This window comes from Oncorhynchus gorbuscha, linkage group LG25 (assembly GCF_021184085.1).
Source record: "Oncorhynchus gorbuscha isolate QuinsamMale2020 ecotype Even-year linkage group LG25, OgorEven_v1.0, whole genome shotgun sequence".
Lineage (NCBI taxonomy): Eukaryota > Metazoa > Chordata > Actinopteri > Salmoniformes > Salmonidae > Oncorhynchus > Oncorhynchus gorbuscha.
In genome coordinates, this window is record NC_060197.1 from 4,515,044 (window position 1) to 4,659,222 (window position 144,179).

General features: G+C 44.4%; 4 protein-coding genes across 5 annotated transcripts; 3 read left to right on the top strand and 1 right to left on the bottom strand.

Annotated features, from left to right (window-relative positions):
* Nucleotides 1-5,616: 5,616 nt before the first annotated feature.
* On the top strand, nucleotides 5,617-66,946 carry LOC124014055 (semaphorin-3C-like). Of its 2 annotated transcripts, none has more exons than XM_046328737.1 (18): nucleotides 5,617-5,775; nucleotides 32,219-32,393; nucleotides 46,553-46,713; nucleotides 49,209-49,271; nucleotides 51,464-51,583; nucleotides 52,831-52,921; nucleotides 54,205-54,324; nucleotides 54,561-54,703; nucleotides 54,807-54,921; nucleotides 55,492-55,561; nucleotides 58,215-58,359; nucleotides 58,632-58,854; nucleotides 60,158-60,246; nucleotides 60,873-60,914; nucleotides 61,145-61,302; nucleotides 62,186-62,253; nucleotides 63,323-63,453; nucleotides 64,452-66,946. In XM_046328737.1, exons 2-18 carry the CDS (start codon nucleotides 32,258-32,260, stop codon nucleotides 64,881-64,883), a joined length of 2,307 nt encoding a protein of 768 aa, XP_046184693.1. In that variant the 5' UTR covers nucleotides 5,617-5,775; nucleotides 32,219-32,257; the 3' UTR covers nucleotides 64,884-66,946. The 2 variants fall into 2 exon arrangements, with proteins under 2 accessions (XP_046184693.1, XP_046184692.1); XM_046328736.1 differs by lacking the exon at nucleotides 5,617-5,775 and adding an exon at nucleotides 25,161-25,360.
* A 690-nt stretch (nucleotides 66,947-67,636) lies between these two features.
* On the bottom strand, nucleotides 67,637-78,996 carry LOC124014337 (platelet glycoprotein 4-like). The gene is made up of 11 exons (XM_046329196.1): nucleotides 78,873-78,996; nucleotides 78,449-78,609; nucleotides 77,914-78,061; nucleotides 74,577-74,723; nucleotides 73,753-73,847; nucleotides 72,937-72,986; nucleotides 72,659-72,728; nucleotides 70,063-70,247; nucleotides 69,601-69,719; nucleotides 69,259-69,332; nucleotides 67,637-68,954 (listed from the first exon to the last, which is right to left on the bottom strand). The coding sequence occupies exons 1-11, from the start codon at nucleotides 78,975-78,977 to the stop codon at nucleotides 68,864-68,866; spliced, it is 1,245 nt and encodes a 414-aa protein (XP_046185152.1). The 5' UTR covers nucleotides 78,978-78,996; the 3' UTR covers nucleotides 67,637-68,863.
* Nucleotides 78,997-85,401: 6,405 nt separating this feature from the next.
* LOC124014006 (guanine nucleotide-binding protein G(i) subunit alpha-1) lies at nucleotides 85,402-107,959 on the top strand. The gene is made up of 9 exons (XM_046328635.1): nucleotides 85,402-85,879; nucleotides 95,068-95,110; nucleotides 96,350-96,491; nucleotides 96,711-96,868; nucleotides 98,096-98,224; nucleotides 99,637-99,766; nucleotides 101,651-101,804; nucleotides 105,844-106,064; nucleotides 107,039-107,959. Exons 1-8 carry the CDS (start codon nucleotides 85,762-85,764, stop codon nucleotides 106,032-106,034), a joined length of 1,065 nt encoding a protein of 354 aa, XP_046184591.1. The 5' UTR covers nucleotides 85,402-85,761; the 3' UTR covers nucleotides 106,035-106,064; nucleotides 107,039-107,959.
* Nucleotides 107,960-141,611: 33,652 nt separating this feature from the next.
* On the top strand, nucleotides 141,612-143,778 carry LOC124013553 (uncharacterized protein in mobD 3'region-like). The gene is made up of 2 exons (XM_046327880.1): nucleotides 141,612-141,662; nucleotides 142,717-143,778. The coding sequence occupies exons 1-2, from the start codon at nucleotides 141,612-141,614 to the stop codon at nucleotides 143,776-143,778; spliced, it is 1,113 nt and encodes a 370-aa protein (XP_046183836.1).
* The last annotated feature ends 401 nt before the right edge of the window (nucleotides 143,779-144,179 follow it).

Genomic DNA, 144,179 nt, shown 5'->3' on the forward strand with positions numbered 1-144,179 from the left:
GGAGATAACTGTGAGTAATGAGTAAACAACTGGCTCCATGAGGTGTGCTGACTGGTGGAAAGCACCTTGAGAATAAACACTGCGCTGTTTCGGTCCTTGGCAGATTTCCATCCTTTTCTCTGTTTATTTAAGAATTAATCATTAAAAGGGTAATCCGCAGTTGAAACAATAACAAAGCATAATCCCCGCCCCTGTTTCAGTAATACATTTAGCTGTGGGATTGGGCTGGAGAAATGTAACCACTCTCAAATTCATAGACAGAGCTATGGATGCAAGGACTGACCATCATTGATATCAAAATTACAGTTTTAACTTTGTTTTGAGGCTATATAGTGTTTGTTTACATTACTTTGTTTACGAACATTGAGGTAATCAATACATTAATAAATAATTATTGTATAAGTCCAAAAATGGATGTAGCAACTGCAGATTGCCCCTTTAAGTGATGATAGTATCTGTGGTCAGCAGGCTGTTTTCTCTGTAGCCATCTTCGTATGGTTTTAATGTGCATCGTGCTGTTGTGTCAACACATACAGGGAACCCAGTGTTAGGCCTCGACGTACGTACGGGGAATTCAAGCGTTTATTTCTCACAGAGTAAACCGTGAAATTAGGTGCATGTGCATCAGTGTGCACATACAGTACCTGTGTGCTTGCTTGCGAGCATTCGCACATTCGTCTTTGTGTGTGTTCCCCTCAGACGTGCTCCAACCCACCCCTGAGCTGCCAGTCACCAGAGGCAGCAGGGCCATTATGTGTGTGTGTGTGTGAGTGTGTTCAGTGTGAAACTAGATGTGAAGACGCGTGTGGCCCTCTGAGAGCCAACTTGACCCTGTGAGCCGTTTAGTCAAACTGCTTATCCTTCCATTTCAACACGCCATCTGATTTGTATTTCAGGGGAATGTCCACCTAGAGTATGTTGGACCTTAGGGGTATGACACTCTCCACTTGATGACCTCATCAGTAAGAGAAACATGTAACATAGCCTCCCTAGATCATCCCTTAGTCGTCACCGCTGGGTGGTGGTGCCTAATGGGAGTGGTGCCTTATGGGAGTGTTAAGTGTTGTCCATCTGACAAACATTGTTTGACCTAACACACCCCAGGCTTTATTCCACAACGGGGAAAGTATGTTTACTTGGATCAGATAGTAGAAAGTAAAAAGCTGTTGGCTTGGTGAATCCCCCTTTCCCCTCCTTTCTTCTTAATGGTGTTTTTCAGGGGAACAGATGTGTTGACTGAGTCACATAGGGACTCTGCAGATGCTCTGGGTTGAGGAGTTGAAGCATTGGTGTCCTAGAGAATACATCACACACAGTAGGAGGGATATGATGTGGTGATCAATGTGTCCACATGGAGGATTCATGTAGAGTGAGAGAGAAGATACAGGTAGAGAGACAGGGGGATACCTAGTTTGCTGTACAACTGAATGCCATCAACTGAAATGTGTTTTCTGCACTTAACCCAACCCCTCTGAATCAGAAAGAGAGCGAGAGACAGACACAGTGACTTAGGAAAGTAATTCAGACCCCTTGACTTTTTCCAAATTTTGTTATGTTACAGCCTTATTCTAAAATGGATTAAATAAATAAAAATCTTCAGCATTCTACGCAGAACACCCCCATAATAAAAAACAGAAATACCTTACTTACACAAGTATTCAGACTCGTTGCTATGAATCTCGAAAAATAAGCTCAGGTGCGTACTGCCTCCATTGATCATTCTTGAGATGTTTCTACAACTTGATTGGAGTCCACCTGGGGTAAATTCAATTGATTGGACATGATTTGGAAAGGCACACAACTGTCAATAAAAGGTCCCACAGTTGACAGTGCATGTCACAGCAAAAGTCAAGCCATGAGGTTGAAGGAATTGTCGCAAGAGCTCCGAAACAGGATTGTGTTGAGGCACAGATTTCCGTAGCATTGAAGGCCATCAAGAACACAGTGCCCTCTATCAATCTTAAATTAAAGTAGTTTTGAACCACCAAGACTCTTCCTAGAGCTGGCCACCTGGCCAAACTGAGCAATCGGGGGAGAAGGGCCTTGGTCAGGGAGGTGACCAAGAACCTGATGGTCACTCTAGCAGATCTGCAGAGTTACACTGTGGAGATGGGAGAAACTTCCAGAAGGACAACCATCTCTGCAGCACTCCACCAATTAGGCCTTTATGATAGAGTGGCCAGACGGAAGCCACTCCTCAGTAAAACGCTCATGACAGCCAGCTTGGAGTTTGCCAAAAGTCACCTAAAGGACTCTCAGATCATGAGAAACAAGATTGTCTGGTCTGATGAAACTAATATTGAACTCTTTGGCCTGAATGCCAAGTGTCACGTCTGGAAGAAACCTGGCACCATCCCTACGGTGAAACATGGTGATGTCAGCATCATGCTGTGGGGATGTTTTTCAGCGGCAGGGACTGGGAGTCTAGTCAGGATCGAAGAAAGATGAACAGAGCAAAGTACAGCGAGATCCTTGATGAACGCCTGTTCCAGAGCGCTCCGGTTCACCTTCCAACAGAACAACGACCCTAAGACAACACAGGAGTGGCTTCAGGACAAGGCTCTGAATGTCCTTGAGTGGTCCAGCCAGAGCCCAGACTTAGAACCCGATCCAACATTTTTATTTTATTTTTTATTATTTTTTATTATAACCTCACAAAATGTTCTAAAAACCTGTTTTTGCTTTGTCATTATGGGGTGTTTGTGTAGATTGATTTGAACAAAAACACAATTGAATCATTTTTAGAATAAGGCTGCAAATTAACAAAATGTGGAAAAAGTCAAGGGGTCTGAATACTTTCCGAAGGTGCTGTATATCTTGGCATCACTGACAGACTTTACAGTTATGATCATGTTTTCTTCTATCTGTTAAATAGGCCTATGATTGATGCGTAATCAACTAAGGTATGCATATAGCTCTAGGCCTTTGCTTTTACTGTTCCTGATCCCACTGATATATATGTGGGAGACATAGTGTATGTCCATATTCACAAAGCTCAACTTCAGCCCGGCCTTCGTGATTCCCTCCCAATACAGCCGACTTGTAGTTTACCCAGGAAATCCTTGTCTGGTTAGGGTGCCAAGATTGCCCAGAGAGAGGTTATCTAGCAAACATCTGCTCTTTGCCCTGAACATTGGCTTTGGTTCTCCTGCAGTGTGTTCAGTCTCATAGTCCAGACATGGAGTTCAGACATGGAATCAGCATGGAACCCTAAACACACATTAGATGAGAGGCTTTCTCTTTATCACATTCAAGTAATTGCTTTACAGCTTTGCGGTGACTCTCAAGGACACTTCCGCATGCTGATTATACAGAACAGTAAATGTGTTAATTAATCCGGACCAGTATATGGCTTGAAGCGTGGAGTCCTGACCCAGTGACGGCTCCATAAATAAGTCCATGAGTCATTAACGCTGTCGATACTGCCTGATCTAGAAATACAGAGAATCAAATCTCACTGTTACTCCTTACTAAACGCTGACTCACAGTAATAACAGGTTCTAGTGTTCATGACTCAACACACACCATGCAGGGAACCTCTCATACATTTGCAGATGCAGCAATGGAAGAAGTGACCTCTGGCGCAGCGCCGGACACATGGCAGATGAACCTTGGTCCTCTCTGGGGCTGTAATGAGGAAGAGGGCCCATAGCGTGCTGGAAGAATATGAACCACAGGTTAATGTTGACAGAATCAATCAGAGCCTAAGTAGAGTTACCTAAGCCTGTCCCGCCCGAGTCCCCAGGTCATCCATTCACGTAATTAGCAAAGTACTATTCATCTACAGAGGGAGAAGGGCTTGGATACAGCTCCCTCAGCGCTCTGAAGCTGGGCCAATTAAATAGCTGTTATTAATACACACACACACAACCACACACACACACCTCTGGGATTAGAGCACGGGTGGGCATCCCATCGTACATCCCCGGTGGATTGGGCCATATTGATCTGGCCTGAAGTCATCCCATTTAAAACATGAGGGACTCAATAGGTCGGTCACACTGTTAGAGTAATATAACCGATTGGTACTGTTAGGTCAGAGACCTGGGTGCAATTCAATTGTTGGACGTGGTAGTAAGAGAAGGAGCAGCTTCAAGCAGCATACTCAAAATATGCCTCTTCAATTGAGTGAAAGTCAATGGGAAGACGAGGGGGAAAGGATGGCTTGATTCAAAGCAAAAAAAGCTCCCAGCACACTGCGCTTTCATAGTGTCACTTGTTTATTTTGTGCCAACGTTTCGACCTCACACCCGTAGCTTGTGGTGGGAGAACAGTCTGTGAGTGTGAGGGTGTTTCTTGTTTGTTTTCTATTTACCCAATATGTATGTCTTGTCGTCAGCTTGCTCCCAGCCTTGCCTCATGTTGTCCACATGTGTTTGCAATCCAGCCTGGTGACTGCATGATGATGAGCATGTTTCTTACGATGCAGAGCTGGCCTTAACACTTCAGCAACCCTCCCTCAGAGAATGAGCTCATATCTGAACTTCCAACATAAAGAACCAAACAAGCAACCTGTAAGTGATTCCAGGATATGGTCAGGAAGACATTGCAATCAGCGGGCTATAAGGAAAGTCTAAGATCGTCAAGATGTACTGGTAAGAACGCTTTTGGAAATTGTGAAAAGTTGCAAGTTGTCTAGCGATTTTCAGTATATCCACATACTGTATCATTAAATGAATGTGTATTTGATTGACAGCATTTTCTTATTTAATATCAGAAATTGTAGGACATTGTTATATGCAGTAAATACCTATGTACTCCTTCTACTTGTTATTGTCATACTTTACGGATGACATTTCAAAAAGCCTGGAATGAAAGGAATGGGTCGGTTTAATTGGTCACTTATCTCTTCATTTAGCTGTATCTGCTCGTTCAGCGGCTTTCAGTGGAGGGTTTCTGGTTACTAAGCTATTTTTAAAATGCCCAGAATAAAATAGCTATAGGGCCGTTTTTCTTTCACTTATCCGAAATATGAGAGGAGGCAAAGGCAATGCCTTTCTAATTCAAAAAGTTAAGACTGGAATATGTTAAGCCTAATCTGAAAAGACTAAACAATGGATAGACAAGAGAACTCACTTCCTGTTCAAAATGCAGACACCAATCAGAAGTAGTACTTCTGCAGAGAAACCTATCCACCCACCAATAATGCAGTTATTGATTAACATGTCTGAGGCTCTCTTTGCTGCTGATTGGTCTGGTCTGAGGGGACCTCCTGATTGAATAGTGGACCCAACATAAATAATGGTCTGCTGGCATAGACCAAAAGAGCTTCTGGAATGCAACTGGTAAGCGGAAATCAAGTGTCACTTTTCTCCTCTTTCCATTAATGCACTCGCTGCAGTTCCTTTTGACACGAGGACGCGTGCAATCCTAGCATAGCCTTCGCCTGTTATAAAACCCATTCATCAACAAAAGTAACAATGAGGCTAATAGCAGGCCTTTAAAATGAATTAAACCTAATTGAATTCCACTGTGTTGATGACAGAATGCATTCAGTTCCTGATTTAGGGCTGTGATTGGTCATGCACGCCTGTTGACCCCTGACCCCAGGAAGCATATAAAACAGCAGGATGTTTGCACAAGGCCAATTCATAAGTGCTGCGAGACACAGTGGCCAATATCCCCTCCCCTCCCTGCTTTGTACTAGCCTGCCAGTCCACTCTAATCAGACAAATTTGTCTTTGTTTCTACCTAATTTATACAGCATGTGGAGGGAGGGACCACAATACACAGGGCCCCCTGCCTGCAGTTACTCATGGAGAATGAAGTCACCAGGTAAAATGAAAATGTATAGCTTCATTGATCATGTGATTTCTAGATAAAACACTCTGTCCTTGGTGAAGGGAAAGCATGGTTACAATGCAATTGAATTTGTTTTGATTAGGGAGTGGGTTACATTTTGTCATGTTTGGCTAGATGTTAGAGGTTAAAAGCATTATTCCTGGTGACTGGCTTCTGTGCATCCATAGCAGTCTGATGGTTGGAAATGGATGGCAGTTGGAAGCTCTGGGATAGCCTGACCCTCGTTGATTTATGTTGCCTATCCTAAGAGGTTTACCTTATCTAATGCAGCGGTTTTTCTTCAACTTTGAACTTTCTATGAAACTCAAACAGCTTTGGTTGAGTTGAAAGTCAGGTTAAACTCAACATTTATTTATATATTTTGATTCATTTGCTATCTAGATAGACATTTCAAACAAGGTTGAGGTTGTTCATCTGTGGGCCATTCAGGTCTCCATCCGTGTTGAAAGCTATTGTTTTGGGGGAATACGAGGCGTTTACATGTTCCCAGATGGATGGCACTGTTTTTCCCTTGCTCTGAGACTTTGTGTACATTATACCTTATTGTTACCATTTACGTAGCGAAACGCTTGGACTTCTACATACACAAACTGGGCTTAGACTTTGGGCTGCCAGACAGACCACTGACAGCTATTCTGTGTTGAATGAGTAGAGATGAACATTGAAAGCGGATGTGGAGAGAATGCCTGGTTCAGTATTTCCTCAGTGGTCAACAAAGGTAATTCCTCTGATTGACACTTGGATTGTGACACAGAAGCATGACCATTCCCTGTTGACATGATCTGCTCAGGGAAGAATGGCCCTAGATTACTGCTTGGCATCCGCTGCTTTGAGCAGAACGACTACTCACCGATTGGCCACCGCCGTGAGCCGATTGAAGAAGGAATGTCCCGTTGAGAATTGTTCTACATTGACACAAACTGATAACACATTCCGGCAGACGATCCCAATGAACAGCTGAAGATCCTGGTGCTGATCCACATGATCCAAGATGACAGTCAAATTACAGGAGTCTAGATGCAGAAGATAAAGCAGAACTAAAAACGCCCTAAAGGAACCTTCTGCCTTCACCCCCATGTTAAACTGTCAGCTACAGCCAAGCAGATTATGATGGATTGGTCTGTGTGGAATGTTGTTTTCTAAAGGTTCTCTAGGCTCTGATTGGTTCTCTAGTAACTCATCAGCATCTGTCTTTAGGGGTGTCAAAGTAATCAGAGGTATTATTAAAAGCTTTTTACCCACCAACTAAATCATTAGCATATTGCTGATAGGAGAATCTAGTCTACATTGAGGTTAAAGCAACAATCCCCTTTACAAGATGGACAGCTGCTTTTAATACCAGATTTTCAGCTTCCAACTTACCGGGCGTGTCGGCACGAATATGGCTGCATTCTTTCCGAGGCTTCGGTTGTGTGTTTTTAAACTAGTATCCATCTATAACCTCTCAGAGTAGGAAGAGTTAATAAGTCCTCCGCCTGTCTAAAGGAAGGTCAAACTACGTCCTGTGTGTTCACTTGTTTTCTGTCCCAGTAGAAACTGTCGGCGGGGCCACATGACTTCCAGACAGGAGTCACGTTTTGTGCTCCATGTTAGATCCTGGGAACTGATACACTCTGGATTGAAGGAGAGTGTTTTCAGGTGTTATTCCTATTCCATGAGTATGAGCTCAGCTGGCTGTTCTGATCTGTTCATACTGTGGTATTTTACCTCCTTTGGTCACTTGCTTTGATATTGTTTAAATTTTCCACCACAAAGGCAGTAGAATTCTCCATCAGTACTAGAACTCTCCATCAGCACTAGAACTCTCCATCAGCACTAGAACTCTCCATCAGCACTAGAACTCTCCATCAGCACGAGAACTCTCCATCAGCACGAGAACTCTCCATCAGCACGAGAACTCTCCATCAGCACGAGAACTCTCCATCAGCACGAGAACTCTCCATCAGCACGAGAACTCTCCATCAGCACGAGAACTCTCCATCAGCACGAGAACTCTCCATCAGCACGAGAACTCTCCATCAGCACGAGAACTCTCCATCAGCACGAGAACTCTCCATCAGCACGAGAACTCTCCATCAGCACTAGAACTCTCCATCAGCACTAGAACTCTCCATCAGTAGTGCTTGTTGGCTGATGGGAGATGAGGAGAAATAAATGAACACAATATCAGTGATGTGAAATGAGGGATGAAATGTAATCAAATTCAGTAAAAGGCAGAAGTCATTGTAATGAAATTGAATGGTGCTTTATGGGAGGGTAATGGCCCATGTACTTGACAAGCATAGAGGAAGCTATGATAATGGAAGAGAATGAGAAGCACTGTACTATAGCTCTGGTCATGAGGTGAAACCTACTGTGGGATCTGCCTATTGGTCAGTCTTTCCGCTCTCTCATCATTTGAATAACTTATTTACTAGCTGGTAACATCCGCTGAGTAATGCTACACAGATGTCTGTGGCTTCTCAATGTGAATGGAGCACTTTGAGTAGCTGAAACATGGACAGAAAGAAAGACTCGTCCATTCATTATTATGAATCATTGGAGGAGGCAATTATTATAGTGTGCATGGGCCATTGGTCCTTTAAATTGGCCCTTTTCCTGATAACTGTTCACATCATGACATAAGGTAACATACATCTGTACTAGACCCATTGTCACCCTCCCTCCAAAATCCATACATTGAAATGATATGCCATAGATCCCTGGATAGGAAGGTCTGAAGTAACTGTAACTGTACCCTTTATCACAGACAAAGGCTAGACGAAACTATAGGAAGAGGTATACATTTTCTACCTCAACTCCAATATGCTTTTCCTATTGAAGTTAATGCCTGAGCTAGAGAGAGAACCTGCGATAGCACATATGATGTTATTGTACTATACCCCTTGCTGAGGTGTCTAGCACTGTGACAGACAATATTGTTCAGTGGCAGGGGGTGAGGGGTGGGGTTCTCCATACAGTTCACTCTGCTGTATACCAGGCCTGGGTCCAGATACTATTTGAAATCTTTCAAATTCTGTAAGCGCTTGCTCTAGTCTGCCTGGAGTGACAGATGGTCAGGGTTTGCACTGTTGCGCCTACTCTATTGGCCAGGAAAGCTAATTCAAGCCTAGCGGAAGTATTTGCAAATTATTTCAAGTAGTGTTTGAACCCAGGTGGGGTGTATACATGTCATAAACAACAGGAAGGCCTCATACAGAGCCAGTCTAGGTCACAGACAACAGACGGAGCAGTTGAGATTAAGGTTGACTTGTACAGTGCACCTTAGGGAAGGAAGGAGGAGGTAGTATAACCGTTGATAGATTATGGGATCTAACTCTGGCCCTTCCTGCGGGACTTTCTGGGAGCTGGTACGTATGAGACTGTGTTGGCAGAACTAATGGTGAGAAGCAGCGCTATTATTAGACACCTGATGATGTCTCCCTTTCCTCGCGCCCTGGCTGCCTTAGTCTTCATTGGGCGACCTCGAAGGTATGCGATTCATAATGGGATCAGGTATGGCGATATTATAAACGGTGTATGGGTTTGAATTTAGTTTGTGGGATTCATGTAGTCTGGGGTCAAACAGCCGTCAGCCAGAAGCGAGTTGAGGCGCAATCGTTCATTTTGACACAGACTCGCTCTTATGAGTCTGTCTGGGTATTATGAGTCACTTAGTTAATTGAGTTCCTCCTCTCCTTTCTCTATAGGCTGTTATTTCTGGACCTTCCGTCCAGCCTCCACTGTGAGACCACAGGATGTCCTTTAGATATGGAAATGCCCCCGTTTATAGAAAGTCTCCCTCTGTTTCCTTTCTCAAATGCCAAGACATTCCACATTAGACTGAAGAAGTAGTCTCGGCTGCGCTGATTCTGCCAGAACTGCAACTGTACTACAGTAATGGAATTCTTCAACACGGTCTGAGGGGAACGCTTTAAAAGACGAGTGTCTTAAGGAGATCTACCTCAAGCTGTTTCAACACCGACTGTGACTCCGGCTGAATTCCTCCTCTCTCTCCGTCCAGGGTAGCTACGGCCAGTCTATTAATCCGATCAGGTTCCCCCCTCTCGCTGCCTGGTAGGTTATTACTGACCCCACTATTCACGTTTTCTGCTGTTGTTATTGCAGTCTTTCATGGCTAAGTGGCAGCGGCGGCCTCAACTATGTGCTGTGTGGACAGATGGAGGGAGAGATATGCAAAACCAGAGCAGCTGCACCAACAGAGAAAACAATATGTCCTTATTACACCTCTCGTAACACGAAAATCGATCCATCATTAGCTCGTTCAGGCATCCACCACTCACGCTCCTGCCTCGTTATCACGCCCGTCATTCCCATGGTAATTGAGGAGAGGGTTTGCAATAAGCTTCAGTCCGCTGATTAGGATGTCGTGTGCAATTTGGGTAGTGTTTGTCAGCGATACATAGGCTGTCTGAAATGGCATGCTATTCCCTATACACTGAGTGTACAAAACATTAAGAACACCTTCCTAATATTGAGTTTCACCCCCTTTTTGCCCTCAGATCAGCCTCAAGTTGTCGGGGAATGGACTCTACAAGGTGTCAAGAGTTCCACATGTTGACTTCAATGCTTCCCACAGTTGGGTCAAGTTGGCTTGGATGTCTTTTTGTCTTGCCCATTGCTCAACATCTCCAGACTTAAAAATCCTTCTTTAACCTGTCTCCTCCCCTTCATCTACCCCGATTGAAGTGCACTTAACAAGCGACATCAATAAGGGATCTTAGCTATCACCAGTTGTTCCTAATGTTTTGAACACTCAGTTTATAGTGCACTACTTTTGACCAGAGCGCTATGGAGTTCTTGTACTCTGGTGGGGGTTCAATAGCAATGTGTTGGATACACAGTGGGGGAACAGGTCAAAGGTCAGCTCTCTGCATCACATCTTTTATCATCTCCAATTAGTTGTTAATTGTAGCTAATTCGTTAGAGCCTGTAGCTATGATGATGACATTCCACCTGTACTGTTTCCCCAGACAGTACTTGCACATTGGCTCAGTGGGTTAGAGCATGATGCTGGCAACACCAGGGTTGTGTGTTCAATTCCCGCACAGGCCACTGAATACAGCTCTATTAGTCACATCTGTTAAATGATGCGAAGCTCAAGGCAAATGTCCAAAGAACTTGATTTGTGTTAAGAATAAGACCAAACTTGAAGGGAGGAATATTCCATGCTCAGCCTGATAGATTGTCCATGTAGTCTCTGATGAGAGTTTGTTGTATTACACTATGAACTCTCTGGTATAGAATCACATACCATGAAAGCAGATGTGTGTGACGGAACATTTTGGCTTAGTGGAACCACCCGTAACCCTAGCCATCGCTCAATGTATTTAACTTAGGTGTGGCAAACAAAAAACACGTGTGTGTGTGTGTGTGTGTGTGTGTGTGTGTGTGTGTGTGTGTGTGTGTGTGTGTGTGTGTGTGTGTGGCCGCTTGTGAAACAAAGATACAGTCATAAGTACAGGTGGACAGTCCAGATTGCGTGATGAATTCTATAAACTGAAAGATTTATCCTCCCAACAAGACGTTTTTGGAAAACTCCAAATGAAGTATACCAATGTTTTATCATCTCTGACCTCTCTACACAGAGCGGACATGTTTTACATGACACCACAGAGAATGCATTTGAGAGAGTTGCAGCTACCTACATCTACGTTATTCAGAAACGTTCAGGTTAATTTCCCTCCTCTCGTCCTCTAATAATGTATCTCAGTTCTGTATGTAATGTCATGAAGATAGTTGCAGCCCGTCCCTTCTGTCTGCGGCTGACGTGCTCTCAGCTTCATCACAGCCATTAGTAATTTACTGCTCCTTCCTCCTCGCCTCTGTAGAGGGGCTAGTTAAAGAGACCCGTCTGCCTCTATTCTCTCTGTGTGAAGAGAAGAGGCTTTACGGCCCTATGAAATGGTCTCTCCCGCTCTGCTGCTCCGTATCCTGACAGTTTAATTGGAGAGGAATAAATCAGCCCATCTGTCAGAGAGAGGGGTAATTATTTCCCTGTGTCTCCGCTACCAGCTTTTACCGCCCTCTCTTCCTCCCTTAAATAGACATGTAGGAGCACACCCACACGTAGTAGTAGTAAATACACACACACCCACACGTAGTAGTAGTAAATACACACACACCCACACGTAGTAGTAGTAGTAAATACACACACACCCACACGTAGTAGTAGTAAATACACACACACCCACACGTAGTAGTAGTAAATACACACACACCCACACGTAGTAGTAGTAAATACACACACACCCACACGTAGTAGTAGTAAATACACACACACCCACACGTAGTAGTAGTAGTAGTAGTAATAAATACACACACACCCACACGTAGTAGTAGTAATAAATACACACACACCCACACGTAGTAGTAGTAATAAATACACACACACACCCACACGTAGTAGTAGTAGTAAATACACACACACGTAGTAGTAGTAAATATACACACACACGTAGTAGTAAATACACACACACACGTAGTAGTAGTAAATACACACACACACGTAGTAGTAGTAGTAGTAGTAATAAATACACACACACCCACACATAGTAGTAGTAGTAGTAGTAGTAGTAATAAATACACACACCCACACGTAGTAGTAGTAATAAATACACACACACCCACACGTAGTAGTAGTAATAAATACACACACACCCACACGTAGTAGTAGTAGTAAATACACACACGTAGTAGTAAATACACACACACGTAGTAGTAAATACACACACACACGTAGTAGTAGTAGTAGTAAATATACACACACACGTAGTAGTAAATATACACACACACGTAGTAGTAAATATACACACACACGTAGTAGTAAATACACACACACACACGTAGTAGTAAATACACACACACACACACACACACACACACACACACACACACACACACACACACACACGTAGTAGTAAACACACACACACACGTAGTAGTAGTAGTAAACACACACACACACGTAGTAGTAGTAGTAAACACACACACACACGTAGTAGTAGTAAACACACACACACACGTAGTAGTAGTAAATACACACACACACACACACACGTAGTAGTAGTAAATACACACACACACACACACGTAGTAGTAGTAAACACACACACACACACACGTAGTAGTAGTAAATACACACACACACACACGTAGTAGTAGTAGTAAATACACACACACACACGTAGTAGTAGTAGTAAATACACACACACACACGTAGTAGTAGTAAATACACACACACACACACGTAGTAGTAGTAGTAAATACACACACACACACACGTAGTAGTAGTAGTAAATACACACACACACACACACACGTAGTAGTAGTAAATACACACACACACACGTAGTAGTAGTAAATACACACACACACACACACACGTAGTAGTAGTAAATACACACACACACACACACACGTAGTAGTAGTAAATACACACACACACACACACACACACACACACACACACACACACACACACACACACACACACACGTAGTAGTAGTAGTAAATACACACACACACACACACATACACACACACACACACACACACACACACACACACGTAGTAGTAGTAGTAAATACACACACACAAACACACACACACACACACACGTAGTAGTAGTAGTAAATACACACACACAAACACACACACACACACACACGTAGTAGTAGTAGTAAATACACACACACACACACACACACGCACGTAGTAGTAGTAAATACACACACACACACACACACACGTAGTAGTACACACACACACACACACGTAGTAGTACACACACACACACACACGTAGTAGTACACACACACACACACACTTAGTAGTACACACACACACACGTAGTAGTAGTAGTAGTAGTACACACACACACACACGTAGTAGTAGTAGTAGTAGTAGTAGTACACACACACACACACGTAGTAGTAGTAGTACACACACACACACGTAGTAGTAGTAGTAGTACACACACACACACGTAGTAGTAGTAGTAGTAGTAGTAAATACACACACACACGTAGTAGTAGTAGTAAATACACACACACACACGTAGTAGTAGTAGTAAATACACACGTAGTAGTAGTAGTAGTAGTAGTAGTAGTAGTAGTAGTAGTAAATACACACACACACACGTAGTAGTAAATACACACACACACACACGTAGTAGTAAATAAACACACACACACACGTAGTAGTAGTAGCACACACACACACGTAGTAGTAGTACACACACACACGTAGTAGTAGTAGTAGCACACACACACACACACACGTAGTAGTAGTAGTAGTAAACACACACACACGTAGTAGTAGTAGTAAACACACACACACACATAGTAGTAGTAGTAGTAGTAGTAGTAAATACACACACACACACACGTAGTAGTAAATACACACAAACGTAGTAGTAGTAGTAGTAGTAGTAAACACACACACAAACGTAGTAGTAGTAGTAGTAAACACACACACACACGTAGTAGTAGTAGTAGTAGTAAACACACACACACACGTAGTAGTAGTAGTAGTAGTAGTAGTAAATACACACACACACACACACGTAGTAGTAGTAGTAAATACACACACACACACACACACACGTAGTAGTAGTAGTAAATACACACACACACACACACACACACACACACACGTAGTAGTAGTAAATACACACACACACACACACACACGTAGTAGTACACACACACACACACACGTAGTAGTACACACACACACACACACGTAGTAGTACACACACACACACACACGTAGTAGTAGTACACACACACACACACAGTAGTAGTAGTACACACACACACACGTAGTAGTAGTAGTAGTAGTACACACACACACACGTAGTAGTAGTAGTAGTAGTACACACACACACAGTAGTAGTAGTAGTAGTAGTAGTAAACACACACACACACGTAGTAGTAGTAGTAGTAGTAGTACACACACACACACGTAGTAGTAGTAGTAGTAGTAAACACACACACACGTAGTAGTAGTAGTAAATACACACACACGTAGTAGTAGTAGTAGTAAATACACACGTAGTAGTAGTAGTAGTAGTAGTAGTAGTAGTAAATACACACACACACACATAGTAGTAGTAGTACACACACACACGTAGTAGTAGTAGTACACACACACGTAGTAGTAGTAGTAGTACACACACACACACACACGTAGTAGTAGTAGTAAACACACACACACACGTAGTAGTAGTAGTAAACACACACACACACATAGTAGTAGTAGTAGTAGTAGTAGTAAATACACACACACACACGTAGTAGTAAATACACACACACGTAGTAGTAGTAGTAGTAGTAGTAGTAAATACACACACACACACACGTAGTAGTAAATACACACACACACACACGTAGTAGTAAATACACACACACACACACGTAGTAGTAAATACACACACACACACACACGTAGTAGTAGTAGTACACACACACACGTAGTAGTAGTAGTAGTACACACACACACGTAGTAGTAGTACACACACACACGTAGTAGTAGTAGTAGTAGTAAACACACACACACACGTAGTAGTAGTAGTAGTAAACACACACACACACGTAGTAGTAGTAGTAGTAGTAGTAGTAAATACACACACACACACACGTAGTAGTAAATACACACACACACACACGTAGTAGTAAATACACACACACACACACGTAGTAGTAAATACACACACACACACACACACACGTAGTAGTAGTAGTACACACACACGTAGTAGTAGTAGTAGTACACACACACACAGTAGTAGTAGTAGTAGTACACACACACACACACGTAGTAGTAGTAGTAGTAAACACACACACACACGTAGTAGTAGTAGTAAACACACACACACACATAGTAGTAGTAGTAGTAGTAAATACACACACACACACGTAGTAGTAGTAGTAAATACACACACACGTAGTAGTAGTAGTAGTAGTAGTAAACACACACACACACGTAGTAGTAGTAGTACACACACACACACACGTAGTAGTAGTAGTAGTAACACACACACACACGTAGTAGTAGTAGTAGTAAACACACACACACACGTAGTAGTAGTAGTAGTAGTAAACACACACACACACATAGTAGTAGTAGTAGTAGTAGTAGTAGTAAATACACACACACACACGTAGTAGTAGTAGTAAATACACACACACGTAGTAGTAGTAGTAGTAGTAGTAGTAAACACACACACACACGTAGTAGTAGTAGTAGTAAACACACACACACACGTAGTAGTAGTAGTAGTAAATACACACACATGTAGTAGTAGTAGTAGTAAATACACACACATGTAGTAGTAGTAGTAGTAAATACACACACATGTAGTAGTAGTAGTAGTAAATACACACACATGTAGTAGTAGTAATAGTAAATACACACACACACACACACACACACACACACACACACACACACACACGTAGTAGTAGTAGTAAACACACACACACACGTAGTAGTAGTAGTAGTAGTAGTAGTAGTAAACACACACACACGTAGTAGTAGTAGTAGTAAATACACACACACACAGTAGTAGTAGTAGTAAATACACACACATGTAGTAGTAGTAGTAGTAAATACACACACATGTAGTAGTAGTAGTAGTAAACACACACACATGTAGTAGTAGTAGTAGTAAATACACACACATGTAGTAGTAGTAATAGTAAATACACACACACACACACACAGTACACACACACACACACACACACACACACACACACACACACACACACACACACACACACACACACACACAGTAGTAGTAGTAGTAGTAAAACACACACACGTAGTAGTAGTAAATACACACACACACACACAGTACAGTAGTAGTAGTAAATACACACACACACACAGTAGTAGTAGTAGTAAATACACACACACACACACGTAGTAGTAGTAAATACACACACACACACGTAGTAGTAGTAAATACACACACACACACACACGTAGTAGTAGTAAATACACACACACACACAAGTAGTAGTAGTAGTAAATACACACACACACACACACACACGCACGTAGTAGTAGTAAATACACACACACACACACACAGTAGTACACACGTAGTAGTACACACACACACACACACGTAGTAGTACACACACACACACACACGTAGTAGTACACACACACACACACACGTAGTAGTACACACACACACACACACGTAGTAGTACACACACACACACACACGTAGTAGTACACACACACACACGTAGTAGTAGTAGTAGTAGTACACACACACACACGTAGTAGTAGTAGTAAATACACACACACGTAGTAGTAGTAGTAGTAGTAGTAGTAAATACACACACACACACGTAGTAGTAAATACACACACACACACGTAGTAGTAGTAGTAGTAAATACACACACACACACGTAGTAGTAAATACACACACACACACACGTAGTAGTAGTAAATACACACACACACACACGTAGTAGTAGTAGTAGTAAATACACACACACACACGTAGTAGTAGTAGTAGTAAATACACACACACACACACGTAGTAGTAGTAGTAGTAGTAGTAGTAAATACACACACTAGTAGTAGTAAATACACACACATGTAGTAGTAGTAGTAGTAAATACACACACATGTAGTAGTAGTAGTAGTAAATACACACACATGTAGTAGTAGTAGTAGTAAATACACACACATGTAGTAGTAGTAATAGTAAATACACACACACACACACGTAGTAGTAGTAGTAAACACACACACACACGTAGTAGTAGTAGTAAACACACACACACACGTAGTAGTAGTAGTAAACACACACACACACGTAGTAGTAGTAAATACACACACACACACACACGTAGTAGTAGTAAATACACACACACACACACGTAGTAGTAGTAAAACACACACACACACGTAGTAGTAGTAAATACACACACACACACACGTAGTAGTAGTAAATACACACACACACACACACGTAGTAGTAGTAAATACACACACACGTAGTAGTAGTAAATACACACACACACACGTAGTAGTAGTAGTAAATACACACACACACACGTAGTAGTAGTAGTAAATACACACACACACACGTAGTAGTAGTAGTAAATACACACACACACACGTAGTAGTAGTAAATACACACACACACACACGTAGTAGTAGTAAATACACACACACACACACGTAGTAGTAGTAAATACACACACACACACACGTAGTAGTAGTAAATACACACACACACACACGTAGTAGTAGTAAATACACACACACACACACGTAGTAGTAGTAAATACACACACACACACACGTAGTAGTAGTAAATACACACACACACACACACACGTAGTAGTAGTAAATACACACACACACACACACACGTAGTAGTAGTAAATACACACACACACACACACACGTAGTAGTAGTAGTAAATACACACACACAAACACACACACACGTAGTAGTAGTAGTAAATACACACACACACACACACACACACACACACACGTAGTAGTAGTAGTAAATACACACACACACACACACACACACACGCACGTAGTAGTAGTAGTAAATACACACACACACACACACACGTAGTAGTACACACACACACACACACGTAGTAGTACACACACACACACACACGTAGTAGTACACACACACACACACACGTAGTAGTACACACACACACGTAGTAGTAGTAGTAGTAGTAGTAGTACACACACACACACGTAGTAGTAGTAGTAGTAGTACACACACACACACACGTAGTAGTAGTACACACACACACACGTAGTAGTAGTAGTAGTAGTAGTAAATACACACACACACGTAGTAGTAGTAGTAAATACACACACACACACAGTAGTAGTAGTAGTAGTAGTAGTAGTAGTAGTAGTAGTAAATACACACACACACACGTAGTAGTAAATACACACACACACACACGTAGTAGTAAATAAACACACACACACACGTAGTAGTAGTAGTACACACGCACACGTAGTAGTAGTAGTACACACACACGTAGTAGTAGTAGTAGTACACACACACACACACGTAGTAGTAGTAGTAGTAAACACACACACACGTAGTAGTAGTAGTAAACACACACACACACATAGTAGTAGTAGTAGTAGTAGTAGTAAATACACACACACACACACGTAGTAGTAAATACACACAAACGTAGTAGTAGTAGTAGTAGTAGTAGTAGTAGTAAACACACACACAAACGTAGTAGTAGTAGTAGTAGTAGTAAACACACACACACACGTAGTAGTAGTAGTAGTAGTAGTAAACACACACACACACGTAGTAGTAGTAGTAGTAGTAGTAAATACACACACACACACACACGTAGTAGTAGTAGTAAATACACACACACACACACACACACACACGTAGTAGTAGTAGTAAATACACACACAGTAGTAGTAGTAGTACACACACACACACACACGTAGTAGTAGTAAATACACACACACACACACACAGTAGTAGTAGTAGTAACACACACACACACACACGTAGTAGTACACACACACACACACACAGTAGTAGTACACACACACACACACAGTAGTAGTACACACACACACACACGTAGTAGTAGTACACACACACACACACACAGTAGTAGTAAGTACACACACACGTAGTAGTAGTAGTAGTAGTACACACACACACACGTAGTAGTAGTAGTAGTAGTACACACACACACACGTAGTAGTAGTAGTAGTAGTAGTACACACACACACGTAGTAGTAGTACACACACACACACACGTAGTAGTAGTAGTAGTAGTAAATACACACACACGTAGTAGTAGTAGTAAATACACACACACGTAGTAGTAGTAGTAGTAAATACACACGTAGTAGTAGTAGTAGTAGTAGTAGTAAATACACACACACACACATAGTAGTAGTAGTACACACACACACGTAGTAGTAGTAGTACACACACACGTAGTAGTAGTAGTAGTACACACACACACACACACGTAGTAGTAGTAGTAGTAAACACACACACACACGTAGTAGTAGTAGTAAACACACACACACACATAGTAGTAGTAGTAGTAGTAGTAGTAAATACACACACACACACGTAGTAGTAAATACACACACACGTAGTAGTAGTAGTAGTAGTAGTAGTAGTAGTAGTAGTAAATACACACACACACACACACGTAGTAGTAAATACACACACACACACACGTAGTAGTAAATACACACACACACACACGTAGTAGTAAATACACACACACACACACACACACGTAGTAGTAGTAGTACACACACACGTAGTAGTAGTAGTAGTACACACACACACGTAGTAGTAGTACACACACACACACACGTAGTAGTAGTACACACACACACACACGTAGTAGTAGTAGTAGTAAACACACACACACACGTAGTAGTAGTAGTAGTAGTAGTAGTAAATACACACACACACACACGTAGTAGTAAATACACACACACACACACGTAGTAGTAAATACACACACACACACACGTAGTAGTAAATACACACACACACACACACGTAGTAGTAGTAGTACACACACACGTAGTAGTAGTAGTAGTACACACACACACGTAGTAGTAGTAGTAACACACACACACGTAGTAGTAGTAGTAGTAGTAAATACACACACACACACGTAGTACACACACACACACGTAGTAGTAGTAGTAGTAGTAGTAGTAAACACACACACACACGTAGTAGTAGTAGTAGTAGTAGTAAACACACACACACACATAGTAGTAGTAGTAGTAGTAGTAAACACACACACACACACACGTAGTAGTAGTAGTAAATACACACACACGTAGTAGTAGTAGTAGTAGTAGTAAATACACACACACACGTAGTAGTAGTAGTAGTAACACACACACACACGTAGTAGTAGTAGTAGTAAAACACACACACACACGTAGTAGTAGTAGTAGTAGTAGTAAGTAAACACACACACACATAGTAGTAGTAGTAGTAGTAGTAGTAGTAGTAAATACACACACACACACGTAGTAGTAGTAGTAAATACACACACACGTAGTAGTAGTAGTAGTAGTAGTAAACACACACACACACGTAGTAGTAGTAGTAATACACACACACACACACGTAGTAGTAGTAGTAGTAGTAAATACACACACACACAGAAGTAGTAGTAGTAGTAGTAAATACACACACACGTAGTAGTAGTAGTAAATACACACACACACAGTAGTAGTAGTAGTAGTAGTAGTAAATACACACACACACACGTAGTAGTAAATACACACACACACACACGTAGTAGTAGTAGTAGTAAATACACACACACACACGTAGTAGTAGTAGTAGTAAATACACACACACACACACGTAGTAGTAGTAGTAGTAGTAGTAGTAAATACACACACTAGTAGTAGTAAATACACACACATGTAGTAGTAGTAGTAGTAAATACACACACATGTAGTAGTAGTAGTAGTAAATACACACACATGTAGTAGTAGTAGTAGTAAATACACACACATGTAGTAGTAGTAATAGTAAATACACACACACACACGTAGTAAATACACACACACGTAGTAGTAGTAGTAGTAGTAGTAGTAAATACACACACACGTAGTAGTAGTAGTAGTAGTAGTAATTACACACACACACACACACGTAGTAAATACACACACACGTAGTAAATACACACACACGTAGTAGTAGTAGTAAATAGTAGTAGTAGTAGTAGTAAATACACACACACACGTAGTAGTAGTAGTAGTAGTAGTAGTAGTAAATACACACACACACACGTAGTAGTAAAACACACACACACACGTAGTAGTAAATACACACACACACACGTAGTAGTAGTAGTAGTAAATACACACACACACACATAGTAGTAGTAGTAGTAGTAGTAGTAGTAAACACACACACACACACGTAGTAGTAGTAGTAGTAGTAAATACACACACACGCACGTAGTAGTAGTAGTAAATACACACACACGCAGTAGTAGTAGTAGTAGTAGTAGTAGTAAATACACACACACACACGTAGTAGTAGTAGTAAATACACACACACACACGTAGTAAATACACACACACGTAGTAGTAGTAGTAGTAAATACACACACACGTAGTAGTAGTAGTAGTAGTAAATACACACACACACACGTAGTAGTAAATACACACACACGTAGTAGTAGTAGTAGTAGTAAATACACACACACACGTAGTAGTAGTAAATACACACACACACGTAGTAGTAGTAGTAGTAGTATAGTAAATACACACACACCCACACGTAGTAGTAGTAAATACACACACGTAGTAGTAGTAGTAGTAGTAAATACACACACACAGTAGTAGTAGTAAATACACACACACACACTCAATTAAATTTGTCTTAATATTGTGGTGCAATGTATTTTTAACCGATTTTCTCTGAGTTAGTTTCAGAAAACACATTCGGAATAAAAAAAATTTGGTTTATTGTATATTGAAAATGTATTGAACCATAATACATTGACAAATATGTATTATCAATGGTGCGGTTTGCACCCAGCTCTCAAACTCTGTGAAAACTCTACCTCAAAGCTGTTCAAATGGAAAAGTGTAAATCCTGCTTGCTTGCCTTCACACATAAACTGACAGGAATTCAAGTCATTCCAAGAGCAACACAAATGTGCCCGTTCATGGAAACATAACCTGGGTAGAGTGTACAATACCTCACAGCTCTCTAGAGCACACTGGAAATATGGAGCACAATGGCATGTGGCTACTATGTGGGGGGGAACACATCTTATGTATTTAAGTATGTGCCAGACCTTTGAACAATGTGGTTTTGTTTTGTTACTTTTCACTGAGAGGTACAAATGAGGAGATCCCATTACATATCTCATCCTGAGGTTCCTACTCAACTCGATAGTGGAAAATAAAGTAAATTCTCCCTCTTTTCAGAACCCCCTTAATTGTAACCCCCAAAGCTGACTCGGCACAACAGGGCTGTGTTCATTAGGCACCAAATGGAATAAAATGCACTGAAACCAGGAGAGACTACCTGGACTTGTCTAATGAGAAAAACTGTAATTTTCATATTATGTTACAAAACGTTTGAAAATGACCTAGGACTCCAATGATCCCTTGTGACTGGAACAAACTGCAAAAATCGCTGAAGTTGGAGACTTTTATCTCCCTCACCAACTTCAAACATCAGCTATCTGAGCAGCTAACCGATCGCTGCAGCTGTACATAGTATATTGGTAAAAAGCCCACCCATTTTCACCTACCTCATTCCCATACTGTTTTTATACTGTTTTTATTTATTTACTTTTCTGCTCTTTTGCACACCAATATCTCTACCTGTACATGACCATCTGATCATTTATCACTCCAGTGTTAATCTGCAAAATTGTAATTATTTGCCTACCTCCTCATGCCTTTTGCACACAATGTATATAGACTCCCCCTTTTTTTCTACTGTGTTATTGACTTGTTAATTGTTTACTCCATGTGTAACTCTGTGTTGTCTGTTCACACTGCTATGCTTTATCTTGGCCAGGTCGCAGTTGCAAATGAGAACTTGTTCTCAACTAGCCTACCTGGTTAAATAAAGGTGAAATAAAAATAAATAAATAAAAACATGGTGTGACCATGAGTCATACGCTCCCAGAGGCAACCCTACTATAGTAGATCTCTCAGGGATGCACTAACCTGCCCTGTAAGTTATAATTTAGGCTTCTGGCAATACCTTTAGTAAAGGCAATGGAATAATAAAGTGTTTTATATATATTAGAATGGAGAGCCAGGCAATAAAAAAATGGAGGAAATGAATAGTTTAGGAATATTTGTATGACTGCCACAGTGACTTCTGCCATAGTAACTTCCATAGGATATCAAATTATCATCAGAATTCAAATAATGTCAAACAACCTATTTTAATATCTCAGCATTAAGAAAACATGTCCCACGACTAACTCAATATCTGGACTATAACATTTTACGACACTACTATGAACTATTTAATTTGATGTTTTTGAAACTGTCTCCAGCCCATGTTAGATGTGATTTTATTATTTGGAAACATTCAACAGGAATAATATTTAATATTGGGTTGGTGTGTAGATGGGGAAGGAGGAAGGGTCTGTGTTGATTTTAATCTACTGATGAAGGGCAATATGACTGAATGTGTTGTGAGTGGGAAGTGAGTGTCCCTAGATAAACTGTTCAGGGCTCTGTTGGACATAAATGATTGTTACTGGCTCAGTCTCTCTCATATTCTCCTGCTTTCTCCCTGGTTACCTCTGTCTTCCTTGTGTGAGGTAGGAGTCCCCTGCCTGCCTGCCTGCCTGTGTGAGGTAGGAGTCCTCAGCCAGCCTGCCTGCGTGAGGTAGGAGTCCTCAGCCAGCCTGCCTGCCTGTGAGGTAGGAGTCCTCAGCCAGCCAGCCTGCCTGCCTGTGAGGTAGGAGTCCTCAGCCTGCCTGCCTGCCTGTGAGGTAGGAGTCCTCAGCCTGCCTGCCTGTGAGGTAGGAGTCCTCAGCCTGCCTGCCTGTGAGGTAGGAGTCCTCAGCCTGCCTGCCTGTGAGGTAGGAGTCCTCAGCCTGCCTGCCTGTGAGGTAGGAGTCCTCAGCCTGCCTGCCTGTGAGGTAGGAGTCCTCAGCCTGCCTGCCTGTGAGGTAGGAGTCCTCAGCCTGCCTGCCTGTGAGGTAGGAGTCCTCAGCCTGCCTGCCTGTGAGGTAGGAGTCCTCAGCCTGCCTGCCTGTGAGGTAGGAGTCCTCTGCCTGCCTGCCTGTGAGGTAGGAGTCCTCTGCCTGCCTGCCTGTGAGGTAGGAGTCCTCTGCCTGCCTGCCTGCCTGTGAGGTAGGAGTCCTCTGCCTGCCTGCCTGCCTGCCTGCCTGCCTGCCTGCCTGCCTGCCTGCCTGCCTGCCTGCCTGCCTGCCTGCCTGCCTGCCTGCCTGCCTGCCTGCCTGCCTGTGAGGTAGGAGTCCTCTGCCTGCCTGGGTGAGGTAGGAGTCCTCTGCCTGCCTGGGTGAGGTAGGAGTTCTCTGCCTGCCTGCCTGCCTGCCTGCCTGCCTGCCTGCCTGCCTGCCTGCCTGCCTGCCTGCCTGCCTGCCTGCCTGCCTGCCTGCCTGCCTGCCTGCCTGCCTGCCTGTGTGGGGTAGGAGTCCTAGTACTGGGAGGGTTTGGGTGATCGGTTTGCTGTCTCGTTAGCTGACGGAGGTGGAGAGAGAAAGAGAAGCGAGGAGGGGGGGACTTCAGTAGAGTATGTAATAGGAAACCAGCCTTTTCTCTCTCCTCCTCTCTCTACCCTTCCTTCTCATCTCTTTCACTCATCAAGTCTGTCCTGCAGGCGGTTGGATGTAATAGCAGCAGCGCTCTCTTCTCTGCCTTCTTTCTGGGATAGTCACCAGGGAACCATCTCAGTGGTACTTAAGTGTTTGACGGGGATAAGGACTGGGTCAACACAGGAACAATCAGGGAACCAGGGCTTTGGGATCGAGACAGAGCAGGAGAGGAGCCTTATAAGGTGGGTCCTAGGCTGGGCTGTCCTAGGCTGGGACAGGGGTGTGTGGACAGTCAATCTTTGTGACAGAGAGATCACTCACCGGGGCCGTGAAAGAGGCGGTAGTGGGAGAGGGCTGCGTGGACTCGGGCTAACAGGTGCAGGGTCCCGCTGGTAGACAGACGGAAAGGGAATAAGAACGGCTGAAAGGGAACACATTTAGACAAGTATTAAGAATCTCCAAAATACTTGCTCTAAGCGGTTCTCTGTGTTGAGTATTGTGAAGATATGTCTGAAATGACATGCTGTGTGGCATCTGAAAAGTAATGCTGATCATTGAATGTGTTTTTGATTGTTCTTCATCACTGATGTTTGCACACTGTATTTATGGTGGGATACATGTTATATTAACATTTACATTGAGTAGAAAGAAGTATAATGGTTATAGGACGTACTATTACAAATATATCAGCGTGATCACAAGTGTGCATTTGCTCTGGGAATGAGATTGTCACGTTGTCTGACATTAACTATATGAGTAAAAATAGAAGATTGTGAGTCTGAGATGATTGACTATAAGCCAAAGATATATATATAGTTAAGTGTTATTTAATTCAATAGGTTACTGTTGAGCCCTGAAACCTCAATTTTTATTACAAAAACATTTGTTTTCTTAGCTCTTCCTGGTCAAACGTGTGCTTGGCAACATGTCCATGTACCCGAGCCGTTAACTTGTGAGTGACAGGGTGTGGTGTGAACACTCGGAGCCCATCTGGTAGATCCTGTAGGCGGAGGGAAGACACCGATCCAGACAATTCACACAGTGTTCAACTCTTTACTCTTAGAATATTATTATCTGTTTACCATCTTTTATTTATATGCTCTAGGTCTAAATAGAGACTCTCTCTCGTGTAATTTGTGTTGTAATTACAGTGTGGTTATCTCTATCTAAAGTAGGAATCTTTGTACAAATAGAACCTGGAAGAAGAGCGAGTCTAGACCAAAGCAATCCATTTATCAAGTCGTAATCCAGATGGGACTGCTTTTTCCTCATTACGTTCCATGTACAGTGTATTCGGAAAATATTCAGACCGCTTGACGTTTTCCACATTTTGTTACGTTACGGCCTTATTCTAAAATGGATAAACAAATTCCCCTCATCAATCTACACACAATACCGCATAATGACAACGATCTAGTGTACAAAGCCATATGGAGAGCCATAAACATACAGTCTGGCGAGACTGTACTCTATCCAGAAATACTGCTGCTTGCAAATGTATTGAAAAAATGAAATATTACATTTGAATAAGTGTTCAGACCCTTTACTCAGTACTTTTTTTGAAGCCCCTTTGGCAGCAATTACAGCCTTGAGTCTTCTTGGGTATGACGCTAAAAACTTGTAGCGTGTATTTGGGCAGTTTCTCCCATTCTTCTCTGTAGATCCTTTCAAGCTCTGTTAGGTTGGACGGGGAGCGTCGCTGCACAGCTATTTTCGGGTCTCCAGATATGTTCCATCGGGTTCAAGTCTGGGCTCTGGCTGGGCCACTAAAGGACATTCAAAGACTTGTCCCAAAGCCACTCCTGCATTGTCTTGGCTGTGTCCTTAGGGTCGTTGTCCTGTTGAAGGTGAACCTTTGCCCCAGTCTGAGGTTCTGAGTGCTCTGGAGCAGGTTTTCATCAGGGATCTATGTTCCATTCATCTTTCCCTCGATCCTGACTAGTCTCCCAGTTCCTGCTACTGAAAAATATCCCCACAGCATGATGCTGCCACCACCATGCTTCACCGTAGGGATGGTGCCAGGTTTCCTCCATACGGGACGCTTGGCCTTCAGGCCAAAGAGTCCAATCTTGGTTTCAAATCAAATTTTATTGGTCACATACACATGGTTAGCAGATGTCATTGCGAGTGTAGCAAAATGCTTATGGATCTAGATCTGACAGTGCAGCAATATCTAACAGGTGATATCAACAATTCCACAACAAAACCTAATACACACAATCTAGTAAAGGAATGGGATAAGAATATAAAAATATATGGATGAGTAGTGACAGAGCGGCTAAGACACAAAAGATAGTGTAGGATACAGTATATACATATGATATGAGTAATGCGAGATATGTAAACATTCTTAAAGTGACTAGTGTTCTATTTATTAAAGTGGCCAATGATGTATATAGGCAGCCGCCTCTCTGTGCTAGTAATGGCTGTTTAACAATCTGATGGCCTTGAGATAGAAGCTGTTTTTCAATATCTCGGTCCCAGCTTTGATGCACCTGTACTGACCTCGCCTTCTGGATGGAAGCGGGGTGAACAGGCAGGGACTCGGGTGGTTATTGTCCTTGATGATTGATCTTTTTGCCTTCCTGTGACATTGGGTGTTGTAGGTGTTCTGGAAGGCAGGTCATTTGACCCTGGTGATGCATTGGGCGGACCGCACCACCCTCTGGAGAGTCCTGCGGTTGTGGGCGGTGCAGTTGCTGTACCAGGAGGTGATACAGCCCGACAGGATGCTCTCAATTGTGCACCTGTAAAAGTTAGTGAGGGTTTTCGATGACGAGCCACATTTTTTTCAGCCTCCTGAGATAGAAGTGCTGTTGTGCCTTCTTCACCACACTATCTGTGTGGGTGGATCATTTCAGTTTGTCTGTGGTATGTACACTGAGGAACTTAAAACCTTTCACTTTCTCCAATGCTGTCCCGTCGATGTGGATAAGGGGGTGCTCCCTTTGCTGTTTCCTGAAGTCCACGATCATCTCTTTTGTTTTGCTGACATTGAGTGAGAGGTTATTTTCCTGACACCACACTCCGAGGGCCCTCACCTCCTCTGTAGGATGTCTCGTCATTGTTGGTAATCAAGCCTACTACTGTTGTGTCGTCTGCAAACTGGATGATTGAGTTGGAGGCGTGCATGGCCATGCAGTCATGGGTGAACAGGGAGTACAGGAGGGGGCTGAGAACGCACCCTTGTGGGACCACAGTGTTGAGGATCAGCGGAGTAGAGATGTTGTTTCCTACCTTCACCACCTGGGAGTGGCCTGTCAGGAAGTCCGGGACCCAATTACACAGGGTGGGGTTGAGACCAAGGTTAATGATGAGTTTGAAGGGTACTATGGTGTTGAATGCTGAGCTTTAGTCAATGAACAGCATTCTTACATAGGTATTCCTCTTGTCCAGATGGGATAGGGCAGTGTGATGGCGATTGCATCGTCTGTGGACCTATTGCCGCGGTAAGCAAATTGGAGTGGACTAGGGTGTCAGGTAGGGTAGAGGTGATTATGATCCTTGACTAGTCTCTCAAAGCACTTCATGATGACAGAAGTGAATGCTACGGGGCTGTAGGCATTTAGTTCAGCTACCTTTGCATTCTTAAACAGGAACAATGGTGGCCATCTAGAAGCATGTAGGGACAGCAGACTGGGTTGGGTATTGATTGAATATGTCCGTAAATACACCAGCCAGCTGGTCTGCGCATGCCATGAGGACGTGGCTAGGGATATCATCTGGGCTGGATGCCTTGCGAGGGTTAACACGTTTAAATGTTTTACTCACGTCAGCCACTGAGAAGGAGAGCCCACAGTCTTTGGTAGCGGGCTGCGTCGGTGACAGGCACTGTATTATCCTCAAAGCGGGCAAAGAAGGTGTTTGTTTGTCTGGAAGCAAGGGGCTGGTTTTCTGTTTGTAATCCGTGATTGTCTGTAGACCCTGCCACATAGGTCTCGTGTTTGAGCCATTGAATTGCAACTCCACTTTGTCTCTATACTGACACTTTGCTTGTTTGATTGCCTTACGGAGGGAATAACTTCACCGTTTGTGTTCGGCCATATTCCCAGTCGCCTTGCCATGATTAAATGCGGTGGAACGTGCTTTCAGTTTAGCGCGAATGCTGCCATCAATCCATGGTTTTTGGTTAGGGAAGGTTTTAATTGTCACAGTGGGTACAACATCTCCCATACACTTCCTTAAACACGCTCACCGAGTCAGCGTATATGTCAATATTATTCTGAGGCTATCCGGAACATATCCCAGTCCACGTGATCAAAGCCATCTTGAAGCGTGGAAACCGATTGGTCAGACCAGCTTTGGATAGACCTAAGAACGGACGCTTCCTGTTTTATTTTTTGCCTATAGGAAGGGAGCAACACGATTGAGTCATGGTCAGATTTGCCAAATAGAGGGCAGGGCAGGGCCTTGTATGCATTGCGGAAGTTAGAGTAGCAATGGTTGAGCGTGTAACTCACTCGTGTTCATCAGACCAGAGAATCTTGTTTCTCCTGGTCTGCGGGTCTTTAAGTGCCCTTTGGCTAATTCCAAGCGGGCTGTCGTGTTCTTTACTGAGGAGTGGATTCCGTCTGGCCACTCTACCATAAAGGCCTGCTTGGTGGAGTGCTGTGGAGATGGTTGTCCTTCTGGAAGTTTCTCCCATCTCCACAGAGGAACTCTGGAGCTCTGTCAGAGTGGTCATCAGGTTCTTGGTCACCTCCCTGACTAAGGCCCTTCTCCCCCGATTGCTCAGTTTGGCTGGGCGGCCAGCTCTAGGAATAGTCTTAGTGGTTCCAAACTTCTTTCATTTAAGAATTATGGAGTGTTCTTGAGGACCTTCAATGCTGCAGACATTTGTTGGTACCCTTCCCAGATCTGTGCCTTGACACAATCCTGTCTCGGAGCTCTACAATTCCTTCGACCTCATGGCTTGGTTTTTAGACAGGTGTGTGCCTTTCCAAATCACCTCCAATCAATTGAATTTACCACAGGTGGGCTCCAATCATTTTGTAAAAACATCTCAAGGATGATCAATGGAAACAGGATGCACCTGAGTTCAATTTTGTGTCTCATAGCAAAGGGTCTGAATACTTATGTAAATAAGGTATTTTTTATTTAAAAAAAATCTAAACCTGTATTCACTTGGCCATTGTGTGTAGATTGAGGAAAAATATTAATTGACTCAATTTTAGAATAAGTCTAACCTAACAAAAATGTGGAAATAGTCAAGGGGTCTGAATACTTTCCCAATGCACTGTAAACATGCTCAATTGTGTAAAATGTTAATATTCCATTACAAAAGACAGCCTTGGGAATTGCTCTCATTCAGTAAAGTCATTATGGCAGAGCCAGAAAATCAGATCTCCTGTTCGGCATCTAAGAAAAACTAATTGGTCTTAAAATGTCGTCACACATTCATTGATTTAGTAGTTTTTTAAAAGAGAGATGGGAAATTAATTAGACAAAGGACCAAGCAACACACAATAAACCCACTTATCATTATACCACTTCGGTAATGTATTGCTGTATTAATTCAAGTCCACCTCCTTTATGGAGACCAATTTAATTGTCATCTCCAGGTTTCCTGGCAAGGCTTCGACAAGCAGCAGTATTTCTGGTCTGACTACAGTCTCGCCAGACAAATGAATGTTTATGGCTATCCACATGGCTTTGTACACCAGAACGTGCAGCATTGCTCCTTATAAGGCTGTTATGTATATCAATGGGGAGCTTGATTGTGTACATGGAGCACTATCAGGCTGCCAGACATGCCTTAGGAGGTTAGGGAGGTCAGTTGTACTAGCTAGGTGCCAGTCATATTTGTAGGGATCCATGATATCACCTGACAGGTTATACAGTATGACCGTGGTAGATTTAAAGCAGGAGAGAAGTTCCAGTTGTATGTGTCTAATCTTGCTGAGGTGGCGTGTCATGGCAGGCCTGTGTCTTATCTCACAGTAATGACTCCTGGCACTCAGCAGCAGTAGAGGTTCCCGTCTCCAGTGATGGTTTAAGCAGCTGTGAGGCTGACATCTCCAGTCCAGCGCAAGGGCTTCTCTCTCCTGGAACTCACCCCAGCTAGGGTGGGCTGGGATAGGGAGGGCCAAAGAGATCTTAGCCCTTCTGCACTTCTCCATATGCGTTCTAACTCTTCACACGCGGCCCCTCAAACGACGACCCAAGCCTGTCATGCAGGTTACATTTCAGCTGGGTGATATATGGTTCATCTGATCCCAGTGCCTCAACCTTTCTGTCAGCTGCATCCCAAATTGAAAGTTTCATAGATATCCCACCCTCCTCTATAAGCCATGAGAATATAGATCTGTCTTTATTTGGGTGCATTTGATTGTTTCCCCCATTTTTATTATTTTCTATTAAACCAAAATGGATACTCTGCGCATAATACATTGAGTGGCGTGGCCTTGGGCAGAAGAGCCTGCTCAGTTTTTCAGAGGCAGTGAGAAGCTCAGTCATTGGTTAGCAGTCAGATAATCTCTCTACAGGAGAAAGTCCCCTGGTAATACCTGTCTTTATCAATAATGGAACTCCTCTTGTCCAATAATGGAAGCAGAGTGAAGGCAGAGAGGAGATTCTCCCCCAGCTCTTTTGTGTAGATGAATCTCGTCCGTAACGGGGAGCCATGTTAGAGGACACGGTAACTGATGTATTTAACTGTCATGTGACACTCGCTCTCTCCTTTAACACGGATCCTCATTATTTATTGTTATTATTAGAACAGGAAGTAGACGCCATAGGACAGGAAGTAGACGCCATAGGACAGGAAGTAGACGCCATAGGACAGGAAGTAGACGCCATAGGACAGGAAGTAGATGCCATAGGACAGGAAGTAGACGCCATAGGACAGGAAGTAGGCGCCATAGGACAGGAATAGATAATGGAGGGCTGCAGCACTGCTAGTTTTAATCCTACCTTTCTAATCAGGAATTGTTTCAGACCTGGGAAACAAGATGAGTGAATCAATCAATTACTGGGATCTATTAACTACCGGGAAGAGAATAAAATCAGCGGTGGTGTAGCCCTCGTGGACTGGATTTGAACATCCCTGCCGTATCTGTGGTACTGTAGTCTGACCAGTGATGCACCGCTCTCTCCCTTAGGTTATTTGGACGAGGTGTGGTTCCTGAGGCCCTGCTGTAATGAGGTGGCCGGAGGGGGTCGTGAAGACCCCGCCCTGGATAGGAGTCAGATCCACCCTCCTGGCTCTCTCTCTCCTCCTCACTTGTGTCTCCAGCTTCCTCCAGCCACTGCCAAGAGTCTTCCTCTCCTTCGAAGGTAAAGAAATGTCCTGTTTACTCCAACAGTGAATCCCTAAGCATCGGACAGACATGTCCTAAATCTAACCTTCTCCAGAACACCCATAAAACATTACCTCAGGCTTAGTCTCATCCTGGTCTGCTGTGTTTCACCACAGCTGTGATGAACTTACAGAACACAATGAAGATATTAGTTTATGGTGTTAATGGGTAACATATGGTTAATAACAGATTGATGCCCACCCAGAGGATGTACAATCATCTTTGTCATTTTGAACTAACAAGAAAAGACTATATAATGACCTTCTCTGCAATGTCTGAGATGAGGTGATCTCAGACATTCCCTTAGATGTTTGTTTGATTGACATTTAATCAGTGTTCTCGGCCAGATAGTGGTAGGGCGTCTCTAAACGTTATAGTACCCATGCTGCTTAGTCCCTGTGGGACTTAACATTGTCATGTTCTTGGTTTGGGCCTGTGAGACCCCGAGATCGTGGTTCTGTTCCATGTCATTGAGGCGAGCCAGAGCCCATACCTCTGTGATCGTACTGTACTATGTCATGAATGACTGACTGCCCGCCTGGTTAAATGTTAAACACACACAGTGGGTGGAGGCACTGTCTCCCATCCCCGTGAGTGTTGTTACAGCCTCTTGGTTGGATTCTGTTTTATTTAATTTCCTTGACACCGATGATTGGATGAATTATTAACCCTCTGAACTTGGAAGGAGTTTGCGGGGGGAGGCGGCTGGAGGGGTTGTTTCTTGTTTCTCATGCTTTCAGGAACCAGCTAACCCTCCTCATAAGTGGTGTAGCTGTACACTGGTGTTGATGTTGTACAGCAACTTCTGGGTATGTTTGATTATCTTTCAGTACCTCCAGGCTGATTTATTATGTCCAATCCAGGAAAGACTGGCTGTGCTATGTCTTTGTTGCACGTGTCTGTGCGGCGTCTGAGTGCTCAGACAGTGTGAAGAGGTGTTGTGGCTGTGACTCATTGTCTCTGGAAAGGCTGTGATTTGCTGTGGTCATCTTTTTCCTTGACTCCCGGCACCTTTCTCTTCCTCTCACTGGCTCTCATCCTCTTTCCTTCCCTGACTTTCTCTCTCCTCTCCCCCTCTTCTTCTCTCTGTGTTTCTCTGTGATTGTCTCGAGTGCTGTAGCCCAGCAGAGACAGGCAGCGAAACGCCCCACTCAGCAGAGCTGCTCACAGACAGGACCCAGGCTGTATACTCTTGTCTAGGGGATGTGTGGAGCATTGCGGGTGGCTTGGAAAAATCCTGCTCGCTCACTGCAAACAGACCAAACCACTCAAATACCTCTGTGGCTTTTACATACAACCACGGTAGGCCTATTCACTCCTGCCCTGTTAAATGGCTGACCTCCAGGATTCCTGGTCAACATGCTGGAAATGAATCTATCCCTGCTGCTGATCATGTGATTGGTTAATCCCTTTTCAATGTGTGGATTTGATTTGTCCCCATTTCCTGATTTAGTTTGACATTTCACTCAGATACAGTAAAACCACTGAGGAAGTACAGTTCCCGCTCAGCCCAGTCAAAACTGTTCGCTGCTCTGGCTCCCCAATGGTGGAACAAACTCCCTCACGACGCCAGGACAGCGGAGTCAATCACCACCTTCCGGAGACACCTGAAACCCCACCTCTTTAAGGAATACCTAGGATAGGATAAGTAATCCTTCTCACCCCCCCTCCTCCCCTTAAAATATTTAGATGCACTATTGTAAAGTGACTGTTCCACTGATGTCATAAGGTGAATGCACCAATTTGTAAGTCGCTCTGGATAAGAGCGTCTGCTAAATGACTTAAATGTAAATGTAAATGTAAAACCAAAGGGAACTATTATCAGTCAAAGTGGTTCTTGGTTGGGTAGCTCTGGTTTGGTGGCGGACCGGTAATAGCTTGATTTTAAAAATAAAACAAATATTTATTTGAAAGTCAGGTGTGTGTATGTCACTTAGGATGATCTATGTAGGTGCATCGCTGTGCTTTATTCCCATGGGACTCATTGGATTGAATTAGTGTGAAAACAGAAGCAGAGGGGATTTGGCAGTGACTGGAAGGACATTTCAAGGTAAGGAAAGGAATGGAGATTTGATTGTGAGCCAAGATTTCAGGTGTTGTTTAGCTTCCATGCTGTGATTTTTAGAGCTATTGTGTCCGGGATGTTAAGCACATGGGAGTTGAGCTGAACTGATCTATGTTGGTGGAGCTGGAAATCATTTTCTGTTGGTGCAGACAGGCTCCCTATTTCACCCTGCATTCAGTGGAGCTTCTGCCTGAGAGAGATCCAGATGTAGGGAGTTTGAGACTCCTCTGACCGAGGGAGAGGACTCTTCTCTCCAACAAACTCCAGTGTGGACGTCCACCACTGTGGGAATTATTTAGGGTGCATGGGCTCTCTCCAGTACCAGGGTGGGGAGAGGTGCAGGGCCTTCGAGAGGGTAACAGGTGGGAGGTCCAGTCAGTAGCAAGTGTAAGGGTGTGTGTCAAAGGTTCTGCACTGGAGGTGAGATATACTGTAGTTCCCTAGAGTAAAGACTATTTTATTACTACAGCCTAAACTGACTAAACCAAAAAAAGAGAACAAATTCTGGGGGGAGACTGTGTCAGTACACAGTATCTCTCTCTCTCTCTCTCTCTCTCTCTCTCTTTCTCTCTCGCTACCCATCTTTTCTTCCCTCTCCCTTGAAACTCTAGCCGAGGGTAAGGCAGGTTCACGTGGCTGAGTGAGTCAGCTTGCGTCTCCAGGAGAGAGGTTGCCATCACTGACATTCCTGCTCCCTCACACTGCTTAATCTAGTCTTGGAGAAGCAAATGCAATGGCAACCAAAACACAATAATAAACAGTGAGAAACGCAGGCCCCCGAACGCAGCCCTACATAATAAACAGTGAGAAACGCAGACCCCAGAACACAGCCCTACATAATAAACAGTGAGAAACGCAGGCCCCAGAACGCAGCCCTACATAATAAACAGTGAGAAACGCAGGCCCCAGAACACAGCCCTACATAATAAACAGTGAGAAACGCAGGCCCCAGAACGCAGCCCTACATAATAAACAGTGAGAAACGCAGGCCCCAGAACGCAGCCCTATATAATAAACGGTGAGAAACGCAGGCCCCAGAACGCAGCCCTATATAATAAACAGTGAGAAACGCAGGCCCCAGAACGCAGCCCTATATAATAAACAGTCAAATACGTTTCAGTAAAGCTGGAAACTAAATGAGGGGCTTCCTCAATTTTTAGCAAAAATCATTTTGGATTTAGTAGCATAAGAGATTTGTATTTAAACTTTTGTTTTCAATCACTTATTTTCTCCAATATTTAGTCTAGCGACCCCTTTCATTTGACATATTCCAAAACACAAACTCCATCTGTCTCAGTGAAAGTTAAAATAATGAATAGCGGACCGCTCTGAAGTCTGTGTTTTGTCAACCACGGATAAAATAAGATAAGGGCCATATTTTCCCATGAATCATTCAAATGTGAGAATGGTACAAAGCCCAGGACTAAGGACTGAATAATGAACCACTAACAGTGGGCTTCCTATAGCTTTCTCTGAGCATGTGAGGTGTAGATTAGACTGGGCTAGGTCTAATCCTAGGCCAGGATTCAGACAAACGCAGAGAAAATGTAATAAAATATTTGGCTGAATCGTGGGTTAGGATTACCTAGTCCCAGTCAGATTTACACCTCACCTGCTCAGAGAAAGCTTTTGGGATTTGGAGCCCTAGGCGTCGTGATTTGATGGCTACTACAAGTCAAGAACACTGATGTCGATAATCTGTGTTTATTTAAATCCCTGCCATAGACTATATGGAGTAATGTTTCAATTTCAACGAAGGTGGAAAATGAATCTGGGTCTGTTCCAGTGGTCATATGGCATTGTCCTTTATCAACCCGATTCAGTGACATAGGTGATATGCTTTTAATCAGAAACAGAATTCACTTTTTTGTCTTGGCTTTTTACTCCGCAAAATATACTTTCGAACCTGAAGTATCTGGATTTCATCCCGGTTTATTTGTCCAAATTGCTGAGCATAGAAGAAAACGGTAGAGCATCAGTTCATCAGATCATGGTCAGAAAGATAGCTCATGCCATGTTGATACTTTGTTTGACCCAGGTGAAACATTTCACAACCTTTTTGTTAGGCTGTGTTCTGCACCTGCCAGTGAGTTTACAAGCCAATACGACAATGTTTTAGCCCTGATCTAATTGTTAGGAGGCCGTATTAACGAGTTGCCTGCCCAGGGCTACGGCTGTATGGTACTTATCACACATCTATGGCTGTGTGTATGCGGTCTGGTAGGATGATTTGGGTTTTGTTTCTCTCTGGCGGATTGTGAAGAGGATTCTACACTAAGGCAGTGGGTGTTGAGAGTCATGGTCACTGTCGCTACTGACAGGGTACGTGTGGCTCAGGGTGGGTGCTGGTCTTTGTTTAAGATGTCATTAATGTAATCTGTCCTGCTGGTGGTCAGGGTGTCGCTGTGTAAATGAGGCTTAGGAAAATATACAAGTATTTGGATGTTAAAACAAAAAAAAATTGTCTGAGTCTGTGTATATCTCTGTGTGTGTGTTTTAGCAAGTGTCTATTTGAATCCTTCGGTCTAGTCCTTGGTAGAGAGCCTTGGTCGCGTAGCTGTAGTTTGAGACGTGTGGGAGATTGATTAAGATGGTGTTCTTGTAATGAGTGTTCCCTCTCTCTGGGAGCTACTCCTGTTCTCAGCCAAACCCAGAGCGGAACCAGACGTCTCACACACACACAGCCGTCTGTCTCACAGCCTCTCACCATAGAACGGATGCTCTGGTTCCCCAGCTTCCAGAGATTAGTTCCTCCTTTTATAATGCGTCATTAGAATCTCCTCCTAGCCCTCATTATTCATAAAGGATGACTATCAGGAGGTCGTCCAACTGTGAAGTATGTTTATTTAATTGTGGGGTGGTGTGTGGGTGTGTGCGCTCATGCAAATTCTTCACATTTTGATTACTTTCTACTTTTCCCTGAATCACCATGGAAACTGACAGGTTTTTTTTCTCCGTCCCTCTGTATAAAACAAATTGAGGCTCTGAATTGTTAAGTGAATATTTGGAATACTTCAGGTATCCTGAAAAATGTTTGAACCCTTTCAGATTTAACCCGAAGACTCCTCGGCGTTTTACTGAGGAAAATCACGAGGTGCATTCAGTGGAATTGAAACGAGGTAAAACATTTTCCGAATTCCTACGTGAAGGACTCATTTGGAAGATAAACAGCAGAGCCTTGCCAATGTAACATTCACCTCCTGTAAGATAATGTCTCCAACTTTAAATCTAATGGCAAGTTCTGAGCCAGTGGCCTGGATAGGTCAAACAGACTGCTGCCTGCATGGTCGTCAGCAGGGTCAATAGGAAGTCAAAAGGTCGTTAAAGGCAGGGTTGACGCAGGGCAAAAGTGGACCTGTGTGTCTGCATTTAGTGCTCAGGGGCATGGAAGTAGAGTAAAATGCTTCTAATTTCACACAGCATCCCATATCTGCTTTACATTATTTTTCCCAGAGTGCATCTAAATTTGTAATTTGCAACATAATTTGCCTTTGAAGTGAAATCACAAATCCGTGATGGTATGCTCCAGGGAGTTCAAGGCTATGCAAACCGGTGACCTGTCATTACTGTCGACAGGGAGATATATTTAGACATACAAATAACCAGGCTGACTGGGGTTGTTTTGTGTGTGGTTGTTGTTTGTGTCTCCAGGCATGTGTCCTGTTGCTAGCCGAGCTAATTGATTGCGTTAGAAACAGGACATTCTCCAGTGAAGGTTAGCGGGTACAGGCTGCAGCAAAGCCTACGGCCGCTGTGTTTGCGGACAGGGTTTGACAAGCCTTCTGTCAGTCATACCTTTTCTCTCCTTTCTCCCCCTTTCTCTTCCTGTCTCGGTGTTTTGACATTCCCGTCTTCGACCTTGCCGCCCCCAGATGAATGTTTTAGTGTTCATCCCGTGCACCATGTTGAAAGGTAATCCATGGCCATCAATATGGAAGAGAAGGTATCCTTCTGGAAGATGCACAAGGTCAAATGGAAATGGTGACGGTTGGTCTTTGGGAATTTAGGCTATTGATTCAGTGAAATGTGTTCTCAGCGTTGTTTTTCTGTTTTTTTACAGATGTATCATTAAATATTTTATCTTGCACACAACTATTCTGTATTCACTAACAATGGAACAAGGCTCAGAGTGACTCTTTTGGAATAACTATTTCTTATACCAGTGAAAATATTTGTATTTTATTGTTGGGATCAATGACAAAATGTGAGTTATTTGAACCTTTGAGGTCAAGACCCTTTTCTGAGATCTTGGTCATAACATATCGGTTTTGAGTGAAGGTTAAAAGAAACTGCATGTCCGTGACCAGTTAATACTCTCTGTACCCTCACCAGGGGTGTAAAAAGTACCCAACTGTCATACTTAAGACAAAGTAAATGTATGTTATTAGAAAATGACTCAAGTGAAAGTCACCCAATTAAATACTACTTGAGTAAAAGTGTTTAGTTTTAAATATACTTAAGTAGCAAAAGTAAATGTAATTGATCAAATGTACTTAAGTATCAAAAGTATAAATAATTTCAAATTCCTTATATTAAGTAATCCACACAGCAACATTTTTTAAATGTACGGATAGCCAGGGGCACACTCCACCACTCAGACATAATTTAAAAAGAAAGCATTTGTGTTTAGTGAATCCGCCGGATCAGCAGTAGTTGGGATGACCAGGGATGTTCTCTTGATAAGGGTTCACAATGTAAAGAGTAATTTCGGGTGTCAGGGAAAGTGTATGGAGTAAAAAGTACATTATTTTTTTAGGAATATAGTGAAGTAAAAGTCATCACAAATAGTAAAGTACAGGTACCCTAAATGACTTGCAGTAAGTAGTACTTGAAAGTATTTTTACTGAAGTACTTTACACCACTGACCCTCGCCATAATTCAACAGCACTGAGATGACCGTTTGACATTCATGATGTCAGCCAGGAAGGAAAGACCTTTTAATCCAACAAAACGATGATCTCAACATGTCGTCTCTGCCCAATTCGCCTACATTTTTCTCAGCCTTTGCTTCTCTTCCACTTCCACTAATAAATCAGAGAATCTCATGGCCCAGTACTGTCTATTAAACCTCCCCTCAACCTGACAGTTTCAAGTTTTATTAGTCATATGTACGGGATTCACATGGTTTACACCGTCCAACCAAATGCTTACTTGCAGGTTCCTTCTCAACAATGCAATAATAGAAGATAAGAATATGAACGTAAAGTAAATGACTCCGTAGAATAAACATTTTAGCATAAGTATAATACAGGAAGGCACGTTTTATAGTTCAATATTGACTCTCCCTCTGGTCTCATGGGGCCTGTAGTCTGTAGCTGAACTGACAGTAAAAATACATTGATTTAGTATCTGCGGGCGGGGTGAAGGAGTAATTGGAGGACTGGTTAGGTGAAAGGTCATGAGAGGCCCTACGGGGGGTGGGGAGGGATGCTGTGGCAGGTGAAGAGGCCAGGTGCTAATTAAGGCTAACGCTTAGCTAGCGTGATGGACAGGTTGGTTTGCGTCTCCGGTTTCAGACTCCTGGAGGAGATATTACCCAACGCCACTGCAGCGCAGGTCATCCGTGTAACGAAGACTGCTCTGATACTGGTGCTGAGTAACCTCACCCTGCAGAGTCTTAGAGAACCACACTCTCACTGCCAAGGAGAAAGATTATTCTATGCCCTCGTGTTCTACCCTTGTGTCCTACATAGTGAAAATGGAGTGTGAAATCAATGATGGGGATGTCATACTAAAGGCTAATCGGAGAATAGTCATCCTACATATGACCGAGTCCCCTGACATGATGTCTGGAGACTGCTAGATAATGCAGTAACTTACAGAAAATGGTGGGAAGAGGATGACATTGGATGGGATGAGAGTTAGTCGACCGAGCGGTTGTCCCTCTTTCTTACAAGCATGTCCCTGTATGTCTATGGAGAGGAGTGTGTTGATACTTGAGCGGTGAGTTTGTGTGCTCCTGCTCCTCTTGCCGGGTCGAGAATGTCAGACAGACAGACGGACAGCCAGATGACTGTCGCCCTGCATTGGCCACTGTGGGTGGTCCCTCTCTACGGGGGGGGGGGGACAAGGAGACCATGCTCTGGCACGATACCCAACCCACCCCCTCTGCTTCACCTGCCATAACACTGTATACTGTAGAGGTAATGTAGGCTAGGCCTATATCCCCATGGTGATGGAAGAAATGTCCTCGTGCGGGTCAGTGTCTCCAGAGCCAGACCAAAGCTTTGAGTTGCCAGGATAAAGGTTGTGAGTGGCGCAGTATGTGTGAATGTACCAACATTGTATTAGAGGAGTGTAGCCATGCAGAACTGAACCCAAGGAGATGTGGCATTGTCCTCACAAAGAGCACCGACACTTGGCAAGAGGTCTAAAGTCAGACGTTTATAAAGAAACCCACTCCATCTTCAGTGGGTACATGAATCAGGGGGCGGAAGTGTACTAAGCCCATGCTTCAATATTTATCAAGGCGAGTGATTGGGATCCGCCAAATCCTGCCCCTGAAAACAGTGGAACACAGCTCCTAGTCGTTGAAAATAGACAATGCCTCATTTGCATGTGGTTAATGAATTCATGATGGCCTTTGAGGGTGTGGCCCATTTTTGAAAAGGAATGCATTGAATCTGAGACTCAAAGGGAGGTTTGTGATTGGCCGCCTGCCCGGCTCTGTGGTGTTAATGGGGTCTGAAGATCTCTGGGCCTTTGGCTCTCAGACACCGAGGTAGCCAACATCCAGCAAGAACTCACACTCCACAGGCCTAGTTAACCATTTAACCTAGTATAGCTTTCCAGTACCCCTATGAGTAGAGCGGATTAAATCTTGGTTGTAGACTTGGTTCTCTTAAACTTCAGCCCCAGATGAGCCTTGGCTTGAACCATCCTGTACCGCGTACGGCATCCATATTAGGAAGTTGTCTGTTCACACAATGCCGTAATCCTGATCCTTTGATGCCTCTTTGTGCACCTGACCCTGCCTGGACACAGCTGGACTACACGTGTCATGGCTCAGTACAGCCTGAGTGTCAGTCCCCAGCTGGTGCCCACCGCACATAGAGAAAGGGAGAGTAGAATGAGCCTGTCGGGTGGCTCAGTGAGCCAACCAGCACAGACTGCTGGCTCCATGTCCTTAAACCTGGTCTTGTGGGGACCCACATAGTCATCGCTCTTGTAAAAGCCAGACGGCGTACTTTCCAGAGGCGCTGAATCCATTTGTACAATTCTGCAATGTGATAAAACTGTTGTATTGCGAGCCAAACCTAAAACACCACTGGCTTGTTTACTGGTGGGGATCATGGAGGCCTACTACTTTGATCAGCCTAACAAATGGGAGAGTTAGTCTGTCATTCCGTGTTATGGGTTTTCACTTCGCCGGAGGGAGACTTCTTACTCTCTGTGGTGGTACAACCCCCCCCCCCTCCCCCAATGTAATCACAGCAACGTGAAACAAGACAAGGCCTATCCCATCTACATTTATACAATTATGAAATGAACACTGCAATCTCTTCCACGATTTTAATTACAGTAATACCATCATGGGCGGAAGGACAAGTCCCTGCTGCTGCCCAAATCCTTCACTTAGATTCGACAGACTGACATCACAACTGCCTTTTGGACAGTACTATGTAGCATGCAGGACGGTTGTTGCCTTTCTCTGCTATCCTCCCTCCCTTAGTTTACAGAATACTTGTTTATAGGGAATGATGATCAAAGCTTGTTGTCTGGTAATGTCATCAGACGTTCCTGGTGGGTTTTAGACTGGATTAAAAGCCTGCTGTCTTAAACAGATTTGCCCTCCATGCACAAGGTTCACTGGACTGGGGATCAATGCAAATGTGAATCCAAAGTGTGTTAATAAGCTGATGAAATATAGATCATCCATTAGGCTCATTAGTTACATTCTCACCATCGAATCTCTGACCCGAAGTCTTGGGTGACCGCTAGTATGGATTTATATCTGGGTTTTAGTCTTGCATGTGAAATATGTAGACTACTCCACTCAGACTAGATAACATCTGTAGTTGCTCTGCGGCAGTGTACGATGATGCGAAGCCCGCAACCCGCCACCACTTAAATATTGAATGACCGTTGTGGTCTCTTGGCCCCTACAGAAGGTTTTTGTGCCACTTCCGCTTGACCAAGCTCTCACAAATGAACCACTCTTCAAAGGGACTAGAGGTATTACTGTGCGGTCACCTGCAGCGGGCGGCTGCTCTGCAACCCGCAGTCCACTACATGGGGTGAACGCGCCTGGTCAGAACGCTGTTCCTGCACAGCGGAGCCCCCATGGGTGAACGCGCCTGGTCAGAACGCTGTTCCTGCACAGCGGAGCCCCCATGGGTGAACGCGCCTGGTCAGAACGCTGTTCCTGCACAGCGGAGCCCCCATGGGTGAACGTGCCTGGTCAGAACGCTATTCCTGCACAGCGGAGCCCCCATGGGTGAACGTGCCTGGTCAGAACGCTATTCCTGCACAGCGGAGCCCCCATGGGTGAACGTGCCTGGTCAGAACGCTATTCCTGCATGGAATAGTGTTCATGGGTGAACGCTCACAGTCAAAGTGAACTCTGGAGTCCTACCAGGAGGCACACGGGGGAAGGTGCGGACCACCTGCCCACATAAATAATAGACTACCCACAATCCTCTGAGTCCTCAACACTGCTCTGCGTTCTCCTACTGCGGGCGTGTTCTGTAACTGGGGCAGAAATGTTTTTGTATCCTGTCTGATGCCTAAACAACAAGGGATATGCCATTTCATCCTCACAGTCAACACCACCGCAGCTCAACCTACATACCAGACCTCCCCAACGTCTTACTGTCAAGGGTGGTGTCCTCCCATTTTACGATCCCCTGAATACTTCAAGCGAGCCAATAACAATGACCAACATTCTTACTCATTATGTTTAACAGTTAGAGCCCGTTTTTTCCTCAAGCCACATCTGAGTGAATCCAGTCTACATAAACAGCACCATCCATAGCAGACTGGACAGACGAGGACAATATAGCCAATTATATCCACAAACACTTATGACATACTCAGGCTGGTGATGTCATCATAGTGGAATGCAGGCTAAGCCTGCAATAAATATTACTACAACCTAATAGATTTCAAATTCATTGTGATGAGAGCATATGGGGGTTCCCATTTTGATATGTTGGTTTTCAATAAACAGGCCCGAACTCATCATAGGAGTTTGATTGTCAAACCCAATGATTTATATGGTAACAGACCGTGTTGTACATGTATCAGCCACTGTCCTCCAAATGCTTTAAGCGATACTTCTGGGACTCATTATTACTGATCTATGACAGCCATTATATAGTTTAAGGTTTGCTTTGATTACATTTCCACAGCAGCGTATTAATGTTATGGCGTCAAAAGCTTAACTCGTCCCACAAGGATGACCTCCGATCCCATCAGGTCAGAGGTTAATGGGTAGTAGAATAAACATCCACAGACTTGCCTGCCACCATCTCTCCAAGTAAGCCGATCTCATTATAAATTAGACGCATGCTAAATTGTGCAAATCCCATGCATCTCAGGCAGAAAATGGTGGAGAAGCACTTGAAGTGAGTCTTCATGTTTTTTCTTCAGAGAGTGCAGGTGCGGTACACCAACGGCTATTGTGACATTGTGATAGGCTGTATTGCTTACCCAGGCATGACTCCTGTGTTTCCCGCTGGTGTCATGATGAGCAGACAGACACTGGATCCCATGGTATGCACCAGAGGCTATGCTCGCCTCACAGAGGATCAGCTGGGCGGCGGGGTCATGTGACGCATGCCTGCCGCGCTGTTTCCCCCCAAAACACTGGACTTAGTTAGGGCTTCCACCCACGGTAGGAAACATGAAAGTGTCCAATTCCTCCACTGAGATAACAATACAGAGTTAACTTATTATCATTATTTCACCCGGGCCGCCTCACCCCACACACCTCTGAACACTTTATTCCCCTTGTGGAATGTTCTAGAGGGACAATATGGATAGAATCAGGCTTGTATCAAGAGCATTGACTTTAGGGGGGATTCCAGATCCACATTGAGCAGGGCTACAATAAAACATGCTGTAAACAGGAATCATTAAGTGAGAGTCAGCACCTTTTGCTCCAGGAAAAACAGAAGCAGGAGCCCGCAGGCTTGTAAACTGAACACTCCTTTCCCTCAAGCATAAGAAAAAGATCAAATAAAACCCTTTCCAAGAAGGTCTTTAAGTCTCTCCTGCCTGCTTATTCTGGAGGGATGTAGGTAAGAGTGGTTTGGAGTGAAGCATGGTTTTAATTAGTTCTTATAGTTACTCCTTCACCCCTGGTGGCACGCCTGGCTTCCCTGATCTCTGGCAGAGCAGGCCGTTGAACCTCTGTAGCCTGATGAGCCAAAGGCTTGAGCTAACTTAATATCTCCCTGAGTCCAATGCGACGCTATCTCCTCACCTCTAAAGCTTTGGACACGTGATCTCCTCCTTTTTCCAGAGGTTCTCTTTGTTAAATGCACATTGTACTTGTTGGAGTTTGACAAGGGCCTTCGTATTAGATTTGCGTCTGGTGGAAAAAAAGTGTTGTGTGTGTTGTTCATTAGGCGCTGTGAGATAATGCTCATGCCTAAAGTTATACATGATACACCAACCGACTGCCCTGTGCTTTTTTAAAGAATATCGGCAAAGTTGATTTCTCTACATTTGATTGGGGCGTAGGATAAATCAATTTGTATTTGTCACATACACATGGTTAGCAGATGTTAATGCGAGTGTAGCGAAATGCTTGTAGTGTAGCGAAATGCTTGTAGTGTAGCGAAATGCTTGTAGTGTAGCGAAATGTGGATGCTTGGGCCTCCCGAGTGGCGCAGTGGTCTAAGGCACTGCATCGCAGTTGCTAATTGTGCCGCTAGAGATCCTAGTTCACGTCCAGGCTCTGTTGCAGCCGGCCGCGCCTGGGAGACCCATGGGGCGGAGCATATTTGGCCCAGTGTCGTCCGGGATAGGGGAGGGTTTGGCCGGCAGGGATGCCCCTGTTCCATCGCGCTGTTGCGACTCCAGTGGCGGGCCGGGCGCAGTGCACGCTGACACGGTCGCCATGTGTACGGTGTTTACTCTGCCACATTGTTGTGACTGGCTTCTGGGTTAAGCGGGCTTTGTGTCAAGAATCAGTGAGTCTTGGTTGACTCGTGTTTCGGAGGACGCATAGCTCTCGACCTTCGCCTCTCCCGAGTCTGTATGGGAGTTGCAGCGATGGGACAAGACTAACCACCAATTGGATACCGTGAAAGAGGGTAAAAGTTAAAAAAAATAGGGATGTGGGGATGCTTATAGAGGTATGTCAAGATCAATTGGATACCGTGAAAGAGGGTAAAAGTAAAAAAAAATAGGGATGTGGGGATGCTTATAGAGGTATGTCAAGATCAATACAGTGAAGAGGCGTGGGAAACGGTACTTATTCATGTAAACAACTCTAGCTTTATTCCATACGGCAACAGCACGAAACACACACCCATGACCAGAAAGAGAGTGAGGTGAGGCACTGGAAAAGAGCTTTCATTCAGGATTAAAGGGCCTCGACCTCAAAAGCACTACTATTGAATAGAGTAATGAAAAGTGATTTTAGCCTGGAGGCCTCAAGGAGAGCATAGCCAGCCTGTTTGTTGATTAGAGAGAAGAATAGTGATTAGAGAGAAGAATAGTGCCCCCCCTACCCCTGTCAATAGTGATGAATATGCGTGACTTTGGCATAGACAGTGAAGGCCTTTGGTGTGGAAGGAGAGCTCTGGACGCTTAGACAGAGGACGTTTACTTCTTGCTTTAGGGCAATACAGGCTTTTTCAGTAGCTGGTCGGTCAGAGTGAATAAAACCAAGTAAATGTTTTTTCCTTAGATTTATTTTGCTCACCGTGACTGTCCAGTGTTCATAAAGTGTCTGGAAAGTTGTTGTGTGGAATCTACTGCATGCATTGCAAAATGGATGCAATCACCTTTTCATGCACTTGTTTAGTCAGTGTTAGCTGACTTGGTATAGTCCTACTGTAAACGCAACAGATCCCTTATTTATTTCCCACCATAACATTGTCCGTTTGTGTATCCCACAGACCTGCAGGCCTCCCAGACGGTGGAGTACTACAGTCTGTCAGACAAAGCCATGGACTACAGGATCCTGTTGCTGGACGAGGACCAGGACAGGATGTATGTAGGCTGTAAGGACCATGTCCTGTCTATGGACATCAACAACATCACCCATGGGACACTCAAGGTGAGTTCCTCTGAGCAGTCCGTTAAACTGCTAAGAGGATTTTCCTCTTTTTTTTCTCGTTTAGTTGATCATTGTTTGTTGTGATAGTATTGTAAGTAGAGAATGGATATAGCAGGATAATGACTTCATCTGCCTTACAGTATGATGGTGTGATGACTCATAACTCTTTGTCTGATACCAACATGAGTTCTATTACTTTCCATCCTATTTATCAAGCTCACACTAAAGGAGACAAAATGACCTTGATCTCATTTAGCTTTCCTTGCACGTGGCAGATCATGCTGAATACATTATGCTAATTATACAAGAGCAGTAATGGTGGTAATTAAGTTCAAATATAGTATGTTTTATAAGCTAGATCACACCCATTTCATGGAGCAAAATATGACACATCTTAGTGGTGCTTGATGCAGTTCTGTGATTCTGTAACAGAAGTTCCCTGCTAATTGTATCTCTGTGTGCAGTGAGGGAGCCATCCTGTCTATAACTGACAGGCGTGAAGAGCAGAACAGATGGGAATGCATTTAGTTCACCCCAGAGAGAGCTGTAGCACATCCATTTGCAAAGTAATTGCCTGATACGTTCCCAGCATTAGACCCTTCAAGCTCCTCACGTGTTTGGAAATATAGAATTTACTGGAGACAAGTTATCATCATGATTTGGGAAGTACACTACAGTGTAGAGCATCCCTATTGGGAAGTCGCTACAGTGTAGAGCGTCGCTACAGTGTAGAGCATCCCTATTGGCAAGTGACTACGGTGTAGGGCATCCCTATTGGCAAGTGACTACGGTGTAGGGCATCCCTATTGGCAGGTGACTACGGTGTAGGGCGTCCCTATTGGCAGGTGACTACGGTGTAGGGCGTCCCTATTGGCAAGCGACTACGGTGTAGGGCGTCCCTATTGGCAAGTGACTACGGTGTAGGGCGTCCCTATTGGCAGGTGACTACGGTGTAGGGCGTCCCTATTGGCAGGTGACTACGGTGTAGGGCGTCCCTACTGGCAGGTGACTACGGTGTAGGGCGTCCCTATTGGCAGGTGACTACGGTGTAGGGCGTCCCTATTGGCAGGTGACTACGGTGTAGGGCGTCCCTATTGGCAGGTGACTACGGTGTAGGGCGTCCCTATTGGCAGGTGACTACGGTGTAGGGCGTCCCTATTGGCAGGTGACTACGGTGTAGGGCGTCCCTATTGGCAGGTGACTACGGTGTAGGGCGTCCCTATTGGCAGGTGACTACGGTGTAGGGCGTCCCTATTGGCAGGTGACTACGGTGTAGGGCGTCCCTATTGGCAGGTGACTACGGTGTAGGGCGTCCCTATTGGCAGGTGACTACGGTGTAGGGCGTCCCTATTGGCAGGTGACTACGGTGTAGGGCGTCCCTATTGGCAGGTGACTACGGTGTAGGGCGTCCCTATTGGCAGGTGACTACGGTGTAGGGCGTCCCTATTGGCAGGTGACTACGGTGTAGGGCGTCCCTATTGGCAGGTGACTACGGTGTAGGGCGTCCCTATTGGCAGGTGACTACGGTGTAGGGCGTCCCTATTGGCAGGTGACTACGGTGTAGGGCGTCCCTATTGGCAGGTGACTACGGTGTAGGGCGTCCCTATTGGCAGGTGACTACGGTGTAGGCGTCCCTATTGGCAGGTGACTACGGTGTAGGGCGTCCCTATTGGCAGGTGACTACGGTGTAGGGCGTCCCTATTGGCAGGTGACTACGGTGTGGGGCGTCCCTATTGGCAGGTGACTACGGTGTAGGGCGTCCCTATTGGCAGGTGACTACGGTGTAGGGCGTCCCTATTGGCAGGTGACTACGGTGTAGGGCGTCCCTATTGGCAGGTGACTACGGTGTAGGGCGTCCCTATTGGCAGGTGACTACGGTGTGGGGCGTCCCTATTGGCAGGTGACTACGGTGTGGGGCGTCCCTATTGGCAGGTGACTACGGTGTGGGGCGTCCCTATTGGCAGGTGACTACGGTGTGGGGCGTCCCTATTGGCAGGTGACTACGGTGTGGGGCGTCCCTATTGGCAGGTGACTACGGTGTGGGGCGTCCCTATTGGCAGGTGACTACGGTGTGGGGCGTCCCTATTGGCAGGTGACTACGGTGTAGGGCGTCCCTACTGGCAGGTGACTACGGTGTAGGGCGTCCCTACTGGCAGGTGACTACGGTGTAGGGCGTCCCTAATGGCAGGTGACTACGGTGTAGGGCGTCCCTAATGGCAGGTGACTACGGTGTAGGGCGTCCCTACTGGCAGGTGACTACGGTGTAGGGCGTCCCTATTGGCAGGTGACTACGGTGTAGGGCGTCCCTATTGGCAGGTGACTACGGTGAGTGAAGTTTGTCAGTTTGTTTATTCCTGTTCAATATGTTCTCATCTCTTCCTTCCGCTCCACAAGCTGTCCATTTTGTTTTTGAGTTTTAAAAAAATCCCAACTTTCCAAGAAGACCAGGATGTGCAATGGTCCCTAATGAAGATGTTTTCTGTGATTCTCACCAGGTGTTTTGGCCTGCATCTGTTAGCAAGATTGAGGAATGCCAAATGGCTGGCAAGGACCCCACGGTAAGAACACTTACACTCTATGTAGCACTAACTGCTAACTAAATCCACTGAAAGTCATGTGTGATGCTAACCGCTAACTAAATGAATGAACACACTATACTGATGAAGTCTCTGGTCCTTCTCCATTAGCATGTGCTAGCATCCTGGGTTCCAAACGCGTGGGGCTGCAGATGTGGAGTTGACTCCTGGCATTCCTTATGTTAGTTGATAGTTGAATGAGGCATAGGAATGCTCAAATCCACCCAGAGAAAATAAACAAGCATCAAAACAGTACGCTAACTACTGTGACTGACAACAGATCCCATAACCTGTCCTGATTCCTTACTGCACGGAGTCTCTGTATTAGCATATACAACATCGACAACCTCAAAACAGCAGCTGGTGATTCAGTTTTCTGTAACTAATTAGGCTGTTTTGCATGTTAGGACAAACATTCTGTTTTTGTTCCATTGTTTTTAGTGGACTGTGTTGGTCTGTTTTTTTATTTGGACTGTGACTTCAAAGGCATTCATGTGGTGTACTGTTATGAAGCTAGTAGTCGTAGTTAGTAACAACAGTCACCATGACCGAGAGCTGTGGTCTTGTACAGTACTAGAGTGTAGGACCATAGTCTTGTACTGTAGCGGTAGAGAAGAAGCTGTTTCCAGTCTGTGGAAGGTGATTAGTGCTGCCTAGAGTCACGGCTCCGGCTCTGTGGACAGCCTCGCACAAATATTTGGATGAGCGTCTCTATGTGGAGAAGCCCAGTGGTCGGCTTACCTCCCTCCTCCGCCTCTACTCCTCCATCCCTCTCTTTCGCAGCCCTGCCTGGTCTCTATCTTGCAGTCTCGGCCTCTCCCCTCTCTCTCTCTCTCTTTACTCTTACTGTCTCTCTCTACCTCTCACTCGCTCTTTCTTTCTCTCTCTGTTTAAACTCGGTTTTTATAATGCAGTTTCTCCCAGACATTTTATTTGTCTTCCTGCCCTTGTCAGGTTGTTATGGTTACCCTCCTGGTGTGTGTGTGTGTGTGTGTGTGTGTGTGTGTGTGTGTGTGTGTGTGTGTGTGTGTGTGTGTGTGTGTGTGTGTGTGTGTGTGTGTGTGTGTGTGTGTGTGTGTGTGTGTGTGTGTGTGTGTGTGTGTGTGTGTGTGTGTGTGTGTGTGTGTGTGTGTGTGTGTATTCAATTCCTCCTTTACGATAGAATCTGGGGTCACCGGGCCTCCAGACTACGACCACACATGGCATTTGGGGAGAAATATTCCTTTATTGTATGTATAAAAGGATGAGATTGATTAAGTCCATGTTTAAAAGTTCCCTCGCTGTGTGATCCTCCCTTAAAGGCCATCAGCCTGGTTTTAAATCCCCTACTACAGTTGCTCTGGCTTGTCTCTGAAGGGGACCTGTGGCTGGATAGTTAACCCCAGCAAGCTCTGGGACATGAAATGAGTTAATTTGTAAATCTGGATATTGGATATGAGCAGTGGGGGTGTGTAGAGTTGATGGAGGGTGTCGTCTGAAGGGCGTTTATCTGCTAGGAGGAGAGGGAATGAAAGGGGAAGTGAAAAAGCGAGAGGGAATGAAGGGTGTGTGATGTTGGACGTATCATTGTTTTTCTCGGTAGAGTTGGTGTGCGGAGTGTGAGTGGGCGCAGCTGCTCCGTTTCCGTGGCGATGGCCAAGTTCCTAATGGCTCCCTGGATGATCCTCTCCTCCGCTGGCTCGCTCCGCGGTCTGAGTTTTTATTACGCACAAAGCCCAGTGCTCAGGCCAGTCCCACCTCGTGCTGAAGAGGGAAAGATCTCGATTGGGTCTGTAATCAGATCACAGGGCTGTATATCCTCAGCCCTGGAGACAGGGCTTTGACGAAACATCACTTCACCGTTGACACCCTTTTCCCCACTCTACCAGTGCCAGGGAGCAAACTGGAAATAGCTATTATGATTGTACTTAATGACAGTACATAAGTAGCAAGTGAGGAAAGTTGGAATAACATTGGTAGCTAACCATTTGGAACTGTGTAATTGCTCTTTATGAAGCATAGGCCCTGACCAAACACAACTTAGCCACTGTTAGCTGTATGACCTTCTCAACAATTGCAATCTGGAAGGATTATGCTGTTGAACTTGCAACATTACATGATAGATTGATTGACTGATGTATGGGTACTTTGATTTCATACATGTACTAACCAATTTCCTCTCCATCTCTCTGCAGCATGGATGTGGTAACTTCATCCGGGTGGTCCAGCCGTTCAACAGAACCCATCTGTTCATCTGTGGGAGTGGTGCCTACAGTCCTGTCTGTGCCTTCATCAACAGGGGCAGGAGACCAGAGGTTCGTATGCTCCTTGACTTATAATCAGACCATGACCGCTATGCTATAGTTCACCTACAGTACAGTCTCTACCACCATATTCTCATACAAATGGAAATTCCTGTGGATATGTGATGTGGTTATTGCTGAAACTAGAGTTTGGTAGGTTTACGGCTGGGCACCTCTGCTTCTGAAACCAAACTACCGGATTTTTTATGCCTCATCTGGGGCGAGAGGAAGTCTGTCTTAATCCAAGACATCCTCAGGAAAGCAGCCATAACAGTTGAGTTTAGCCTTGTGTGTCAGTCTCTCTGAGACAGAGGAGAGGGATGGAGTAGAAGAGGAGGAGCTGTCTGCCCCGGTCTCTGGCCACCTGGCCCTGAAAACAAGACTGGGAAATCCCTCCAGGAGAAAAGCACTCACTCGCAGTTACAGCAGTCTGCAGCGCCTGCCAAATGCTAACCGGCACAGAGTTCGAAACCAGGCTCTTTCTTCAGTATGGTGTCTTCTGTCATTTAGGGTTTTGTTTAAAAAGCAGCATTGCTCTGTTTTTCCCATCCGCCAATTTTTGGATGTGTCAGTATCGTTTCTCAGACTGGGTTTGCTAACAGTAACAAGCTTCTATTGTGGGACTTTGACGCATATCTCTCTGGGCTCTTTGGCCACTAAGCGTGTGTCACATTGTTGTATGGGAGCCTAGTGAGGAGGATTTCAGTGTCACAGACAGGTCACCTTTGTGTGAGTGTGTCGCCGTACAGACCCTGTGATGAATGGCCACGGATCGCCGCCAGAGCCACGGGAAATCTTCACGCACCACTTGGAGAGCAGCCGCGCTTTTCTGGAGAACGTCCCTGGGCTGACGGCACCCCCTTCCCCTTCATTCCCCCAGTCAGAACTGTCGAAGTGTGGGTTGGACCAAGCCGGGGGGATTTTCCACTGACCGCCGAGATTGTAAATTCAGATGATCCATTTCACTGTGAGGGGTGGCGGAGGGCCAGGTCTGAGATGGAACCACAGCATCTCAGCCCATCGGAGGACATTCCTCCCTAATGGAATGTTCTTTTTAATGTCCCGTGCAGACCAGTAAAGGTAAAGCCCAGCGCTGGTTTTGTAACTCTTTAAACCAGAGGGGAAAAAACCTTACTCTGGATTACCTTGAGAACATTTGGAATGCTCATAATCTCATATTTATTGCTAAAAAGAGCAGAAGGTTGAATTCCATCAAATTCCCATATGAAATATGTTAATTACATTTTCTTTTCCTGCAGGAGCAAGTGTTCCACATTGACTCCAGAGCGGAATCTGGGAAGGGAAGGTGCTCCTTCAATCCTAGAGTCAACACGGTCTCCGTCATGCTTAGTAAGTTTCCCTCTGACCCTCCTATTGGCACTATTTCTGTCTCTGCAGGACACATCATACAAAAACCCAAATCGCTGTGCTTCCCCACCCTATGGTTAACCCAACTCCCATCCGCCTTATCGGTGACCCTGCCGTAGGTCGGGCCGCACACCCTTGTCAGTCTGTGTCGTCCTTTGGCCTCTGATTGGTTGCCGGGTGTCAAGTTTCTGACGAAATAGCCAGAGGCACCGAGTCGCACGCACAGCTCGACATTCTGACACCCAAGCCCCGTGGCGTCAGCAGCCCTACCCGTCATCAGCCCCTGAAGCCCGGGCCGTCCGGTCACAAGGAGAGGGTTGGCAGAGAGGAGGGGTAGTGGTGGCAGAGAGGAGGGGTAGTGGTGGCAGAGAGGAGGGGTAGTGGTGGCAGAGAGGAGGGGTAGTGGTGGCAGAGAGGAGGGGTGGTTGTGGCAGGGAGGGGACCTCTGAGTCAGACTAGGGGACAATCAGGCCTGTGTCTGGGCTAGATAAAAAGGCTCCATCTCCATACTGAACCCCTCATATGAGCTTGTGCTGTCTGGGGGATGTTGACACCACTGCTCCCCTCAAAGCAGCCAATCACAACACTTGGACCTGAGCCACACCACCAGAGTACAGGCTGCTGCATGCTGGGGCTGATGGAATGATGAAGTGACAGAGTAATGGAATGATGAAATACACAGAGGGTGGGGAGAGGAAAGAGAGAGAGAGAGTGCGGGCTCACAGCCAGGGTCATTAGCAGAGTACAGGGAGATCAAACACTATGGCTGTAAATCCACTGTTGGCTCCATTACTGTTTACTGTCACCATTCCCTGTCCACAGTGATGTACTGTCTCTGTAAATAAAGGCTGTCATTGTAAATAAGATTTTGCCTAGTTAAATGAAAAAATTCCATCACCATTGAATTCACCATTGAATATGAACCCAGAATTTCCATTGCTGTCAATGGAAATTGAGACAGGCACATTTTTGTTCCCTTGGCCATTAATAGTCAGTGATTTATTTTTTTGTGTGTGTTTTGTCAAGTCTTTAGGGCTCGTGGGGGGTGAACAGAGTGTTCTGTTTGGTCAGATGGGAGTAAGATGGTTCAGCTATGATCCAGGGGTGTGTTCATTAGGGCACACCGTAGCGCAACTTTTTGCAATGTAAAATGAAAACAGGCTTTTCTTAGTGGACAAGTTCAGGTAGTACCTCCCTGTTTTACTTCATTTTCTTCCATGCAGTGCCATAATGAACACAGCCCTGTATGTGTCTCTGTGTTCCAGACCAGGAGCTGTTCTCAGGCATGTACATAGACTTCATGGGGACGGACGCTGCCATCTTCAGGAGCCTCACCAGGAGGAACGCAGTGAGGACAGACCAGCACAACTCCAAGTGGCTGAGTGGTGAGCACGTACAGCAGAAACATATGAAGCACATGTGATGTACACCAGACTTCTCCAACTGTGAGCCTGAAGAGCTAGAGGTTGGGCAGGCTTTTATTCCATCCCTGCACTAACACATCTGGAGTTGGAGATCCACATTTAGTACATCAAAAGTACTTCAACTACTTTGACACTGGAGACAATTTGACAGAACGTTATACTATAACATTTTAGCCCTGTTTATTTATTTTCCATAGAACCCATCTTCATAGATGCCCAGTTAATCCCAGACGGATCGGATCCCAATGATGCTAAACTGTATTTCTTCCTCCGGGAGAGACTGACGGACAACAGTGGGAATACCAAGAACATCCACACCATGGTCGCTAGAGTGTGTCCTGTAAGTGTGTGTTCAGGAAGTGTGTGTACGTGCGTGTGCATTGCATACAAGGGTATGTGTGCATACATGAGACATTAACATGCATCTCTTTCAACGTCTACAGAATGACATAGGTGGCCAGCGTAGCCTGGTGAACAAGTGGACCACGTTCCTGAAGGCCCGGATGGTGTGTTCAGTTCTGGAGGAGGACGGCACCGAGACACACTTTGATGAGCTCGGTGAGGAATACGCCAACACCTACCTACTATGTTCACCAAGGCCTGGAACATTCTGTTCCAACCCAAACCACTTCTCCTGTTTACCGAGAACTAAACATCTCGCTAGCCAGTCTTAACAAATACCAATGGATCTCAGATGCTCAGGTGTTTTGCATTATAAGAAGGGTCTTTACACCGGTTTGTTGACCTTCTCAGTATTGAAAGAATTCATGGTTGCACTTCAGTTGGCTAGTCCACCTGTAGATGCTCTACAGACTATTAGTAACATTTAAACTATCTTCTAGCTCTATCCCCAACCATAACCCTTACCCTAACCTTTAGTCTAAACCTAACAAGCAGTAGCTGTTCAACAGATCGTTTGTTGATATTATGACGAGCCGGACTATCCATACAGTGACCCAATTCATCCCTTAGTATTATTTGAGTCTTCTTTGAGTCTAGGGAGGTCTGTCAACACGGACATTCATTCAATTCATCTCCACTTCAGACTCTTCCGTTCCAGGAATATTAAACGATAAGGTGCATGATGACCGCTGACTCCATAACACAACGTTGTGTTTCCCCTTCCAGAGAGTGTGTTTTTGTTGGAAACCGATCACCCCAAGAGCCTCCTGGTGTTCGGCGTCTTCACGTCCACAAGGTGAGGCCAATGGTGATATTGCTCGAGCCTTAGTGGCTATGCTGACTGGCATGGCAGCACCGGATACCATTAGGAATGAAGCAGACATGACAGGAGCTCCTGGATAGAGACCTCCAGTATCACCTTACTGTAGCATTTCATTTTTAAAATGAATTTATTTAACTAGGCAGGTCAGTGAAGAACAAATTCTTATTTATAACGACGGCCTATGTAACAGTACAGCTTCCGTCCCTCTCCTCGCCCCAACCTGGGCTTGAACCAGGGACCCTCTGCACACACAGACAACAGCCACCCTCGAAGCATTGTTACCCATCTCGCCACAATAGCCGCGGCTCTTGCAGAGCAAGGGGAACAACTACTTCAAGGTCTCAGAGCGAGTGACGTCACCGATTTGAAATGCTATTAGCGCGCACCACCGCTAACTAGCTAGCCATTTCACATCGGTTACACCTACACCGGCCAAACCGGGTTACTCAACCTTGTACCGGGACCCTTCCATAAATCCTAAGGAAACACTTGTATCTTTTAACCCGGCCATTTGAGACTCATCCTCTCTCTATAGCCAACACAAACAGTCTGTAGTCTCCAAGCAATCTCTCGCCCGCGCTCTCTCCCCTCTCTCTCCCCTCTCTCCCGCTCTCTCTCCCGCTCTCTCTCCCGCTTGCTCTCTCTCCCGCTCTTTCTCTCCCGCTCTTTCTCTCTCCCGCTTGCTCTCTCTCCCGCTCTCTCTCCCGCTCTTTCTCTCTCTCCCGCTCTCTCTCCCGCTCTTTCTCTCTCTCCCGCTCTCTCTCCCGCTCTCTCTCCCGCTCTCTCTCCCGCTCTTTCTCTCTCTCCCGGTCTCTCTCCCGCTCTTTCTCTCTCTCCGCTCTCTCTCTCCCGCTCTCTCTCCCGCTCTCTCTCCCGCTCTCTCTCCCGCTCTCTCTCCCGCTCTCTCTCCCGCTCTCTCTCCCGCTCTTTCTCTCTCTCCCGCTCTTTCTCTCTCTCCCGCTCTCTCTCCCGCTCTCTCTCCCGCTCTCTCTCCCGCTCTCTCTCCCGCTCTCTCTCCCGCTCTCTCTCCCGCTCTTTCTCCCGCTCTCTCTCCCGCTCTTTCTCTCTCTCCCGCTCTCTCTCCCGCTCTCTCTCCCGCTCTCTCTCCCGCTTGCTCTCTCTCCCGCTCTCTCTCCCGCTCTTTCTCTCTCTCCCGCTTGCTCTCTCTCCCGCTCTCTCTCCCGCTCTCTCTCCCGCTTGCTCTCTCTCCCACTCTTTCTCTCTCTCCCGCTTGCTCTCTCTCCCACTCTTTCTCTCTCTCCCGCTCTCTCTCCCGCTCTTTCTCTCTCTCCCGCTCTTTCTCTCTCTCCCGCTTGCTCTCTCTCCCGCTCTCTCTCCCGCTCTTTCTCTCTCTCCCGCTCTTTCTCCCGCTCTTTCTCTCTCTCCCGCTCTTTCTCTCTCTCCCGCTCTTTCTCTCTCTCCCGCTCTTTCTCTCTCTCCCGCTCTTTCTCTCTCTCCTGCTCTCTCTCCCGCTCTCTCTCCCGCTCTTTCTCTCTCTCCCGCTCTTTCTCTCTCTCCCGCTCTTTCTCTCTCCCGCTCTTTCTCTCTCCCGCTCTTTCTCTCTCTCCCGCTCTTTCTCTCTCTCCCGCTCTTTCTCTCTCTCCTGCTCTCTCTTCTCTCTCTCCCGCTCTTTCTCTCTCTCCTGCTCTCTCTCCCGCTCTCTCTCCCGCTCTTTCTCTCTCTCCCCCGCTCTCTCTCCCGCTCTTTCTCTCTCCCCGCTCTTTCTCTCTCCCGCTCTCTCTCTCTCCCGCTCTCTCTCTCTCCCGCTCGCTCTCTCTCCCGCTCGCTCTCTCTCCCGCTCGCTCTCTCTCCCGCTCGCTCTCTCGCTCGCGCTCTCTCCCGCTCGCTCTCTCGCTCTCTCTCTCTCCTGCTCGCTCTCTCTCCCGCTTGCTCTCTCGCTCTCTCTCCCGCTTGCTCTCTCGCTCTCTCTCCCGCTTGCTCTCTCTCTGTCTCTCTCCCGCTCTCCCTCTCTCCCGCTCTCACTCTCGCTCTCTCTCCCGCTCGCTCTCTCTCTCTCTCCCGCTCGCTCTCTCTCCCGCTCTTTCTCTCTCTCCCGCTCTTTCTCTCTCTCCCGCTCTTTCTCTCTCTCCCGCTCTTTCTCTCTCTCTCCCGCTCTTTCTCTCTCTCTCCCACTCTTTCTCTCTCTCCCGCTTGCTCTCTCTCTCCCGCTCTTTCTCTCTCTCGCTCTCTCTCTCTCGTTTATATTTATTTATATATATATATACACACACACACACACACACACACAGTCTGTAGTCTCTATGCAACATTGTCATTCCTATCAGCACAATGTGTTTCTTCCTCTTGCTCCTTCAGACTTTTTCCTCTGTTTTGCTCGCTGAACAAAGGCTCTCTGTATTACTGATGGTCATGCGGTTTGGACCAGACCCTAAAAACCACATCATATCCTTCTGGGAATGGAGCAAGAATGGGGGAAGAGGGGCAAGTTGGGTAGGGCGAAGTGGGGTGGCAGTAAGCTTCACCCGGATTTGATGGCTTAGATATCCTATGAACAGCAGGGTTTAAAGGACTGTGATGTTTTAACTGGGTGGATCTGTGGGCTTCTGGGATGTCAGTTATCCACATCACACTGACCGCCAGAATGTGTGTGTGTCGTTTCCCACAGCTCAGTGTTTAAGGGCTCGGCCGTGTGTGTCTACAACATGGCAGACATCTTGACAGTCTTCAACGGGCCGTTCGCTCACAGGGATGGGCCGAACTTTCAGTGGGTGGCGTACCAGGGACGGATCCCCTACCCCCGGCCTGGAACAGTGAGTTTAGGATCTAATATCTGTATTGACCTCAAAATAAGACGAGCGCCAATGCAAATGTACAGTTCCTTGTTGTTCTCCTACACAGTATCTACTGTGTCTATCAGTGTGGTTGAGGAAACAAGGTCAGAGAAACATGAATCGATGAGGATGAGGACAGCAGAGTTCAGGGTCAGGGGTAGGCTTTTCCTTCATGTACCTTTTGTCACAGAGCTGAGTGGGAGGGATTTATTCACCTCTATAGCATCTCTCCTCTTTCTCCCTCCCTCCAGTGTCCAGGCGGAGCCTTCACCCCTCACATTCAGAGCACCAAGGAGTTCCCTGACGACGTGGTGACGTTTGTCAGGAACCACCCGGTCATGTTCAATTCTATCTACCCCGTTGGCAGGAGGCCCCTGGTGGTCAGAACGCAAGCTGACTACAAGTACACCTCCATCGCTGTGGACCAGGTGACCGCCGCAGATGGCCACTACCAGGTCCTCTTCCTGGGCACAGGTTTGTACTCAACGGTACATCCTTATTGATCTGTTGGAGACAACTAGCACCCAGTCCCACCACACAACATACACACACCACAGGCTGGGAGCAGCACAGGGCCTGTACATCGCCTACATCAGCACCTAAGTAGCTGTTCGGGATGCCTGTTCGGGATGCCTGTTCGGGATGCCTGTTCGGGATGCCTGTTCGGGATGCCTGTTCGGGATGCCTGTTCGGGATGCCTGTTCGGGATGCCTGTTCAGGATGCCCTCAGACATTCTCATATTCCTCGTCTCGCCACTTGTGTTCAATAACCATCAGAGTTGCAGTTTAAAGAGCTCTGACTAACGCGGTGGGTTATATGAGTGGGATGCTTCGTAAAGAGTGTGACATCGTCCATGATGCAGCATCCATGTTGGCTACGGATGCTAATAGATCTCCAGGCCACAGCATGACAGCCTAAATGACCTGTTCTCTCTGTCACCAGGGGGTGGCGCCACCACAATGCCCTCATTATACATAACCCACTTAATTCCATTTCATTCTATATTGCAGTAATCTCTCATGCCATAACGCAGGCATTTCATAAGCAAATGATTACAGAGGGGATATGAACTCAAGATAAGTAGTCGGTCTCGCTCTTCTGTGAATGGAACAATAACTACACTATAACGAGCTGCAAGAGAGACAAATAGACGTTCAGGAGGGCGATGCAGCCCACTGGGTGGAGGAAGAGGAGGAAGAGGAAGAGGACAGGTCTGAGAGGGGAGTGTGGAGCTGGCTGTACGTGCATGCATCCCAGGGAGCCTCTTTCCTTTCTCTCACCCACAGCTGTTTATGTTTATCAACCTTCCAATCCGCCAAGACGCCTGAAGACATGCCAGTAATGTCAGACTGCAGGGCGGAGAGGTGGGGGCTTTGTTTCAGGGATGTGGAGAGTTTTTTTCAGGGATTTTCAGGGGATCTTGCTGTAACTCTCCTCTCTCCTCCCTCTGCTCGCTAGCTAACTCCTGGACAAACATAACATAGTTCTGCCCCTTTCCATGGCCTTTGTCCGTTCTCCTCTCTGTGGGTTCTAAAGCCCACAAACCCAGTAACTGGCTTGACTGTGGATACCGGTCACAGCTGTCTCCATTCTCTGACGTGTATATGGAACTGATAGATGCACACACACGCACACACACACACACACACACATTTCAAAACAATAACATGTAGTATGGCAATTGTGAAGTCTTTTGTCTGTAATGTATTTTTCGTTATGTGTTTGCTAATGGGGATCCGAAATAAATCAGAACAAAATTTGTGTGTGTGTCGTCAGACAAAGGGACAGTGCAAAAGGTCATCGCTCTCCCCACAAACCGCTCCCTGGACCAGGATCTGATACTAGAAGAGCTGGAAGTGTTTAAGGTTTGAATTTTCTCTCTCTCTCAAACACAGACATCCAATGCAGACAGAATAGGAGCTCTTGGCTTTTTCACAAAGGGTCACAGACTGTACTCCTAAGGGAGGGGCATTCAGGAGAGTGATGACCCGGCCACTAGACCACCACACAAGACTGATGGGAAGCATACTGACATTAGAGGGCGATGCCAGTCATCCATACCAACCCTCACAAGCTCTGTTTAACCTCAGCCTGATAAACAAAGCAAGTCATCCATGTGATCAAGGCCCAACCAAGCTAATCTCTCTCTGCACCTGGACGACACCGGTCTCCCAGTCTCCCACTAGTGTAGTTTGACGTGTCATGGAGATCTCGCATAGTGTTCCTACTAGTGCCGCGCGGTGGACGGTTACAGGGTATTCAATAGGATGTTAGATAACCTGAGTGTTGGTAAAAAGACCCCTACACAGGAAATACATTTGGTCCTTTACATTCTAAGATTGACGATGTGCAACAAGGACTAGCTCAAACACACCTACAGTCTTATGTAATATGATAAGAAAGTTATTATGGTCCATTACTTTTATGACATAGGGTCACAACATTTGTTTCGTAATATTATTGACATTGTGGCATGTTTCTCTCTTCCCAGAACCAAGCTCCAGTGACAAACTTGAGAATATCTTCCAAAAAAGTAAGTATGTGCAACCAGTGCTTAATGTATCTCCATATTGTTTCAAAATGCTTCTGATTAGCTCATTGCTATCGCCTAGTGCAATAGTTTATCTTCTGCATTAAAATTGTGACTCAGCTGGAAAGCCAGATAATAAGCCATATTTGTCCGTGAGCTTAACTTAGTTAAGACACGCTTCCTCTTGTTAAAACAAACAGTGTGGTTGACATTTGAACTGTTTGGCCTCGCAGCAACAGCTGTACGTAAGTTCAGAGCACGGCGTGTCCCAAGTGTCTCTGCACCGTTGCCATGCCTACGGCTCAGCCTGCGCCGACTGCTGCCTGGCCAGAGACCCCTACTGTGCCTGGGACGGCCTGAGCTGCTCCCGCTTCTACCCCACTGGCAAGAGGTACGGTACTACAGACCCTGGTTTGGGTCAACATCAACAGTACAATGCCAACTGTGGGAAAAGACCACTCTGAAGCAAACCGAGCGGCACAATTAACATTTTACAGTGTTATTCATGGGGAATTAGCTGGGAATAAAGTCAGGTTCACCTGGGCTCAATCACCTGCTTTCATTATCTCCCTGATATCTGTCTGTTCCAGAGGTTGTTCCCCGCTTCAGCATTATTGTTGTCATTCTGTTCCCCCTGTTCTGACACTGTTCCTGTCCTGGTCCTTGTCTGTGTTTGGTATACTCAGTGTAAACACCATGTATTCATGAATTGATCCAACCATAGCCATAACACAGCCGTAGCACAGTGAGTGATACCGTTCTACTTTGAACAGTTCCCCCTCTGGTTTCCCTCCTCACCGGCTGCTCAGCTGCCATTTCAGTCAACCACAGTTCAAGTGTAGCTTGGTTAGGGAACAGAGGCTCTGCCCCTTTACTCCTCAGAAAGCCTGCTGTTTAAGCTCTCTCTCCCTGTAGCTGTTGGATGGGAGGCGACTGAACCATATAGTGGAAGAACACTGTCAAATGTTCCTCACACCCCTGTCTGGCTCAGTGGTCCTTCCTCACTGTTGATATTTGGGGGTTTTAGAGATTTTCATAATGGGCTGGAGGGTTGGTATAACCATGTTTCTAAGCTACTGGGCTTTGTGAAATGTAGGTATTCTCCAACTAGTTTATGTAGGCAATGAAACTAGATATACAATATATTTGACAGGATTCAACGGTTAGGCCACTTCATAGTACATTTTATTTATATATTTATTTATATATATATATATTAGGGTACTGTATTGTGGCATTAGAAATATTTCTGGATGGTTATGGTTTCTACACAGAAGGAGCAGAAGACAGGACATCATCCATGGCAACCCACTGACTCAGTGCAGAGGATTCAACCTGAAAGGTATGACAACATCCAGCCAACGTGTGCCCAATGCCCGAGAAACCCACAGCTCTGTTGAATTGGCCAACAGAGGGCATTGGTATGCTTATCCATTTATCTGATTTCCTCGACTCATTTGCTCTGTGGCTGGTCTATCCCAGCTGTACTCATTTGCTCTGTGGCTGGTCTATCCCAGCTGTACTCATTTGCTCTGTGGCTGGTCTATCCCAGCTGTACTCATTTGCTCTGTGGCTGGTCTATCCCAGCTGTACTCATTTGCTCTGTGGCTGGTCAATCCCAGCTGTACTCATTTTACTCTAAAAGGTTCTAACATAGATTCTGTTGGTTTAAGGGTAATTTGAGTTCAGGCCCTTTCGTGGTTCAGCAGCAGGTGCATAGTGTTTTACTGTATTGTGTGTGTGTGTGTGTGTGTGTGTGTGTGTGTGTGTGTGTGTGTGTGTGTGTGTGTGTGTGTGTGTGTGTGTGTGTGTGTGTGTGTGTGTGTGTGTGTGTGTGTGTGTGTGTGTGTGTGTGTGTGAGAGTAAGCAAACAGACTATACAGAGATGATTCACTCAATCAGCTGTCGGCAAGCAGTCTAACAAGGGGAGGCGCTACGGTCCCCATAGTGATACATTCCAGTATAGGTCTGTGTAAATGAACATATGTCATGGGACTAAACCATATGGTCACTGGTGCTAATTAGTCTATACCCTGTCATCCATCCAGCATGGGGATGAGCTAGTTGGCTGGGACACATCAGATGACAATGCTGTCAGTTAAAGACCAGGTCAACCAAGCTTGTTCTACTATACAGATATGAAGTGCATCTCAGTGGGGATGCAATCTGACAAACAAGCGTACTTTGGGGATAATCTTAACTTGAGTCAAATTTCAATGGGAGACTAATTGAAAATTAGACTTAAATGGAAGTTAGGATTCACCCCCTAGTGACTGTGAGTGTTTGGTTGTACTGCAGGTGTCACTAACCCTCCGGTCAACTTTTGACCCTGACTCTTGGGATCTACATCATCCTGTTGTGTGGTTTATGTCTGTCAATGAATTGACGTGTGTGAAACACCCTTGTTTCAGCGTACAGGAACGCGGTGGAGATGACCCAGTATGGAGTGAAGAACAACACCACCTTCCTAGAGTGTCTTCCTAAGTCCCCTCAGGCCTCCGTCCGCTGGCTCATCCACAGAGACAATGACAGGAGGAAAGAGGTCAGACAACAACTTCCCGAGTCAAAGTTCATTGAGAAGCTGGGTTGAACCATAGAAATTGAATGATTCACTCTGTGTGTTCAATGTCAGAGCTGGCTCAATTGGCTCAATTCCGACTCCAGTTTCTTGCAAATCAATGACGTTTTAGGCAAAAATGGAATCCCATGACGTAAAGGAGGATTGAGTAGATATCCTTCGATGACGTGTTTGAAGTAATATCAGACCACTATCATGTCATGCCTCGGGGATGACGTTGTAAAGTATTTATTGGCTGTGTAACAAGATAATGAGTAGTGATATACTGTAGATCAGATGTGGTATGGGCCCTAACTCATGAGTCTATTCTCAACGGGGGAAACATTTCACATTACTGACACCCTCTAAGACTTCCTGCTGCCCTTCAGGCCATGAGAAATGATACGGGGCTGTGCAAAGAGAACTTGTTCTTTTGATAAAGATTCAATTTTTTTTTACAGATTTCACTGTTTGTAGCTCATGAAAATGAGTATTCCAGGTGAACTGTTTAAAGACTTCCTCCTGCAATTTTTGACCTTTTACTATTGAAAAGCAATATCCCCAGTATTCATAGAGTAAACGACACTAGAGGGTAAAAAATGTAATTATTTTTTATAGCAGAATTGTGTTTATTTTAGACATAACTGCAAACTTCAAGGAGTAGGGCATTTATGGCGTTGGGCTGATGGGAAATCGTGATGTCATGGGCCTCCCCCCCTTTCTTGTGGGACAATAGAGAACAAAGGCGTAAAGCCCCCCCCCCCCCCTTGTGCTATGTCATGACATTCTGGACCACCAAATTGAGATGTGCTTTACGTTAAGTAAATCCAGTGTTAAATGAGCTGAAAAGGAGACTGGAGTGCCACTTGAAGTTGATTTGTCTTTGCTCGATTTACTTGACTATAGATCATGCTGTGGGATAATGTGTTATGCTATAGGACAATTAAGACCATTCTGCTGAAACCTCTCTTTCCCCCTTCCAGGTGAAGCTGGGTGACCGTGTGGTCGCCACTGACCACGGCCTGCTCATCCGCTCCGTCCAGCTGTCCGACCAGGGCCTGTACTATTGCCTGGCCACGGAGAACACCTTCAAGCGCACCGTGGCCAAGCTCCGCCTGCGTGTCCTGGGTGAGGCCATGGTGTCAGTGCTGATGGACAAGCAGCAGTCTCCCTGGGCCTGGGCCAGCACCCTGCACCCCAAGGCCCTGCTCTCAGCCTTCAGCCCTGCAGAGAGCCTGGCCGTACAGCAGTACTGTAAGGAGAGAAAGCAGCTCCAGAGCCTGCAAGGGGCCAGGCAGCAGAAGGGGCCGAGGGGAGGGCCTCCTCTCCGGGGAGACATGGCCAAGCTCAAGCCCCTGCTAGACCTCCGGAAGAGCCGCAACCGCAGGAACCACCTGGAACTGCCTGATGTCTGACTGGTGGAGACGAGGGCTGTGTAGAGGGGGTATACATGAACACACACACACACACAACCCCCGAGCTCCCGCCCTGCCCAGAGGCAATGGACCTGAACTGAACACTTCCCTAGCTCCAGCTACTGTAGGTTTACAAGGAGAGAGTGGAACTCACCCTGCCTGGGGCTGTCTGTAGTCTTATATGCATGAGGTACACTGACCAGATGACTGTGATATACATGCACACCTCACATCCTGTCACACTCGCCATTTAGGCAGAGGTGTAAAGCCCTGACCCTGGATCAGGACACATGGAGATGTGTGGATTTAGGCATCGGGTTCAGGTGTCGTAGGCTACATACACAGGATGACTTACTGCATTCAATGCTGCTCCCAAAGTTCTATGATAATACTTGCCACACATATATACTGTAGTCACGCTATACAGTAGGCAATGGTCTGATAACAGTATTGTAGTATATTCCGTATAGACATTTACAGCATGGGGAAATGCATCAGACAGCATATAATGGCTTAGCATGGATGGATGTCTGGTCCAAGGAGAACAAACCTGGACTTACAGATGGTAAAGATTGTGATTTGAGTAGGGACATCATTGGCATATTAATTTGTATATCCAAGAGGGGTGTTTCATAGGGAGCAGCCTAGTTGTTTACACTCTGCTCTGCAACTGTACATTGACTCATATTCATATCATATTCATCCACATGAACACTGTTTTACAACTACCACCTATTACAGCTTTACATTTTGACTAAACGACAGGGCTGTCGTCAATATCAGAAACAAATCTCTCACTGTATGACCCGTTTCTATGTTCAAATTGTAGCTCTGTCTCTATGGAGGAACTCTATCCCTCCTAACACCAGATAAAATAGCAGCACAGCCTATACAAAGGGCATATTGTCCATAGTAAGTGGTCCCAATAAAAATATCCCAGCCTTGGAAATTGAAACAGTGGCTAGGCCAAAGTACACCTCCAGCTCAGCTGCCACCCATATGGACAGTACCGTTACACTAGAACACGTAGCGCTGTGTGAGCAAAGAACCTTTGTTGGGAGGGATTCTGCTCAATTTATTACAGGAACACTGGTAAGACCACCCGACATGTTCACAATCCTTACTCAGTCATATTCTAAACATCATGTTGAACAGGGCAAAGGTCATAGAATGCTGTGACCTAACATTTTACGTCGTCGTCTTTCCCGTATTTATTCACGTTACTTGGAACATTTATGTTCTTAAATGGTACGGGACATTGTGCCATACTGCACAAGTATCTCTTCGATAGTGTACGATACTGTGTTGTCAGCACATAAGCATGTTAATGTGTGTAATCTCCATCTTAACTTTGTGGCTATTTGCAATACATCGCTGGATTGGTTTTATACTGAGGGAGTATAGCTCATCCTAGCTTTTGTATTCAGGTACATGTACACTCCTGATTTTGGGGTTTGCATTTTCTTGATCCATGATTTGATGAGATATATTTCATCTCCTTACGGAGTTTTAATTTCACGTACAGCAAGGCAGGCACGATCAAAAATAACCATGATGACCATTTAACTTGAATATCATTCTAATCATTTCATTCACAGTTTGTGAGATGGTCAGATTGGCTGATTCTCTGTTTCTATAGTGTGAATAGCCCTTTCCTGTTTGTCTCAGAAGTATAGTCTGTGTAGATGTATTCAGGGTCGGTATGTGTACAGAGTGTTTTTCATTCTTTATTTTCATCATTGTAACTTATGTCATTGTGTGCCAGTTTTTGTGGATCTGCGCTTTGGAATGTGACCCTAGTGTATATAATTTAACATATTTAATCAAATATTCTTGACCGTATCTGCAAATCGTAGAGCTATATTTTCTTTTTGACAAAATATTTTTTGAAGGTCTGGCTTTTCCTTAACATAAATCTCTAGACTGACGAGTTGAGGTCGAGTCAAACTTTTAACAAAAGTGTCGTCATAGTGATGTTCAATGTCATTTCCATGTCATCATAAAACTGGTGTATTTCTATTTATTAATGTAATGACAGCCTGAATAAATGCATTTAGAAACTACTTTGAATTTCCTACATTTAGGTTGTAAGTAGTCCGAGTTGAATCTGACAGGAGAGGAAACAACCGGATCATTCCAAGGAGCAGGAAGTCCCCATATTTCACTTATCTCTTCAGACGTGATACACTTTCACTGTTCAGTCACGCTTAGGAATTACATAGTTTTATTGAATGTATGGGATTCATGAGGTTGGTGGCACCTTAATGGGGGGGGGGGGGCATATGGTAATGCCTAGAGTGGGATTGGTGGAGTGGTATCAAATACATCTTAGACATGGTTTCCATGCGTTTGATGCCATTCCATTGACTCCATTCCAGCCATTTATTATGAGCCGTCCTCCCCTCAGCAGCTTCCACTGATGAAATTGTATGATTAATGAAAACAAATCACATTACTGTTCTGTTGGCTAGATATTTGCCGTGTTCATGTGCTAGTCGGAAATGTCCATCTTGCTAACTGGTTGAACGCGGTACGTGTATAATAACTACAACCGGTTAGCATGTCGAAAAATGTACGTTTCCGAGTTCCGACTAGCACGCGAATGCAGCATTAATATTGAGAAAAAGGTCAGGGGTCCCTTCTGTGGAATTATGGGTAGGAAGAAGCTGCCCATGCAAATGGGGTGGATATGGGAAAAGGGAAAATTCTGGGAAACAGTGTAATGACTCCAAGTGAAGCTGAATAGATTTACAATGTGATTTTATTAGGTACCCACAAGTTTAAATACTTGAGAAATTATACTTAGGCATGGCCTACTTTCCTTCAGAATATTTACATGAAGATATCAGTAGCTGCTGTTAGAACTATCATTGAATATTGGTTAGTTTCCGTTTGTAGATTAATATTCAGTACTTATTATTCATTTTCAAACAGCCACACATCTTAGAAGATATGGCTTAGAAAGAAAATGGCTGCTTTAGAGTGTGCTGGTGCAGGGAAGGCTAGAGAGCTGAGGAGCCCGAACGCAAGTAAAGATTGCTCGTTCAATCTCAATGAAACACTTTCCACTGTTACTGTACTCTCGAGTAGACAGCGGTATCAAAGCGCCCCGGGAACCGGCAAATGGTCACCTTTTAAAACTAAGGGAGGGTTCCTTGTGGGGAAAAACAGTGCTTTCTTACCAAACAAACCCAAGTGCCATGCAGAAACCACAGAATAATCATCCGTATGGGGGTGTTTTCACTCTCACTTTGATTTACGGGCCACATGAGGTGAAAGGGAAACTGAATAATTTGGCTTCAAATGTACAATAGAGCGGTTTGTTCCAGTAATGAGAGAACCTAAGCTGGTTAGGTGGGCCAGTTTAAGCTAGACTCATACCGTGCCATAACTCTACTTAAGACCCCTTGAGAAGCAGAGTATCAACTCTACTTAAGACCCCTTGAAAAGCAGGGTATCATAAAACAACTTCACTTCCTCCCCATTCCTGCCTCCATTGATATTCATGGCTCAACTTCAGTGGGAGCTGAGATTAAGTTGAATACATTTGAATCAGCTTGATTTCTTTTTATTGGAGTCATGAATGTTCGCTACATTAATGTCATAGCAATTTCAACCGCCGTATATTCTAGCTTTCACAATCTCTGACCAAAATCTAGCCGGGAGGTGTGTGCCAATCAAATTACAACAACATAAAGGAACAGTTTTATAAGAATTTGTACAAAGAAGTACATTCTAACTCCCACAATGTCTACAATGTACCCTTGCTTTGTATCAGAGCAAGAATTTTGACATTGTAAATAACACAAATGGTGAACGTGCGTGATATTAAGTGACAAGTTACAGCACACCGATGTCCTTGTACCCCCGCTGTTCCTCTGTTGCACAGCAGCATTGTCCCTCTCACACAAGCTTGTTGTTTCTGCTTACCAAACAATGTGCCGCTGTGCAGAGTACCGAGGCTGCTGACCCTACGCCTATCAGCGTGAACTGCACCGTCTCCAGCATGTCAACACGAGATAACAGCTCCTTCTTAAACCTGTCCGCTGTCTCGTCATCCAGGGATGCCGTCTGTGGAAACAGACAGTCGTTGAGGTATAGCACGTACAGAAACGAGGTTATATACTCAGGAATTCATTTGGAAATATGTCATAACAAACGCAAGTTAATAAAAAGTTTTCGAAGTAAGGCCTGGCAGCAGTACGTACAGCTCAAATGACTTGCCTCGTTTAGCCAAACTATAGGGAGCGCGGTGTAATCCTTCACTTTTACATACCCTGGAGAATATGTAATGAGAGCGAGATGTCCTTGGACGAGTGTCTGTACATACAATAGTAAAGTACGGGAAAATAATAGACCGAGACATTAAACCTACGTGATGGTCTTGGAGGGGCCGTACATCATGTTCACCTGCAGTCTCTTAGCGAACCTCAGACTGAACCCCGTGGTCTGACGGAAACAAACACCAAACACATTTATTCCCACAGCAGTTAGGCCTACTGTACTGTACACCCCAGCAACAGACAATCAGGATATGTCAAAATCTAAATAGATGTGAGAGCAAAAGGATGTCGCTTATTGAGAGAACAGCACAAGAATACTATGCGTGCAAAGACCTTTTTGGGGAGCGTATTCACAGATGACTGCATAGTTGGGAAGGTCCTTTGACATATCCTAGAGGTCAGAGGTGAAAGGTGAATGGACGCAGGGCTCTCACCGGTTCCACATCCAGGAACGTGACGTGATGCTCCTCACTAGGACCAAGGCTCTCCACATCTTCAACCAGGTATGGACTACCATGCAGGAAGTGAGGCAGGGAGATATAGACTGGTTGTCCTGGTTGAGAATATCAAAGATGGACACGTTGATCACCTGGTACTGTACACAGGACATGCATACAGTACATGTCGAACCCACAGTTTTCCCTGACCAGGAAAAACTCTGGGACCTGCTTGTAGTCCAGTGGAACTGCAGTAAATGCTAGTTTCTATTAACCCTTTATTGCTGCTGTAAGTCTCTCTGGATAAGAGTGTCTGCTAACATGACAAAAATATGAATTTTATTAGACTTCTGTGCCATTCATACAGTGCTAATAGATCATTAGATCATAATATGATTTTTATCTGCTGATGTCCAGCAGTGCAGGAACCAGTTAGTGACTGTTGCCCGTGTCCCTCACCACGAGAGGAGCTGATGTCCAGGACTCCGGCCAATGTGCAGTTCTTAGAGACGACAGAGTCTGTGCAGAAGCACTGGTTGTCTGGGTTGACTGCAGGGGAGGCTAAGGTGAGCGGGGACAGTTTGAACCGGTACACCTCGATCCCCTTCAGGTTCAGGCTCCTCTCATACTCAGCTGACACAGACCTGAAGACATTTAATAACAGTGCTTTTATGAGACAAGGCTCTTTGTTTTTTCTGGGGCCTGACCTCTTGTGGTCATGACTAAAAGGGCATCTTCAAAAGTGATCATGGGAATAGAAGATCAGGGGCCCTACTTAGTGATGAGTCCGTTCCAGACTTCAAGGGGGGTGATAAACAAGTAGTACATTTCTATTGACTGTATGACGGCAGTGAACAGGATTAAAACTGATAGAAGTTGTTTTACAGACTAGGGGCACTGCAAAACATAATGAGTTATCTCCACTTGTCTTCGTATACCATAACACCAGTCTACATGAGATCTGAACATTGAGTTATCATCTCCACTTGTCTTCGTATACCATAACACCAGTCTACATGAGATCTGAACATTGAGTTATCATCTCCACTTGTCTTCGTATACCATAACACCAGTCTACATGAGATCTGAACATTGAGTTATCATCTCCACTTGTCTTCGTATACCATAACACCAGTCTACATGAGATCTGACCATTGATGAGTTATCATCTCCACTTGTCTTCGTATACCATAACACCAGTCTACATGAGATCTGAACATTGAGTTATCATCTCCACTTGTCTTAACACCAGTATACTGAACATTGATGAGTTAACACCAGTCTACATGAGATCTGAACATTGAGTTATCATCTCCACTTGTCTTCGTATACCATAACACCAGTCTACATGAGATCTGAACATTGATGAGTTATCATCTCCACTTGTCTTCGTATACTGTAACACCAGTCTACATGAGATCTGAACATTGATGAGTTATCATCTCCACTTGTCTTCGTATACCATAACACCAGTCTACATGAGATCGGAACATTGAGTTATCATCTCCACTTGTCTTCGTATACCATAACACCAGTCTACATGAGATCTGAACATTGAGTTATCATCTCCACTTGTCTTCGTATACCATAACACCAGTCTACATGAGATCTGACCATTGATGAGTTATCATCTCCACTTGTCTTCGTATACCATAACACCAGTCTACATGAGATCTGACCATTGATGAGTTATCATCTCCACTTGTCTTCGTATACCATAACACCAGTCTACATGAGATCTGAACATTGAGTTATCATCTCCACTTGTCTTCGTATACTGTAACACCAGTCTACATGAGATCTGAACATTGAGTTATCATCTCCACTTGTCTTCGTATACTGTAACACCAGTCTACATGAGATCTGAACATTGATGAGTTATCATCTCCACTTGTCTTCGTATACCATAACACCAGTCTACATGAGATCTGAACATTGAGTTATCATCTCCACTTGTCTTCGTATACCATAACACCAGTCTACATGAGATCTGACCATTGAGTTATCATCTCCACTTGTCTTCGTATACCATAACACCAGTCTACATGAGATCTGAACATTGAGTTATCATCTCCACTTGTCTTCGTATACCATAACACCAGTCTACATGAGATCTGACCATTGATGAGTTATCATCTCCACTTGTCTTCGTATACCATAACACCAGTCTACATGAGATCTGACCATTGATGAGTTATCATCTCCACTTGTCTTCGTATACCATAACACCAGTCTACATGAGATCTGAACATTGAGTTATCATCTCCACTTGTCTTCGTATACTGTAACACCAGTCTACATGAGATCTGACCATTGATGAGTTATCATCTCCACTTGTCTTCGTATACCATAACACCAGTCTACATGAGATCTGACCATTGATGAGTTATCATCTCCACTTGTCTTCGTATACCATAACACCAGTCTACATGAGATCTGAACATTGAGTTATCATCTCCACTTGTCTTCGTATACTGTAACACCAGTCTACATGAGATCTGACCATTGATGAGTTATCATCTCCACTTGTCTTCGTATACCATAACACCAGTCTACATGAGATCTGACCATTGATGAGTTATCATCTCCACTTGTCTTCGTATACCATAACACCAGTCTACATGAGATCTGAACATTGAGTTATCATCTCCACTTGTCTTCGTATACTGTAACACCAGTCTACATGAGATCTGACCATTGATGAGTTATCATCTCCGCTTGTCTTCGTATACCATAACACCAGTCTACATGAGATCTGACCATTGATGAGTTATCATCTCCACTTGTCTTCGTATACCATAACACCAGTCTACATGAGATCTGACCATTGATGAGTTATCATCTCCACTTGTCTTCGTATACCATAACACCAGTCTACATGAGATCTGAACATTGAGTTATCATCTCCACTTGTCTTCGTATACTGTAACACCAGTCTACATGAGATCTGAACATTGATGAGTTATCATCTCCACTTGTCTTCGTATACCATAACACCAGTCTACATGAGATCTCAACATTACTATCCTCCCCAATAGGTAAATGATCAGTCCACCTGCTGATGTCAGGGGAGAAGAAGGACAGAGGCTTCTTCTTGTCCAGGAAGGGAGAGAATGACGAGCCATCTGATGAAAGTAGTCAGAACAAAGGTAAAGAACATAGAATGTAATATATTAACCATGGGAGTATAAGATGACTTAGTAATGATTCTACAGTGTTCTTAATTTATTTCGTATGCTTTTGAAATGTTTTGGTTGTGTGAGTAAAATGTAATTCAACAAGACAGTGATTCAATGCAAGTTGTCTGCTGCCTGGGTGTTTGGGTGACTGTACCTGTGCCGTTGATCATGTCGCAGTATGTGTTGTTCCAGAAAGACACCTTCCTATTAGAGAGAAATCAGTAAAGCCATCAGTTATTGGGTAATAAGACCCAGACAAAAACTACCTACATTCAGGGGTGGATTGGGACAATAAATTGGCCCTGGCATTTCAAACATACCAGCATATTGTTTTCTTTGAGGCCCCCATTATTAGCCAGATCATTATTTGGGGTACAAAAAATAACTAGTAAGACAGGCCTACTGGGCTACAAATGGACCAGCCCATCTGGCTTTTGCCCAAAATACCAGATAGCCAGTCCGCGCTTGCCTACACTCACCAAAGACCTGTGGTTTTACATGGTTTGTCAGGAGAATTCTACAGATGATGCTGTAAATCCATGACGCCATTAGACTGGACTGACAATATGGACCCTACGGTAACGGTAACAGACTCAGATGTTTCACTTTAAGATGTACGCCAAACAAAAAGCATTGATTTAAACGTTTAACAACAAACCATGCAACTCTATGCACAAGGACTACTTTGAACAATTTACACAGAAAATGTTAAAAAAAACACATTTACTAGAACTGTGCAGATGCACATTTTTCTAACACAATTACAACATTTCTTTTTTTATATTTTTTTATTGATATTACAGTAGGTGAAGTGGATTTACATCCGGTAACAGAAAAACGATAAGAGAGTTACATCATGGGTCCCTGTTATGATATGGGGGGAAGGTTAGCGTGCACTCATTGCACTATTTGGATTCAACCCTCACAACAACTCTCCATCAACTTCAGTGTGTGGAGGCTCAAGATAGACTCACTTTTCCCCTGCCAGCTGTGAATGATAGACACTTTAGAGATGTCATCCTTCCCCGTGAAGACACTGTATGGCCCATCATAGGTGCCGTTGTACTGAGGAAACAGCACATCACACCATAGTACATTACATTTCATTAAGTTATTCTTACATTTTCAGTGAATGTAACATAAATAATGTAGATTGGTATTTTTTGGAATAACGTACATATAAAACAAAATAAAGGATTTGTATTATTCTATATAGGGAAGGTGTATGAAAATAAAGGATTTGTATTATTCTATATAGGGAAGGTGTATGAAACTGATATGTGTTACGGTAAATGAGTGAAGAGGTGTGGAGTCAGGCGCAGAGAGCAAAAGATGTGGGAAAAACAACACGCTTTAATGTCCCGGAAACATAACATGTACAAAAGTGGAAACACAAATGAACAGAAATATAAACGGACAGCGTGAAACCCAAATGCCAACAAAAATACACTCAAACAACAAAACAGACGAACAAGCCCGCATGAAACAGAAGCGGGCTAAACAGACTATATATAACCCTATCCTAACAACCAAACTAGAAACAGGTGCTACCAATTAGACAAAACTAAACGAACACAGAACAATGGATTGGCGATAGCTAGTAGACCGGCGACGACGACCGCCGAGTGCCACCCGAACAAAAGGGAGTCACCTTCGGTAATATTCGTGACAATATGCTGGTGTATGAAACTGATATGCTGGTGTATGAAACTGATATGCTGGTGTATGAAACTGATATGCTGGTATATGAAACTGATATGCTGGTGTATGAAACTGATATGCTGGTGAGCTTACAGGAAAAAAGAGGCCCAGTGTCCCTTTCAGAATGGGGTCTTTGTAACCCCAGAGTATTTCCCTCACTGTCCGTCGCTGGAAGAGGGAGACATTGTTTAACTTTATTGCAGCTTCCAGTACCCATGGGGGAAACAACTTGTACCCACCCTGAAAGGAAGGAGAAGAAAAAGGAAGTTGCATTTCCATTATTAAAAACGAGTACATTACATAATGTCAGCACACCTGCATATTACTGCTTCTTTGGCTCATACAGATAGAGGATTGCAACAGAAACCGAAATACCTTATTTACATAAGTATTCAGAGCCTTTGCTATGAGACTCGAAATGAAGCTCAGGTGCATCCTGTTTCATCCTTTTTCTTTTCTTTTTTTCTTTACTTAACAAAATAATAAAACCTCTTACGACTCCCATTCCTGATCGGGTATCGTGACTACAGCTCAAGCTCATTACCATAACGCACAATGCGCAAAAATATTCCTAACAATATTTAACCTCCACACATTAACAAGTAAAATAGCTCAAATGAAAGATAAACAAGTTGTTTATCTACCCAGCAAGTCAGATTTCTAAAATGTTTTACGGCGAAAACATAGCACATATTTATGTCAAACCACCACCGCAGACATAGCTCATTAGCATAGCCAAGTAGGAAAAAATATGCAATCAACAAACGCAGGATTAAAAAAAAAATCCTTTCACTAACCTTTTGAAATCTTCATCAGATGACAGTAATATAACATGTTACAGTACATAATTTTTTTTTCAATAATATGCTATATATATCCATAAATCTCTGTTTACAATGATGCATCGTTCAAAAAATGCTACTAAAATGTCAGGAGAAATGAAATAGCTCCGGCAGATAACGTCAGCTAACAAGGAATACACATCATAAACTTTGACTAAATATGCATGTTCTACATATGTATAGGAAGATACACTTCTTCTAAATGCAATCGCTGTGTTACATTTATTTTTAACGTTACAAGTTGAGTTCACTAGGCTATCTAGGAGTAGCGCGCTCCAAAATGTAGCATTCTGGCTCCTCTATCTTGGAGTCCACAGAAACCCAAAATTAACACATAAATATTCCCTTACCTTTGATGTTCTTCCATCAAAAGACCTGGAAGGGATTATACTTACCAAAACAGCCGTTTAGTTTTCAAGTCTGCGTCTTTCGGTTCTCAAAATAGCCACATTTCGGTTGAAATGTAGGCAAAATTCAAGTGGATGCGCACCAAAACGTCGAAATTATATATTATATGTCGAGTGAACTTGTCAAACTATGTTCATAATTAAGCTTTAACATGTTATAAAGGTGTACAGCAATTGTGAGGACGAAGCGAAACACACACGTCTTTTAATTGATCCTGGAGAAAAGAGAGAGCTGGAGCAGAGCGCGCATAAAGGTGCACTTTTTTTTCTCGTGACCGAGACCTTTCGGCAAGCTCAACGTCTTGTGAGCGTGCGATTCTCACAATGAGAAGCCCCATTGAATGCAGGCTTCGCGCTGAACACGTAGGAACTGTTCCCAGAGCGGTAGCCTTTTGGGAAGTGCGTTTAAGATGACGTCAAAGTTGGGCCAACTTTTTCCATGACGAGAGATTTTGGGAGAATGCATGCCCTGAGACTTCTGCTTTACATAGAGACAAAATTTAAACGGTTTTAGAAGCTTTAGAGTGTTTTCTATTCGATAATATTTTTTATATGCATATATTAGCAACTTTTGACAAAAATCTATCCTGTTTTATATGGGTACCCATTTCCTCCAGAAGGGGCAGTAAATGGGGCGTATCCTTAACAAGTTAAATGCCCCCTTTTCTCCCCAATTTCGTGGTATCCAATCTTGTCCCATCTCTGCAACTCCCATACGGACTCGGTAGAGGCAAAGGTCAGGAAGGCCGTGAGTCCTCCGAAACACAACCCAGTCAAGCCGCACTGCTTCTTGGGTCTCTGCCGGCCAAACCCTCCCCTAACCCGGACGACGCTGGGACAATTGTGCGCCGCGCCATGCGTCTCCCTGCCGGCCAAACCCTCCAATAACCCGGACGACGCTGGGACAATTGTGCACCGCGCCATGGGTCTCCCTGCCGGCCAAACCCTCCCCTAACCCGGACGACGCTGGGACAATTGTGCGCCGCGCCATGGGTCTTCCTGCCGGCCAAACCCTCCCCTAACCCGGGCGATGCTGGGACAATTGTGCGCCGCGCCATGGGTCTCCCTGTTGGCTGCGACAGAGCCTGGCCTCGAGCCAGGATCTCTAGTGGCACAGTCTTAGACCACTGTGCCACTTGGGAGGCCAAGATGTTTCTACAACTTGATTAGAGTCCACCTGTGGTACATTTATGATTGAGAAAGGCACACAGTTGACATTGCATGTCAGAGCCAAAACCAAAAACCAAGCCATGAGGTCGAAGGAGTTTTGATGGTCATTCTGACAGAGCTGTAGAGTTCCTCTGTGGAGATGGGAGAACTTTCTAGAAGAACAAGCATCTCCGCCACACTCCTCCAATCAAGCCTTTATGGTAGAGTGGCCAGACGGAAGCCACTCCTCAGTAAAAGGCACATGACAGCCTGCTTGGAGTTTGCCAAAAAGCAGCTAAAGATTCTCTGGTCTGATGGAACCAATATTGGACTGTTTGGCCTGAATGCCAAGCATCAGGTCTGGAGGAAACACAGGAGTGGCTTCGGGACAAGTCTCTGAATGTCCTTGAGTGGCCCAGCCAGAGCCTGGATTTGAACCTGATCTAACATCTCTGGAGAGAGCTGAAAATAGCTGTGCAGCGACGCTCCCCACCTGACAGAGAATGGGAGAAACTCCCCAAATACAGGTGTGCCAAGCTTGTAGCATCAACAAAGTACTGAGTAAAGGGTTTGAATACTTATGTAAATGTGATCTTTCAATTTCTAAAAGCCTGTTTTTGCTTTGTCATTATGGGGTATTGTGTGTAGATTGACGAGGGGGAAAAATCCATATTAAAATAAGGCTGTAATGTAACAAAATGTGGAAAAGTCAAGGGATCTGAACACTTTCCTAAGGCACTGTACTTGTGCACTTCAACCAAACATTCACAATAACACTGGAGTGTTGTGAGACCACCACAGCCAGACTCACAACTAAATAAATTGTGGTTTGTAAAGACAGTGAAAGCTAGGGCCCCATAACTTATGTTGTGCTCATATAATCCAGACAATTGGTTCCCTTCAACCCCAGCTCTCCTTATTGTCCTTTTTCTCTACTCCAGACAAAGGAACCTCGACAGAGGTGGAATACACAACATCCACTCAGACAGGTAGAGAGAGCCATCACAAGGTAATGAGGTGTCACCCACTTACAGCCACAGCCAGGTTGAGGGAGGTGACACTGTCCTCCTCAGGCCCCACAGACAGGGAGGGCTCAAATATGGCCCCCGCAGGGAGCAGGAAGGAGATGGTGTGGTTCTCTGGGTTGGCCGTGATGTTCTCTTTGGGCAGGTACCGCGTCCTGATGGGTAGAGAGACACACACGGACGAGTGTCACCCACCCTATCGTCTCCTGCTTTCTCACCCAGTGACTTTTAATCTCTCGTACATTATATCATATTAGATTGGATTCTAGATTAGATGTATTAAAATATAGGTGTTTTCTCTTCATATATATTAGAAGTAGATATTAACGAGCAATTTATAATTCAAAGTCATCCAATTCTATTTAGAATACAAAGTGATGAACACCATAGGTTTTCTTCCTCTATACAGCATTGAAATCACCTAACAGAGATGATGCACATCGTATACACATCGTATACACATCGTATATACATCATTATATTATCAGTATATACATCATTTTGTTGATCTTTTAGAGGCATCGGAGTGAGTAGGGACCTACTTGTATGTGTAGAGCCCTTTCTCCACCAATTTGGGCTTTGACCCATTCTCCACCACGTCCTGTGGGTTCTGCACGTCAAAGAGCCAGAACTGTCTGTAGACAGGTGTGTCTGCAGACACCCAGTTGTCCCAGGCTGTGGTCCCAGGCTCGATGACCGATTCCTACCTTCACCAGACAGACAGAAACACTTTCTATACAGTGCCCTGTTTTTAAGTAAAGCAGCAATCTTTTCACACATTTGTTTAAGTTATGTCAACTTTTTAGATGCAAAATATTCAAGAGATTGAACAAATGAAGATGTTTCTTTCACTTACTGTTTAGAATCTACTCTCATGTCCCTTTCTCGCTAGCAGCAAACCACTTTTTCCTAAATGGACCTCTCATAAATCCACAATGGTTACAGCTCTAGCCAGCTGACACTCACCTTTGTAACAGTCTCACGGATGATATTGTTCCCCACGGGAATAAGGATTATACCTAATATGGCCACCGCAATTCCAGCCCCAATTTCAGCCTTTAGCCCACACATGCTTGTTCCAGCAACCCATGGTGGTGTGTGTTTCTGTCTGTGGTGTATGTAGGTCCCAGCAGCAGCAGTGCCAGCGGAGAGACCGAGAGACTGAGACTGAAGGACAAGTACAGACAGATGTAGCTGGTCCTAAACCAGGTCACCTACTGATAAGAGGTATATAGTAATGTGACAGCTGGGGGTTGAAGGTTGGGTGACGATGACTCCTGACCTACAGATATCACTACACTACAGTAGCTGATTGGAGCTCTGCTTAACTGAGGAGGAGTCAAGAAGGAAGGAGATGCTCTGAGAGGAACTGTGATTTCTGTACCTATAAATACAGACAGGTGTCTGTATATCATGTTGTGTTAACTGGATATTCTATTCTAATTTTATTTCCTGATGGTATGTGGGTTGCTTTATACCCTCCCACTACTTAGAGGAAGAGATGAGATGGTCACTGTTGGAGGTGGGTCGGAGGAGACGAATTGGGTACTTTTCAGAGAATATATCCACAACTGTATGTTTTCAATGGAATTTGCATAGCTTTACTAATCCCATGTTGATAACGAAGAAGTAGATGCGTAATCTTGATTATAGGATTATGGCAAACCATGGTTATGACAGCCATAGATTTGAGTGATATTGGAGTTATCTTCTACCTCGGTCTGGTCAAATGTCAGGTCATTCAGTATGTGGGAGATTCTGTGTTACAAATATGCCCCCTGGTGTTGCAAATACAGACCTACATCTTTTGTTGAACAGGTGTATTTATTATTGCAATACCGTACTGGCATGCATTATTCAGGTGTTATTATCTTAGAGTTAATAGGTTCCTCCTCTTCCCTCCAGGTGATCCTCTGTCCCACATCCATATCTCTACTTTACTAAACACCTTGACCCAGAGGAAGCTGGTGGGAGGACATATAAACTCAGCAAAAAAAGAAACATCCTCTCACTGTCAACTGCATTTATTTTCAGCAAACTGAACATGTGTAAATTCCCGCTCAGCCCAGTCAAATATTCTGGCTCCCCAATGGTGGAACAAACTAACGCCAGGAAGATTCAATCAACTGAGACACCTGAAAACTGAAACTAGGATAGGATAAAGTAATCCTTCTCACCCCCCTTAAAAGATTTAGATGCACTATTGTAAATTTATGTCATAATGAATGCACCAATTTGAACTGGATAAGAGGGCTAAATGACTTAAATGTAAATGTAATGTAAATGTAAATATTTGTATGAACATAACAAGATTCAACAACTGAGACATAAACTGAACAAGTTCCACAGAAGTGACAGAAATTTAATAATGTGTCCCTGAACAAAGGGGAGGGGGGGGGTCAAAATCAAAGTAACAGTATCTGTTGTGGCCACCAGCTGCATTAAGTACTGCAGTGCATCTCCTCATAGACTGCACCAGATTTTCCAGTCCTTGCTGTGGGGGTTGTTGACCCACTCTTCCACAAAGGCACCTGCAAGTTCCCAGACATTTCTTGGGGGAATGGCCCTAGCCCTCACCCTCCGATCCAACAGGTCCCAGACGTGCTCAATGGGATTGAGATCCGGGCTCTTCGCTGGCCATGGCAGAACACTGACATTCCTGTCTTGCAGGAAATCATACACAGAATGAGCAGTATGGCTGGTGGCATTTTCATGATGGAGGGTCATGTCAGGATGAGCCTGCAGGAAGGGTACCACATGAGGGAGAAGGATGTCTTCCCTGTAACGCACAGCTTTGAGATTGCCTACAATGACAACAAGCTCAGTCCAATGATGCTGTGACACACCTCCCCAGACCATGACAGACCTTCCACCTCTGAATAGATCCCGCTCCAGAGTACAGGCCTCGGTGTAATGCTCATTCCTTCGACGATAAACGCAAATGCGACCATAACCCCTGGTGAGACAAAACCACGACTCGTCAGTGAAGAGCACTTTTTGCCAGTCCTGTCTGGTCCAGCGACGGTGGGTTTGTGACAATAGGCAACGTTGTTGCCAGTGATGTCTGGTGAGGACCTGCCTTACAACAGTTATGGACATTGCAATTTATTGCCCTGGCCACATCTGCAGTCCTCATGCCTCCTTTCAGCATGCCTAAGGCATGTTCGCAAAGATGAGCAGGGATCCTGGGCATCTTTCTTTCTGTGTTTTTCAGAGTCAGTAGAAAGGCCTCTTAGGTGTCCTAAGTTTTTCATAACTGTGACCTTAATTGCCTACCGTCTGTAAGCTTTTAGTATCTTAACGACCGTTCCACAGGTGCATGCTCATTAAATTGGGAAACAGTGTTTAAACCCTTTACAATGAAGATCTGTGAAGTTATTTGGAATTTTACAAATTATCTTTGCGCGATAATGAAAAAGGGACATTTCTTTTTGGGATGGGCTCATTGTAATGGCTGGATTGGAATTAATGGAACGGATTCAAACATGTGGTTTCCATATGTTTGATACAGTTCAATATAATCCATTCTAGCCATTACAATGAGTACATCCTCCTATGGCACCACCCACCAGCCCCCTCTGCCCTCCTGACCTGCCACACCCTGTTCTTCTTCTTTTACGGGCACCAGGTAGCCTAGTGGTTAAGAGCGTTGGGCCAGTAACCAAAAAGTTTCTGGTTTGAATCCCCAAGCTGACTAAATAAAAATATGTTGATTTGCCCTTGAGGAAGGCACTCAACCCTAATTGTTCCTGTAAATCGCTTTGAGCATCTGCTAAGAGACACATTTTTATTTAAATGTATTTAATCCACAGGAGGATATCAAACTCCACCTGAAGATTCACAACAACAGGTGCACAAACCTGGGCCAAACATGACTAAAGCTTACGTGTGATTCCTTGTTCAATATGCCAAAGCAGCATATGCATTCTACATAATAAACTACGATCTGAAAGAGGCTGATCAAGCAAATGTTGATTGTCAACAACAAAAAATACTGTCAGTAAAATATTGGTTGAAATGACTGTCTTTCACACATTGAGATACTTCAGAATGACACCATCACCACAGCAGCCTGCCAACAGCTATGTGTTATGTGTTATTACACTACAGTCCACGGGTAAGGATCCTTCATCTACAGCACGTGGCTTCCTCCCCTCCAATTCTCGTTCCCATCTCCAGTCCATATCCACAGTAAAAGTTCTACACCTATTTCAATGGTTGGTCCTTGGTTCGCACACAGGCACATAAGCATGCCTCTCTTCAGCATTGCAAGACTGGGGTCATGACTAACATTACCATTTCGGATTACTGCCATGATTATTAACAGGCGCAAGGTTCTCAGATCTGTCTTGTTTGCTTTTCATTTCACATAGGTTGGAAGAGCTGTCAAAAGTTTTTTTTAAGTGCTGTGAGCTGTACCTCTGTGGTGCATAGTGTCTGTCAATGGGCTGATTGTTTAGGAATTGAATGAGTGTGCATTAACCCATTGAGACATGACATATCTAACCATGCAAATGATCAGAGGCTTGAAGATAATAGTTGCAGGATTTGAACCCATGCCTCACATGACGGACATGTCTGTGTTAACCCGACCTGTTCTTTCTTCACCTTTGCTAATAGGCACACCTTTCCTCCCCACTATCTCCAGGGGAGCCAGTTCCCCCATCTACCCCTCCCCTATCGGGTATCCCTACCAGTGCACCATCCTGCGCAACCCCAGCCCACTTACCAGATACTGGATCCAGCAACACCACCTCCTACTTCACCATGAAGGAGAGACAGACTGAGTGGGGCTCAAACCCTCATTGCAAGAAATATGACCTTGAAGTGCTGGGTGTGTAAAACCCAGCATATACCTCATGAGCCACTCCTGAGAAGTGCTCATCCGTGATATTTAACCAGACAAGTCTTGAACACTTAAATACAAACATCTTGGGCAAAGCTAGCATTCAAACCCATGTTGGAGTTGGCTTGCCACTCCAGCACTAACCTGTCGAGCTATCAAGGAACTCAGGGGTTCAGAGCTTCAAATGAGTATTCATCACTATGTTCTCTTCACTTGTATTCTCCACCAGATGGCCACCAGCATGATCCTGTGCAGTTTAAACGAGAGGCCACTGAAGGCTCCAGTGTTTTAGTAAGTGAAAAAGATCTCGTTCATGGCCAAGTAAATGTTTTAAAATTGATATCACTGTAACATCTGCTTCCAGCTCACACTCTCAAACAACTAGATACCCTGAACGCAGCTCACTCTCCAGATTCCAATCATCTGAATTATAATCACCTGATCACTCACCTGTATGTCATTTACACACACTATTTAGTTCAGTTCTTTGCACCCCGTCACTGTCAGGTATTGTTTGTTTTGTGACACGTGTTGTTCTGAGCACTGGGGGTTCCTCTGTGATTTATGCCGCTTGTGTATGATAGTTTTTGCCTGTACTTTTCGGATTTACTGTTATCTGCCTATTGCCTGATCTCCTGGACTAGGTTACTAGCAATTTCCCTGCCTGTACTGTTGCCCTTTTATAGCCCCTGTGTATGACCTTCTGCCTGCCCCTGGACCCAGCTACCTGCCTCCTCCTGTGGTCCTTAGCAATAAACACCTGCTGCGCCCTGCGCTTGAAACCGGTTCTCTGTCTCACCTTGTGTTCATTACAATCACAAGATCTTTTATTTTGGATCTTGCTGAGGGCTTAAGCATATTCCGTTGGACAGTTTACTGCTTGGTGGTCGAGTGTTGGTTTGTGAAGATGGCCCCCTATGGTAGGAAGTAGGTTATAATGTTCATTCACAGCATCACAACTCCGGCGAAGGACAGTATAGCTAATTAGACTGCTGCCCAGGTGTGAGGTTAGAGGCTAAAGGAGCAGCCTAGAGAGAGTCACTGTCCAGCAGGTCTCAGCTCCTGTTTCACCATCCTCAATGTCCTTGCCCACATCTGGGTCCTCAATAGTAGAAGTGATCTGTGGAGACAGAGGCTTCCACGGCAGCCTTTTTATATATTAAATCAGTTTAAATTGAATTACATTTGATATTTGATATGATCCTCAAACGTTTATCCAATTTGTTGGTATGAATTCAAATTATCCAACAACTGGCTCACCAGAAAACTGAAATGGCAGCTGTACAGGAATCTTACTGAATAATTCCACCTTTGTTGCCCAGAAACAACAACCATTATTCATTTCTATGCAACTATCCCTCAAAGTGGGCCAGAATGTCTCACATTTTGTAATATGATTCAATGGGCTTGTTGAATTCATCCTCAATTTAGATTAGGTGAATGGCTTCTTTTTGACCACGTTGGCACGGGGATCTTCCCAGAGCTGGTTTTGGGGAGATCTCTGACAATCAGCACCTTCCTGAAAGCAGCCACTAGATCGATGGTCTCTCTAACCAGGCTCACCATCTCCATCACCACATCTTCCTGGCTATTCTGTAAGACAGACAGACAGACCACAGGTGGAGAACCACCTCCAACTGGGCACGGACATCCGAGAACGAAGAAAGTATCACCCAGAACAGATTAGTTGAAAAATGGGCTTTCCATTAGCCAAGCTGTAACGCTGTATGGCGCTGTCTCATACCACGTTATAATTCTGTATCTACCTCTTAGACTTTCCTCAGCACCTGGCCTGTATCCGTGGTCACAAAGGGAAATCTGTTTATAGGAAACCATTAGAATAGCAGGGGTCACCACCATTATTTTGCATGTACTCCTAAACATCCCCATTTGAAAGTAAAATGATATGTAAAAGGCATGCTGGAAATGTTCCCTGCATGCCTGGCTGGAAATAAATCAATGGAATGGTATCAAACACATGTTTGGTACAATTACATTCACTCCATTCCGGCCATTGTTATGAGTCATCCTCCCCTCAGCAGTCTCACTTGATGCAGACTATTCATACGGTATCTCTATCAGAAGGTGGAGATGAGGTCTTTCCATGGAGTTCTCTATAAAACCACCAGGTGGCAGAAATGCAACTACAACTCAGGTGTTGCATAGCCTTTTGATATTGTTTTATTTTGAAATTAAATGTTTTAATTCCAGAATTTATTAAATTAATTATATGTGTACTGTATATTAACTTTAGGCGTAAACTACTAGAATCAAAGAATAAGGCTATGGACTAAGAAATCACGTATCCTTTAACAACCCTCATGGTTTGATAATGAAAATATATTATAACAGCCCTAGTAGCCTAATAGTCTGCATGAACCGTATAATATATCTCTTGAGGTTTCTCTTGGGGGTGAATATCATGTTTGCCTTGGTTTAGCTATATCGGTGTCAGAAGTGGGATGGCCCCAGTGTTCCCTATAATATTTTATACACAGACAAGAAACAGTAAAGTGCAGTACGTTGTTTTCTCGCGTGATATCAAATGTCACTGACAGTATTAGGCATTTCCAAAGACCACAATATATTGACTCAAAGGTCAGTCTGGTATTTTGACAGAAAAAAAACTGAAACAGGAAGTATTCGTGTAGCCAGCTGGTGGTAATTGTAGTTGAATGAGCAGAGCTCACTGTGGCAGTGAAAGACGGACGTGCTGAGACAGAGAGAGCAATTCGCCGTGGAACTGTTGTCATTTACAGCTATTTATGCCACGACGAGAGAAATAGCTTACACTGACTGAAAGCGTAGGAATATAGTGGACTAAAGAAGCACACTCCTGGTCCTTTTTTTTATCTTAAAAAAAAGTATAAATCCAAGCGACCGGATAGCTTTCACACAAGGGCGTGTGTGGGTCTCGGGGAGCAGCGGCTCGCTTTTTAACCCTTGCATGTTGGTACTGTATATATTTGATATTTTTGCATCACTTGGGTCCGGAGGATTTGCTTGAGGATGGGGTGTACCCTGAGCACGGACGACAAGGCGGCGGTGGAGCGCAGTAAAATGATCGACAGGAATCTGCGGGACGACGGGGAGAAAGCCGCAAGAGAGGTCAAGCTACTGCTTCTCGGTAAGGGAAGTGCTTGTCCTTGCTTCGTCCCGCAACGTGATACATTGTGGGACGAAGCAATCGTTATCCGTGAACTTAACAACCCGTGATATTAGCTGCGATTGCGACTTTGTAACTAAATGTCAAACGCACTATTTACAGTGATAAACAATTGATCTGATATAATGGCAACAATTTGAATTGAGAATTCTAGGTACGATTTCATACAATTCCGCATAGCACACAAGCTGTCGTAATCAAATTTAAAACATTGTCAACTTTTGCATAGACCTTGAAATCAAAGCACATTGGGCGAAATTGGACGACCTAATAAAACAAAAGTTTAAGGTTTTTTTTCGATTTAGCCTATAAGCAGAACAAAGGTCGTTGTCCACGCTGGCTCATCAGTTCCAGCCTTCGGTATGTTATCACCCAGGCAGTTGCAACAAAGTACCCCTCTTTGTTACGCTTGTTCAGCAACAAATGGTTTCTAAGGGCCATATTCATTGGCTTAATCCTCCAGCATTTGACACCTTTTTTGTCGCCTCTCTGCAGCATTGTGTTTGAATGCTATGTCGAGCTGAGTGCATATGATGTTTCCAACTTGGTAATTGGCCCAGAAACTGTTGGAATAACGAATTGCAATAACTATACTACTAAAATGTTCAAAACATGTTTTGTTTGAGACCTCGTCGCCTTTTTAGCTACTTCAGGCATGGATGTATGTTGTTTATGATTCCGCCATTTCTTAGATAAACATAGGTCAAAATTAAACTTCATGCTCTTTCTTACCGCTACTCTCATTGGTTGTTGCGATAGTGGCTGTACTTATCTCTGAGTTTAGCCTACTGCACAATGTGTTTTACCTAAAATCAATTAAAACCGTGGACATTCCATTGACAAACAAAGAAGCCCATTTCTCTTGACAGAAACTAGTGATTGTTTTTGAAATAGTGCTCGACCATCCACTCCATTGGGGAAGCGAAGGACTGGATGTGTCGTCTCTATTAATATGGGTATTCTTCACTGATGCCATGAGCAAGAATGGCTGTCCTGAAATACCTGTAAAACTGTAGACCTGTCAGTGGATGGCTATGCAATTTTTTGGTGAGAACATTGTCCCTGTGTTTTTAGTTTTGATTTCCTGCTATTTTCTTCTAGTTGTACATGCTGATATTTATAAACTGTGTGGTTCGAATGCTGATTTGCTGACACCTGTGTTATACCACGAGTATGACAACTTTTATTTGTACTTTTCTAATTACGTTGGTAATCAGTTCCTAATAACAATAAGGAACTTCTAGGTTTGTGGTCTATGGTTATATGGTATAAGCCTCTTCCTTGTTGTTGAGAGCCTAGGCCACATTCATCTGTATTGCTGTGAATGATGAAACTGATTCGAAGCAAGTCGGGTCAAGTACTATGGCTGCGATTTAGGTCTCCAAATATTCCTCTGAGTGAAATTATGAAGTTTGTGTAAAGTTGATCCCAGACCTGTGACGTCCAATATTTTGAACTCTTTTGAAAACGGTGTCTCCCAAAATCATTTACTGAAGAACAATATAAACACAACACGTAAAGTGACATTTTCCATACACACACAAATATTTTCTCCTTTCCATATGCACAAATTGTTTACATCCCTGTTAGTGAGCATTTCTCATTTGCCAAGATAATCCATCCATCTGATGTGGCATATCAATAAGGTGTATTAAACAGCATGATCACTACACAGGTACACCTTGTGCTGGGGACTATATAAGGACACTCTAAAATGTACATTTGTCACAACACAATGTCACAGATGTCTCAACTTTTGCGGATGTGTGTAATTGGCATGCTTGACTGCAAGTATAGTGTACACCAGAGCTGTTGCCGGAGAATTTCTCTACCATAAGCTGCCTCCAACATCGTTTTAGATCATTTGGCAGTACATCCAACTGGCCTCACAACCGCAGGCCATGTGTAACCATGGCAGGCCATGCCCTCAACATCTGGCTTCTTCACCTGGGGGTAGTCTGAGACCAGGCACCCGGACAGCTGATGAAACTGTGGGTTTGTACAAAAAATAATTTCTGCACAATCTCTCAGAAAGCGCCTCAGGGAAGCTCCTCTGCATGCTCGTCATCCTCACCACTTGACCTGACTGCAGTTTCGTGTCATAACCGACTTCAGTGGGCAGATGCTCACCTTTCATGGCCACTGGCATGCTAGAGAATTGTGCTCTTCGTGGATGAATCCCAGTTTCAACTGTTCCGAGCAGATGGCAGACAGTGTGTATAGCGTTGTGTGGTTGAGCGGTTTGCTGATGGCAATGTTGTGAACAGAGAGCCCCATGGTGGAGTTATGATATGGGCAGGCCGAAGCTTATGGTCAACGAACACAATTACCTTTTATCAAGGACAATTTGAATGCACAGAGAACCTGTGACAAGATCCTGAGGTCTGTTGTCGTGTCATTCATCTGCCACCATCACCTCATGTTTCAGCATGATAATACACGGACCCATGTCGCAAGGATCAGTACACAATTCCTGGAAGCTGAAAATGTCCCAGTTTTACCATGGACTGCATACTCACCAGACATATCACCCATTGAGCATGTTTGGGATGCACTGGATTGACGTGTACGGAGGACCACGTGTTCCATTTCCCGACAATGTCCAGCAACTTCGCACAGCCATTGAAGAGGAGTGGGACAACATTCCACAGGCCACAATCAACAGCTTGATCAACACTGCGAAGGAGTTGTGTTGCTCTGCATGAGGCAAATAGTGGTCACACCAGATACTGACTGGATTTCTGATCCACGCCCCTACTTCTTTGAATGTATCTGTGACCAACCGATGCATATCTGTATTCCCAGTCATGTGAAATCCATAGATTAGGGCTTAATGAATTTATTTCAATGGACTGATTTCCTCATATGAACTGTAGCTCAGTAAAATCTTAGAAATTGTTGCATTTCTATTTTTGTTCAATGTATTAATAAGAAATAGAAATGGTCTCCCTCAATATCATGCATTCCTATACAAATAGGTGCTATGTTACATGTTGTTGCTTCGGTTGTTGATCTCGCTCTCAGAGGCCGACGCAAGGCCACGGGTCCGGACAGTATTCCAGGGCGCATTCTCAGGGAATGCGTAGATCAGATGGCAGGCATAGTCACTGTAATTTTCAACTTCTCATTGTCCCATTTTGTAATCCCCATATTTTTAAGATGACTTCCATTATTCTGTAATCATGAAGTGCTTTGAAAGGATGGTTATGGCACACATCAACTCCATCATTCCAGACACCTCCCTCTGTAACTGGATCCTGAACTTCCGGACGGACTGACCCCAGGCTGCCACGCTCACCCTCAACACATGGGCCCTACAGGGGTGTCTGTTTAGTCCCCTCCTGTACTCCCTGTTCACCCACGACTGCGTGGCCACGTACGACTCCAACACCACCAAGTTTTCCAATGACATGACTGTGGTAGGCCTGATCACCGGTGATGAGGAAACCGCCTACAGGTAGGAAGTCAGTAACCTGGCAGTCTGGTGCAAGGACAACAACCTCTCCCTCAATGTCAGGAAGTTGAAAAGGTTTGGCATGGGCCCTCAAATCCTTAAAAGTTCTACAGCTGCACCATTGAGAGCATATTGACTAGCTGCGTCACTGCTTGGTGTGGCAATAGCACCGCCCTCGATCACATGGTGCTACAGAGGGTGTTGCAGGCAGCCCAGTACATCACAGGGGCAGGCGTGGTGAATGGAAGGTCTGGAAATAATTAGACTCCAACCACCCAAGCCATAGACTGTTCTCTCTGCTTCCGTACTGCAAGCGGTACCGGTGCATCAAGTCTGACACCAACAGGCGCCTGAATAACTTCTATCCCCAAGCCATATGACTGCTAAATAGCTAACAGAATGGATACGCAGACTAAATGAATTGACCCCTGTCTATGCGCACTCGTAGGACTCTGCACTAACACTCCAACACCCATAATATGCACACACATTTACATGGACTACGCACACACACTCGCAAACAATCATCATTTATGCCGCTGCTACAATTTAAGTTTAAAAAATCATATATCCTGATGACTTGTCACCTTATTCCTAATAGTAATGTGGTGGTGATCGTCGGACTTTGTCGGTTGGCAACCAACTTTAAGGTGCATTACCACCAATGACTGGAGTGTGGACCGCAGTTCATCTATATGCTCCTAAAAACCAATGAGGAGATGGGAGAGGTGGGACTTGCAGCACGTCAAATCGAACCAAGTTCTATTTTTCACCTGGCCATGCAGATGTTCGTTGACGCGCGTGAGCAGTTTGGATGAAATGATTGACTAACATCTATTTGTCAATTTATTTTGCAACGCAAGGTCAGCATGTTAGAGCTTGCAAGAAAGGCATTTCACTGTACTTGTGCGCGTGACATTTGAAACTTGTTTGCGTGTTGGCACCCCGACCTGCTTCATGTGTCAGCCATTCAGGTTGGTAACCAGGTAACACACCCAGCCTTGTCAGATGACCGTGAGATATGCTAATAGAGGAGCAACAGGAAGGAATGTTCTAGATCAGGTCTAAACCCTAACACTCATTATGAATTGAGAAGGTTTACACATGGAGAGGAGGAAGATGTTTTGGTTTCTGTTTGTTTACATATTAGTCTTTTCTGTTACTATACTTCTGTCTCAATTCTTCATCTGCCTCCTAGCCGCCCCACTAAACATATTTTGTTTAATTACATCCTGGTCAAGAGGTCACAGCCATATCAGTGATGCTGATGGTGCGTACATCGGCACAGGCAGCACCTCCAGAAACGGTGGTGAATATTAACGACTAAATAACTTCTAAGGACACCAACCGTCAAGCGTCCGTGTTTTACATTGTGTGGCATTGATGGGCTTGACCCTGTCCATGTCTGTGCTGTGGACTTCATGGGGGGGGTGGCATACGGTAGGACGCACGCACAAACACAAAACAATTGTTGCATTCTCCAGAAAGGAACCTGCATGTAAGCATTTCATTGGCCGGTGTATAACATGTGTATCCTATAAAAATTAACACACACACACACAGCATAATGAGCAGTCTGTCAGCGGAGTGTACCGGCATCCTGCTGTCAGAGGAACAATCATTTGAGGAGTGCTATGAATGTTTGGGTGTATGCTGTCAAGTCTGTACAAGCAACATCTTGTCTTGTCTATATTAGGCCGACTAAACCCAACCACATTGGTGTCGAGGTTTCTGTAGGTGGTTTCTGTAGGTGGTTTCTGTAGGTGGTTTCTGTAGGTGGTTTCTGTAGGTGGTCTCTGTAGGTGGTTTCTGTAGGTGGTTTCTGTAGGTGGTCTATGTAACATTTTATGTAAAGCTTTATGGGTAGTACTTTATTTTACAGTACTAATGTTTCCACTTGTATTTCCCAGATGTTTGATAGGAAATTGTCTTTCTTGTACTTCAAATAGTTCAACACATGGTTGTTAATGACATGTTATCAAATTTGTGGTAATAACTCTCAAACAAACAAGCAATTCCTAGGTTATCACTATCTGCTATTTTACCTTGTCATTTATCACATCTGGTGATTTATGTAGGTCTACTGTAAACTGAAGTGCTAATGAATTATGAGGAATTCAATAGCTTCCACTTCTCCAGTACCGTCCCGTTAGATCTACTACTGGTCTCTTCCAGTAAAGTATCGGCCTGCATGTAGTTTGTTTCTTAAATCTGTTATCTATTGGTCTGGATGTGGGCAGATGAATCCAGCTGATTTAGCTACATGACTTCCTGATGGGTTAATGCTCCTGTAACTTCCTGGGTTCCCTTGTGAGTCACTCACAGGCTCAACAGCTCCCAATGGTAATGAGGGATGGTGCCAGCTAATGTGGCACCACTAATGTGGTTCACGGAGAGCGAGCCAGGCCCAGCTGTAAGCCCGTTCAGTCCTGTCCCTCACTGCCTCTGTCACTCTGTCCCCCTGTCCCCCTCTCCCAGAGGACTGTATGCCCTGTCCAGCCTAACTGAATCCCAGGCAGGACGTGCCCTGGTTCTTCTGGTGACTCAGACAGAACCCCTCTGATCATTAGATCTGAAAGCCCTTAACTCCGGGACAGGCAGAGAGACGGAGCTCTGAGAGATTGGGAGGAACTCCAAACGCGATTCTCCCCACAATGGTGTTATATAAAAGCTCCAACTTAATCATCATTTAAGATTAAAATACAACAGAGCTGTCATTTGGAATGAAGACTTGATTGTAGCCAATCCTACCACAGCACTTTAAAACTTTCCTTCATTGTCGACATGCATGTCCTCTTTACTGTCTGTGGAAAACCACCTTGGAGGAAGTTCCAGGAGAGATTGGTTGGATGGTTGGTAGGCTTTAGAAGTACTGTTCTGTAAACGTCCATTTAGTTTGCAGGCCTCAACAATTTTTCTTAAAATACATTCTTTCCCCAACCGCCAGAAAGCAGCTGCCTCGCTGTGGTTTTGGTCTGGCTCTTTCATGGGTGTATCAAATTGTGGGTGGGTAACATGACTCTGTCTATCCCAGCCCATGAGGTCCACTTTTCTGCCTTTGCTTTCTTTAATGGCCCATGTGGCTCAAATCAGGGCCATTAGACTTTAGTGATGTAATAGGGGTGTGGCCCTACCCCAGTAACTTTAGAGTTGAAGGACAGAGCAAGGTCAGTCAGTCCAGACTGGAGCGTTTGTTTGCCTTACTTAAAGAAATGTCATAAGGGAAAAGTACCTTGGCAATATCATTCAATAATTATTCCTATGACTTGCTAGCGTACATTTTGTTGACACTATGCAGGGTTTTGTGTCCCATATTGAGAAATCAAGTGTGTCGGTCAGACAGTAAAACGTATATCTAGAGGGAGGGTTCAGTGAACACACAACGGCCTGTAAAGAGGGTATGTTTATTCTAGATTGAGGCAGCCAGTCAGTGTGGTAGGGAGTGGAATGCTGTGTTGTGTCGCTGCCTTGGCGCCGAGGCCCTTAGCAGAAGGAGGGAGATGACTTTACCTGCTGCCAATGCTGTGTGTCTGTGTTACAGTGCACGTGTGTCTGCTGTCTCCTCTGGGGTTCTTAGTGGCACATGTGACTGTTTGGCTCCGGAGCAATGAGATGTGTTAGTCCTCCTCTCTAGGGCCAGGGCCACAGCGACATTTAATTTAAACAATTTGTCCTCTGGTGAAAGCCATTCCAATTAGGCTGAACAGTAGGAGGTACCTGCCTGGCACACTGTTAAAACACACCCACTCTATCAGCATGCTCTAAGGCTCTGGAGAAAGGCTTGTCCACAGGAATTCACTTCTACATGTTGGTTTCAGGTTCTCTACTGCGTTAGGGAAAGTTCCAGGCCCCCAAGTTTCACTTGCCACAACGAGAAGCCCTGACGTGTGTGTGTGTGTGTGTGTGTGTGTGTGTGCTCATTGTCTTGCTGTAATGTAATACTAGCTGGGTCTTGCGAGATGGGAAGATTGGGTGTTACAGAACTAGCTTCCTCCTGGCAACTCAGATGGGTGTTAGTACAGCCTGGACAGTTGTGAATAAACAGTGAAGAACTTTAATCACACTAGTAACAACATTGTATTAAAATGTTCTATACTACTTTGGTAGTTGCATTTTATTGCATAGCAATGGCGTTTGTAATTACACAACAAAAATTGGGACTTTTTTTTTAATCCACTACTGAACTTCTATAGAATTGGTAAGTAATACTAATGAGTAAAGTTTAGACTCACATGGCTACAGTTCCCCTTCTTCTGACTGTTTATTGTGTCTGAGCTGAGCAACCCCTATGGGAAGGGACTTAGCAAGCCCACGAAACAAGTGAAAACAACATGTTTGATTTCAGGGACAACTCATATTTCCCAGTGGCCAGTGACTGTCCCCGAGTGGAAAAACCCACCCGTGGATGTTATGTCGAGGAGGGGCCTGGCTTAGTCAATCTCCATGACACATCCTCTACTTATGTGTTATGGGGACATTGTGTGCATTTCGGGGACATTGTGTGCAGTTTGGGGACATTTCCCTATCAATAATACATGCCCGGGCTATGGAGACGAGCCATCACTACACAATCACCCCCTAATCCTCCTCAGCTGACCGCGTGGCGAGCGCTGAGATGTCTTTGGTAACGGAGCCGGTTGCCATGGCAGTGTGACATGTGTGACGGAGGCACAGAGCCCCTAGCAGCAGCCAGGCCCAAGCAATGCTTATTCTGTGTTCCCTGCCTCTCTCTCATAGGAGTATTGCCATGTCAATCACCTCTCCGCCTCACACTCATTGGATGCTAGCTTTAGTGTCCACCCCCACCCCCCCCCCCCCAGCTCTTGTCCTCTTGTCCAGCCTATCAGTCAGTAATGTGTAATTCAATATAGAAGGCTTGTACCATCTTGAAGTAACACTATGTGCTCATAGGCCCATTAAGGCAAACCCTGGTTACAACTGGTGATCGTTGTCAGCTCTGATATTCCACCAGAAAGACAACTAACTCATCTAATGTACAAAGACCCAATGACCAGATATTAACTGGTTGATGGCAGCATTGTTAGTGGTTGCTGGAAACTACTGCAGGCTGCATGCTTCACTGCTGTTAATGAAGATGAGGACTGTACTGCCAGTGATTTGGCCTTTGCAATAATACTGAGGACCATAATGTATTCACCTCTGTCCCTTCACTGTACTCTCATCCCAACACACTCACACTCTTTGAATGTTACTGTGTTTTGCTACGGTGCGGCTCATTCAGTGAGTCTTGCGATGCTGCCTGAGATGGGTCGTTGGTTCCTGCTGCAGTAGGTAGGTCCATAATGCTGTGTTAGTGCTGCTGTTGAAATGTGCCGATAAAGGGAGAGGTGGGGAGGGTCCGTATCGACCGGACGGCTGCAGAGCGACGCTTTGGGTCAGAGACGTCAATACAGAAACACAGGAAAGGAAATGATCAGTGTTTGACCACCTCGGGGTTCTCCACGATGGTCCATTTCAAAAGGAGTTGCATAATGGCCTGTAATGAGTAGCTCTTTACAATTGGACTCTTCTTTCTCAGTATGTCAGTGTTATCCCATACCAGGCAATCAACAGTATGATCAGTGTTGGCTTCAAATTCCCCTGCAGATTCGGAACACATCGCTCTTATCGCATAATTGCAATTAGTTAAATTCTATGCGTTTGACTGGTTTGGTAAATGTGTTCTCTCTCTCAGGTGCTGGTGAGTCGGGGAAGAGCACAATAGTCAAGCAGATGAAGTGAGTATGTTTCTTCCAGATGCCATATCTGCCACACCATCAAAACAAGGCATTGTTTTTGCCCTTCTGTGTGGACAGTTCTCAGAAATGAGTCATTGTTATTGTCCTAGTGCCCCATTTCAATTCAGATGCTGTAAACATTGTTACCTGGATAGTGTTGTTATCAATGTTCGCTTTCCCCCCCCCCTGTCATTTTATGATAGAAAGGTTGCCATGGGGTTGGGGTTTATTGGTCTGCTATTTTCCTGTCTCATTTTTTGCTGTTAATAAAAATGAATGTGTTCTCAAAAACAGAAAGTGTTGCTCCATGTTTCTCCTTGTGACTGACTGTGTCGTGTTGCTCCATGTTTCTCCTTGTGACTGACTGTGTCGTGTTGCTCCATGTTTCTCCTTGTGACTGACTGTGTCGTGTTGCTCCATGTTTCTCCTTGTGACTGACTGTGTCGTGTTGCTCCATGTTTCTCCTTGTGACTGACTGCCGTGTTGCTCCATGTTTCTCCTTGTGACTGACTGTGTCGTGTTGCTCCATGTTTCTCCTTGTGACTGACTGCCGTGTTGCTCCATGTTTCTCCTTGTGACTGACTGTGTCGTGTTGCTCCATGTTTCTCCTTGTGACTGACTGTGTCGTGTTGCTCCACGTTTCTCCTTGTGACTGACTGTGTCGTGTTGCTCCATGTTTCTCCTTGTGACTGACTGTGTCGTGTTGCTCCATGTTTCTCCTTGTGACTGACTGTGTCGTGTTGCTCCATGTTTCTCCTTGTGACTGACTGTGTCGTGTTGCTCCATGTTTCTCCTTGTGACTGACTGTGTCGTGTTGCTCCATGCTTCTCCTTGTGACTGACTGCCGTGTTGCTCCATGCTTCTCCTTGTGACTGACTGTGTCGTGTTGCTCCATGCTTCTCCTTGTGACTGACTGTCGTGTTGCTCCATGCTTCTCCTTGTGACTGACTGATGTGTTGCTCCATGTTTCTCCTTGTGACTGACTGTGTCGTGTTGCTCCATGCTTCTCCTTGTGACTGACTGATGTGTTGCTCCATGTTTCTCCTTGTGACTGACTGTGTCGTGTTGCTCCATGCTTCTCCTTGTGACTGACTGTGTCGTGTTGCTCCATGTTTCTCCTTGTGACTGACTGTGTCGTGTTTCTCCTTGTGACTGACTGTGTCGTGTTTCTCCTTGTGACTGACTGTGTCGTGTTTCTCCTTGTGACTGACTGTAGTTGTCCTCTGTCCCGTGTGTCAGGATCATCCACGAGGCAGGCTACTCGGAGGAGGAGTGTAAACAGTACAGGGCTGTGGTCTACAGCAACACCATCCAGTCTATCATCGCCGTCATCCGAGCCATGGGACGACTCAAGATCGACTTTGGAGACTCCGCCAGAGCCGTGAGTGGGCTAGACATGATGATGATGGATTGCATTTATCAAAGCCTTCTGACTAAAACTATAAACACACCCAATCACATGCACAACACTATTGATGCCATGGCAGTATTATTAATGCTATTGATGGTTATGATGGTAGGGATGATTTTCGCAGTGGAACTGATGGTGACGATTTGACGGTAATAGTGATGGTTGTGCTGATGGACTGCTCTCTCCCAGGATGATGCGAGACAGCTGTTTGTGCTGGCGGGGTCGGCAGAGGAAGGCTTCATGACGGCGGAGCTGGCCGGGGTCATCAAACGCCTGTGGAAAGACGGAGGGGTACAGGCCTGCTTCAGCCGATCACGAGAGTACCAGCTCAACGACTCTGCAGCATAGTGGGTCACACACACACACACCACCTTGTCCTGCTCAGACAGTCTGCTCCCCTTGGTCTGATACACACACACACACTCACACACAGAGCTCCTGAAGTTCCTCTTCTTCCTTAATTCTCTTCTGCTGGAAGTAAATACATTCTCATTCCTCTGCAATAACCAAAGGCCTTGAACAGTCCATTTATTACAGATGCCCGCCCACTCTCTGGCAGACATGTATATCTCTACGGCCTACAGTCCAGTCCGCTTGGTGTTTCAACCTTGAGTGAGACTGTCAATATTTGTTTTGTGTGGGGGTGTCACCCCTGTAGCAGGACTGTAACACGCAGGCTGCTGCGTGTCTGCTGAGTCCTTGACCTTAGCATTTATCTCATGTAGCTGTCTAACAGCAGATTGGCCAGGGCTGTTGTGTTTACCAAACCCTGGTAGCAAAACACCACAGACAGAAGAGCTAGAAAACATGTCCAAATCCCTTTGTCAGTGGGCAGCGTTTGAGCTCAACTCCCTCGGTTCAGTTGTTTTTTTCCTGAAGTGGTTGTTATTTTTTCGTCCGCATTGTGCCACAGCCTTTCCATAAGTCAGTGAAGTCACCAGAGGGGCAGCCCCTGCGGTGTGCCATGAGAAACCCCTCTACCTTGTTTTGGAACGGAACAGACTTCACCGATTGGCTCTCTGGCCTCTGGTGCCGCAGCTGCTGGCCATTTCCAAATTAATACCCAGAATCCTTTTGGCCAGGGCTACCACACACGCATACCAGCGTCACGTAGCCTGCCGACGGGCCTCTACAGCGAGGCAGCGGACACCGATCTCTGCTGTTTGTTTGGTTTTAAAACACCAGTGCTGCTGAGAAGTGTGTAATTACTGCTGCCGTGATCTTTAGGAAGAGTAATACAGGGTAGGCTGTTTGAGCTAGGGGGGGTTCTACTGTAGATTTGACTGTTGAGGAAGGGGCAGGTGTGTGCGACAAGTCCAGAACTGAGCCCCATGTGGAAATATTGGATGAGGGACCATTCTGAGGCAACAGAAGGGGGCACTGATAGTGTGGAAGAGTGGAAAAAATGTCACTTGTTTTTCCCAGTTCAAGATATAGAAGCAGACATGGTTCATGGCCAAACAAGATCTGTTTATTATTAGAATATCTTATTGTCCTATTGTTCCATTGAAGTATGTGTATTGGATGCATTGACTCCCATCTAAACATTCTCTCTCTCCCCCTCCCTTCTCCAGTTACTTAAACGATTTGGACAGGATATCCCAAGCCACCTATATCCCGACCCAGCAGGATGTCCTGAGGACTAGAGTCAAAACCACAGGCATTGTGGAGACACATTTCACCTTCAAGGACCTCCACTTCAAGTGAGCACTTCCCCCAAATCCCTTTTTAAGTGTAGTCATATTCCCTACTTTAAGTAGGATTACTCAATCTACTTCCCTACTGTGCCTATTGAATCTCTCAAACCCATAGAAATGTCCTTAGTCCAGTGGTTTCATTGTGACTGGATGACAGAGCTGACCATACGACATCAGCAGTGAATCATATCTGTTGTAGTGTTCCATTGGCTGATGCCAGAGAGGAAAGGGGAACGGTTGGCTCACTGGTCAATACCCATATTTCCAGTGTTGGGGATTAGTGAACTACATGTAGTTCAACTAGTAATTGAACTGCATTTTACAGTAGCTTGGGGGTAGTTCGACTAAATTCAAATCTAGGTTGTGTTTTCTGTAGTTAGCTACACCACTACATAGTAAAACAGTTAACTACTGGAACTACACACTACTTCTTTACCATGTAGTGCTGTAGCTAACTACTGGAACTACACACTACTTCTTTACCATGTAGTGCTGTAGCTAACTACTGGAACTACACACTACTACTTTACCATGTAGTGGTGTAGCTAACTTCTGGAACTACACACTACTACTTTTGCAACAAACAAAAGAAATCATGCCTGCCTAATTGTCATTTGAAACAGTTTTTGTGTTAAATTGGCTAAATTACACATTCAAAGTAACTTTAGTTAAGTTAACTATGTTTTCCTTAATGGTAGCATTAGTGTAGCTTAACTTCTTCCAGTGTGAAGTAATAGCTTGGTAAACTATATTTTCAGAGTAGCTTCCACAGCACTGCATATTTATTTGCTTTATCATGTCTGTCTCCCACTCCACATACTAGTTGAATAGCAAGCCCTTTAAAAATGCTCTTCCTCAACAGTTTGTTCAGCCAAGCCACTCAGTGCAACTCAGCAGAGAGAACTATGTGGAGCCATTCCAATGCAAACCATATCTAAGTACATTAGAGCCCCACAGCCGTCTGTGTGCCAATGGGTGGAAACTGGCACACAAAGCTGGTGACATTATTAGGGCTGGTTCCCTTGGGTTACGTTAATGGGTTATACTGCTCAAAGTGCAAATTGGTAAGGGTATAAACAAGAATGTTATTTAAAATACAAAAACATTACATTTAACAAAGTGTATCCATTTATACCCCATAAAAAATTATACCCTCCCTTCTAAATATTTGATTCTGTGTTGAACATTTCTGCTGTGTACCATCTCTCCACAACACAGAAAAGCCTCCAAAAAATGAATATATTCTCTGTCATTTCCACCTGGTGGCCTGTTAGATGGTTAAACACTTAAACCCAGGCCACAGCTCTGTTTTCTCTAGTGGCCAATGGCCAATAAAGTTGTTTTGTCTTGTGTGCGACATGCATGGAAACATACTCTGTTTACATTGTCTGGTGCATTATCCTCCACTTCCTCCTCAGGATGTTTGATGTTGGAGGTCAGAGGTCCGAGAGGAAGAAGTGGATCCACTGCTTCGAGGGTGTCACTGCCATTATCTTCTGTGTGGCCCTCAGCGACTATGATCTGGTGCTGGCTGAAGATGAGGAGATGGTGAGTTCCTGTCCAACGATGGACATTAAATAAGAGTACATGTACAGTACCAGTCAAAAGTTTAGAAACACCTACTCATTCAAGGATTTCTTTATTTTTACTATTTTCTACATTGTAGAATAATAGTGAAGACATAAACTATGAAGTAACACATGGAATCATGTAGTAACCAAAAAAGTGTTAAACAAATCAAAATGTATTTTAGATTCTTCAAAGTAGCCACCCTTTGCCTTGATAACAGCTTTGTACACGCTTGGCATTCTCTCAACCAGCTTCACCTGGAATGCATTTCCAACAGTCTTGGAGTTCCCACATACACTGAGCACTTGTTGGCTGCTTTTCCTTCACTCTTCGGTCCAACTCATCCCAAACCATCTCATTTGGGTTCAGATTGGGTGATCTGATGCAGCACTCCATCACTCTCCTTCTTAGTCAAATAGCCATTACACAGCCTGGAGGTGTTGGGTTATTGTCCTGTTGGAAAACAAATGATAGTCCCACTAAGGGCAAACCAGATGGGATGGCGTATCGCTGCAGAATGCTGTGGTAGCCATGCTGGTTAAGTGTGTCTTGAATTTGAAATAAATCACTGACAGTGTCACCAGCAAAGCACCCCCCAACCCCCCCACACACACCATCACATCACCTCCTCCATGGAAACCACACATGTGGAGGTCATCCGTGTGTCTCACAAAGGCACGGAGGTTGGAACCAAACATCTCAAATTTGGACTCATCAGACCAAAGGACAGATTTCCACCGGTCTGATGTCCATTGCTCGTGTCTCTTGGCCCAAGCAAGTTTATTCTTCTTATTTGTGTCCTTCAGTAGTGGTTTGCTTGCAGCAATTCGACCATGAAGGCCTGAATCACGCAGTCTCCTCTGAACAGTTGATGTTGAGATGTGTCTTACTTGAACTCTGTGAAGCATTTATTTGGGCTGCAATTTCTGTGGCTGGTAACTCTAATGAATGTATCCTCTGCAGCAGAGGTAACTCTGGTTCTTCCTTTCCTGTGTCAGTTTCATCATAGCGTTTGTTGGTTTTTGCGAATACACTTGAAGACACTTTCAAAGTTCTTGAACTTTTACAGATTGACTGACCTTCATGTCTTAAATGAATGATGGACTATCATTTCTCTTTGCTTATTTGAATTATTCTTGCCATAATATGGACTTGGTCTTTTATCAAATAGGGCTATCTACTGTATACCACCCCTATTTTGTCACAACTGAGTGGCTCAAACGCATTAAGAAGGAAAGAAATTCCACTAACTTTTAACAAGCCACACCTGTTAATTGAAATTCATTCCAGGTGACTACCTCATGAAGCTGGTTGAGAGAATGCCAAGTGTGCAAAACTGTCAAGGAAAAGGGTGGCTACTTTGAAAAATATAAAATATATTTTGATTTGTTAAAGACTGTTTTGGTTACTACATGATTCCATATGTGTTATTTCATAGTTTGATGTCTTCACTATTATTCTATAAAGCTAACTCTGGAATGAGGAGTGTGTCCAAACGTTTGACTGGTACTGTATATCTGTATGAAAGCAGCCAAGTTCCTGAACAAAAAAATCATTCTCAATATAATATTTACATTGAACATGCATTTTAGTGCTGGACTGAGCTTCATTCTGGGTCTGTGAAACTGTCTCTACAAGTCCAAACGTGTTTCTGAGTATATCTCGATAGTTTAGAGGCTTTCTCTCCTCAACTCCTTTCCTTCATCTGTACTGATCGGAAAACATAGGATAAAGCAATATGGTGGATGTCCTAGCAGGTGTTTGCTTTCACCTGTCCCGTTATTCCACATCAGTGCAGGTGAAGTCCTGTAGCTCGAAGCCTCACAAAAGCCATTGTCCAATGTTGCCTTCTTCTCTCCCCAGAACCGGATGCATGAGAGCATGAAGCTGTTTGACTCCATCTGCAACAACAAGTGGTTCACAGACACCTCCATCATCCTCTTCCTCAACAAGAAAGACCTGTTTGAGGAGAAGATCAAGAAGAGCCCTCTAACTATCTGTTACCCAGAATACGCAGGTACAGTAACACAGCCAACCAGCCATGGTAGACTGTTTATAGAATGATTGGGGATAACTGAATTGTGTGTGACTTATCACTGGAGTTGTCTGTACATTTTCAATGATTTCTTTGTCATTTGCACAACTGAACAAATAGAACTGAATGTCTACATGATTGGAAAGAGGATCTCATATAAATATATAGCGCCGGTAATATAGTGTAGTTACTGAACATATGCAGATGGTATGTTGCACCGCATCAGTGTTGTGACAGGAGACGTTCAACAGACATTGGTCACTTCTACCTTTTTTTTAAAACTTCTTCGGGATCGGTGTCCCTTCCACGGGACGGTTGAGCTAATGTAGGCTAATGCGATTAGCATGATGCTGTAAGAAAGAAGAACATTTCCTAGGACATAGACATATCTGATATTGGCAGACAGCTTAAATTATTGTTAATCTAACTGCACTGTCCAATTTACAGTAGATATTACAGTGAAAGAATACCATGCTATTGTTTGAGGAGAGTGCACAGTTTTGAACATGAAAAGTTATTAATAAACCAATTAGGCAGTTGGGCAGTCATGATACAAAATTTTGAGCAGAAAAATAATGGTTCATTGGATCAGTCTAAAACCTTGCACATACTGATGTCATCTAGTGGCCAAAGTCTAAATTGCACGTGGGCTGAGATAGGCCATAATGTATTTTCTCTTGCATTTCAAAGATGATGGTACAAAAAATAACATTATTTTTTTCTCTGTATTATCTTTTACCAGATCTATTGTTATTCCTCTACATTCCTTTCACATTTCCAAAAACTTCAGTGTTTCCTTTCAAATGGAACCAACAATATGCATATCCTTTCTTCAGGGCCTGAGCAGGTAGTTACATTTGGGTATGTCATTATAGGCGAAAATTGAAAAGAAGGAGACTATCCCTAAGAGCTTCACAGATCTTCATTGTAAAGGGTTTAAACACTGTTTCCCATGCTTGTTCAATGAGCCATAAACAATGAATGAACATGCACCTGTGGAACGGTAGTTATCCTCTAGTGACACCCCATCCCGTGAACGGGACCGTTGTCATCTGACACTAATTAGCATAACGCAACAGACATAAGTCTTCCTAGAAAATATTCCTATTCATGAAAATCACAAGTGAAATATATTGGAACACAGTATAGCATTTTGTTAATCACCCTGTCATCTCAGATTTTTAAAATATGCTTCACAGCCAAAGCTAGAAAAGCATATGTGTAAGTTTATCGATAGCCTAGCATAGCATTATGCCCTGCTAGCAGCAGGCAACCTTGTCACGAAAAGCAATCAAATTAAATCGTTTACCTTTGAACTTTGGATGTTTTCACTCACGAGACTCCCAGGTAGATAGCCAAAGTTAATTTTTTCCCAAAAGATTATTTTTGTAGGCGTAATGGCTCAGTTTGTTTTTCACGTTTGGCTGAGAAATCGACCGGAAATTGCGGTCACGACAACGCAGAAAAATATTCCAAATTAGCTCCAGTAGAAGCGATTGTAATAATGGCGACCTCTGTACTTTACGTGAGATTTTCTCCGGGAGCATCATGTGACCACTTGCGCAATGTAGCCCATATTCTTCAACATAAATGCGTAAAACTACGTCACAATGCTGTAGACACCTTTGGGAATACGTAGAAAGCGTAAGCCGGTTGATGGCACATTCACAGCTCAATAGGGACTCATTGGAACGCAGCGCTTTAAAAATATGGGGCACTTCCGGATTAGATTTTTCTCAGGCTTTCGCCTGCAACATCAGTTCTGTTATACTCACAGACAATATCTTTACAGTTTTGGAAACGTTAGTGTTTTCTATCCAAAGATGTCAATTATATGCATATTCTAGCATCTTGTCCTGACAAAATATCCCGTGTAAAACGGGAACGTTTTTTTCCCAAAAATGAAAATACTGCCCCTAGAGTCGCAACAGGTTAAGACACTAACAGCTTACAGTTATATGCTTAACACCCCGGCAGTCCTACAATCTAAGCTAAATGCCCTCAATCTCACACAAATCATCAAGGAACTCACCAGGTACACCCTAAATCTGTAAACAAGGGCACCCTCATAGACGTTATCCTGACCAACTGGCCCTACAAATACACCTCCGCTGTCTTCAACCAGGATCTCAGCGATCACTGCCTCATTGCCTGTATCCACTACGGGTTCGCAGTCAAACGACCACCCCTCATCACTGTCAAACGCTCCCTAAAACACTTCTGTGAGCAGGCCTTTCTAATCGACCTGGCCCGGGTATCCTGGAAGGATATTGACCTCATCCCGACAGTTGAGGATGCCTGGTCATTCTTTAAAAATAACTTCCTACCATCTTAGATAAGCATGCTCTGTTCAAAAAATGCAGAACTAAGAACAGATACAGCCCTTGGTTCACTCCAGACCTGGCTGCCCTCGACCAGCACAAAAACATCCTGTGGCGGACTGCAATAGCATAGAATAGTCCCCGCGATATGCAACTGTTCAGGGAAGTCAGGAAACAATACACGCAGCTGGCAAAGGCCAGCTTTTTCAAGCGGAAATGTGCATCCTGTAGCTCTAACTCCAAAAAGTTCTGGGACACTGTAAAGTCCATGGAGAACAAGAGCACCTCCTCCCAGCTGCCCACTGCACTGAGGCTAGGTAACACGGTCACCACCGATAAATCCATGATTATCGAAAACTTCAACAAGCATTTCTCAACGGCTGGCCATGCCTTCCTCCTGGCTACTCCAACCTACTCCAGCAGTTCCATCCCCCCCCAGCAGCTACTCGCCCAAGCCTCCCCAGATTTTCTTTACCCAAATCCAGATAACAGATGTTCTGAAAGAGCTGCAAAACCTGGACCCGTACAAATCAGCTGGGCTTGACAATCTGGACCCTCTATTTCTGAAACTATCCGCCGCCATTGTCACAACCCCTATTACCAGCTTGTTCAACCTCTCTTTCATATCGTCTGAGATCCCCAAGGATTGGAAAGCTGCCGCAGTCATCCCCCTCTTCAAAGGGGGAGACACCCTGGACCCAAACTGTTACAGACCTATATCCATCCTGCCCATCTAAGGTCTTCGAAAGCCAAGTCAACAAAAAGATCACTGACCATCTCGAATCCCACCGTACCTTCTCTGCAGTGCAATCTGGCTTCCGAGCCGGTCACGGGTGCACCTCAGCCACGCTCAAGGTACTAAAAGATATCATAACCTCCATCGATAAAAGACAGTACTGTGCAGCCATCTTCATCAACCTGGCCAAAGCTTTCGACTCTGTCAATCACCATATTCTTATCGGCAGACTCGTTACATCTAGGCCTGTACTCTGGAGTGGGATCGAGATGGAGGGTCTGTCATGGTCTGGGGTGTCACAGCATCATTGGACTGAGCTTGTTGTCATTGCAGGCGATCTCAATGCTTTGCGTTACAGGGAAGACATCCTCCTCCCTCATGTGGTACCCTTCCTGCATCCTGACATGAGCCTCCATCATGACATTGCCACCAGCCATACTGCTCGTTCTGTGCATGATTTCCTGCAAGACGGGAATGTCAGTGTTCTGCCATGGCCAGCGAAGAGCCCGGATCTCATTCCCATTGAGCACGTCTGGGACCTGTTGGATCGGAGGGTGAGGGCTAGGGCCATTCCCCCCCAGAAATGTCTGGGAACTTGCAGGTGCCTTGGTGGAATAGTGGGGTAACATCTCACAGAAAATCTGGTGCAGTCCATGAGGAGGAGATGAACTGCAGTACTTAATGCAGCTGGTGGCCACACCAGATACTGACTGTTACTTGTGATTTAGACTGCTCCCCCTTTGTTCAGATATTACATGTTAAGTTTGCTAAATAATAAATGCAGTTGACAGTGAGAGGATGTTTTTTTTTTGCTTAGTTGATGTACCGTCTTGCACTTCAGTCGAATTCTCACTCCTATTGACATCAATTCATGACATAGTGAGAATGCCTGAAGTAGATGCTGGGACGACGCCTTATGAGGAAAGTCATTAGAAATGTGGGGGTTTTCTTGTCTTGCGGCTAGGCTCCAACACTTACGAGGAAGCTGCGGCCTACATCCAGTGTCAGTTTGAGGACCTGAACAAGAGGAAGGACACCAAGGAGATCTACACCCACTTCACCTGCGCCACAGACACCAAGAACGTGCAGTTTGTCTTCGACGCCGTCACTGACGTCATCATCAAGAACAACCTGAAGGACTGTGGACTCTTCTAAGACCTGGATTTAATCAATGGAAGTTTTCTGGTGAGCTCACCTTTTTTTTCGTTCCCTTTCTCCATCAATCTTTCCCTCTGTCTCTCCATTCTCATCCCTTCTCTATGTGCAACATAGCCCTGCTTACGCACTGCAGACTTGTGAACTTGTGTTCGTCTGTGTAGAGTGCTGGGGGATAGATGTTGGCGCTACATGGTTGAGGGCACATGTCTGACTGGACTTACAAACATATTTTGTTTGACCATGCCATGATCATCTTCCAAACATCTTAATGGAGCAGAACATTTAACTAGGCTCCTGAATCAAGAGGGCCTTGATTTCAGCTGATTAGCTCACTCCACAGCGAGCTTCAAATGTCGCAACCACCAGTTTGATAGCTGAAACTGTTGGTACGTTGTCAAGGTTGGAGGTCACATGTGTTGCGAAGCAGAGGATCAAGCCCAGAGGTTCGAGCTCAGTATGGGGACAGGGAGTGGAGGAAGCCAAACAGTTAGCAGCACACTGAGATCCGTTACACTAGCGTGCTGCAGTCATAGCCAAGGCCGGTTTCAGGAAGGGTGCACGGTATTATTCACATTGCCAGTGTGCGAAACAAGTATGCTAGCTTTCCCAGATGGTGAAAGTTATCCACGGGAGCTCTTGTTGTCGTGTGCATCTCTATCTCCTGACGACTGGCATCCAACTTCAAACGTTTTCAAATCAGTTGACGGATTTGATTTGTTACAAGTTGAGCTGCATCCAGGCTGCCTCAGATGCAGTTTAACCGTTTCATGATCAAACGCTTGTTAAATCTAATCAGCTGAAATCAAGGCCCTCTTGATTCGGGAGCCTAATTAAATGTTCTGCTCCATTAAGATGTTTGGGAGATGATCATGGCATGGTCAAACAATATTGTAAGGATATTTGAATGGAACGGCCGTTTGTACCGCCAAGCATACAATAAGATCTAATGGTGTCTATTTCTCTCTCTCACTCTTTCTCTATTTCTCGCTCTTTCTCTCTAGGCGGTGAAAAGCCAGCATAATGTGCGTTTTTGGGGAGAAGTTCACAAGAATCTGAGTGGGGAGAATCAATTATGGACCATTGCTGTACTATATGCCACTTTTAACTGATTTATTTATGTTTTTGTCTTGGAACATTTTGAATTCGCTTTTAAACATTTGTGTTGGATGTTTGTGTCGTTGTAAAATCATTTTCACACTTTTTTTGGGGGGGGGGCATGCTTGTTTTATTTAGTTTGTTCCATTTTTAAACCCTCTCTGGAAAAGGAAGCTTGCCTTTTGGTGGAAATATTCCTTTTCTCCCTCCCCAATTGTTAGGGGAAAGGGATTTGATTTGAGCTCAGTTTGTTTGTACTTGTGCCTTTTGCATGTCCTTTTTCTCTGCAGTCACTGACCAAATTGCTATTTTTTTTGCCTGCTGAAATCGTTCCAACATAACCGGTGAAATGTTTCCTGAGGGATATTAACAATCTTTTGTGCACATTCCCAACCAATTTAGTGGCGAGATTCCTCGTGGTCCAAAGGCGTGTGTGTGTGTATGTGTGTCTCGATGGTGACCAACACAAGCCCTGCCCACAGGCTGTCCCATACTGACAAAGGGATGTGGTTTTTAACAGTACACCATATCCTATGTGTATCCAATATGAACCCTAGCTAGGTCAGGGAGCTTACGTTAGGCTGTGGAATGACAGAATAGCTCAATCGGAGTCATATTTTACTGTATATTTTAAGATTTATTTAAGGTGGCTTCGGGGACTTGGTCTCTGCGATCACTGCAGAATCACAATTGTAAAGTAAAAATGAATGGGGAACAAACATGGTTATGGTCTTTAACAAGCCACAGCTGTCTGTGTGTTCTCCAACAGACAGGGAGCCTTTGTACACTCATTCCCTTATTTTGCTAATAAAACCCTTTACAAACCATTCAGTGAACCTGGCGTCTTCAGTGCTCTCCTGTGTTAGTTTTTAATTTTATTTTACCTTTATTTAACCAGGCAAGTCAGTTAAGAACACACTCTTATTTTCAATGAAGGTCTGGGAACAGTGGGTTAACTACCTGTTCAGGGGCAGAACCTTGTCAGCTCGGGGGTTTGAACTCGCGACCTTCCGGTTACTAGTCCAACGCTCTAACCACTAGGCTACGCTGCCGCCCAGTTGGTGAAAAGGGGGAGGGAGTTAACTTACTTCAGGTGAGTTTGAGCATTTCTTCTAGTCACCATGTATTCATCCTTATGTCATTTCATCATTGTGTCATCCGTATGTCATCATTGTTATGTCTTACCATCCCGTTTCTTCATGCCATGTTGTCACACTGGCTGCCATATGCAGTTAGCTGGGAAAACTCCAAAATGAATCCTTCTGTTTCACTTTAGTTTTACTGCACACTGTGTGACACACTTCACTGTGAAACCGTGGTATAACGGGAGTGATTTTCCCACCGGGCTAATTCCCAGTGTCTTTGTTCCTTAACTCTTTAACGTAGCGTAACATTTTTGAAATTCAAGTGTTTCTTGAGTGGTTGGCACGAACACATCAGATCAGTGTGTGTGATCAAGGAAACTGGCAAACTGGAGACAATTCTGTGTCTAGATTATTCTACTCTGGTGGTATTCCCCTGTCTGTTTGAATATACAGCTGTATGGAGTGTGGCGCTAATGTTGTTTGTTGGGTGTTGAATGATTGACATCCTGTTGTCATTGGGGTTATGGGTGACTTGAGGAGAGGCAGAGTCTGGTCAGTGGCCATGGTGACATGTTTAGTCATAGCAATTTTTTTATTTTTTTTTATGTCGTTATCTCGATTCTCTGATCTCATTAGCCAGATTACCCTGCAGGGCTATTGTTGGTTTGGGTTTTCGGGGGGAACAAAATGCGTTCGTGTAGTTTACAGGTTCTTTCATAACCTTTTGATGTAGTTGACAGGTTCTTTACAACCTCCTCTATGGCGAATCTCCTCAGTAACCTCCCACTGGGGTCACACTGGTTGAATCAACATTGTGTGTGTTTGAGATACACCTACTCAGTTTCCATATTGTGTGAGCTTGTTAAGATTAGCTGACAAATTTGTATTGGTCATAGATGTTATCCCAGAAACACTGTTTGCAATGTAAATGAGTTGGCACTATACATAGGCAGAGACCACCACTGTCCACTGCTGTGACACGCTCTTGTGCCTTCCCATATCCCAAGTCCGATCTGGGCCACCTCGGGATCCCAAGGAGGCATTGGATTGGCACAGATGCCCCTTAGCAGCCACACAACCCTTCAACACTGGAGCATTCACTACTTCCTCCGTCCTTCCATCCCTGGACAGATTGTTTTCCACCCGGGGATCTCCATTCTCTAAGGACTTTCTAAGCACTGGGTCAGGCACCATAGTTTGCATAATGTGTGCACATGATCGACACGCTGATTTGCATCTATAGATGTGTGCACATCCCTGTGGCAGCGTGTTTGTGCGGGAAAGCTACATTTGCATAGTTTAGCTGTCATTACAATATGACCGAGGAGGAGGGAGAGACAGATGTGTGACGGACAGAGGGAGGAAAATGTGTTTATGTGAAGCGGGACTCAGGGATTTGGATCCCATGGGCGCCACGTTTGGCGGGAGATATTTTTAGCACCCCCGCAGCAGCTTCGGTGTGAAACACTGTAAAACAATAGTGATGCTGTTAATGAATGGGCAACGCTGAAGAGCAGAGGGAGGTTGTTGTGTGTGTTTGACAGAACAATGGACACATTATTCCTGTGCTGCCTGGAACTGTACAGCGTTTACTCTTTGTTCACTGTGTCTGGTATCTCTGTATGAAGCAGCTGGCCGTTGGAGGGAGAAGACAGGCTTATCTGTGTGATCTGCTCCCGGTGGTGGTTGTGTTAGACCGGCCATGTAGTTAAACTAGCCACACTTTGTCTGTCTGGCTGCCACCTCCAAGTCACTACGGGGTGCTGTATTCACTCGCACGTACACACACGCACAATCTGCAATGCTTTGCTTTGTCTACTAGTGTAGACACATTCACCTTCATGGAAGGACTCAACCCCCCCCACCACTCACACACATTGTCTGTATTACAACCCTGGGGAGCACCAACACACTTCTGCATGTCCATATAGAGCACAGCTGATTGGAGACTATAGTCAGTGCACAGCATCAGTGTGGCTATCAGCAATTCAAAACCAGTTAAGATACTATATGATACACCACTGAAGCTGTGACATGAGAAAGAGAAATTGATTAATGTCACTTTCCAAAGCCTGGAAACTGTCCACAGCTGACCAACCCTGGTCTTACCAGTTCTACTGTTATTACCAATCAGAGGAGCTGTTGTGTTTGGATGTTCTCTCTCTCTGTAACATTGTGGTGTGTGTATGAGACAGTGTTTCCCTGAAGGATTTGAGTCTTTTCACAGATGTGGCATAGTTAGCGTGGCAATCGATCAATTAGACATGTCAGGAAAATAAATGTTGATTGGGAAGGTAGTTTTGCCAGCTGTCTACTTTTGTAGTAATCATGGCCGAATACTGACCAGGCACTCAGGGCACGTGCCCAGGGGCCCTGACCTCCCAGAGGGCCCCCCATTTTGATTTTGTTAGTCACTCTCACTCGGATATCATTAACATGGCATTGGTCATGAGCATGGTGCTTGTAACGCCAGGGTAGTGGGTTCGATCCCCGGGACCACCCATACGTAGAATGTATGCACACATGACTGTAAGTCGCTTTGGATAAAAGCGTCTGCTAAATGGCATATATTATTATATTATATAATGTGTAGAATTGTAGGGAATTAGCTTTAAAACTGAAAGCATTTCTCCACCCCACAAAAATGTTTTTTTAATGGGAACCAATTGTTTGGTCCCCACAAGGATAGTTAAACGTGTGTGTGATCAATCTACTACTTGATCTGTTTGTTTGCTATACAGCCTTTGGTGACACCCCTTGCTTATCCCCCCCCCCACCACCACGTCACCTGATCTTTGTTGCTCTTGTTCAGTCCCCGCGACTCGCTTTCATCTTCGTCCTCTCCCCGTGATGTCATCGACGCTGGGCTCCATGGCAACAGGCAGAGATATTCCTTTAGACAGGCATTACCTTCAGCTCAGTGGAGAAGAGACGTGTTATAAATAGCTCCTGGTGTTTCTATGTGTTGGAAAGTGATGGGATGTAAGACTCCGTTGGTCGTCACCAAGCTATTTTCTGCATATTGAACATTGGGCCTTTGACGAAGCGGTCATGTGATTCTACGGGGCCAATTGAAGACTGACGCCGACCCAAGATTATCAATGACAGCACGTCTCCTTAAGTAGAGTACATGCATTGAGCCAAGAAAAGAGCTTCACGTAATCGTCACAACAGCATTGAGCAATGTTGTCATTTCTAACTTTTTCCCCAGTTTTTTCCATTTCTCATTCATTCTCTCCTGTCCTTGACTGCTATGTGATAATGCTTAATTTAGTTTGATGCAGAAACACCAACAGATTCACTGATCACTTCTCCACTGCAGTGTGTGCCAAAATCTAGTAATGTGTGTGTACTACACTATGCCACCACCACCCACATCAAATCAATAACACAGCGTGTGTGTGTGATAAAGAACCCATCTTCTCCGCAGGCCTCGGCGCAGAGAGCCCAGGGACCCAGATGTGTTTGGAACAGTTACAGCTCTCACACCTCATCCACTCCTTGCTGCAGCCTGAACAGTAGTCCAGGGAGAGTTAGCTCTCTCTTGTGCTTTGATATAAAATGCCTGGGATTAAACAGCCTTTGCAGACTTAACATTCCTGTGTGCCCACTTCCTGGGCTTACCAACAACCCATACCATACTTTGCTACTATGGCCTATTTATTGCCTTACGCCATTTGCACACACTGTATATAGACTTATTGTTCTATTGTGTTGACTGTACGCATGTTACTTCCACGTGTAACTCTGTTTGTGTCGCGCTGCTTTGCTTTATCTTGGCCAGGTCGCAGTTGTAAATGAGAACTTGTTCTCAACTAGCCTACCTGGTTAAATAAAGGTGATTTAAAAAATGTAATGGCCCAGTCACATGAGCTGCATGACTGGCTGGGGTAGGGTGGTGGTCATGGAGGGTCAAGGGTTACCTACCTCCGGGCAGGAGTTTGTGCCCACCAGGCTGCCTAAAAGGCTTATGGAAGATGAAGTCCGGTGCCAGGCTGTGTAGTTTGGTTAACCACTATGGCTGCTCACTGGGCCACCGCTGAGGAACTCTCAAGCTCCCGCTCTCGGTCTGTCCGTGGGTGGGCCTCTGCTGATTTCCTGTGAATGAATCATTCATTATGCAAAAGATTATGGCTCATGTACTTGTTATGTCCTACTTTGGAAAATGGTGCAATGGTGATGTCATGTATTTGTTTGGTTTCTATGAGCATAGTACACAAACTGTCCACTTTGTAAGGATGCTTGCGACCTGGCTGGTGTAACTATACCTCTCAGGCTGATGGCTACTGGAAGCCCTTTGGAGTTGGAGTCAGGTTTCTCCTTCCAGACAGTGATGGGTTGTACTCAGACCAGAGCACCTACTTCAGCCAGGCTAAGTAGCCTAATAGCCCACTGTACATATGATATGGAATGCCTTCTCTGACCATTGCTTCTTAAATTGCTTCTTCCGGTTATTGATAGTCATGCACCCATCAAGAAATGGTTTGTGAGAACTGCCAAATCCCAATGAATAGATGATGAATTGAAAAACTCCAGGGCTGAGAGGGATGAAGCAAAGGGAATAGCAAATACATCTGGCAACACAGCAGATTGGCAAACATACTGTAAATATAGAAATCACGTAACAAAAACAAGAAGAAACTATACTATGGAACAAAGATGAATGATAGTCAAAAGCACTATTGAGTACCTTAAATATAATTATAGGCAAGAAAAACAATCTAAATCTAGCCCCATCCTTCATTGAGCAGATGGCTTGTTCATAACAAAACCCTTTAAGTATTGCAACCACTTTTAATCACTTTTATTGACAAGATTAGCAAATTGGGATTTACATGCAAACAAATGCTGAGCCTAAATATTCATGCATAACGGACCAAGTAATGAACGACAAGCACTGTAGTTTTAAATAACGCAAAGTTAGTGTGGAAGAGGTGATGGCAATAATATTATCACTAAGGACAAACCACCTGGTGCCGACAACATGGATGGTAAATTACTGAGGTTGGTAGCGGAATGCATTGACTCCTAAACTCAGCAAAAAAAAGAAACGTCCCCTCTCTTTTTATTTTCAGCAAAATTAACATGTAAGTATTTGTATGAACATAAGGTTCAGCTTATGTCTCAGTTTTTGAATAAGTTCCAGAGACGTGACAAAAATGGAATAATGTATCCCTGAACAAAGGGGGAGGGGTCCAAATCAAAAGTAACAGTCAGTATCTGGTGTGGCCACCAGCTGCATTAAGTACTGCAGTGCATCTCCTCATGCACTGCACCAGATTTGCTAGTTCTTGCTGTAAGATGTTACCCCACTCTTCCACCAAGGCACCTGTAAGTTCCTGGACAGTTCTGGGGGGAATGGCACTTACCCTCCAATCCAACAGGTCCCAGACGTGCTCAATGAGATTGAGATCCGGGCTCATCGCTGGCCATGGCAGAACACTGACATTTCTGTCTTGCAGGAAATCACACACAGAAGGAGCAGTATGGCTTGTGGCATTGTCATGCTGGAGGGTCATGTCAGGATGAGCCTACAGGAAGGGTACCACATGAGGGAGGAGGATTTCTTCCCTGTAACGTACAGTGTTGTGCTTGCCTGCAATGACAAGCTCAGTCTGATGCTGTGACACCCTAGACCATGACGGACCCTCCACATCCAAATCGATCCCACTCCAGAGTACAGGCCTCGGTGTAACGCTCATTCCTTCAACGGTAAACGTGAATCTGACAATCACCCCTGGTGAGACAAAACCGTGACTCGTCAGTGAAGAGCAATTGGTGGGTTTGTGCACATAGGTGATGTCTGGTGAGGACCTGCCTTACAACAGTCCTACAAGCCCTCAGTCCAGCCTCTTTCAGCCTAATGCGGACAGTCTGAGCACTGATGGAGGGATTGTGCATTCCTGGTGTAACTCGGGCATGTTAATTAACTGTTTATGCTTCATTAAACAAGCATGGGAAACCATGTTTAACCTCTCTGGTACCAGTGGGACGGTAGCATCCCTCGACAACAGCCAGTGAAATTGCAGGGTGCCAAATTCAAAACAGCAGAAATATCAGAATTAAAATTCCTCAAACATCATTTTAAAGAAACTTCTTGTAAATCCAACCACGGTGTCCGATTTCAAAAAGGCTTTACGGCGAAAGCACACCATGCTTTTATTTGCGCCTAGTCACAGAATCCCATACAGCCATTTTCCAGCCAAGGCGAGGGCTCACAAAAGTCAGAAATGGCGATTTAGATTAATCACTCACTTATGATCTTCATCAGATGGCACTCACAGGACTTCATATTACACAATAACTGTGTTTTGTTAATATTTGTTCATCTTTATGTCCAAAAACCTCAGTTGAAATTCTCAAACAGACATCCAGTGAAATTTCAGAGAGCCACCCAAATTACAGAAATACTCATCATAAACATTGATGAAAAATACAAGTTTTATACATAGGATTAAAGATAAACGTCTTGTTAATCCAGCCGCTGTCAGATTTCAAAAAGGCTTTACGGTGAACCCATCTTGCCTAGCCACAGATAACATACAGCCATTTTCCAACCAAGGAAAATCAGAAATAGCGTTAAAATTAATCTCTTACCTTTGATCTTCATCTGGTGGCACTCCCAGGTCGCCATGTTAGACGATAAATGTTTGTTTTGTTTGATAATGTCCCTCTATGTCCAAAAACCTCCGTTTTGTTGGTGCGTTTAGTTCAGTAATCCAAAGGCACAAAGCGCGCTCTCAACATCCAGACAAAGTCAAAAAAGTACAATAAAAGTTTGCAGAAACATGTCAAACGATGTTTAAAATAAATCCTCAGGTTGTTTTTGTCATAAATAATCAATATTTCAACCGGACAACAATCTACGTCAATAGAAAAGGATAAACAAATGCGCGCTCCCGATCTCACACACTGGACTTATGTCTGGAAATTTCCACTGTCCACTCATTGAAAGTGCTGTATCTCCCTCATTTTTTCAAAGACTGGCCACATGTAGAAGAAGCCATAGAGATTGTGAACTGGGTCCTAAGTCTTTGTATGGTGGATAGGCTTTCAATGGAAAAACAGCCTTTCAAAATAATAGTACTTCCTAAATGGATTTTCCTCACGTCTTTGCCTGCCATATCAGTTTTGTTATACTCAGACATTATTTTAACCTGTTGCGACGAGCAATCCCGTATCCGGGAGCGTAATTATAGCCTCAAGCTCATTACCATAACGCAACGTTAACTATTCATGAAAATCGCAAATGAAATGAAATAAATATATTGGCTCACAAACTTAGCCTCTTGTTAACAATACTGTCATCTCAGATTTTCAAAAAATGCTTTTCAACCATAGCTACACAAGCATTTGTGTAAGAGTATTGATAGCTAGCATAGTATTAAGCCTAGCATTCAGCAGGCAACATTTTCACAAAAACAAGACAAGCATTCAAATAAAATGATTTACCTTTTGAAGAACTTCGGATGATTTCAAAGAGGAGACTCTCAGTTAGATAGCAAATGTTCAGTTTTTCCAAAAAGATTATTTGTGTAGGAGAAATCGCTCCGTTTTGTTCATCACATTTGGCTAAGAAAAAAAAACGAAAATTCAGTCATTACAACGGCAAAGCTTTTTCCAAATTAACTCCATAATATCGATAGAAACATGGCAAACGTTTAGAATCAATCCTCAAGGTGTTTTTCACATATCTATTCGATGATAAATCACTCGTGGCAGTTTGGTTTCTCCTCTGAACAAAATGGAAGATTACGCAATAGTTTCGACGGAGGACACCGAGCGGACACCTGGTAAATGTAGTCTCTTATGGTCAATTTTCCAATGATATGCCTACAAATACGTCACAATGCTGCAGACACCTTGGGGAAATGACAGAAAGTGCAGGCTCATTCCTTGCGCAATCACAGCCATATAAGGAGACATTGGAACACAGCGCATTCAAAATCTGACTCACTTCCTGTATGAAATTTCATCTTGGTTTCACCTGTAGCATTAGTTCTGTGGCACTCACAGACAATATCTTTGCCGATTTGGAAACGTCAGTGTTTTCTTTCCAAAGCTGTCAATTATATGCATAGTCGAGCATTTTTTCGTGACAAAATATCTTGTTTAAAACGGGAACGTTTTTCATCCAAAAATGAAATACTGCCCCCAGAGGTTCAAAAGGTTAACAGTTTTGGAATCTTGTTTTGTGTTTTCTCTCCAAATCTACCAATTATATGTATATCGTAGCTTCTGGGACTGAGTAGCAGGCAGTTTAATTTGGGCACGCTTTTCATCCAAAATTCCGAATGCTGCCCCCTACCCTAGTGAAGTTAAACCCTTTACAATGAAGATCTGTGAAGTTATTGGGTCCTGAAAAAGGGACGTTTCTTTCTTTGCTGAGTTTATTTGCCAGATCTTCAATTTAAGCCTAGAAGACTGATTGTGCACTTGGGCCTGGAGGGCCTGAGGGCACAGGTCATTCCGAAGGTCATTCCGCTGCTCAAGAATAGCAAAGCACCATGTTTTTAATGGTTCAAACAGCTGACCAATCACCCTGTTCCCGGTGTTTAGCAAACTTTTGAAAAAATACTACAAGGATATTTTACGTTTGAAAAAACTATCATTGATCATAACCTACTGCCAGAAAAGGTAGGTGTTATGGATCTCCATCCTCTGTCTTGTCATGGATGGAGAGTTGCCTATCTAATAGAACAGTGTTTTATTTTATGGAAGCCTCCAAATTGTATTTGTCACATGCGCCAAATACAACAGGTGGACAGAGGTTACTGTGAAACGCTTTTACTTACAAGCCCTTCACCAACAACGCAGTTCAAGAAAGAGTTAATGAAATAGTTACTAAATAAAGTAAAGAAATCAAATCAATCAAAAATAACACAAGAAATGTACATAACAATGACGAGGCTCTATACAGGGGGTACTGGGACCGAGTCTATGTGCGAGGTTACAGGTTAGGCAAGGTCATTTGTAAAGTGACTATGCATAGATAATAAACAGCGAATAGCAGCAGTGTAAAAACAAAGTGGTGGGGTGGGTGCATTGTTTTCTGTTTTCACTAATGACCTTCCACTGACCTTGAATAAAGCCTGTGTCTACGTACGATGACGACTCAACGGTATACACATCAGCTACAACGGTAAAATAAATAACTGACACCTTTTAACAGAGAGCTAGAGTCCGTTTTAAAATGTGTCACTAGCAATAGGGTCGTGACTTTACATTCAATCATCTGATTACTGTTATTCATTTCATCAACTATGCTTAATTGTTACCCGATTTTAAATTAATCATGTAACGATTAACTCATTAGGATTTGGGGCACCAAGAGAGCGGTTGTTTTAGAGTTTAATTCGGGAGATAGGAAAAGACCTTTAAAGAGTTACCATCGCATCCACAAAACAATCATTATCTCTTATCAGTCGTAACCTCATGCATCTGCAAAAGCCCAGCCTTAATCATGATTCAGTACTACACAAATTGGTTTATTTATTTATTAACTTAGGGACCTGTTTCTCGTGTTAACGGACCGACAACATATGGCGGCTTGTTACACAGAGATTGAAGAGGCGAGAGAGAAAAGCGGACACTTATAGTTTACATTTTAGATCTATTCTCACAGTAATCATTTACTTTGCACATGAACCGCCGCCCATTTTGGAGTAAAAAAATAATGAATGTATTTACATGTGAATGCCTTTTCTGTCGGAACTAGCCCTCCTTAGGAAGGGTGATGGGTCAGCCTTTCAGTGGCACGCTTGTAAGGCTCAGATTGTCCGAAAGGGTCCGGACCCATCTCTTCTACTGTTGTTCACTCTGGGAGATGCTCCTGGGAAGATAGCTCTAGCCATTTCGATGGTTCCCTCAGGGTGATGAGAGTAGTGTACTAAGGTGATCTGAGAAGAGTAGTAAAGCAGGATTTGAATATTTTGGTCTAGTCTGGGAGGTAAGTTTATTTCCTTCACCTCGTCTTGAGGTTCAAAGTTTCAACATAGCTCCATGCTTTTCTGGTCTAATGTTAATTTCTGTTACCAACCCCTTTTTTGCACTCTGGCCGAAGGGACGTTTCCGTCAGTCTGACATCACTCGGCGTGGCTTCTTACTATGCACAGTTTATAGGAGAGATATTCTCTTATACCTCCTAAAATCACATTCCCATCTTATCAAAAATACGTTCAGTAGTTCCCTCCACTCTTCTGTGGGTGAGAGAGGGTCTGGCTATTGTTATCCATTGCAGAGCTGATCTGACCCATTCAGATCCTCACAGGACTGTCACGACAATAGGCTGGTGCTAAATAGCTCAAACTAAAAACTCAGCTCGCAATAAAACCAGATTCAAAAACAGGACGGGCACTCTGTGTACGTTGTATTGTATTATGTAGTGATATGCTGCTTTCTCGCCTGGTTGTCTTGAGATGGATGCACGAGCTGTGTGTCACATCTGGATGGGAGCGTCTGCTAAATGGTCAATTGTAACATAAATGTAGTGCTATGTATTTTATTTGTTGTTTTGATTCCTGTTTGGACCTCAGGAAGAGTAGCAGCTACTAATTAGTGATCCTAATAAATACTACTGCCTGAAGGCTCCTTTAAAACGGGCCTAAAGTCCTTTCTCTTTAGAACGGCCTTCTGTTGATAGCTATGCTCCTTGGTGTCCTGGTCCCGTGTAGCGTCAGCTGTCTTCTTTGTGTTGTTTACCCTGTCTAGTTGTTTCCATTTTCTTTCTGTTTCTTTTACAATGCACTTTGCTCTATAATGAAAAGCGCTTTACAAATGTAAATGGTTCAAAACATCCAGGACAGTAAATGAGGATAATGGCATTGCTAATTCTAACACAGATTAATATTCATCCTCTATAGATCATGAATAGATGGGGCCTAATGGATGCATGGAGCCAGAGAAGAACCCATCTATATTTCAGAAGATAATTGGCCATTTAGAGCCACTGGAACCTGATGCCTAATTAAAAGGAAAAATCTTCCCAAGGCAAAGCAGAAATCAGTAGGCTACTGTTACATAACACAGAGACAGTAATTATCAACCCCTCTGTCCAGCTCCCACGTCTATTTTAATGTCTGGAGCAATTTACTTTCATTATTCATGGCATTGCATGATTGTTTACGGGCCTCTGGTGATTTTTCTGGAAGAGTTGTCTGTCAACCTGGTGTCAGAGCATTTCATATTATTACGTACGTAAATCTGAGACACCGCTTTTAGTAAGATGTTACGTTTCGTATGGTAGGTATTCATTTGTGGATGCCCCTCCATTTCGTATGATGTGAATTACAATTCATATGATATGTTACAAAATTTGCAAAAGGTACAATATGTTATGAATTTGAAAATGTATGATATGTAAAAAATTGGTTGTGGTTAACGTTAACTAGGTGGCTAATGTTAGCTAGTCTAGGGGTTAGGGTTAAGGATGGGAGTTAGGATAACGGGTTAAGGGAAGGGTTACCGAACATGATAAGTAACTAAAAGGTTGTAAGTTGAAAAGTTGCTAAAATACTGAAGTTATCTGTGATGATTTGAACACACACCATTTGGTTTGCTAGATATTCACATTATGCGTCCAACCAACTAGCCTCCTTTTGTTTTTGCCTTCACTTTTTAGTGTAAGATGTTGAGGGGGGGGTGCTAAGCTGAAATATGGAATTGTTTTAAGACTGGATAATTTAGCAAATTTAACTTATTTGCTAAAATATTGATTTTGGGCATTACTACTAAAGCCCATAGAAACGCATTGAATAACATTCATAAATTGCAAAAAGGAGAGTAAAAAAATATATCATAGGACACAAGGTTAAGTGTCTGTCCCTGAAATCTCAGGAAATATATACTGTGTGTGTGTGTGTGTGTGTGTGTGTGTGTGTGTGTGTGTGTGTGTGTGTGTGTGTGTGTGTGTGTGTGTGTGTGTGTGTGTGTGTGTGTGTGTGTGTGTGTATATATATATACAGTGGGGAAAAAACGTATTTAGTCAGCCACCAATTGTGCAGGTTCTCCCAATTAAGGCCTGTAATTTATCATATGTACACTTCAATTATGGCAGACAAAATGAAAAAATCCAGAAAATCACATTGTAGGATTTTTAATTAATGAATTTGATAAAAGACCAAGTCCATATTATGGCAAGAACAGTTCAAATATGCAAAGAAATGACAGTCCATTACTATTAAGACATGAAGGTCCGTGAAAGTTTATTCAAGTGCATTTGCAAAAACCATCAAGCACTATGATGAAACTGGCTCTCATGAGCACCACCACCAAAATGGAAGACCCAGAGTTTCCTCTGCTGCAGAGGATAAGTTCATTAGAGTTACCAGCCTCAGAAATTGCAGCCCAAATAAATGCTTCACAGAGTTCAAGTAAGACTCATCTCAACATCAACTGTTCAGAGGAGACTGTGTGAATCTGGCCTTCATGGTCAAATTGCTGCAAGGAAACCACTACTGAAGGACACCAATAAGAAGAACAGACTTGCTTGGGCCAAGAGACACGAGCAATGGGCATTAGACCGGTGGAAATCTGTCCCTTGGTCTGGAGTCCAAATATGAGATGTACTACCGTTCTAAAACTTTTGACCGGTATTTAACCCCTTTTTTGGTTCGGCACCAAACTAGCTTCATACTTCCATTTAATTTTGAAACTGGTACCAGTTACATTCGGACGAGTCCTGTGACACTTGTGGAGGTCGTTGAGCACCTCACAAGAACCTCCATAGAGTGGTCAAAATAGTTTGTAGGTCAAACCATTTAGACGCTACAGACATTTACTTGAGAAGACTGACTGGTTGCATTACTGCCTGGTATGACAACTGCTCGGCATCTGACCGGAAGGTGCTACAAAGGGTAGTGCGTACAGCCCAGTACATCACTGGGGCCACGCTTCCTGACATCCAGGACCTCTATACCAGGTGGTGTCAGAGAAAGGCCCAACAAATTGTCAAAGACTCCAGTCACCCAAGTCATAGACTGTTCTCTCTGCTTCCGCACGGCAAGCAGTACTGGAGCACCAAGTCTAGGAACAATAGGCTTCTTACAGCTTCTACCCCCAAGCCATAAGACTGCTGAACAACTAAACTCATCAAATGGCCACCCAGACTATTTACCCAGACTATTTACATAGTCACTTTACAAATGACCTCGATTAACCTGTAGCCCCGCACATTGACTTGGTACCGGTACCCATTGTGTATATTGCATCATAATTGTTATGTAATCAATGTTGATTTTTACTTTAGTTTATATAGTAAATATTTGTATGAACTCTTTCTTGAACTTTCTTGAACTGCATTGTTGGTTAAGGGTGTGTAAGTAAGCATTTCACAGTAAGGTCTACACCTGTTGTATTCGGCGCATGTGACAACATTTGATTTGAAGACCAATTTTCAGGATGTCTGAAAAACCCAGCTCTGCCACCTTCCACCGCAGATACAGAAGTGCGTTACTGGAAGATGAGGTGGATTGAGACGCATGCAATGCAAAACAACTGATATCGCTAGCTTCAACTGACTGATTTGATGGGGATTTTTTAAATGTAACTTAGATTGATGCAGCAGTGTGTTAGTCGACTCTAGAGGGTTGCAAACGTCTGTCTTATGTAACCATGCCAAACGTAACATATCATACTAATGTGAGTGACCCAGGTTTACATTTACTATGGTACGTCTAGGCTATGAGACCAGGCTGTGTCTGTAGAACTGAGCAGAGGTCTGAGGGAGTGAAAGAGAGAGAGGACTGGGGTGTTACTGTAAACCATTCACTGAGTGCTCAGGGTGTCTAGCACTTAGGCTGCTGCTAATGGTGGGTTTGGGTCCTTTCCAAGGTAACTACAGTAATCATACTGTTCTGAGTCTGATAATGAGGTGCAAGGATTGCTAAGTATTTAGCCTGAAATCAGGGTTTGAGATGGATTTAAAATTATTATTTTTTTCTTTTACCTTTATTTTACTAGGCAAGTCAGTTAAGAACAAATTCTTATTTACAATGACGGCCTAGGAACAGTGGGTTAACTGCCTGTTCAGGGGCAGAACGACAGATTTGTACCTTCTCAGCTCGGGGATTTGAACTTGCAACCTTCCGGTTACTAGTCCAACACTCTAACTACTAGGCTACCCTGCCGCCCCTAGATTGGAACTTTCACACTTGTTGTTCTACAGTATAGTTTTACAGTTTTAGACAGGCTTGAACAATGGCTGTGGACTCGACAGCAGACCACTTGACTCATAGGCTATAGCACCCCCTGGAGCCAGACTACTATAGCACCCCCTGGAGTAGAGAGATGTAACATCTCACGGTATGTAATTAAAGGCACGGCTACGCTATCGCCATCAGCATGACAGCATGACAGCATTGATTTTTCTCACTAAAGGATTGGCCAGTAAGTGCTGATGTAGCCATAACAAAGCTGCATCATTATCACTGGAGCAGTCAACCACTCCCACGAATGAAGTGCCAATCATTATAATTCTCTTCAAAATATGTATTTATTCCCTTTTTGTTGTCAAGTTATTTTTATAGTTGCATTTTTATAATCTATTCAGTGGACAAGATGGATATTTCAAGAAAAAGAGTATATTTAGTTAACAATGGGATCTCGGACCCAACTGGTCTGTGAAGTAGTTGGGTTGAATGGTTATTAACAGCTCCCGTGTCTTTTCAATCGTTCTATAATGTGCTCTGACTAATGAGCGTGGGGATTGAGACTGCACGGCCGTCTCCTCCAATCCCAACTCGCATCAGAACTGTAAACTCCTCTCAACCTTCTGTAACCACCTTGGAATAATTGTTTTCTGTTTGCAGAGATGCTTCCTGCTATTCACAGGACCTATTCGTGTGTTGACAGGAAGCCAGCTTTCTGTCTTCATCATTTTTTGATGAGAAGGCTGTTTTTCGGTGTGAGGGTTGAAGGAAAGGGCTTGTGTGAGATTGGATTGATAACGACTTCAAAGGAAGACTATGGTTTAGATTCACCGTCCAAACAGGATTTCATTCAACTTTTGTCGTCCTGAACACAAAAATAACCTTCAAACAACATAACAGCCTTTTAGGGGGAATTGAGGAAGAGATGCTAATGCATGGTAAGGATCTACTAATGGTCCACCCTGTGGGTTTCCTAACCATTAATTAGTCTCTAGGGCTGCAGTGTGGTGAGTGGAAAGGAATCAATGCAATTAATGGAAAGGACTAAAACACTTGTTTTAAAAATAGCTTTAAGAAGTCAATTGAAACCAAGCCAATGTCAGACAAGCCCCCCCCCCCCCTCTATCTTATTGAAGCAAGTCTCATCAGAATCATATCTCATCAGAATCAAACCATGTCAACAGGCAATATACACATTCAGCCCGTTCTGCTAAACAGACCATTAGGCTACTGAAATGTGTGTACCATTCTGGCCCTAACTGGGCATGAATGAGAGGGCTAAAGATGTGTAAGTCAGGGTTATTTCAGGGAGTTATTTAGGCCAGACAGGGCAGGGCTATTTGCTTGCAGGGTGCTCACATCGCCCTAGGCAGTTAACCCTAGTCTTGGCCAGCCAGTAGTAATCTACAGATGGCTATTTAAAGCCTCCTATCTGAGCCCGCTCTGGCTCCATGGCATAGCAGCCCTCTCCATATCATAAGGACCCTGTTGCCAGTGTAAACGGCACATCAACCAAGGACGTGCATGGGAGCCAACAAACGCTGGACACCACAGCCTCTCTGTGAGAACAGGGGTGTATTTACTGGGAACCAAATGTAAGTAAAAGGGACGAAACAGGGTGGAACCTACCTTCATTCACCAATAGAGACTTGTTTTTGTTTCAACGCTTTACAACGGTTCGCTACAGTGTGCATTAATGCATACACCTGTTTGCCACAGTATCATTTAAATTCCCCAGACGTGTTCCAGCTGGAGGTCTGAAGTGGAATTCTTCACAGGATTGTTTGTGGTGAAAAGTGGTTGAGAAAATGAACAGATGTCCTTTCACTTGATAAGGAACAGTTTCAGTGGTTGTCATGAACACCAGTCAACACTTCATGTTTACACGTCACACTTCATGTCAGACCCCTAGAAAAAGCCTTACACAGATATTTAGATTTTTTTCTAACTCTGCACGGCAAAATGGTACGCCAACTGTAGACTTGGATTTGGTTGATTGTGTGGTAGCCTACAATCCCAACCAACAGAAGCTTTGCTTGCTCCAGATGGGAAGCATGTGGAATGTTGTATTTGTCTCCCACAGACCTCCTTATCGATTACAGCTCCACAATACACACTTGTTTCCCACCAAGGGAATCATGTCTTACTGTTTGTCAATCAACATATTATATTCTGTTCACAGGATTACACGCACAGCATAATGGATCTACACAGTGTACAAACATTAGGAACACCTGCTCTTTCCATGGCATAGCCTGACCAGGTGAATGCTATGATTGATGTCCTTATTGATGTCACCTGTTAAATTCACTTCAATGTGAGTAGATGAAGGGGAGGAGACAGGTTAAAGAAGGATGTTTAAGCATTGACACATGGTGTATGTGAGCCATTCAGAGGGTGAATGGGCAAGACAAAATATTTAAGTGCATTTGAACAGAGTATGGTAGTAGGTGCCAGGCGCACCGGTTTGTGTCAAGAACGGCAAAGCTCCTGGGATTTTTGCGCTCAACTGTTTCCCATGTGTATCAAGAATGGTCCACCAAGCCTCCCCAGTGGCGCAGTGGTCTAAGACACTGTATCACAATATTGTGGCATCACTACAGCCTGGGGGGGCTTTAGCCCAGTGTTGTTCGGGAAGGGTTTGGCAGGAGGGGGGGGCTTTACTTGGCTCATTGTGCTCTAGTGACTCCTTGTGGCGTGGTGGGCACTTGCAGGCTGACTGCGGTCATCAGGTGAACTGTGTTTCCTCCGACACATTGGTGTGGGTGGGTGTTAAGAAGTGTGGTTTGGCGGGTCATGTTTCGGAGGATGCATGACTCGACCTTCGCCCCTCCCGAGCCCGTTGGGGAGTTGCAGCGATGAAACAAGATCGTAATCACAAAATTGGGGAGAAAAACGGGTTCCATTTTAAACAAATAAAAATAACAATTGTCCACCACCCAACTTGACACAACTGTGGGAAGCATTGGAGTCACCATGGGCCAGCATCCCTGTGCAACACTTTCAACACCTTATGTAGAGTCCAGGAACTGGCAAGTTGAGATTGTTCTGAGGGCATAAGGGGGGTGCAACTCAATATTAGTAAGATGTTCTTAATGTTTGTACTCTATATTTCATGGACTGTCTGCTTATATCTTAGCCACTAGATGGCAGTATGGGCTCTTCACTCCCTCAGCCAAGTCTATTTGAATTTCCATTTTAAAAGTCGAAGACATATCCCTTGAAATGTGCTCTGATTTGCTTTGCTTCTAACATTTCCTGTGTGCCAGTCTGAGAGAGACTGAATGTGGAAGGTGATGCTTGGGCATGTAACAGATGCCCTCCTTCACATCATCAAATATACATTTAGGGCGGCAGGTAACATAGTGGTTCGAACGTTGGACTAGTAACCGAAAGGTTGCTCGATCGAATCCCCGAGCTGACAAGGTAAAAATCTAGCGTTCTGCCCCTGACCATTGTTTCTAGGCCAGCATTGTAAATAAGTATTTGTTCTGACTTGCCTAGTTAAATAAAATAAAAATAATAATAATAATACATTTTAATTTGTTTTTTATATATATATATATATATATATATATATATATATATATATATACATGATGAGATTACTGTACCTGTTGAGCAATAGACAAATGTTCATGGCTCATAAATACAGTGCCTTGCGAAAGTATTCGGGCCCCCTTGAACTTTGCGACCTTTTGCCACATTTCAGGCTTCAAACATAAAGATATAAAACTGAATTTTTTTGTGAAGAATCAACAACAAGTGGGACACAATCATGAAGTGGAACGACATTTATTGGATATTTCAAACTTTTTTAACAAATCAAAAACTGAAAAATTGGGCGTGCAAAATTATTCAGCCCCTTTACTTTCAGTGCAGCAAACTCTCTCCAGAAGTTCAGTGAGGATCTCTGAATGATCCAATGTTGACCTAAATGACTAATGATGATAAATACAATCCACCTGTGTGTAATCAAGTCTCCGTATAAATGCACCTGCACTGTGATAGTCTCAGAGGTCCGTTAAAAGCGCAGAGAGCATCATGAAGAACAAGGAACACACCAGGCAGGTCCGAGATACTGTTGTGAAGAAGTTTAAAGCCGGATTTGGATACAAAAAGATTTCCCAAGCTTTAAACATCCCAAGGAGCACTGTGCAAGCGATAATATTGAAATGGAAGGAGTATCAGACCACTGCAAATCTACCAAGACCTGGCCGTCCCTCTAAACTTTCAGCTCATACAAGGAGAAGACTGATCAGAGATGCAGCCAAGAGGCCCATGATCACTCTGGATGAACTGCAGAGATCTACAGCTGAGGTGGGAGACTCTGTCCATAGGACAACAATCAGTCTTATATTGCACAAATCTGGCCTTTATAGAAGAGTGGCAAGAAGAAAGCCATTTCTTAAAGATATCCGTAAAAAGTGTCGTTTAAAGTTTGCCACAAGCCACCTGGGAGACACACCAAACATGTGGAAGAAGGTGCTCTGGTCAGATGAAACCAAATTTGAACTTTTTGGCAACAATACAAAATGTTATGTTTGGCGTAAAAGCAACACAGCTCATCACCCTGAACACACCATCCCCACTGTCAAACATGGTGTTGGCAGCATCATGGTTTGGGCCTGCTTTTCTTCAGCAGGGACAGGGAAGATGGTTAAAATTGTTGGGAAGATGGATGGAGCCAAATACAGGACCATTCTGGAAGAAAACCTGATGGAGTCTGCAATAGACCTGAGACTGGGATGGAGACTGGGATGGAGATTTGTCTTCCAACAAGACAATGATCCAAAAAATAAAGCAAAATCTACAATGGAATGGTTCAAAAATAAACATATCCAGGTGTTAGAATGGCCAAGTCAAAGTCCAGACCTGAATCCAATCGAGAATCTGTGGAAAGAACTGAAAACTGCTGTTCACAAATGCTCTCCATCCAACCTCACTGAGATCGAGCTGTTTTGCAAGGAGGAATGGGAAAAAATATCAGTCTCTCGATGTGCAAAACTGATAGAGACATACCCCAAGCGACTTACAGCTGTAATCGCAGCAAAAGGTGGCGCTACAAAGTATTAACTTAAGGGGGCTGAATAATTTTGCACGCCCAATTTTTCAGTTTTTGATTTGTTAAAAAAGTTTTATATCTTTGTTTGAAGCCTGAAATGTGGTAAAAGGTCGCAAAGTTCAAGGGGGCCGAATACTTTCGCAAGGCACTGTACATGTATACAAACAAACAGGAAGCATTGGTTGATTATGATCCAGATTACCCAATTTATAGTTACATTCAAAATATAATGCAGAGGTAGGCTATCTGAGCCCGCTCTGGCTTTCTGGCATAGCAGCAACCCTCTTTCCATGTGATAAGGACACTGGTTGCCCGTGGAAACGGCACATCAACCAAGGATGTGCCCCCCCTTGGGAGCATGTTTTTGATTTGACACAGCTGATCCAACTATCAAGCTATGATTATTTTAATCAGCTGTGTAGCGATAGGGCAAAACCCAAAATGTGCACGGGGAGAGGGAAACTCTAATCCACTGGACACCACAGCCTCTCTGTGGGAACAGGAGTGTATTCGCTTGGAACCAAATGGAAACAAACGGGGAGGGACCTACCTGAATTAGCCAAAAGAAACTTGTTCGAAACAGTTTGCTATGGTTCGTTACATAGTGCACTAATGCATGTACCCATTTGCTGCAGTATCATTTCATCACAGTAGATGTGTTCCAGCTAAAAGTCTGAAGTGGAATTCTTCATGAGGTTGTTTATTCTGGTGGAAAGTGGTTGAGAAACTGAACAGATGTCCATTAAATAAGGAACGACATTTCAGTGGTTGTCATGTAAACCAGTTTACACTTCAAGCTTACAAGAACACTTGACGGGTTATGTCAGACCCTTTGAAAAATCTGTTTATCTCTGCAAGGCAAAAATGTTATGCCAACTATAGACTCTGATTTGATGGATTGTGTGGTAGCCTACAATCCCAACCAACAGAAGCTTTGCTTGCTCCAGTGTGGATCAGAAGCACCAGTTACTTAAATTTAAGAAGAAAAAGAAAAACGCTCAATATTTTCAAATCAATTATTTATCAGTGGTTCTCATCTTACCTGTAGTTTCAACAAGTGACTATTGTGTCCTGTTGATCCCATCGAGTGTGCGTGTGCGTGTGCATGCTGTCAGTCGGTGTAAACAGCCATTGATCCGTATGTGGAGTGTTGTATTTGTCTCCTACAGCCCTCCTTATCGATCTGATTACAGCTCCACAATACCCACTTGTTTCCCACAAAGGCGATCATGTCTTACTGTTTATCAATCAATCCACAACAGCATCCCATTTCTGAGAAATTGTCCTTGGTCTGTCAGACACTCATTGAAAACCCTGTCACAGGTGCAACACAGGGCTGAGAATGAGATGGACAATGTATTGTTTGAGTGTGCAGGACACATCTCAAAAAGGAATATGTATGCATTCCAAATGGTACCCTATTTCCTGTATACTGCCCTATTTTGGACCCTTGACCCATAGGGATATACTGTAGGGTGCTATTTGGGACAGCCTGTGAGTTGTTTCAGTGCGCTGGCCACATTTTGAAAATAAATTGCATTCTGATGCAATCTGTTCTCTGCCCGCATTTTAGTAATTAGAAAATCATATTAAATGGATTAAGCAGTGGCTGGCTCTAGGCAGTGATAATATCTTATTATGGCTATGAAATGTATCTTTAATCACATGGTGATAGGCCAGTCACATGGCTGAGGCTGTACAGAGGACACAGATCAATAGGAGACGTTCTAGTCTGTTTTGGTAATGGCGGTGTGGAGATGCTGCTGAATCGATGATACACTCATCCACTGCCCCGGGGGAGTACGGGGAACGCTCAGCGTCATACCGTGTTTACGCTCAGCGTCATACCGTGTTTACAAGTGTGTGTGTTGTTTTTTTTATTTATTTCAGCCACCTTCACTCCCTCAACCAAGTCTATTTGAATTTCCATTGACGTTTCAGAAGTTGAAAACCTAATCCCTGGAAAATGGCTCTGATTTGCTTTGCTTCTAACATTTCCTGTGTGACAGCCAGAGAGAAACTGAATGTGGAAGGTGATGCTTGGGCATCAGTCAACACCAAGTGTGCGGTTGGCCTCTTACTGAGAGGGCTTGTAATAGAGACCTTCCTTCACATCATCAAATATACATGATGAGATTACCTGTTGAGCAATAGGTAAGTGTTCATGGCTCAAATACAGGTAAATGAACAAACAGCAGTCATTGGTTGAATATGATCCAGGTGTCCCAACTGAAAGCCTACCTTTGCTTTGTATTTGGAATGTTACAGTACAGCCTTTTTTTCTGAGTCGGTGCTCCACCCACCCTTTCAGAGAGATTTCACACCAGACCCGAGGTCCTTCAGAGGAGGAGAGAATGGATTTTCGCTTGAGTTCTCTGTTCTCGTTGGTCGTCTCTGAGAAGGAAAAGGGTAAACGCTCTGCCTGCAAAGAGCGAGCGAGAGAGAGCTGCATCTGTTGATTTAGCCAGGAGTCTGGCTGTTAGTGGCCAACGTGTTTCATGGATCAGTGGAGCGCGAGGGGAACATGCGTTGTGTTCAGTAGTGAGCACACACACAGACAGAGAGGATAAGAGCAGTAGAGACCACACCATGCCTGACACACAGGGACAAGGGCAGGCTTGTTGATATCGATGTGGTTGTGTGTGTGCACTTTGTGTCTATGTGGTTGACTGTTACTTCTGTGTAATGTTTCATTTTCTAATCATCTCCCTCGGGCTGTAATGACATGGTGTTAAATATGAGCAGCTTGTGTTAACAGTATGGATTACTCCCTGAAAGCAATTTGCATAGTGTGCAGCAGTGAAACAGCCTTTGTACCTCCAAGTACACAATAAGATCCAATGGTGTCTCTCTCTCTCTCTCGCCACTACTCTACTCTCTTCCCCTCTATCTCGCCTCTACTCTACTCTCTTCCCCTCTATCTCGCCTCTACTCTACTCTCTTCCCCTCTATCTCGCCTCTACTCTACTCTCTTCCCCTCTATCTCGCCTCTACTCTACTCTCTTCCCCTCTATCTCGCCTCTACTCTACTCTCTTCCCCTCTATCTCGCCTCTACTCTACTCTCTTTCTATCTCGCCTCTACTCTACTCTCTTCCCCTCTATCTCGCCTCTACTCTACTCTCTTCCCCTCTATCTCGCCTCTACTCTACTCTCTTCCCCTCTATCTCGCCTCTACTCTACTCTCTTCCCCTCTATCTCGCCTCTACTCTACTCTCTTCCCCTCTATCTCGCCTCTACTCTACTCTCTTCCCCTCTATCTCGCCTCTACTCTCTTCCCCTCTATCTCGCCTCTACTCTCTTCCCCTCTATCTCGCCTCTCTCTTCCCCTCTATCTCGCCTCTACTCTACTCTCTTCCCCTCTCTCGCCTCTCCTCTCTTCCCCTCTATCTCGCCTCTACTCTACTCTCTTCCCCTCTCTCGCCTCTACTCTCTTCCCCTCTATCTCGCCTCTCTCTTCCCCTCTATCTCACCTCTACTCTACTCTCTTCCCCTCTCTCGCCTCTCCTCTCTCCCCCTCTATCTCGCCTCTACTCTACTCTCTTCCCCTCTCTCGCCTCTACTCTCTTCCCCTCTATCTCGCCTCTACTCTCTTCCCCTCTATCTCGCCTCTACTCTCTTCCCCTCTATCTCGCCTCTACTCTCTTCCCCTCTATCTTGCCTCTACTCTGCTCTCTTCCCCTCTATCTCGCCTCTACTCTCTTCCCCTCTATCCCGCCTCTTTCTTCCCCTCTATCTCGCCTCTTTCTTCCCCTCTATCTCGCCTCTACTCTACTCTCTTCCCCTCTATCTCGCCTCTACTCTACTCTCTTCCCCTCTATCTCGCCTCTACTCTGTCTTCCCCTCTATCTCGCCTCTACTCTGTCTTCCCCTCTATCTCGCCTCTACTCTCTTCCTCTCTCTCTCGCCTCTACTCTACTCTCTTCCTCTCTCTCTCACCTCTAATCTACTCTCTTCCCCTCTCTCTCGCCTCTACTCTACTCTCTTCCCCTCTCTCTCGCCTCTACTCTACTCTCTTCCCCTCTCTCTCGCCTCTACTCTCTCGCTTCTCTCTCGCCTCTCTCTCTCGCCTCTCTCTCTCGCCTCTCTCTACTCTCTAGCCTCTCTCTCTCTCTCTACTCTCTAGCCTCTCTCTCTCTCTCTACTCTCTCGCCTCTCTCTCTCACCTCTCTCTACTCTCTAGCCTCTCTCTCTCTCTACTCTCTAGCCTCTCTCTCTCTCTCTACTCTCTCGCCTCTCTACTCTCTCGCCTCTCTCTCTACTCTCTCGCCTCTCTCTACTCTCTAGCCTCTCTCTCTACTCTCTAGCCTCTCTCTCTACTCTCTAGCCTCTCTCTCTACTCTCTAGCCTCTCTTTCTACTCTCTCGCCTCTCTCTCTACTCTCTAGCCTCTCTCTACTCTCTCGCCTCTCTCTACTCTCTCGCCTTTCTCTACTCTCTAGCCTCTCTCTCTCTACTCTCTAGCCTCTCTCTCTACTCTCTCGCCTCTCTCTCTCGCCTCTCTCTCTCTACTCTCTCGCCTCTCTCTACTCTCTAGCCTCTCTCTCTACTCTCTCGCCTCTCTCTACTCTCTAGCCTCTCTCTCGCTTCTCTCTCGCTTCTCTCTCGCCTCTCTCTCTCGCTTCTCTCTCGCCTCTCTCTCTCGCCTCGCTCTCTCGCCTCGCTCTCTCACCTCGCTCTCTCGCCTCGCTCTCTCGCCTCGCTCTCTCGCCTCTCTCTACTCTCTAGCCTCTCTCTCTCTGCTCTTCTCTTTTTGCCTCGTTCGCTCACTCTCTTCCACACACTCAATTCTTCTCTCTGTCCCACCACCCTCTTTTCTCCTTCATCTCTCCCTCGATAGATTGGTCACTTTAGATAGAATCATCCCAGTGCACGATCCATCTCTCAACCAATCCGGTCTAGATTGACCTATCCAGCATACCCCCACATACACCTCAGCTGTACCCCTCACAGCTCCCTGACAGAGACAGCAGTGTGTGGGTCTGGGAGAGAGAGTCCTTAGAGCCTGCCAGTGTAGAACTCAGTGGAGTGAGAATCCGTTAGTTGGCAGCGGCACAGACGAGGCAGATGCAGATCTGTGATGAGAGTTCTGGAGGAAAGGCAGAGATTTAAGAGGGAGGAAGGTGGAAAGAAAATGGATGCCAGTGAAAACTCTGGCACCGTTTCGTCCTGTTGGTGTGGATTAAAATGTAGCTGCCGTGTGACTGCTGTTCTGGGGTTAGTGTATGGCTGTACTGTTAATGATCCCCTATGTCACTTCTAATCTCAACGGATTAGTGCACTGAGACTCCGACTGGCAGCCCTCTCTTTCTTTCTCTCTCTCTCCCACTGGAGGAAAGTCAAGGATAGAAGCAGACAGGCATCAGGAGGGGAATAAGGACTTGAATAACACATCACTATGCAAAGCCAGTAGCAAGTGGACACACACACACACACACACACACACACACACACACACACACACACACACACACACACACACACACACACACACACACACACACACACACACACACACACACACACACACACACACACACACACACACACACACACACACACACACATACACACCTTTGAGACAACTCTGCCTCTCTGCACCTCATGTTGTTATGGATGCATGTCATGGACCCTGTCTATCTACTTCTGTGAGTGAGGCTACACAGGGGAGAGGCAGACAGACATCCCTGAGAGGGAGCAACCTTGACAAGGCTCTCTCTTAAATCAGACTTTGACTGAAGGCACTGTCTTTTCCCCACTACTAAGCCTCAGGGCTTTTTGGCCCAAAGATCCCCGCTCCTGCACTTGAATAAAGCCATGTCACAGCTAAGGGCCTCGAACAGTCCAAACAGGGCCCTGGCTGTCAGAGTCCATGCTTAGCAAGAGACACTGTGTTCTTTAGGATATAGTGGAGCTGACGAGAACAAGTTGAATATCCAAGGACAGGACAGCAATGTAGCGTGTTTTTCATTCTGTAACCATTTACATGTGTGTTTTCCACACGGTTTGATCTCCCTATACTGTAGAACTTGATAAACCATACATTTCAGGTCATTATGTCTGTTTTTGCATCAAGAAGATAACACACACCCTCTTATCAGCCTCTACACATTTCTTTCTCATTCTTTGAAGATCTACAGGATGAAGTATTCCAAAAACAACAAATGGGAAGCAACTGATTTATTTATTTTTCTGGATAATGAAAAGGGAAAATTGAGTCTGGACCCTCTGACAGCAGGTCTGTAAGGATTCATCTCAATTCAGTCATCAGTAGGTGCATAATGGGGAAGAAGAGGAGAGGAGAGGCTGAGAGGCTGAGCCAACATAATCACACAGAGAGATCAATCTGACACAGCATAGAAACCAAGCAGCCTTGGTAAATAACAAACGTAGCCGCGTTGAAGCTATACATTCCGGGGCTTTCTTGTCTGGATGGAGAGAGAATTCCGCCCCGGTGAAGCACTAGCCTTGTGAAAAATAGATATTCATTTACTATGGCTCATATTGGCTCGTTCTATTGATAAATGACAGGATTGAACAGAGAAATGTCACCCTCGGCACCTCTCCATTTTGGGGACATAGGCCGCCAGTTGCAGAGGGGACGAGTGGGGTGACTTTGCCTTGAGAAGCAACTGCAGCATGTGTGGGGCTCTCCCAATACTGAAGGCCTCTGTGACTGTTATGAATGTTTGTGCTGGACGATGTATGCGGCGGCGGGTAATTAATTAGCCCGGCGTGTGTTATCTGCACACACACAGGGACCAGGGCCCTGACACTCAAGGGGAGAGAGATCTGTCATCCCTCCCTCCCTCTCTCTCTCTCCCTCCTCCTGTGTGGGCCTGAGGCATGGGGATTGTGGCTGCGAGGGGAATGCATAATCATTCACACACACACACACACACACACACACACACACACACACACACACACACACACACACACACACACACACACACACACACACACACACACACACACACACACACACACACACACACACACACACACACTCATCCTTGTGTGTGAGAGTGCCTTTGGTCCCACATTCTGCAGAGTTTACTTTCCCTCGTTTCACCTCACCTTGTCTGTACTTTGCCTTCCGTTTCCTTCAGAAACTCCTGAGACACCAGTCACCAGTCCATGCTGTCCTCTCTTCTCTCTCGGACACAAAGTTGAGGCAATCTCTATTTTGAAGTGTGGGAGAAACCACGTGACGATGATCACATTTCCAATATAAGCAGGCAGTATTTGGACTGTCCACTTTGAGGTGCTGAGGCAGAGTGGCTATATGGGGAATGGAACATATATGACCAGGGCCCGCTACCATTATAACCTAGACAGCTGTCAGATGTGGACGTTAACAAGCAAGAACTGAGACGGAAAGATAATGGTGGAGAAAGGTCAAGAGGAGTTATTTTCGTATAGTGGGAGGGGATTCTATACGTTCTGCAAAGACAGAATACTATAAAGGCAGGACTCTGTGATTAGAGAATTTAGCTTTTTCCATGGAATGGCTCTGCTCTGTTACTCTGTAGTAGTCTAAACTGAATCTACAAGCTCCGGTATCTGCAAATATTTGACTCAATATTTTCCACAACAGAAGTAGTAAATGTTATTCTTCACGATTGGCTGATCCCTCCCGATGACCCGGTTGGACATGACTCCAACAGGGTCAGCAGGAGGGATCAGTCAATGAAGTTGAAAGTCCCACCCAGTTAACTACATTGAAATGGTGGAAGCCCTCAAAGGCACTGCTCATATTGATACTGCCTTCTGGCCACTAGAGGCCTCTATTATTCTCTGTGTTACAGCCACACACATTGTTTCATAGCCCATCTTTTATGCATGGCGATGGGCTAGTCTCGACCATCACTCTCGCCCCTTATTGTTTATGAGAGTGAAATGGCTCTGAATGAGGGCGGAGGAGGGAGAAGTTATGGCGATGGCACACTTTGCTCTAAGAGAGCTCTTAGAAGTGGACTGAAGTGGAAACAGGCACTCAGGCAGACGGCCTACAGACCAACCTCTCCTCTCCTATCTCTGTGTTTCACGTCTGTGTTTTAGAGTCACAGATCCATGTGACCTTTGCAGGCTGTGTGGGTAATATCATGACATTTCCACCCATCGAGCTGAAATTGTTAGTCTGACCTTCTGCCGGGGCTAGATCATCAGCGGCAGCCGCCTCGCGAAGGGACCTTTGAAAGAACCACTTCCAATAGAAAGAGTCTGATAGCTGGAGCTCTTTTTGAGAAATTTGGAGCTGTCACTTTCACTGAGGTTAGGGATATTGACATAAACTACATCCATAGCAGCTGAGGTGAGAGAGACAAAGTTAATCACAGATAGAAACATCAGTACTATTCTGAAAGAGTGGACAACAAACCACAACACTATTTCTGCTCTGCTCTTACCCCTCTTCATGGAGAAACAGAGGAGGAGGAGAGGCGTGATCAATGGTAGGGATGAACACAACAAGCTCTAGAGAGAGAGAGAGAGAGAGAGAGAGTGAGGCACGGAAGCAGGTGGGCGAGAGGTGGCACTCAGAGGAGCCTATGAAAGGCCACTCAAGTGAGAGGCAGGTGAGGCGAGTGCACTGCTCAGAACCCCTTGACCTGCTCTTAATCTCCCCGTCTCTCTCTCTCCCTCTCTCTTCCTGTCAATAGTTCAGGGGGATAAACTCAGATGATGGTGAAGTGAGTTCATCAGGGACTGAAACATAAACCGTATTTTGAGAGCATACCTCGACCGACAACAACCCAAAACGTTAATCTTAGCCTCTCTGATAAACACCCCTACACAATGAATAGGAGGAAGAAACAGAAGAAGAGAGATGTGAGAAATGGTGGGAACGAACACAGCAAGCTAGAGAGAGGTGAGAGAGGGAGAGAAAGAGAGAGGAACATGTGAGGCATGAACTCAGGTGGGAGAGAGGTGGTTCTTAGAGAGGGGGCCATGAAACTCCACTCAAGTAAGAAGCAGACAGTTGAGTGCTCAGGACCCCATACCCTGCATACCCCATCCCCCTCTCTCTCTCTCTCCCTCACGCTCTCTTTATCCTTATGAAATGCCAGTTATGGCCTGTCTGAGTGCTATTCGTCTGGAGCTGGAGCTAACACATACTCACTGGCTCAACTGGACTCACCTGCAAAGTGCTGCTGTTCTCCATGTTAAAACACTCTCCTAACATGTCTGGCTTTGGGACAGTCAACACACCACAGCATCATGCTTGTGTGACAAATAAGGAAAAATAACAGAGAATTCAAGGGCTGTGACAGATTCATGATTGTAAGGTTACACTGATGGTGGTGAAAGCAGTCTGTCGCTTAGACACTGCCCTCCGCAGGTTGGGAAGACTCACTGCAGCTGGGGTCACCAGCATGATACACACCATCATCTTTTCAACTAGGCCCCTTGGCAGTATGACTCATGTGTGGATTACAAGATGACAGTGAACTTGCACGGCCAGTTGAGTGCATTGGAACACTCATTTTGATATTGTATGTCCTGTGTTTTGTACTACCCTGCTGCAGCAGCCAGACTCTATCATCTGGATTTACAACAAGTGTCGTACACATTTGCAGCTTGCTAGCATTTAGAGTAACTTCCCAGCCCCATCTTCCCTTTGATCCCAGAGTAATGTGTACTGAACCCTCACATCCAGACGGATATGGTTACAAAAAAAACCAGAGGATTCTTCATTGAAAATGGATACCACATAGCTCGACACTTAATTCTGGCTTCTTTTATACAACACATAGAGAGAGGACTTCAGAACCCATTTAGACAACAATTTGAGAGCTCTTTATTTTGGCAGCATTCCTAGTTATTGGTCTCGGTATTCATTGGTATTCCTGCTCTGCAGTTGTTGTTGTTGACTGAAGAGAAAACCATTTCCCCGCAGAGTGCCTGCCTCTCCTGTATTCTTGCAAACAAACAGTGGGGGGGGGGGGGCTCTCCCTATTACCTCAAGCCACTGCTTTGTTACATATACTTAAATTCTCTTCGTAGCTCAAATGAGGGAGGTCTCTTGGAAGCCTCTGCTGGGTTCAAATAGTATTTGAAATCATTTCAAAAACATAAGCTCTCGTTGATTGAACTTGCCTGGCGAAATGGGACCAGGACAAATGGTCTCATAAGTGTTAGCCACGCCCATCTGGCGCTCCACGCAGGCTTAAGCACATGCGCGAAGTATTTGGAGCATTTCAAACAGTATTTGAACCCAGGTCTGCTGCTTTTTGCCACCAATTCCATGTCCATCTCCTCATTACTCTGTGTGTGTTGATTAGTGTTTACCTCTTTGTTAACGTTATCACAGTGTGTTATTAATGAAAGATTGTAGGGTTTGTCGGAAGCTATTTCAATTATCCAGTGTGTTTGCTTTTCAACGTGTCTCCGGCAATTTAATAGTTAGTTTATGATTTAAGATGCCTGCAAACTGGATGATGAAGAAATATCAGAATGAGCTATGTATATGTACACTGAGTGTACAAAACATGCTCTTGCCATGATAGACTGACCAGATGAATCAAATCAAATCAAATTGGAGTCATTAAAAATCATTTTTCAACCACTGTATCACAATTCCAGTGGGTCAGAAGTTTACATACACTAAGTTGACTGTGCCTTTAAACAGCTTGGACAATTCCAGAAAATTATGTCATGGCTTTAGAAGCTTCTGATAAGCTAATTGACATCATTCGAGTCAATTGGAGGTGTACCTGTGAGTGTATTTCAAGGCCTACCCTTCAAACTCAGTGCCTTTTTCCTTGACATCATGGGGAAATCAAAAGAAATCAGCCAAGACCTCAAAAAAAATGTGTAGACCTCCACAAGTCTGGTTCATCCTTGGGAGCAATTTCCAAACGCCTGAAGGTACCACGTTCATCTGTAAAACAATAGTATGCAAGTATAAACACCATGGCACCACGCAGCCGTCATACCGCTCAGGAAGGAGACGTGTTCTGTCTCCTAGAGATTAACGTACTTTGGTGGGAAAAGTGCAAATCAATCCCAGAACAACAGCAAAGGACATTGTGAAGATGCTGGAGGAAACAGGTACAAAAGTATCAATATCTACAGTAAAACGAGTCCTATATTGACATAACTTGAAAGGTCGCTCAGCAAGGAGGAAGCCACTGCTCCAAAACTGCCATAAAAAAGCCAGACTACGGTTTGAAACTGCACATGGGGACAAAGATTGTACTTTTCTGGTTTGATGAAACAAAAATAGAACTGTGTGGCCATAATGATCATCGTTATGTTTGGAGGAAAAAGGGGGAGGCTTGCAAGCCGAAGAACCCCATCCCAACCGTGAAGGATGGGGGTGGCAGCATCATGTTGTGGGGATGGCAGCATCATGTTGTGGGGGTGCTTTGCTGCAGGAGGGACTGGTGCACTTCACAAAATGGATCATGAGGTAGGACAATTATGTGGATATATTGAAGCAACCACTCAAGATATCAGTCAGGAAGTTAAAGCTTGGTCGCAAATGGGTCTTCCAAATGGACAATGAGCACAAGCATACTTCCAAAGTTGTGGCAACATGGCTTAAGGACAACAAAGTCAAGGTATTGGAGTGGCCATCATAAAGCCCTGACCTCAATCCTATAGAAAATGTGTGGGCAGAACTGAAAAAGCGTGTGTGAGCAAGGAGGCCTACAAACCTGATTCAGTTACACCAGCTCTGTCAGGAGGAATGGGCCAATATTCACCCAACTTATTGTGGGAGGCTATCCAAAACGTTTGACCCAAGTTAAACAATTTAAAGGCAATGCTACCAAATACTAATTGAGTGTATGGACATTTCTGACCCACTGGGAATGTGATCAAAGAAATAAAAGCTGAAATAAATCATTCTCTCTACTATTATTCTGACATTTCACATTCTTAAATGTCAGGAATTTATGAAAAACGGAGTTTAAATGTTTTTGGCTAAGGTGTATGTAAACATCCGACTTCAACTGTAAGGATTCAGACTTTCTGTAATGATACTAGAAATTGAGCTCAACTGCATCCTCTTTCCATTAATCATCCTTGAGACGTTTCTACAACTGGTTTTGGAGTCCCCCTGTGCTAAATCCAAATGATTGGATATTATTTGGAAAAGCACACATGTAAGATCCCACAGCTGACAGTAAAAATGAAGCCATGAGACAAGAGGATGATGAATGGAAACAGGATGCAGCTGAGCTCAATTTCGAGTCTCATAACAAAATGTCTGAATACATATATTGTATTTCAGTTAATTTTTAAAAAGAAGCTAAAATGTCTAAAAACCTGTTATTGCTTTGTCATTATGCTGAATTTTAACATAACAAAAGTTAAGGGGTCTGAATGCTTTCCGAATGCACTGTATAACACTCTTAAGGAATTGTCCTGGACGCAAATGTTTTCCAAAATGCTATACCCAAAAGCCACTGTAATTCAGGAAGCACCCGTGAACGACTGCTCTCTAGTGCGTATCATCAGTGTGTGTCCCTGGACGTTCGTGCACATATGCACTGACCTTCACTTTGATCTTAGCAAATTCTTCACATGAACTCCTCCAAAGCCCATGGGCTGTGATGCTGATTTGGAATGGGCCACACACACTGATCTGATAGCAGTGCAGTCCTTAATGATGAAATATAGCCAGTAAGAAAATTGACAGGAGATTATGGAAACGCAGAGAGAGACGAAAGAGAAATCTTTTTAATTTATTTTGTTGGTCAAATATTTGGGGAAGCTTGGCTTCCCGTGGCATCCATGCATACACGTCCCTGATAGAACATAGGACGTATCATTGACCCTGCCCCATCCCATCCCCAAGGGCATGACAAGGGTTGGCACAGATAACAGATGCCATTTACCCATTGACACCCATAAACATTTAAAATGCACTTTCCCTGACAGCGTTCTCTCGAAATAGGCCACTTCAAATAGGTCTGTAATAAGCCAAGCACAGTTCTATCATTCCCCGACACATTTCTCCCCTTTCATTTACAAAATGACAGCATGAGTTGTTTATCCTACCCTGTCCGTGCCTAATCTGTGTAAATGTCTCGACCAAACCCCTGGTCTTCCATAGTAAGCTAAATATGATGTGGCTTCCCATGGTTCTGATTTCCCTCTCTCTCTGTGTGTGTGTGTGTGTGTGTGTGTGTGTGTGTGTGTGTGTGTGTGTGTGTGTGTGTGTGTGTGTGTGTGTGTGTGTGTGTGTGTGTGTGTGTGTGTGTGTGTGTGTGTGTGTGTGTGTGTGTGTGTGTGTGTGTGTGTGTGTGTTACCAGGCTAGCGCTGCACATCATTACAGTGCAATATGTAAATGATCTTCCTCTGTCGCTCTGTCCTGCGTCTCTTCATTGTCGTGATTACATTCTTCCTGTTATTCAATAGAAAACGCAAAGAGACAACAAAACAGCACTTTCCTAATGATATATCCAACCATCTAATGAAGCCCATAGGGGGAGGGCTGCTCATGTCTATTCTCCCTGTTCAGCCTCTCACACACAGCACCATAGAGGAAAACACACCCACTGGTTGAATCAATGTTGTTTCTATGTCATTTCAGTGAAAAAAAATCTATGCGATGACATTGAATCAATATAGAAAACTGATTGGATTTGCAAAAGGTCATCAACATAAGGTCATTTAGTCTTTTTTTAGCCAACGTTTAACCTAAATCCAACGACATGGTGAAATGTTTTGTTGATTTCAAGTTGAAATCACATTAGTTGACAACTGAACCAAATGTAAATCAAAACTCGAGGTTGAACTGGCGTCTGTGCCCAGTGGGCACTCGCTATGAGCACTAAACTTACACACTACACACCCATCAACAAATGATAGATGTTAGTCTACTCAGTACTGCTGACAGTATGTGTGGTTAGTATAACAGTCAACAGCTGTAATCTCACACGACTCCCTCGTTCTTGGCGTGTGATGTGTGTCTCCATCATTATCTCCATCCTCTCTGTTCAGCATGTGTGTCTTTCATTTGGGTCTCCTCTCTGCTGTTGGACGAGGCTGGTTATTGGGATGCGGGCGTTGTTGCCTTTGGGGGTTTACCTCTACTATTAGAGTTGTTTTCTCTTTGAGGAAAGAGGGAATCAAATGGAGCAGTTCTTCCACGAGCGTGTGTGATGTCAGGGGAATTAGTCATGGCGCTTTGAGGGCTATCGTTCTCCGAGCAGAAAGCAATCTGTCAGCATGGTATTAGGGAAGGATATTTCTCCCATAGCAGAGATCGGAGCGCACTGGGTATGCCTACATGAAAAAACAGTCACAGCAAATGGAGGGAAAGAGAGGGGGGGGGGGGACAGAATGACAGAGGAAGAGAGCTATACAGAGATGCTTATTCAGTCAGTCTCTAGCTTGCAGCAATCCAGCCTGGCCTCAAAGACAAGGAATCATGTCATTTTCAAAACACTGTCTTATCTCCTGTAGTGAATGTAGAATCAAAGCGCTGACAAGATGTTACTATTGAGCTGAATGTCTGTCTCTCTTCCAGTGCCAGGTTGGCACTTTTAAATAGGCATTAGTGCCCGGCCAGCCTCAGACCACACTGTGTCTCTGAGGTAAGCCTACTGCCCTGGGGTACTCTGATAAGAGATTGGGTCTGCTGCATTCAGACCCATAATTCCGTGTTTTATTTCCCCAAACAATTTGTCTCTCCTTTGAGGAAATGTCCCCAAAGGTTCAGACTGCAGCATTCTCTATGGTCAGCTCAGGTGACCGGATCTAGAAAGTGTACTGACCCTATAAATAGTTTGTTAGGAGTGGTCCTATAGTTTCATTACTTGTGGGCCATTACAGTCCATTCCAGATGTAGGATCTTAATTTGACCACCCTGTTGCGTGAGATGATTAAAAAGGCTTATGAAGTTTGTCATTTCCATTTGATTTTTCCTTACAAAAAATGTATCAACCCCTACATACTGTAAATGTCCATTAATTATAATCCACATAATAATTCAGGTTTACTGTTGCTGCAGGATTATTTTCCTGCTGTAGAAAACTTGTTCAAATTAACATCCTACATCTGTAACTCACCCCAGTAATAGACTCCCCAAATGGCAATATGATTTGTGTTATTGAATTTTGACATTTCCACAGTGAAAATGCAATACTTGTATATTGATGAATAGTCTGGATATTCGTCTTTAATAACCTAGTAAGTTTATGAACATTTTGAGGTGGCCATTTTATTCAACAGTTGTACCAGCCTGTCTCTCCCTCTTGGGATCCTCAGCTTCGTTTCTGAGTTTATAGAGAGTGATAAAAGTTTCAAAGGAGAGGGCGAAGTCGGGACATAGACTGACAGTCCTGACGCCATCACCTTACCTGTCACCCTGAATGACGCAAACCTCCCTGACGCCATCACCTTACCTGTCACCCTGAATGATGCAAACCTCCCTGACGCCATCACCTTACCTGTCACCCTGAATGACGCAAACCTCCCTGACGCCATCACCTTACCTGTCACCCTGAATGATGCAAACCTCCCTGACGCCATCACCTTACCTGTCACCCTGAATGACGCAAACCTCCCTGACGCCATCACCTTACCTGTCACCCTGAATGATGCAAACCTCCCTGACGCCATCACCTTACCTGTCACCCTGAATGACGCAAACCTCCCTGACGCCATCACCTTACCTGTCACCCTGAATGATGCAAACCTCCCTGACGCCATCACCTTACCTGTCACCCTGAATGATGCAAACCTCCCTGACGCCATCACCTTACCTGTCACCCTGAATGATGCAAACCTCCCTGACGCCATCACCTTACCTGTCACCCTGAATGATGCAAACCTCCCTGATGCCATCACCTTACCTGTCACCCTGAATGATGCAAACCTCCCTGACGCCATCACCTTACCTGTTACCCTGAATGACGCAAACCTCCCTGACGCCATCACCTTACCTGTCACCCTGAATGATGCAAACCTCCCTGACGCCATCACCTTACCTGTCACCCTGAATGACGCAAACCTCCCTGACGCCATCACCTTACCTGTCACCCTGAATGATGCAAACCTCCCTGACGCCATCACCTTACCTGTCACCCTGAATGACGCAAACCTCCCTGACGCCATCACCTTACCTGTCACCCTGAATGATGCAAACCTCCCTGACGCCATCACCTTACCTGTCGCCCTGAATGATGAAAACCTCTCTGACGCCATCACCTTACCTGTCACCCTGAATGATGCAAACCTCCCTGACGCTATCACCTTACCTGTCACCCTGAATGATGCAAACCTCTCTGACGCCATCACCTTACCTGTCACCCTGAATGATGCAAACCTCTCTGACGCCATCACCTTACCTGTCACCCTGAATGACGCCATCTTCCCGTCTCCCATCCTGTGAGCTCATTTGAAGACATTAAGTGTGTTTTGGCTATGTGGCGAGGGTAGAGGAGGGTATCTGGGCCCTCACATCAGCCCGTCCAGATAAGAAAACCAATGGTTACCTGGGAGGAAGGAGAAGGGACTAAAGTAATGACTGTCCATGTCACCCCTCTCTCTTTCCTCCTCCCCCTTTTTATCCCTCCATCCCATTCCCCTGCCTGCAGATAACATGGAAAGTCATCCTCAAACTTGCTCGCTTGTGGCCACCGGCACGGTATCGACCACTTTCCTATGTCCTTGTCTCACATTCGTTTGCTTAGTTTTATCTGGCCCTGCAGAGAAAATTTAATCTTTACCTTATTGTCTGAGCGGAATCTTAAGTGGTTGACATCAGTGGCTCAGACAACGCTAGATGCCTTT

What these genes read in the sequence shown, in the direction of transcription:
- LOC124014006 (XM_046328635.1), top strand. Translation starts at nt 85,762, where the DNA reads ATGGGGTGTACCCTGAGCACGGACGACAAGGCGGCGGTGGAGCGCAGT. An exon ending in TTCAAGGACCTCCACTTCAA is followed by an intron (nt 98,225 to 99,636) that starts GTGAGCACTTCC and finishes CTTCCTCCTCAG; the next exon opens with GATGTTTGATGTTGGAGGTC. An exon ending in TGGCTGAAGATGAGGAGATG is followed by an intron (nt 99,767 to 101,650) that starts GTGAGTTCCTGT and finishes TTCTCTCCCCAG; the next exon opens with AACCGGATGCATGAGAGCAT.
- LOC124013553 (XM_046327880.1), top strand. Translation starts at nt 141,612, where the DNA reads ATGGTATTAGGGAAGGATATTTCTCCCATAGCAGAGATCGGAGCGCAC. An exon ending in CAGAGATCGGAGCGCACTGG is followed by an intron (nt 141,663 to 142,716) that starts GTATGCCTACAT and finishes GTCGGGACATAG; the next exon opens with ACTGACAGTCCTGACGCCAT.
- LOC124014337 (XM_046329196.1), bottom strand. Translation starts at nt 78,977, where the DNA reads ATGTGTGGGCTAAAGGCTGAAATTGGGGCTGGAATTGCGGTGGCCATA. An exon ending in TCCGTGAGACTGTTACAAAG is followed by an intron (nt 78,610 to 78,872) that starts GTGAGTGTCAGC and finishes TGGTGAAGGTAG; the next exon opens with GAATCGGTCATCGAGCCTGG. An exon ending in GGACATCAGCTCCTCTCGTG is followed by an intron (nt 69,720 to 70,062) that starts GTGAGGGACACG and finishes ATTCTCAACCAG; the next exon opens with GACAACCAGTCTATATCTCC.
- LOC124014055 (XM_046328737.1), top strand. Translation starts at nt 32,258, where the DNA reads ATGAGGTGGCCGGAGGGGGTCGTGAAGACCCCGCCCTGGATAGGAGTC. An exon ending in CCTACCCCCGGCCTGGAACA is followed by an intron (nt 58,360 to 58,631) that starts GTGAGTTTAGGA and finishes CCCTCCCTCCAG; the next exon opens with TGTCCAGGCGGAGCCTTCAC. An exon ending in GGTCCTCTTCCTGGGCACAG is followed by an intron (nt 58,855 to 60,157) that starts GTTTGTACTCAA and finishes GTGTGTCGTCAG; the next exon opens with ACAAAGGGACAGTGCAAAAG.